The sequence below is a fragment of the Miniopterus schreibersii genome (genome assembly GCF_964146895.1).
Source record: "Miniopterus schreibersii genome assembly, chromosome: 12".
Lineage (NCBI taxonomy): Eukaryota > Metazoa > Chordata > Mammalia > Chiroptera > Miniopteridae > Miniopterus > Miniopterus schreibersii.
In genome coordinates this window covers 41,701,155-41,841,255 of record NC_138112.1, presented here as the reverse complement: position 1 = coordinate 41,841,255, position 140,101 = coordinate 41,701,155, and the positions used below count along the sequence as shown (strand labels likewise).

Sequence of the window (140,101 nt, the reverse complement as noted above, 5' to 3'; positions counted from 1 at the left end):
TCCTCCAGGAAGCCTTCCTTGTTAACGTCCTTCGAATAACGTCCTCTCTCCTTTCTATTTTTCTTATTGTCTCCAAAAATATCTTGACATTGAACTATAGTTATTCTCCAAAGGTAGAAAGAATAGTTTCCTTGTGCATTAGAGTCTGATTTCTGATTTTTCTTTGGTTCCATTAATTTCTTCTTTTATATAAAACTACTTTATTGATTGAAGTTTCCAAATACGTTTTTTTTTTAAAGTATATCTTTATTGATTTCAGAGAGAGAGGAAGGGAGAGGGAAAGAGAGATAGAAACATCAGTGATGAAAGATTCGTCATTGGTTGGCTGCCTTCTACATGCCCCTGACTGAGGATCGAGCCTGAAACCCGGGCATGTGCATCAAACTGCAATCAAACCGCAATCTCCTGGATCCCAGGTCGATGCTCAACCTCTGAGCCACACCCTGCTGGGTCCAAATATGTTTTGATATCAGATAGACATAGAAGTGGACATGCTTTGTGTGGGGTAGACAGAGATCTTGCTGACAGGTGACATTTGAGCTGTCGTTTGAGGAATGAGAAGTGACCTACTTCACGGAGATGGAGGTAGGAGCATTTCAGGTAGAGGAAGCTACACATCCAAAGATTGAGACAGAAAACAGCTTGGCCTTGTTGGAGGGAACTAAAAAAAGATCAGTACTGTAGGTTATAATAAATGTGAGAGAGAAGGAATTGAGATGGCGTTGGAAAGATAGGCCAGATTTTGCCAGGAGAGCTTGGTTTTGTGTTAAGCACAAAAGGAAACAGCTAATAGGTTTGAAGTAGGGAAGTGAATGCCCCCATTTCCTAGACGATGGAGTCATCCATCACCCTGGCTGTTTTGTGGAGAATGGGCCGGCAGAGAGCAAAAGTCGCAGAGCAGAAGCCAGTTGGAGGTGCTGCGGCATTCCAGGCCAGACGTGGTGGTGGCGGGCTGTCGTGTGGGCAGGCAGATGGGGAGAAATGGACAAATTTGAGACACATTCTAGTCGTAGAATTGATAGATTTGTTGCTAGCTTGGATGTAGGACGAGTAATAAAAAATCCCAGGGACCTTCTTTTCATTTTGTACCTTTGTAGACCATTTAAGTTTATCCACCTCATGAAAGTATACATTTTAAAATGGAAAAATGGCTGTGGTTGGGGGACTGTTGAGAAACTTTTAAAAAATATCATGTTCTGGCATATTTACAGTATAGTCTCAGCAAATAGTGCCATTTGCTAAGATGGGGAAGACTTAGAGGAGAAATAGATTCAGGAGTGAAGGGGAGTGGGCTGGGATTATACTGAGAGTGTAGGGCTGAGATGTTAAGTTTGCGCGGTGGCAAAATCTAAGAGCAGGTAGCAATCAGCCAGTTGGCTATATGCACCTGGAGCCAGACGGAGAGCGCCAGGTGGCGACATAGCCACATATGCGTGTTATTTAGAATCAGGAATGGATGAGATGATGGAGGGGGGCGGGGAGGGGAGCAGAGGGGAGGAGGACCGAGAGGTAAGGAACACCAGCACTTAGAGATGGGTGGAGAAGCAGCCAGCGAGAGACTCGGGAGCAGGCAGAGGTATGGCGGGAGGAGTGGGAGGGTGCGATCTCAAAAACCCACTTCCCAACCCTTCTGTGGCTTCACTGCCCTGAGAGTGAAGCCTTCTCACCCTGGTAGAGCCTCGGGCCAGTGCCTGCTCCCCCCACCCCCGTCAGTCCTAGCTACCCCAACCTCAGTCACCCTCTTTTGGGCCTTTGTAATGGTCTTCTTGCCTCTCCGCTTGGAAGACTCGGCCCCAGATCCCTTATCCCATTCTCGGTGTGACTCCTACTCTGCTCAAGTTTTACTTCCTTGACACCCAAGGAGCTTCCCTTGTTGCAGTCTGTCCCAGCATCTTATTATTCTTATATGGGACAGTTTTTTTTAAAATTCCTTTTTGTATCCTTTATGCCCACAGGGTGTATAGCAAACAGCAGGCACACAATAAGCACTTGACTCGTGAGTGAATGCCCTTTTCATCTTCGCCTTGGGTGAGAGTTTTAACTCCCTTCTGCCTTTAAAAAATTTTCATTTTATAATTGAGCACCTGAGTAATGGGTTGAAATATTGTTCCAGTGGCCACACTGAAGGGGGGCTCTGAAAGACTTGGGGAAGGGAGCCCCCTTCCACCTCTCCCCAGCTGCTGGACTCCGGGGCTGTTTAAGCAAGGCCCCAGCAGGGGGCAGCAGAGGGCTGCACAGGACTGACAGGTCAAGCGCGTTTGTGCGTGTGTGTGTGCGTGTGTGCGTGTGTGCGTGTGTGTGTGTGCGTGCGTGTGCGTGTGTGCGTGCGTGCGTGTGTGTGTGTGTGTGTGTGTGTGTGTGTGTGTGTGTGGAAGGGAGGGGCTGGGCAGCAGACCAGGCAGCTAGAACCAGCGTTAGGCTGGGGTCTGGGGAGAAGGTGTCCTTCCCTCTAGTCCTTGCAGGAGTCTAAAGTGCGTTGATGTGGAGCATGAGGTCACCTTTCTATTTGTGTTTAGATTACGCTGATTGTTATCACACAAAGTGTAATGAGGCCATTTTACTGCGAGCCTCTTGTTGGAAAGGGCTAAAAGAGTCTCCTGGAACAGTGATGGAGGGAGGGGGAAGGCCGAGGCACATTGTGAGTACAGATGGGATTTTTGGTCCTTTCGTGACCGGCTTGTTCATGTAGCATGATGTCCTCAAAGTTCATCCATGTTGTACCATGTGTCTGAATTTCCTCCTTATTAAGGATGACTGATATTCCATTGTGTGTATAAACCACCTTGTGTTCATCCACTCATCTGTCCGTGTATACTTGGGTTGCTTTCACCTTTTGGCTATTGTGAGTCATGCTGCTATGAACGTGGGTGTACAAATATCTCTCCAAGACCCTGCTTTCAATTCTTTTGGGTAGACACCCAGAGGTGCAATTGCTGCATCATATGGTAATCCTATTTTTAAATTTCTGAGGAACCATCATACTGTTTTACATGGCACCACTTTATATCCCCCAGCTGTGCACAGGCAGACAGCAGATGGCAGGACCCACAGCGTTTGAATGGGGAAGGTGGAGAACGCGCTCATGACAAATGAATGGGGCACAGCGATGAGGTCATCAGGACAACTTCCCAGAGGCTACGGTTGGGATTGGATTTATGATATTCCAGAACTGTGGGTGATGTTGGAAGAAATAGTGAAAGACTCCTACACCGGGAAGGCATCTAGGAAGCAGCCCGTGTACTTCCAGAGGGTGGCAGTGGGTATGTCTGCCCAGCAGAACATCACTCTGGATGGCAGTCTCAGGCAGAAGCTGGCAGATGAGGTGGTTCCTGAGGTAATCGGTGGGAGTGAATGTTGGTCAGAATACAAGGAGCTTGTGTACAGAGGATGTTGGCCATGCATAATATTTGCTATTTCTAATGGATGAGTCTATCCATTCAATTTTCCTTGTCTGAGCTCTGGAAGCATCTGTCCTGATGTGAACTTGGTAAACAATTTATCCACTGTAAGCCTTAGTTCCCATACCTTTAATATGGTGATAATACCCACTCATAGTGTGCTGTAGGAATTAAATAAGTAATGGATACAAATTACCTAGTGTATAATAGGTGCCTAATAAAAGTAGCTTTTTTTTTTTTTTTCACTCAACCTCCTTCCTTTCTTCCCTCATTCTCAATATGGGGTAGTGTATACACCGTAGATTGGCACTCACCTCCATTCCATCTACCTTGCAGTGGGCTGTCCAGGACTGCAAAAGCTGGAAAGCTGAAAACTACATTTCTCAGACTCCCATGCAATCAGGGATTCAGAGGTAACTAAGGACCAGCCATGAGATGTGCTTGTGGGAGATCTGGGTGGAAGCCAGGCAGAAGCCATACTTCACTGCTCCTGCTGTTTCTGTTGGCAGAGCAGTTGAGGGACTGATTGAGCCTTCTCTGGTGGCATGAGCAGACTTCCTGGTGTCCTGGCACTAGTCTCACGATGTTGGGAGGCCAGAGTCATCCATCTGCAGGTGGCCTTGTGGCAGGAACAGTGCTGGTTTTGGAGTAAGCAGCTTCCTTGGTGGCCCAGCTCTTGTTTGGGAAGCTCAGCCTAAAGTCTTTTCGAAATCCCTCCAAGTAGTTCTGTAAGACACTTAATCTCCTGTCACGAACTCTTCCTCGCTTCATTTAGCTAGAATGGGCTTCTTTCTCCTCAACTAACCAATACGAGTGGGGTGGAGAGGCTTTTACTGCCCAGTTCCTCCTAGAGAAAACACTGTGGGTGTGTTTTGGAAGGATGCTTTGACAAGTGCTTAGAGACAGGGCAGTCCCCCCCCCACACACACACACACCTCATCCTCACACGGGACCTAAATGACACTGAAGATTGGGGAAGAAGAGGAGGGAAAGAGGCAAAACTGTAAAGAGAGGCAGAACTCAGTGGGTGGCAGGCCAGGTGCTGTGAAACACACCCTTTCCCAGGACCCCCTCTCCCATACTTTGTAAAACCTGTATAAATGCTTGGTGTGATTGATTGTTGTTACTGTTGAAACCAGAGGCATGACTGAGTTTCATGTTGGGGAAGACACAATATGAGGACAGAAGTGGTGTGTGAAGCCAGAAACCTGAGAGGTGGAAGGGCCAGGGGCTCAAGGTCCCCACAGTGAACCAGCAGAAACACTGGAGAGGGTGTTAAACTCCCTAGTCCATGGGACTCAGAAGTCCAGGTCCACCTTGCTTGGATATCAAGGCTCAAAGGCCCTGAGCAGACATGGCAGGGCATGTGAGGAGTGCTTAGGACTGGTTCCTTCACGTCTGCTTGGCTCTTACCTTACAACTCTTGCTCCCCCTTCCCTGTAACTCTCAAAATACTTAAGCCCCACAATCCTCAGAGTTTTGGCATTTTCTCCTTTATAGTTACATACGTTTTTATTGGTTTATTTACCTTCTCTGTAAGACTGTTAGCTTCTGGAAGGCAAAGGCCTGGGTCTAATTCATCTGTAACCCTGAAGTTATTACATGCACAGTGCTATGTGTTCGTCCCTATGTGCATTCTTCTGGGGAGAATACCCAGAGTTTTAATATTCTGCAAGGGCTCCAAGACCTGTAAAATATTTAGAAGATGCAAGGGGGTGTGTGTGTCTTATTCTGGGACATCTGGATACTGTTTTTTTACTGCTGTTCAAAAAAGAGGCATTTTCAAAAGTCAAATCCATCTCATCCTCATGCTTGTCTCCTATTGAGGATGTACATCCATGGAGAGCTAAGGCTCAGGGGCTGGCAGGAAACCTAGAATAGGTTTCTGGTTTCAAGATTCTGTCAGTTAGGAGCTCAGCCAAGCAGTGCATGTTTGTAGCCTCTTCTCCTGGACGCCCTGCCCTACCCTCAGAAAGATTTACAAGAAAAGCTGACACCAGGCAGGTCCCACTGTGGGTGGGATCCAGGCTGTTGTGTGCTTTCAGCCTGTCATTTTTAAGCTATAAATATTTATCAAATGAGTGTGGGGATGTCAGTCTCCAAAGAGTGTCTGGGGTGGTGTGTGTGAGGAGGGGGTGCTGGGAGAGCGAGAGCCCCACAGGGGCTGGCATGGGATGTTGATGCATTAGCCATTGAAGTTAAGGGCAATAAAAACCCCATCAGGAGCCAGTGTCTCCACAGCCCAGGGCTGGTGGGGGCTGAGCTCTGTCCTAACCTGCACATCTCAGGCCAGAAAGCACAGGCAAACACCAGTGAAGAGAAGCTGGGTTTTTGACAACTGCCGAGTTTATAAACTTTCTAAAGTTCCCATATTTATCTCTTAAGTGAATCCAGTGACACCTCCATTTGGCTGACAGCTTTGCCTGTGGGTGTGTGGATGGGTTCAGTGAGGGAGACAGGAAAAGACTGGAGAGTGCAAGATGAATTTTTTGTTGTCATTTTATGGTTTTTAACTTGGAATAATTGGTTGTTAAAATGAAACGGCTTCATTTCTTAGTTGCAGCTAAGGCTCCAAGATCTTGGCACTTTCCAAAGTAAGATCATCTTTGAGTGCTTGTGAGAGGGGGTGAGGTAGAGGTGGGGGTGCTCACTCAGTTAAGGATAGAAGAGAATTGAGGAGGAACAGACACAGGAGGGCGTGCGAGGAAAGGTGTCCACATGCTCTGAGTCTTCCTTCCCCAGTTCTAGAAGAGGTGCTGGAAAGCCTGCACCCTTTCTGCTCTCAGGAAACCACTCACTAATTTGCACAGCTGCTATCCCAGAACCGTGCCACACCAGGCACAACCTCGCCAGTGAAAGGATGTGCCACTTCTTCTCTGGACACCTGTGAGCCAGTGTCTGAATGCTGGGGCCATTTCCACCTGTGCTGCAGAAAATGCAAATACCTGCATGGCAGACTTGTAAGCGGACAGAAGAAGGGATGAGAGCCTGACCCACACCTGACTTTTGCCCTCCAAATCTTACTTTTGTGCATCTTGCTGGGAGAACCTGAATCCTACCAGAGCACTGCCTGCAAGGGAGTCTGGGAAATGTAGCTTTCTTACCAGCTTCTGCAGCACAGGAAGGCACACTAGAGGGAAGTTGGAATGGGTGCTGAGCATCAGTTCACTTTGTCTAACACACTCCTACTAACACTCCAAGGCCCACATCAAATGCTACCTCCTCTCAAAGGCTCCTCTCCCACTGTCCCTTCCCCAGTGGAAAACATTCTCCTCTGTTCCCATAGCTTACATCATCCAGTGTAACACGTCGTCTCCTTCATTAAGCTACAAGTTTCTTGAGGGCAGGGATTTTGTATGACTCATGTTTTTATTTTTTTAAAATATATCTTTATTGATTTCAGAGAGAGGAAAGGAGAGGAGGGAGAGATAGAAACATCAACGATGAGAGAGTCATTGATCGGCTGCCTCCTGCACGCCCCCGACTGGGGATCGAGCCCGCAACCCGGGCATGTGCCCTGACCGGGAATTGAACCCTGATCACCTGGATCCTAGGTCAATGCTCAACCGCTGAGCCACACCCAGCCGGGCAGTGACTCATGTTTTGTAATCTTGGCCTGCTTTCCCCATGCTGGAATCCTACACCTATTTTTTTCTTACTTACACAATTAACACATTTTCATTGTAAATAAACAAAGTTCAAACAACCCAGTTATATGGAGTAAAAGAGCAAATGTCCTCCTTCATAGCCTACCACAGCCTCATTTCCTCCCCACAGGTAACTATCACTAACAGTTTGACATGTAGCCTGCCTGAACTCATGGACACATAGGTATTACACTTCGCATATTGCCCTGCAACTTGTGTGTTTGATTTTTTATTGTTGATAGATCATCAACATCCTTTTGCATGTCAATACATACAAATTTAACTCACTTTTTAAAAATCCAATAGCTGTCTAATATTCCTTAGTTTATGTGAGAGGAAGGAAAAACTACCCTAAGAATAACCACCTTTCACTGCCTTTTGTGGAGTGAGGGGTAAGTGTTGAATGGAGCATCTGGGGGGTTGGGGTGAGGTAGTGCTGGGAAAGGAGTTGTGGAAAACTGAATGACTCTTTGTAATAGAGGGGAAGGAATTCGGAGCCTCCCTCCTGAAGGCAGCAGGGAGAATGGGAGAAGTAAGAGGCTGCTGACAAGATGAACCATGAGTACCCTGCAAAAAACCCTGCTGTACACCCTCACATCTTTTGTAAGTTTATTAAATTCATGAATGAATACATCTCCCACCTCTGGAGTGTTTCCCTAGAATAGCAATGCAAGCATGGCATTGCTGGGGCAAAGCGTCAGAATTTCTCCAGGGTTCCTGTGACATTGTTGGTTAAATTACTATCCTAAAGGGCTATAAGAATTATACTGTTACTTACAATGTTTCCCTGTGTGGGAGATTAAAAGAAGCCCCAGTTTAGGATATATTTCTAGAATCTGACAGTTGAGATGATCTATACATAGTCTGACAGATCAAAACATAAACATGAGGCCTGCTATGTTGCAACCTCCGTGCTACATTCTGATGCCAAGGAGGCCGAACTGGCTCAGGTATCCGCCTCAGCTCCCAACCCCACGGTGCTGACAAGTTGGGGGTCAGGGCATGCATACAGAGAGTGGCCACAGACACTAGAAAAGCCACAGGCCAGAAGTAGTAGATGTGTGGTACCTATGCCCCACTCCCCACATCTACATTTTTATCTGCTTATTGATCATGGAGCTCTTTCCTGCTGAGCCCAGATGCTCCTTCAGAATTCTTCTCAGCACAGTGCTCCAGACAGCTACTACCAATCAATCAGAATTGGGTTGAATGAAACATGTTTGCTCTTCCTTCTGTAGGCTCAATCTAAAATGGATTCTAAAATTTTGCCTTTTCTGGAAATTTTATTTTTCAAAATGTGCATTATAATATACAACTAATGACGCTTAAAATGCTTACTCATGTCCCACCTAAACTAGCTGTACACCCTTGAGAAAATCCTAGAATGGTGGAAAGATGGTGAGCAGAGCTCAGAGGGAAAGCAAGTGCCCCGCCATTACTTCTTGAAGGCTGGCCTTGGCCCCATCTGGTGAGCCTATAAGCTCGTATCTGAGATCCCAGACCTTTGGGGAAGCAATGGCGGCCAGCTGATAGTGGCTGGGAGACACTCGGGAAGTGTCTGGGCACATCTGCGGGGCCCTTTGAGACGCTATCTGGTAGGAAGTCAGGGTCTGGAATCAGAAGAGAAATGAGGAAGGACTGCTCTGCCTAGAACTGTTAAAGGCCTTTCATGTCCCTCAATGGCATGGGTCTAAAGTAAGTTAGTGATGCATTTCAAGTGTTGAGCTTGAGGACAAGGGCGCACAAGTCAGCAACAGCTGGAATTTCAGGCAGGTAACCGGGAGCCAGGAGTTCTGTTATGGGTCCTGCCTAGATGTGCAGCTTTGGCTGGGCACGTTCTCCATCCTGCTCCATGCTCAGGCCTCTTGGTCAGATCAAGTCAAGTTCGGGTAGGCTTGTTTTCCAGGTGTGCACTTATTCAGGTGCTAGAGTCTGAGGCTGTGAATTCCATCTTCCAGCCTGATTCCTGTAGCCAGAGTTTCTTCCCCAAAGCCTCCCACATTGTCCAAGACCCAGGCTTCAGTTGCAAGAAAGATTGGAAAGTACCAGCAGGTTCTGTGCCCCTTGGGGTCTTCTGTCATCCCTAGAAATGCTACTTGGGTCTCTTCTAACAGTTCCATTGTTTTTCCCATGAAATAGCAGGAATGGGAGTGGTGGGCAGATTTGGAGACAATCTCAGCAGACCCCTTGTTATATCCCAGATACAAGGTCTAGGCCAGTGGTGCACTTCCCATTGACCAGGCCAGAGCAAGGGGACAATGACCACCCTCTTCTCCCAGAGCCAGTGGCAGCTTGGCTCACACTGTCCCACACTTACTAGGTTGATCATTGATGGTTCTTCAGGAATGGCCCTACATCTATGTGGTGGCTCCAGCTACTCCATATCTCAGGGATGCTTCATTCTTCAAATGCTGGACATTGGACCGAGTTGTTTTACATTTTTTCCTTCATACTATCTTGGATCTTTGCACCTTTACTGATGATCTGCAACATAGAGAGGCCTTGATTAAGCCTTTGGCCTCCTCCTCAAACAGGGTGACAAGCTGGCCCCTGTAACCTAGTTGTCATCTGTGGCCTTCTTAGTATTTGAACTCTGGAAAAGATTGTTCCCAATCCCAAATCCCAAAGTCCAAAGCACTCCCCAAGTCTACAGCAAATTCTCCTGGTGCTTCTGTTTCTGGGCTGTTGTGACTGTGTGAGCCGTCCTGACGCAGATGCCAACCTGAACGCACAATTCAGCCCTCTCCCGCTGTGAACCTAGCAGAGGGAGAGGGGTCACATCACTCACCCCAAAGCCTTCCTGTTGACTTTTATCTCCTATTTCTGCCATGTCTTCCTCCAGAGTACCCAGAAGTTTCCTTCTCCTTCACTGTGCAGAGCAGTTCCATCTGACACCTCTTTTCCAGCTAACACGCAGATCTTTAAAACTCCACTTTCCACCCCAACAATTCTCAGGTGTTTTTTTCTCAATAAAGTAGTCCTGTCCCTAAAAGGATTTCTAGCAGCAGCTCTTGCTAGAATAAAAATTTCTCTCTCTGATTTCACATTTGTCATACACCGATTTGGGGGTTTTAAGAAGTTCCTTCTAGTAATTAGAATGCTTTTGGTGCAATTTAATAGGAACTCAATCCAAAGTGTCCTAAACAATCAAGACAATCATTATCTCAGAAAATTAGGAGCCCAGAGGCAGGTTGGTCCCAACCTCAGAGCCCTAGCTCTGCCTCCTAGTACTATTTCAAGCTTGGCCTCAGACTGCTAGCAAAAAGCCTGCTGCAGCGGAGGCATCACAGCCGGACCCCACAATGTGCAGAGCAAGAGGGGATGGTCTCTTCCTATATCTCTTCCTTTGTAGGGAGGAGACCTCTCCCAGAACCCCCTCAGCAGAAGTTGCCTTCCCATCTCATTGGCCAGGTTTGGTGACCCGCCTAAGCGCATAGCTAGAAAGGAGAATGGGATCTGTGACTGACTTAAATTAACCAGGAACCATCCCTGATGACGGGGTGTGGTGAGCGGCCACTGAGCCTGAGGCTTCATGGCGGAAGACGGACACCTGAACTACACGGGTGCCCCTTCAACACTCCTGTGGCTCCGTACTGTGGCTGGTCGCTAGCTCCTCTTGCAGCTTCAGGCTGTTCCTGCAGCTCCCAGCCGGAGAGGGCACCTGTCAAAACCGAACATTTCTGTCCTAAGCTCTCCTCTCCACTTCTGCACCAAGGACGCACCATCTCCTTCTTGGAACAAATTGTTCTCATGCTTTGAGGAATTGGTGTTCTCATCTTGTTTCCCTGTTTAAAACATACTAGCAATCTTTTGCAAAGTAATTGCATGGACTATTTTTTTGAGAGAAGTTGTAGGTATTTGGGGGATTCCAAAACCTCCATTTCACACTGGCCAGTTAGGAGGAGGTAAAAAAGACACACATTTGTTGAATGAATAAGCAGATGAATATTAAGCTGTGGATAGTAAGCTGTGGCTTTGGGTCCCTGCTCAGGCCAGAGACCATTCTCTGCAGCATGTGTCATGTTCCCTAAGGACTCTGGTGGGTCTTCAGACTTCTAGAAGAGTAGAACCCTTCCTCTCCCGCTCTCCTCCACTGACCCTACAGATCCCATCCTCTCCCTGCCTGGGAAGTCCTTTTAGCTGTAGCCCCTGAGATCCTATTGTGCTTTCTCTGTGCTCTCTGCTGTTGGGGGCTTGATCGCAAACTGGTATTAAGTCTGGTTCTGCACTTTGGTGAACTTTACCTCTTCACTTCTTGTAGTCTGCCCTGTCTTAGTAGCATTTGCTACCTTTTCTCAAGGCCTTTTTGGATCACATCACATATTTAGCTCACTAGAATCCTTACCCCAAATCCCTACACCCACATTTAAAGCACAAACAAGTTCCCATGGGCTGTGGGATGACCGCCTACATGCAGAGCCAAGGTGGCTGCCAAAGCTATGCACCTTCGAGGGGGTACCCTCTCTGCTTAGGCCCTTGCTGTTCTTGGGGAACCTGTCACCCATGTGCCCCACCCCCAGGGTCCTGCTCTGCAGCTTTCATTCCCAGAATGCTTTCACCATTCAGAAAGAAAAATAACAGGCATTGTTTCCACCCAGGAAAGACGACGGAGGTCCCTAGCACCCATCAAAACTAGCTTTTGGAGAATCCCAAACAGGCCTTGATGCTTTAAGATGTCTTTTGCTTTTAATCCAGATGGAGGAAGGAAGATCACAAAGGAAGGCTCAGATCCAAAGTGAATTCTTTTGTCTAGTACATGGTTTATTTTAAATGTGAAAGTTCAAGGTTACAAAAACAAATGGATTGAATGGGGCATTTGCAAATTCTGAAGCATAGACATTTCTCCATGTTTGGAGGATGTGCTCAGATATTTGTTTGTCCAGTTTTTGTCATTGTTGAAATAAAAGAGGTACTGAGGCTGTGGAACATTGCACCCAGAATGATGTGAAAAATAAATAAATGACGGTACAAGGCCCAAAATCCAAAAGAGGGAAAGGAGAGAAAATGTGGTTGGTGTTATCCTCATGTGGCCCCAGGACACCTGGTTGAAAAGTTTTTCTGACATGTTAAACCCTAAGTTGGGTGAATTTACTGACTGAATGGAACAAATTGGGTAGGTAAACTGCTGTCAAGAAGACTGACCTACAGCACTGTTCTTCCTGCTTTTTTTTTTTTTTTCATTCTTACTTACCTGGTTTTGTTAAGATCGCTTCATGAACTTGACTTTAGATTGCATTGACTTGATCAGGCAACTTTGAGAAAAAGATGTCCTGTGGGGGAAAAATAGAATTCTTCTTCAGCAACTGGATTAAAAGAAAGAGCATGTGTCTTGGGGTGTTCAGGTCCAGCTCCTTCATAGAGCAGCTGTGTGATTTTATATAAGGTATTTCATGTTTCTAAGCTTCATTCTCTTAATTGGAAAATGCAGACAGAACATTTTTGGAAAATATGTTTTGAGAATAAGTGATACATACAAATTGCTGTGTATGGTACATAGTGCAAAGTAAGCAAGATATGATCTAACTTATAGTTGAAAAGAATCACTCTGCCTTCTTTGTGGGGGAAGGAGAGAAGTTAGGAGGCGACTGCACTGATAACATGGCAAGAAATTATGGTAGCCTAGACCAGGGTAGGAGTGCTAAAAGTAGTGAAAAACAGTCCGATTCTGGACATATTTTGAAGATAGAGTGAACAGGATTTTCTGATGGATTCCCTATGGGGCCTGTGGGGAGCAAGAGGGGAATCATGAATGACTCATGTTTTTTGCTTGAGCAGCTTGAAGGGTGGACTTACCATTTACTGAGATAGAGAGAAGTGAGGAAAGAGCAGGTATTGGGGGTTGTATGGGTGGAGTTGGAGTTGTTGATGAGACACTAAAAAGGAGGTGTTGAGTAGGTGGTTGGATATATGACTTTGGAGTTCGAGGGAGAGGCTCGGCCTAGACATGAACATTTGAGAGTCTTCAGAGTATAGGTCATATTTAAAATCATGCGCTCAGATAAGACCCTCTTGAGAGTGAGTGCAGATAGAGAAGAATCTAGGTCTGAGGACTAAGCTCCGGAGCAGCCCAGTGTTAACACCAGGGAGACGAAGCAGAACAAACGCAACCCCACCTCCTCTTCTCCTCCCCCCCTTTCTCCCCGCTCTGCTCTCTTCTTCTTTTATCATTATGAAAGGGGACTGTTCTATTTAATTCAGTTAGCCTTCATTTGAACAAAGCTGCTTACAAAACTTTTTTTGGGTTTGCTTTTAAAAAGTGATCTATGCTCTTTGAAACTTCAAAGTCTTTTAAGAAGAAAAAAATACCCAACTCCGAGCTATAGACGAGGCCTCACGGTGCAGGCATCGAACCAGCAAGCCCAGTGCATCTGGAGATCAAGTTCCTCTCAGGATTAGTGAAATTGAGCTTTTGTTAGCATTAATTTAATGGTGGAATGTCAACTTGCAAACCTCAAAAATCCTTTTCTGCTTCGCATCTCTTTCCGTTTTTCATCCAAAAGAAAAACTACGTGGAGCCAGAAGAGAGAATCTGAGGAAGGTCTGAGTCTTCCTTTGGTGAGATAAACAATCTGTTGTTTCATGGCACCAGCACAGAAATCCTGTGTTTGAAGAACAGGCTGAGACTCCAGCGTTACTCAGGATAGCTTAGGGGAGGGCAAGGTGGGAACAACCCAATTCTTGTGAAGAAGATCTGGGAATCTCAGTGGACCATGGGTTTTCTATGAGCCAAGTGAATGACATGGTTGTTACAAGAACCACCACAAGGATAGGCTGAATTCAAAGAGATCTAGCATCCTGGTCATGGAAAGTCAGGATCCCCTGAATAAAGAGGCTTCTGGTTGAATGACACCAGCATCTGAGGCTGCTGGCCACCATATTTATCTCATGGCCTCAGCTAGGACTATTAGGTCAAGAGACAGATACGAAGGGTAGCCAGTGACTTAGGAGACCTGACAACCGAGGCCAGATGCTTTTGAGAGTCTGAAAGTAATATCTATGACATAAGGTGTGTGAAAGTGGTTTGCAAGCTGTCAGTGCGCTTGGGTGAGCTGCTATTAGTAAAACTATTCTGTAAGGCAGAACATGGTTAGTGCCATGGGTGGGCTGGGGTGGCATCACTGAACTGAACCAAGCACTGCAGGAGTTTCAAAGAAGAAGTGGGCCATTAAGAAAGATCTGCTTTGGGGAGGAGTTGGCATTTGAAGCAGTCATGACTTCAAACAGGTCAAGGTTTCCAGAGGTGGAGAGTGGACCTGGGAGGGTGTTCTTAGAGGGAGAAGTGGTGCGGGCCCAAGAGTGGCAGTGGGACAGTGCTCAGGAATGTAGTGGCAGAGGCTCTGTCGAGGGGCTGGACTGAGTAGGTCAGACTGCAAACGCTGCAGACAAAAACTACTTGAGGTAGTTTCTTTTCAGCCCCTGCAGTCCACAGACTTTCAATTGTACCCTCTGTTTGCTCCACATCTCGTTTATGTCGCAGTCACACCTAACTTTTCAAGTACAGGGCCTCCCTGGGGCACCCGATCACCTGAGCCCCCTTCTCTGTGGGTCGTCTAGGGCTAGGCTGGGGCCTCCCCCTCCTGGTTTCATTAGGCATCCTCCTCTATCCTCTTGCCAGTCCCAGAAATGTGTTCACTTATGCCCCCACCCCGTCTTTTTGTGGCTAAGGATTCATTTGGGCTTCAGGAGTCCTTTGCTATCATTTAAAAAATATACATATATATGTATATATATATCTTTATTGATTTCATAGAGAGGAAGAGAGAGAGAGAAAGAGAGATAAAAACATCAGTGATGAGAGAGTTGTCATTGATCAGCTGCCTCCTGCACACCTCTGACTGGGGATCGAGCCCGCAAGCCGGGCATGTGCCCTGACCGGGAATTGAACAGTGATCTCCTGGATCCTAGGTCAACGCTCAACCACTGAGCCACACCTGGCCGGGCCTTTGCTATCATTTTAATGGGATCCTGGGAGGAAAAGGAGACACCTTATGCTCCCAGTCTGCTGTCTTGAACCTGAACCTGGACTCTAGAATCAGAAAGATCCGGGCTGACAACCTGAGATACTTGTCAGCTCCTTGACTTCTCCAAGTCTCAGATTCCTCATCTAAGACATGGGGGTAAGAAGCCCAACATCACATGACTTTGGTGAGAACTGAACTAGACCTGATATGTTAGGTAGCTGACACAGTGCTTGGCACCATGTTCAGTAAATGGCACCTGTCACTGTCACCTGGATGCAATTCCTGCTGATTTGTCCACTGATTTGTCCACTTATTCCTCCAGGGCCTACTAAATGCTAGGCTTCACAGAGTCCTTAAGCATAAATGGGGCAGGGAAGTCAAAACTCCCAGTGCAGTCATCTCAGCATCAGTCCCCAAGCTGGCAGTGCTCTTGGCAAGATGCTGCTTCTCCTGGCTTGGCTTCCCTTGGTCTTAGGATGTGCTTTTAGCCTGGGACTTTTCCATTTATTCCCTGGCTTGAGTCATATGGCCTGTGGGGTGAGACTCCCTGAGCTGTGTGCCAGTGGGGCTCCACTGGCCCGCTGTTTTTATGCTGAGGACACATGATTGTCTCTGATGGGCCTGAGTGATGAGCTGATGATTTGGGTAGAGTGAAGCCAAATCCTTGTGTGGCTCCAGGAATGGGGATAATTATAGCCCAAGTAATTGCTCATGCTCTTTTAAGGACTGAAAGTCAGCTTCAGGAAAGCTGTGAAGCTCCACAACCAGGACAGCAAGGGTCACAGTTCCCTTTTTTAGAGCTGTGGTCAGCACTCCTTGTGCACTGCTGGATCCTGGGCTTCTGTAACGCTATTCCCACTGAATAAAGGGGTCCCCTTCACTAGTCTACACCCCATGAAGGCAGGGATGGGTCTGAGATGTCCCTACCACATCCCATTATCCAACACGATGTCTGGCGTACTAAAGGTTCTCAGTAAACATTTTAAGTGACTAAGTGAGCAGCAAGGGAGCTATATTTACAAAATAACCTTTAGCCCTGGCTGGTGTGGCTCAGTTAGTTGGGCATCATCCCTTGCACCAGGAGGTTGCGGGTTCGATTCCAGGTCAGGGGCGCATGCCAGGGTTTCAGACTCGATCCCCAGTGGGAGGCGTGCAGGAGGCAGTCGATTGATGTTTCACTCTCACATTGATGTTTCTCTCTCTCTCCTTTCCTCTCTCTCTAAAAATTAATAAACTATTCTTTAAAAAAACACCTTTAGAATAAAACCTATAGCCTAGTTAACAGTAATGGACAAATGCTGACTCCCTGGTTTCGATACTGTACAACAGCCGTGTAAGAGGTTGCCCCTGGGGGGGAAGCTGGGTGAAGGGCACATGGAACTCTTGGTACTATTCCTGCAACTTCCCATGAGTCTGTGATTATCCCAAATAAAAAGTATAAAAAACAAATACCCTTTAGTCAGGCTCACACCAATACTCTGACATTTAGAGGAAGTGGTGCTGAAAGATGAATTAATGAAATCCCTGTCCACAGCAATGTTTTTGCTTCATTATTTATCTTTGAATGTAAATGTATGATTTATGCTTACGAGTCAAAAATTAAATGTATAAATGGACAGTGAATACTCTTTCCCTCCACCAGGTTTCCTCCCCATGGGCAGCTAATGTTAACATTATTTGCTTCTTGTGCTGATTTTAGTGAAATTGTGTGCACATACATATATAGACTTGTGAGTGTGTATGTGTGAATATAAGTATATTCGTGTGTATATTTATATGCGGTTACATTACCTTACTTTTTCCACTTAACTACATATCTTGGGAGATTTTCACATCAGCACCCAAAGAGCTTCCTTGTCCTTTGTTGCATCTATAGCCCATCATCTTTTATGGTCCCCAATTGGTGGACATTTATGTTCTTTCCAATCTATTTGCTTTTATGTCAAAGCTGCAATGAATAATCTTGTTCGTTCATCATTTCCCAAGTGTGGGAGTGTGTTTGTAGAATAAATTCTTAGAAGTGGAACTGGGTCAAATGATATCAGCCTTATAATCTTGATGACACTGAATTGCTTTCTGTAGAGCTTGTTCTATTCCACACACCCACCAGTGATGTGTTTCATGAAATGCTTGTGTTAATGAAGTGATTTTAAACTTTTTTTGGTGACCTCTTTGTGAGTCTGGTGAAAGCTATGGGCATATACACATGAAAAACTGAAATCACACAGTGTTTTGAAGACTATTTTAGTTGGCTCAGAGAACCCTGAAGGCTATCCATGGACCCTGGTTTAAGAAACCCTGGCTGAATGGGAGGACATGTGGTACAGGGGAAAGAGCTTTAGGGCCAAGCAACCTAAGTTCACACTTACTGGCTCCAGAACATCAGGTGAATTGTTTCACCTCTTCAAGTCTCAGTTTTATTTATTTTATTTATTTTTCAATTTTTAAAAATCCTCACCTGAGGACATGTTTTTATTGATTTAAAAAAATTTTTTTTTTTAGAGAGAGGAAGGGGGGAGAGAGAGAGAAACATCAATCAGTTGCCTCCCAGATGTGCTTCGACCAGGGATCAAACCTTAAACCCAAGTATGTGCCCCAACGGGGAATCGGACCTGCAACCTTTTGGTATATGGGAAGATGCTCCAACCAACTGAGCCACCTGGCCAGGGCTCACATTTATGTTTGATGGAAACATTCAATAATTCTATTTCATAGGGCACTTGTGAGGATACATACATGCATACACATAGAGCATCTAATATAGTGGTTGAAACAAAGCAGGTGCTCAATATACAGTTTGTACACACACACACATACACACACACACCCCCTTCCTCACATGCACACGAACCCGTCTGTTCCATTTCGACCTATGTTTCTAGTTGTCTCTGTAGTAACTCCTGCTGGATTCACAAGATCAGTCTTTGGAGCATCATTCCCCAAGTGGAGTCCTTGGACTAACAGCATAGGAATCACCAGAGGGCCTGAATTAAAATGCAGATTCCTGGGTCCCACTTTAGATCTGTGGAATTAGCATTTCTGGAAGAAGGTCCAAGAAGCTTCACACTTGGGGATTCTAGTGCACAATGAAGTTGGAGAAACAATGCTAGAGTTTGATACCTGCAATTCTAGTAGTTACCACCATGTGGCTTTGCCAGTGGGAGCCTGTACCCTGTAGATGGTTGGTGTAGACGCCTGAGCAAAGAGTGATTAGTACCCAGGACAGTCTCCTCTGGTTCCATCTACAAAACCACAATTATTTATGGGTGTAACAGCACGCATGGCATTCCCATCAGGAATTTCTCTCATAATAACCAAGAAGGAGAGATAATCCAGGACTAGATGCCTGTGGAAGGGCAGGGGTGAAGGCACAGTAGGCCAGGGTGGGTGGGGGAAGCTTGTCATGCCTGGGGTGACTGACCCATGGCCAGAAGCTGGGGATAAGAACTACGTAGGGTCAGGCAGCTGTCACCAGGAAGACCTGAGGCCACAGGCCTTGCAGCACCAATCCTGAGAGCTCTACTGGTGAATATATATTCTGGATGACATGTGATGGCCCAAGGCTAGAGTTGCCAGATTTAGCAAATTAAAATATAAGACATGCAGTTAAATTGGAATTTTAGATTAAAAAACACACATTTTTTTTTTAGTGTATGTCCCATGCAATATTTGGGTATATTTATACTAAAAAAGTTATGTATTGCTTATCTGAAATTCATATTTAAGTGTGTGTCCTGTATTTTATCTGGGAACCCTACCCAGGGCCTCTCTGAGCTGCCTCTAACCTCCAAAGAAGTCTAGAGCCTCCAAGTGACTCTCCCAGAGCCTGGAGCTCCGTGACCTTGGCTCTAGGTGGGCAGTGTACCCAAGGGAGGTGAGGAGGGTAAGGACAGGGTATGGACTTCCAGGAAAGGGGCAGCCCTTCCTCACCCGTGTCTGGGAAAGAGCAGGAAACAAACCTGTGCTGATTGGCGCCTGTGAGATGCTGGCACTGTGCTACGCCTTCCAATATTATTTCACTTAGTTTCCCTACAACCCTATGAGTTAAGTGTCATCACTATCATTCCCACTTTAGAGACGAGGAGACTGGGGCTGCACCATGTTAAGACGACAGGGCTGTGGGACAGGGGAACAGGGATTAAAGCCCCTGGGGCTGTTGCCAGGTCTCGGATTAGCTGAATCTCCCCGGCCCTTCTCTCTGGTAATCTCAAGTGTTTAAGGTGGGAGTGGCCCCCACCCGCAAGTCCGAGACAGGAAATGTTCCCAGTTTCTCCTGGCGCAGGGCCAGGGTCCTGTCCTGGCTCACATGCTTGCTGAGGAGTTCAGGCTGGGAGGCAGATCTGCAGAGTTCCCTTGGTCCCCAGCTGGCCAGGACAGTGCCCAGCGACACGAGATGCCCATGGGCATTGCCATGTGCTGTGTGGGTACCCATGGGAGGGCCCCAGGGTGAGTTGCTGCCTCACAGGTCCAGCCTGCCCTGGGCTGGCCCGGTCAGCTTCCCCTGCCCATAGGCCCTGAGCCGGGCCAGAGGGGGCTCCCGGAGGAGCTCTGGGCTCTAAGTCCCAGCCCCTCGGAGGAGGCGGGCAGCCCAGGCTCCACAGCCAGAGGCTTCTCAGCTCTGAGCTCCGGAGCCAGATGTAACATTGACCTTAAATGGTAAAAGCTCCCCAGAGTGAAGAGAGGCTGGCCAGAGGAGGAAGAGGGAATAACTCAGTTTTAGGTAAGTCGTGCTATATCCAAGAATAACCTGCCTCTTCAGCTGGGAAGCGGAGGGAAACGTCTCCTCCTTAAAGGTACAGGGTGCTGGGAGGGGCGCTTGACTTTACTTTCCAGGGGTGTTGGCTTTGTTGGGTGACATTTCAGCTGACTATTTTTATGTCCTAATTTTTCAATAAGAAGTGAATCTTGCCAGTCCTAACTTAGCTAAATTGTGCTGCTTTTGCTTGCTGTTGGAAAACACACAGGTTAGGGTGAAAATGTGGGAGCTCCCCACCCCCAGATTTCCTGTGCGCTCCTTTGGGACAATAGAGCGTCCCCAGATTATGCGAGCCTGCGCCGCCTGCACCCCCCGCCCTTCTTTCCCAGCCTGGCTGTGTTTACTATGCCTCTCTCTGCCCCCCACCCACCCACCCCATGCCAGCCCCTATCCCCCTCAGTCCCTGTGTTAGCCCATCCTTGACCTGCACTGTTTCTGTTCCTGCCTCTCCTGTCCTGTGTTTCTGTTCCTGCCTCTCCTATCCTGTGTCCTGTGTCCTGTGTCCTGTGTCCTGTGTCCTGTGTCCTGTGTTTTTATCTCTGTCCCCATCTCTCCTATTTCCAACTTTGGCCCCTGTGCCCTTTCCCTGCTCCCTAGAGGGTGTGTGCCTAGTCTGTGCCCCAAGCCCTGCTCACCTCCAGATGCTCGGTGTCAAATCTGTTTCTAGAATGAGCGGCACTGAGGCTGGATTTCTCCTAAAGAAAGGCCAGAGGGGGCCTAGCATCCTGCTTCCTCCTGCCGGGTTACAAGTTGTAAAGCCTAGAGATGCTCCGCAGTTTGAGTCAACAGAGTGGGTCTGGCACCCCTGGCCAGCACTCCTGCCTCCCAGAGCTACACAGCTGCTGTTCTCTTAACACTTTTCAGGCTGCTCTTTGGGGGTCTCAGTGGGAAGTTAAGCAGCCCACGGGGTTGCCTGTGCTAGGTCTCCTGCAGGAAAAAAAGGGAAGCTTCCCAGGGTGGGAGCACTAGGGAGTTAGAGCCTGCTAAGGGTTATGTCATCCCACCAGAGGGCAATGCCAGGCTGGTGAAACAGGTGGAGTTAACTCCCCCAACCTCACCCCAACACTTTTATGGGAGGAAACTCAGGTTAAGTGACTTGCCTAAGATCAGACTCCTAAGGAAAAGCAGAGCTAGGGCCCTAACCCAAGTTGGTATGACTCCAACTCCAGTGCCCCTGCCCCTTATCACAAATGCGAGTGTGAGCACATTTCTGCTTTGAGTATGTCTTGTGAGCTTTGACCTAATGGACAAAACAGTTACTGTTGTTATGTTTGTTTAGTCCATGATTCAGTGGTGTGTGTGTGTGTGTGTGTATACACAGCCGGTGTGCCTTCCTGTGTACTTGGTAGTAAGGAGGACATTCCTGCATTCTCTCTAAGATCATCTGGGAGGTATGATCATGTGCCAATTGCATGATCAATGATTCGCATCAACACGTTTCCCCGGAAGAAAAAAAGCAAACACGCTGTTCTTACTATGCATGAAACACTGTTCTAAGCACGTCCCATGTAGTAATTCAAGACTTCTACAGCCCTATACAGCAGGGATCGTTATCACTACCCTCGTCTTGTAGGTGGGGACATTTTAGCACAGAGACATGGCACAGCTGGCATTTGATCCCAGGCTGGCCATCTCTGGAGGCTCGGCCCTGAAGCACCACCTCAAGCTCTGCTCATCTCTGCTTGGTACCAGGGCACCGGCTCTAGCAGTGCTGCACCTGAGGCTTTCTCCCTGTGGTGTTGTGGGCTCTTTCCTTCAACGCTATGAGGGGCATGTCTTCACAGGGAGGACACAAGGACTAGGGGATGTAGGTGACTTGCCAAGGCCACCCAACCACCAAGTGACAGAACAGGGGATTTAGTAGCTTGGATGACGATAAGGGTAGTTAGGACCGAGTAATACCTCCCACTTGAAACTAATCCCCGGGGGGTTCCCAGTGTCAGCCTGAGGGGTTCCCTGTGCCTGTGAGAGGAAGCTTGAGTCTGTGCCTGGTGGGCTGAGCTGCATGTACAGTTCTCGGTCTCCCAAATATTCCCTGTCCTTTCCTCTAAGTCTTGGTAATAAAGATGGATGGATGCACCCCCATGCCCAGCAGGAGCGGAGACTGAGCCCCTGAGGGTGGAGACCCATCTCATTCTCCACTGCGTGTCCTGCCGCAGAGTGATGCGGGAGTGTTCCACGCTCAGGGTCGCTATGTTTTTCTTATGAAGGAATGGACAAAATGCTTACAAAGTGTATTCTGGTTAAACAGGGGCCTGGGTTTATAATGATCAGATTCTTCCACTCTGGCTTGAGAGGATGCAAGGTGGGGATCTCAAGTAATCCACCCCCTCCCTACCCTGCCACAGCCCCATGAAGCCACTGGGCTGCCCCTCAGCCGTCCTCTCTGTGGCTTGACAGTCAGCAGAGAGATTCTGTTTGCTGCCTGATGAGGCACCGGGCATGATGGATGGGGAGGAGAGGTCCGGGAGCCCCCAGACTCTGTCCCTGCCCCCTGGGGAGCTCTGTGAGTCAGGGGAGGGAGAGAGAACTGAGTTCTTGTGTAGTAAATGTAAGAGGAAGGAGGAGAGAAAATTGACATAAATTGAGTTCCTACCTTGTGCCAGGATCTATGCTAGAACCATTATTTAATTTAGTCCTTGTGATAGGGACAAGGACACTACTGCCGAAAGAGGTGAAGTGACGCCCAAGGGCACAGAGCAGGCAGGTGGTGAGCAGGGGTTCCAGCTCAGGCTGCCTCGGTCCAAAGCAGGCACTCCCTGTGTTAGACGCCACCCTGCCTCTAGTTAGTCACCTGGCTCTCGGGGCAGTTACCATGTGTCACAGTCCAAATGATGGAAAAATGAAGAAAAGGGAGTATTGTGCTTGCCCTGTGGACCTTGGAGGCCAGACTCTGAGTTCAGGCGACAGCCCAGGGTGCCTCCACTGGATGGGTCTTCAGACCCAGAGCCTTAGCAGAGGCAAAGTGACCTTGGAAGAGCCCTGCCTTCTCTGTGAGGTTCCTCTCCAGGGGAGAAGGGAAGCAGGTGACAGTCAGCCAGACAGAAGACCCCTCTCCCAGTTGGCCACAGATGTGAAAACCAGTCTGTGAAGACCAGGCACAATCAGCTCTGGTTAGTTCTTTCCTGGTATTTTTTATTTATAATTTTTACTCAAAAATTTTCCTGGTAATAAAAGTCATGAATGTTCTTTGTTAAACTTTCTTGGAAAATATAGAAATTAGTGTAAGTAAGAAATTTGGAAATAAATGCATCGAAATTTTAAAAATCCCTCCAGAGTCCTTTTGATCAGAGATAAATATTATTAACAATATGATGTGTTTCTTTCTTTATATGTCTCTATATTTTATAAAACTAGGGTCTTACTATGTGTGGTTTTAGAGTCTGCTTTTAAAAAAATTTTAAACACTTAATTTTTTATAGTATTTTTTAAGTTCACAACAATGTTGAATAGAAGGTACAGAATTCCTATATAGCCCCCGCCCCCACTCCTGCATAGCCTCCCCATTATCAACATCCTCCAGAGTAGGGCAACCGTTACGACTGATGAGCCTGCATTGGCACCATTATTATCCAAAGGCCGTAGTTTACATTAGGGTTCATTCTTGGTGCTGTACCTTTTATGAGTTGTATAATGATGTATTCACCATGATAGCATCCTAGAGTATTTTCATTGCCTTAAAAATCCTCTGTGCTCCACCTATTCATCCCTCTTCCTCTCCTATCCTGTAGCAAGCACTGATCTTTTTACTGCCTCTATAGTTTTGCCTTTTCCAGAATGTCATATAATTAGAATCATATAGTATGTACCCTCTTCAGATTGGCTTCTTTCACTTAGTAATATGCATTTAAGTTTCCTCCATGTCTTTTTATGGCTTGGTAGCTCAATTTTTTTTCTAGCACTGAATAATATTCCATTGTCGGATGGACTATAGCTTATTTATCCACTTACCTAATGAAGTACATCTTAGTCTGCTTTTTTAAGTGAATATTCTATCATGATCATTTTTCCATGTCATTAAAGATCTTCAAAGCATGATTTTGCAATAGTTGTCTAACCTAGAATAATTTTAGCTGTGCAACAGTTTAATTATCATTCCTCTTGTTAAGCATTTGCAAATGTGGTTTTCTTTGGGAACAGTCATCAGGCACATGCATGATGGCCTTTCCATATTTATGGAATTTGGAGGCTTGGCCCTCAGAGGCAGGCTGGTTCTGTGTGGCCCATGGTGTGGGCTGCAAGATACTGATAAGTGGGATACTGACTCAGCCTAAGCACGCAAACTCACATCAGAATGTTGTTCCCATTTAAGTTCTTTATGGTCCTTAGCAAGGAGAAAGCTTCCATCTGAGGTACCCAGGAATGAGGGGTGCTGCAGGACCTCTCAGGGCTAGAACGGGAGTCGCAGGCAAATTGGGACAAGTATGCATCTGGTCTGAGCCTGGAGTGCTTTCTCCACCTTTTGGACACTTGCTCATCTCCTTTCTTGACAAAATGAGAGCAAGCCTTGGACCCAGAAATTTTGTCAGGCAATAGTTAGAATTTAATAACTATTTTCATTTAATTCAGTTTTGCAACTCTTCTCTATTTGTGTATAAGTGGTACTGATTTTTATTTTTTATTTATTTTAGTTTATTTATTTTTTATATCTTTATTGATTTCAGAGGCAGGAAGGGAGAGAGACAGAAACATCAATGATGAGAGAGTCATTGGCTGCATCCTGAAAGCCCCCGACTGGGGATCGAGCCCACAAACCAGGCATGTGCCCTGACTGGGAATCAAACTGCGATCTCCTGGATCCTAGGTCGATGCTCAACTGCTGAGCCATGCTGGTTGGGCTACAGTTTTCTTTTTAAATTAATGTGATGATAAGAGTAGTTAGTACTTACTGAGTGCTTACTGTGTAGTAGGTGCTGTTTTGATACTTTACCCACAGTATCTCATTTAGACCTCACAGCAACCCCCTGAGTAGTTACTATTATTATCCCTGTTATACAGATGGGGAAACTGAGGCACAGGCGGGGTAAGGAACTTGCCCAACAACACGAAGCTGGTAAATGGCAGAGCTGGGATTTCGACCCTGGCCTTCTGGCCCCTCTCTAGTCAAATCAGAGAATAGTAAATCAGTAATGGACAGGTGGCACACAGACGTGGCGGGAATTGTGAGGGTCGTGTGCAGATGACTCAAGTTTAGGAAACACTGGCTCGGAGGAAAGCGGGTTCTACGAGCAGGGATGCCAGGGAGTGCAGGTGTCGGGGAAGCTGGCCACCCCGGCTAAGCCAGGGAAAGTTAGGAACCTATGCACTGGCCGGAGAGGCTCAGAGGACGAGAAGATGCGCTGCTTACAGTGGGGCTGTAGGTCTAGGATGTGGTGCAGAGGCCATGGTGGCCGCCCCAGGAGGGACACACGGAGGCCACGGGGAGTTCTGCCACTGACAGAACAGGGAGGATGTTTCCAGAGAATCCAAGGTTCCTAGTTCATCAGAAAGAGAAGAAAACCTGAAGACACCCTTGACTGCTCACACAGGTGTGGTCAAAAGAGCCCTGACCCGGAGTTTGGGGGCGGGTTCAGTGTTGACCAGTTCTCTCCTCATTGTCACAGCAGGAGATGGCACCACATGCTAGAGGCAGCACAGTGCCACTGCTGACCTTCTGCACACCTCGAGCTACAGCGAATCTCTCTGAGCCTCAGTTTCCTCTCTTGTAAAAAGGAGATAATGACGCTGCCCACTCTGCAGGGTTAAATTCCTTAGCCCAGTGTCTGTTAGCGCCCAGTAAATGTTAGCTGAGATTGTCCCTAGCCCCTTCAGGGATTCCATCAAGAAGACTTTGGCACTGGGTTTGAGGCTCTGACTGCCCATAGTTCTGGGTCCCATTCTCACCTCCATCAATGCCCCAAGGAGAGTGGCAGACTTATTCCCTAGATAATTGGCCATTGGTATCTGGTGGGGTTTCAAGGAGGCCAGGTAAAAATCACCTCCTTCCATTGATTAAGTTCAAACGCTGGTTGAGGAGTCAGTCTAATATCACCCTCTGACAGAAAGTGTATTGGAGAATGTGGTTTATATCGGCTGGCAAGTAAGCTTTCAATATGGAATTAATACCCCCAGCCCTATGCAGTGCCCTCTGGTGGAGGCAGGTCCCTTTGAGCCTTGGAGCAGGAGGAGCACAGTGGAAGGTGTGTTCCCTGCAGGCAGCTCATTCCTAAGAGAAGGGGAGTAGGAAAGACAGTGAAAGTCTCCCAGTATCCGTCCCTGTCGCCACATCCTAAGCTGAAGTGAAGACAGCATATAAGCTGGGATCCTGGGATCTAGGCTTGGCTCTGTCTCCTGGATGCTGTGCCCTTGAGCAAATCACTTCTCCCTTCCCAGGCCTTGGCTTCCTCATCTGGGCACTGTTCACCCCCAAAGCCTGGTGATTCGCCCTGGCAGTCCCATGATTGAAGCCATCCCAGAGCAATAACTGTGTTGGACACTGCGTCTGTGACAAGGGGGTTGCAGGTGTGTTAGAAGAGTTGGCTATTATTGTTCATTCTTTAAAAACCCCATGCAGGGCCTTTAGGGAGAGCTAGGACCGGCATCAGGTCCAAAGTAAACGGAAGGCTGTGCTTTTAAGAAAACATTTATTGCTGAAGGGAAGGCCTATTTATTCTCTTTTTAACAAGGCATTTGACTCATGCTTTGGACATTTGCTGCTCAGATCAGAGACAACAGTCTCATGTTTGTCACTAACAAAAGCAGCCTCTGGAGCCTGGTCCCACTCTCCTCACACCATAGCTGCTCTTGGGGCAGTTGGGTATGTCTTATGGGCGGTGGGGACAAAAAGAGTGGATTTCAGTCTTTTGGAAGCGATGAACCTCACAGGCACCATAATTTGAGGGGCCTTCAGGAGACATTGAGCACCCCCTGAGTGGAGAAGATCTGGAGAACTTGAGGAGACACAGGGACATGGTCCTGGAAGCTAACTACCATGTGCATTGTACATCCTCAGACGATCTCCTGTGTTATCTGGGTAACTTTTCATGATTTCACAGTTCTGTGTACTCTAGGTAGCATAGCCCCTCTCATCCCACCCCCAGGGCCATATTAGGATTTTTAGGGGCCCTAGTCACTTTTGCCTTCATGGGCTCCTTCTTACCTAAGAAATGTATTTTATAACTCTGTTGCTGTACATAAATATATTAATGTTATCTATGAAAACTTTTTTTTTTACCAAGTAGTTCATGTTATCTTCTGATTGTAAAAGAAATGAGAACATTTTCATGGGCTCTAGGCACTGTTCCCCCACAGTTACTGGGGAAGTCAGCCCTGACCCACCACCTTACCATCCAGAGCACAGCCTAGGGACCCACAGCATCAGCATCACCTGGGAGCTTGTTAGAAATGCAGACTCGTGTGCGCTGCCTCAGACCTCCTGGGTTAGAACCTGAGGCTCAGCAAGACCGTCAGGTAATCTGTGTTCACACTATAGTCTTAGCTGAGCTGCCTATGACAGTTGCCAAGGTGCTACTGGGAATATTTGAATCACAGGTCATACTGTACCCCAAATCCTATGTGAAGGATATACCTGGCACTGAACGGCCACGTGAATGCCAGTTTCTGGATGTCCCTGTCTGCCAAAGCCACTCTCCTCTCTCACCCAGTCAGTGCTTTCTCCACCACTCAGTGCAGAGGTGAGACCTAGGGAGAGGGGCTGCATTGACTTCTGAGTAAGTCCTTCCAGCTTTCCCATAAGCACTTCGCCTCCAGAGCCATCTCAGCAGAGGAAGAGATGGACACAGGAGGCGGACGGCTCTCAGCCTCAACCCAAAGGTGACACACAGTCTGTTGGCCAGAGCTAGTCACACAGCCCCAACCATCTGCAAGGGAGTCTGGGAACTGCGGAGAGACACAAGAATATTCAGGGAGCACCAACCACCTCTGCTGCAGGCAGAGAATTAGTAAGGCCAATACCAGCTGCTGCAGAGCCTGAGGCCTCCCGGAGGTGAGGCAGAGAAGTCCTAGAAAAACTGGGAGAGTTAATTCAGGAGCAAAGACACACACTCCATCAGGGCTTTCCTTCTTGCAACAAGGGGGAGGGGAGCTTCAATTGGGCAACAGAGAAAAAGGATCTGGTAACCAGGTTCATCCAGGAATCCTTGGCAGCCCACTTAATGCTGGCTATGTGTTCCATGCAGGGTTTTCTGCTACAGAACTCGCTGCAGGGTAGAGGTGGCCATCCTTGCATTAGACTTAAGTCAGCAAGATGTACATTCAGTGCCACTGAGATGTTGGGTTTGTTGCAGCAGCTACTTTTAATGATCCTGTTTTACTACCCAAGCAACCTTGCTATGGGCACCCGCTCCCATTTTCCTCAAAGGGAAGGACACTCACCACCTGTCACCGTTGCTGTCCTCTGCCTGCTGCTTTCCCATCAGCTTTTCTGCCTGCTTAGAGATCTAACTCCACCCTTCTCTGTACCGTGCCCCTGGATTAGAGGCCTGTTACAGTCTATGTCATAGGGAAAGAATCTCAAGATACCAGTGGAAAGTGAATAATTTGGATTTAGAATCTCTGTCTCTGACCCTCAGGTGCCTGTCTGTGAGGAAGAAAAAAACGCAGTAGAAGTAGAAGTCCTTCCAGCCATCAAGGGTAGGAAGGGTTATCCCTGGGGAACCATGGCCGTCTTTTAACTGGCTTCACTCTACCTTCGCTGAGAGTTTTGGTTTTTGTTTCTTTTGTTTTAATATGTCTTTATTGATTTCAGAGAGAGGAAGGGAGAGGGAGAGATAAAAATATGAATGATGAGAGTCGTTGATCGGCTGCCTCCTGCATGTCCCAACCCGGGCATGTGCCCTGTTGGAGAATCGAACCACGATCTCATGACTCATAAGTCTATGCTCAACTGCTGAGCCACACCGGCCGGGCTCGTTGAGAGGGTTTATAGAAGGAGCAGCTGCTGTGGCCTTGGGGCGGGAGTGCCAGGTGTAGACTATGCCCCCAATGGATGTGGGAAATCCCCTTCAGCAAGGCTCTGGAAAGATTTAAAATGCCAGCTACCCTTTAATGAACACTGATTATGTGCTAAACATTGTTCCCAGAAGTTCATGTGCGTTATATAACCTGCATGAATATAGTTATCCATGATTTACAAGTGAGGAAACTTTGGCACAGACAGATAAAGGAACTTGCCCAAGGTCACACAGCTCCCATGTGGCATGGCTGGGATATGACTCCAGGCAGCCTGACTCCAGAGTCCACGTACACAACCACTCTGCTCTCTCACCTCTAGCCACTCACTGATCTGAGAGGGTCTCTGACTAGTGTTTTGAGGAGGACATGTTGAGATAGTCCTTGAAAAACCATTCCTGGGTCAAATATGTTTGGGAAACATTCCATAGTATAATACTTTCTCTCCCTCTTGGAGATTTATACCGCATAGTTGCTTCTTAAAGGCTAGGAAGTCCTGTAGGACAGAAGCCTGTCTCATGCTGATATCCCCAAATGTACTGAAACACAGAAACCTGTATTTTCACAGCTCCTATAACAACATCACCGAGAACAGGGGTTGCAGAGAACAGATTTTGGGAAAAGCTGGCTAGGGACACTCTTGCTCGCGTGGAGGCAAGGTGGATTGTGTGGCATCTGGAAAGTGCCTGCAGAACTGCCATGGCAGGTGCTAAGTGGTCCAGTTCAGCCCCCAAAGCTTCTCCTTGGGATGCAGACAGTGGCCAGAGAGGAGACAGCACGAGTTCTGCTGGTTTCCAATCCCTCTTTGCTACCCATCAGCTCTGTTACTTTGGAAAAGTCACAGCACCACATTGAGTCGCAGTTTCCTTATTTGCAAGCTAACAGTCACCTCCTGGTATAGTTGGGGATTGAGTGAATGAAAACGCCTAAAGTGTCAGGGGCATGGCATGGCTTCGATGAGTGGGGAGTGTTGTCATTGTTATCTGCTGTCTGTTTTGCTTACCTTATTTTTTTAGTCTCCTACGCATTCCACATGGAAGTAGAAAGTACTAGTGTTGAAGACTTCCAAGCAGCAGGCTGGGCCCAATTCCACTGTGTCAGACTGGAGGTCATTGTGCCTCTTCTTTGCTCCAAGGAGGTCAGGGGACTCCCAGTCCAAGATATAGTTTCCCCGTGAGAAGGGAAAGGAGATGCCCTCTGGTTGAACTTGGGTGGAAAGAAAAATAGGGTAGAAATTTCAAGAGCTGAGGTTTAGCTTGTGGGCCACACTTAGAGTCATATCAACATCAAAGTTGCCCTATCAACAGGCATTGCCCTGGCCTGTGTGGCTCAGTTGGTTGAGCACAGTCCCCTGCACCGAGAGGTCACAGGTCCAATTCCTGGTCAGGGCACATGCCCGGGGTGTGGCCTTGATCCCCAGTAGGGGACGTGCAGAAGACAGCCAATGGATGCTTCTTTCTCGTAGGGATTTTTTTTCCTTTTCTCTCTCTCTCTCCCTTCCTCTCTCTCTAAAATCAATTTTAAAAAAGCATATTTTTTTTTTAAAAAAAGGAGCATTAACCCAGCATTCCAGAAGTTCTCAGAAGACCCAGAAAAGGCAAAAGTACAGGCAGAATCTGTCCTAGGAAAAAAGTTTTGATTATAAATGAGGTCCCAACTGGCAGAGTGTGTGCAGAAGTCTGTGCCAGCATTGACCAGTCACCTAGCAAGGGGAATTTCTAAACAATGGTGAATCTGAGAATAAATTTCAGAAGTTTTTTTTTTAAAGACCTTGGACAGAGAGGCAAATTGGAGAGAGGGCCACTGTGATGGTGTAGAAAGGGCCTTGGGCTGGGAGTCAGTCTCAGCTGGGCCCCAATGGCAATGACCTTGTCAAGTTACTTCACCCCACTGAACCTCAGCCTCCTTATCTGAAAAACAGACATAATAGTATCTACCTTATAGTATTGCCATGAGGAACAAATTAAATAATGAATCTGAAATAGCTTAGTCAATGGAAAGCACTAAACAGCAAGAGGTTGATATTAAAGACTAGGAGCACCCCATAAGGTTTGCCATCAGGAGATAATATCAAGATAAACAGGTCCCTTCTACAAAGCCGGTGGTGAAGTCAGCCAAACAGACCCAGCATGCTGGTGAGCATTGGAGATGGCAAGTGTAAGAGGCTTCCCAGTAATCACAGAATTACCTTATGGCCCAGCCATTCCATTCCTAAGTATGTACCCAAAAATACTGAAAGCAGGTGTTCAAATAAAAACTTGTACAATAATGTTTATAGCAGCACTATTCACAAGAGTCCAAAGGTGGAAATGACCCAAACATCCATCAACAGATGACTGGATAAACAAATGTGACATATCCATGCAATGAGATATTATTCAGTGATAAGAAGGAATGAAGTGTTGATACATGCTACAACATAGATGAATCTTGAAGACATTATGCTAAGTGAAAGAAGCCAGACACAAAGACCACATATCGTGATTCCATTTATATGAAATGTCCAGAATAAGAAAATCAATGGAGACAGAAAGCAGACTAGTGACTTCCAGGGCCTTGTGGGTGGAAGGAAGGGAGGACTGGGAAGCGACTGCTTAATGTATATGAGATTTCCCTTTGGGGTGGTGAGAAAGTTCTGGAACTAGATAGTGGTATTATGTGCATGGCATTGTGAATGCACTTAATGCCATGGAATTGCACGCTTTAAAATGGTTAAAATGGTGAATATTATGTTATGTGTATTTTATCACAATTTTTTTTAAAGGTTTCTGACGGAGGAGAAATGTGACCCAAAGGTCAGAATCCACTCTCTTAGAGTGTGGTTGGGGGGGTGGGGGGGTGGGGCGGGGAAGTCAGAGTTTGTCTCTGCAGCTGAGGTCTTGTGTCAACAAACTGACCAAGGGCCTATGTTGGCAAACCTTGTGCAAGGGCCCCAAGGGGATTCACAATTGAGTAAGACATGCTCTCTGCTCTCAAAATATCAATACAGCATGTTATTCCCACGTAAGGACAGAGTAACAGGTACTATATATATAACAAGGGAGTCAACTCAGGGAAGCGAGACATTTATTCGGCCTTGGCCATCTGTGAAGGCTTCTTGGGAAAGAAGATAGTTGAGGTGGGATTTTGGCAGGCAGGTTAGAAGTGGACGGGTTTCCTGCAGAAAGCGCAGGTGGGAGGGGGAGCGTTTCAGAGTGGGGAATGGGTTGATAGGAAACACGCACAGTATGCGCAGAGCCACGGAAGGGGGTCCTGAGAGATAAGCTCAAAAGGGCATTAGGGTGGCTAAGGGAATAAATCTTAAACATTCTCATCACAAGAAAAACAAAATGTTGGGGTAACTATATATATGGTGATGGATGTTAACTAACAAATCAATAGTTGTACACCAAAGACTAATGTTTTATGTCAATTATATCTGAATTTTAAAAAAGAGAAAAAAAGTAGGAACTGGGGTCCGAGTGTGGAGTGCTTGGAAGGTGGAGCTGAGGAAATGGGACTTGGCTGCCAGGTAGCAGGGAGCCAAGGAGTCTTCTGAGCTGAGGAGTGAGATGACTAAGTCTGTGTTTGAGAATGATCAGCATGATGGAAGATGGACTGGAGGGAAAGGACTGGGGACAAGGAGATGAGCTATGCCATAATCTCTGCAGGGGTCAAGGAGGTGTTCCCTAGAGGAATGTCAGCGGGAAGGGGGGAGGTAAGCCAAATCTGGTGAGCTTTGCATTAACCAAAATTCTTATTTGCTTGAATCAGCAACATTCCAATTTGATTAGATGATAACCAGGATTTTCTGGATCATGTAATTGAGAAGTCTAGGGCCGTTTCAGATATGGCTGGAGCCATGGGTCTCATTCCCTCTATCTTTCACCTATCCTTGGATTGGATCTCTTCTCAGGTGACCTCTCCCTTGTGGTGACACCATGGTACTTGCAGTTCCCAGTTTACATCCTATCCTTTCAGAACCCCCAGTATCAAGAACTCCCCCAAAAGTTTCAGAAACGTGGCCAAATTGAATTTATTGGCCCCATTTGAGTAATGCATATATGCCTCAATTAATCACCAGGGCCAGGGGCATGGGGTGTTCTCATGGGCCAGGGCTGTGACAGGCCCACTCCCACAGTGAGGCCAACCACCCTCACCCCAAGCCCAGAGACAATGAGGATGCTGCAGTTACCAGAAGAGGGGGGATTGGTGCCAAATGGGCACAAACTGCAGATGTCCCCTCAAAGCACCAACTCTGTGCCAAGTAGTTTATACTTCTCATTCCATTCTCTCAGCCATCCTGAGAGATGATTATTTCCATTTTTCAGAAGAGGAAACCAAGACTGTAGATGAGCTTGTCCTCCTCCCCACCCCTCGAGCACTTTCTCTGTTCTGAGCTGCATGGCATCTCTGAGGGAGGCAAACAGAGTCACTACAGAGAGTCACAGCTCAGAAAATAAGAACTGCACTGCAATCAGACAGCCCGTGCCGTGGTTAGAGATCCTGACCACTAACTGTTAGGAGATCAGAGGTCAGTCTCCAGGAGGCAGGGGAGATGCTCTTGGCCTGCATCATTCCTGTTCCATGAGCAAGCAGCTGGGAATCATGGTCCATCAGGTATGGTAGGAATCTCTAGACATGGGTTGTAACCTGGTGGTCATTCGGAAGCATTCATTGCAGGCAAACCATGAACACCACAGCGTCCCTGCCCTTAGCAAGGCATAGAGGGAGAGGGTGGGGGGACTGTTGTTAGGCAGGGTGGAGGGGATAAAGGGCATTGCATGCCTAGAGCACAGGATGTACGGAGGCGCAGAGGCATGCTTGGAGCGACAAGTCTTCAAGATGACAAAATTCCCTGAGAACCCAGAATAGTTTTGTCAGAGAAAGACAAACTGCTGTGGGAATGGCTTCTTTTGGCACCCAGAAAGCTGGAGCTCAGGCTACCCCAGGTGACTCTGCTTCCCCAGTCTTCATTTCTAGCAATTAATTCTCAACTAATGACAGAGAGCACCCAGGCCACTTCTCCAAGGGGCCCTCTCTGCCCGTCTGAGCCATGTGCCAGGTTAAAGGCCTTTGGCTTGGTAGCAACAAGCATAAATCTTGAGCATTTCCTGCTTGGGGAGCAGTGATGCAGAGTTGAGAGGGACTGGGCAGGAGTGGAAAGAACAAGAGAGTTTAATGGTAGCCCAGACCAAAACTGGGGCCTGACACAAGGCATTCTGGGTAAATAGAGATGTTTTAGAAATGCTGACATTCCCAGGGGACTGGGCCAGCCCAGGATGGAAGATAATTTTAGATGCTTTGACTGCTATTTTTAGAGCTTGGGCTGCATTAATTCACTACTGCTCCAAATGGTGGGCAGCCGGGTAGGTCTTCAGGGCCTGGGGGCTATTTCCCAGCAAGGCACTGATTCAGCCAGCCCAGAATCTGCAGGCCAGAGCCCCTGTCCCCTCACCCCCAGGCTCTGGGTTGCTGTGCAATTCCTAGTTAAGTGGTGGCACACAACACCCAAAGCACCCAACACCACTTCTCCAAAGAGCATCCTTCCTAAACGAATGCAAAGGGATGGGCCAACATCTTAGGATGTGACTGGAAGCTATTTCAGCAAATTGTGCCACTTGGACTCTGGCTAAGTCTGGAGTTAGGAGAAAGGGATCAGAGCAGGAGATGTTCAGAAACTTCCTTGGCCTTCCCTCCTCAGAGTTGGTTGACTTGGCAGGGAGCAGACACTGCAGGGAACAGAGTCATTTTTCCTCCTGAGCAGAGATTCCTTGTCACGGGCCCGTCAGCAGTAGAGAAGCCAGGAGACAGGGGAACCGGGCGTCGTGTGCCTTTATAGGGCCAGGTCTGGATGAGACGAGCGGAGAGAGGAACAGAACGTGTCCTGGGAAGTCTCCAGCTGAAAGCCCAGAGGAGCAGCGCTCGTGTGCTTGTAACAGGTCAAGCTCTCTGTGTCTAAAGCTAGGCCCACTGATGAAGAGGAAGGAGGATGGGCGTCTCCAGACTGAGGGATGAATCCTGCTCCTGGGCTTCATTTCGTAGAAACTTCAGGCGGAGAATAAAAGGCGTCATTCCCATTTGTGCTCGTACTTGTAAAAACACAACATATATTTGGATGTCTTTGTTAGAAGAATTCTTACTGCCTCCAATGAGAAATGGTGCTCCCTGCAAAAATGATTTGACTTTGGGGGATGCTGCATGTTGAGTGTGGTGCGGCGTGCGTGCTGCGTGTGTGTACATGTGCATGCATGTGCCCTGCGTACTCTGCAGCATCTTGAACGACTGCATGCCCCATGCAGCTCTCATTCCCCATGCTTGTAATTGCCTGACTGCTGCTCTGCCTCTTATCGTTGAGCTCAGCTCAGCCTACTTGGTTTACTACCGTGCACAGAGCTTGGCACTTTGCGGGTGCTCAGTAAATATTTGCTAAATGGAAAAATAGACAAGTGATGTGCACATGCATCTCAGTCAGTTTCTCTTTCTTTGGGGCATAGTCTTGCTCCTGTGTCTCTATGTGTCTGTCTCTCTGAGCTCATGTCCCTTGTCCCCGCATCTCTTTCTATTTCTTTTAGTCTATTTGTTGTCTCCTCTTTGGTGTCTCACCATCTAACCCCATCCTAGACACCTTGCCATGTACTCCATCTCCTTTCCTCAACCTGTTTTCTTCAATGACACACACTTGGGAGTTTCAGAGATGGGAGGAAACTTAGAAATCATCTAGCTTTATTTTCATCTTTTATGTTTGAACAAACTGTGTCCAGATTGGTCACAATGTAATAAAGACAAAAGCTAGTTTCCCCTCCCTCCCCTCCTCCCCTTCTTCTTCTTTAGAAATTTTATTTTTAAACATTTTATAAGATGTAATTCACATACCATACAATTAACCCATTTCAAATGTACAAATCAATGGTTTTTAACATATTCAGAGAACTGTGCAGTCGTCACCACTATTTAATTTCAGAACATTTTTGTCACCCAAAAGAAACCCTGGACATATTAATAGTCACTGCTCACTGTCCCCATCCCTCCAGCCCTAAGGGACCATTCCTCTACTTTCTGTCTCGATACTGCTCTATTCTGGACATTTCATATAAATGCACTCATAAGATATATGGTCTTTTGTGACTGGCTTTTTCACTTTGCCTAAAGTTTTCAAGGTCCACCCGTATTTTAGCATGTATCCATACTTCATTCCCTTTTATGACTGAATAATATTCCATTGTATGAATAGACCACTTTTCATTCATCAGTCAATTAGTCAAATATTTGGTTTGTTTCCACCTTTTGGCTGCTATGAATAAGGCTGTTATGAACATTGTGTACAAGATTTTGTTTGGACATGTTTTCATATCTCTTTGTATATACCTAGAAGTAGCATTGGTGAGTCATATGGCATATCTATGTTTAACCTTTTGAAGAACTACCAATTTGTTTTCCAAAGTGGCTGTATCACTTTACGTTTTGACCAGCAACGAATAAGGGTTCAAACTTCTCCACATCTTGCCAGTACCTGTTCTCCTTTGTCATTTTTATTTTAACCACTCTAATGGACGTGAAGTGGCATCTCATTGTTGTTTAGATTTGTATTCCCCTGATGGCTAATGATGTTGAGCATCTTTCCATGTGTTTATTGGCCATTTGTATATCTTCTTTGGAGAAAAGTCTATTCAAATCTTTTGCCCATTTTAAATTGTTGTTTGTATTTTTAGTATTGATTTGAGAGAGCTCTTTATATATTATGGATACAAGTCCCATATTAGGTATATTATTTGCAAATATTTTCTCCCTTTCTATGGATTATATTTTTACTTTCTTAATGGTATCATTGGCAGTGCAAACATTTTTAATTTTGATGAAGTTGAACTTACTTGATTTCTTTTCTATTGTTGCCTGTGCTTTTGATGTTTTATCTAAGAAGGTATTGCTTACCCAAGGGCACAAAGATTTACTCCTGTTTTCATCTAACATTTTTATAGTTTTAGCTCTTCCATGTAGGTGTTTGATCCATTTTGAAATAACTTTTGTGTACGGTATAAAGAAGGGGTTCACCTTTATTCTTTTATGTGTGATGTTCAGTTTTCCAGAACTATTTGTTGAAAAGACTATTCTTTCCTCATTGAATTATCTTGGCACACTTGTCTAAATCAATTGATTGTAAATGTAAGGATTTATTTATGGATTCTCAGTTCTGTTCCATTGATCTACATGTAGTCTACCTTTATATAGTATCCAGTATTGTACTGTCTCACTGTAGTTTTATATTAAGTTTTGAAGTTGAGAGGTGTGAATCATCGCTTTTCCCCTTCTACTTTCAAGGTTGTTTTGGTTACTCTTGGTCTCTTGCATTTCCATATGAAATTTAGGATCTGCTTGTCAATTTTTGCAAAAGAAAAGGCAGCTAGGATTTTGATAGAGATTGTGTTGAACCTGTAGGTCAATTTGGAGAGTATTTCCATCTTAACAATGCTAAATCTTCTGATCCAGAACATGTGATGACATTTTATCTGTTTAGGTCTTCTTTAAATTTTTTCAATAATATTTTGTCATTTTTCAGGTAAAGGTTTTCCATTTCTTTTGTTGAATGTATTCCCAAGTATTTGCGATTTTTGATGCTATTGTGAGTGGAATTGATTTCTTAATTTCATTCTCAGATTGTTCTTTGCTAGTGTATAGAAACATAATTGACTTTTGTATATCAATCTTGTATCCTGCAACCTTGCCAAGCTCATTTATTGATGCTAATAGCTTTTTAGTGGGTTCTTCAGGATTTTCTATATACAAGATCATGTCATCTGCAAATAGAGATACTTTTACTTTTTGAAAACTAGAATCCTTGGGGCATAGTTCAGAGGATTTTTATTTTATTAGAAGGGTCCTGAAAGGAGCTTTGTGGTTGGCCTAGAAAAAATATTAAAGCAGTTATTTCCCAACATTTATTGATCCCAATTCCAAAGATTAGATATTTGAAACAGACTTGAACTTAAACCTGATATGGCTAAGAAATTCCATCAATAGAGGTTTTAGTTTGCTGGGACTTTCATAACAAAATACCACAGATTGGGTGGCTTAAACAAAAGAAATTTATTTTCTCACAGTTGTAGGGAAGTCCAAGATCAAGGTGTCAGCAGGTAATCAGGTATCTCCCATCATTTCTCTTCTTGACTTGCTGATGGCCACTTTCTTATTGTGGCCTTACACAGCCTTTCCTCTGTGCACACACATCCCTGGTGTCTCTCTGCGTGTTCAAATTTCCTCTTCTTATAAGGACACCAGTCAGATTAAATTAAGGCCCACACTAATGGCTTCATTTTAACTTACACCTTTTTAAAGGCCCTAACTCCACATACAGTCACATTCTGAGGTGCTAGGGGCTAGGGCTTCAATACATAAATTTTGGGAGGACACAGTTCAGCCCATAATAATAACCTTCTTGGTCTTCCTCTGAAAGATATATGATCTCTGGTGAGTTGTAACTAGTGAAGCCAGAATTTGTTAAATAACCCATTCACCATGGCCACTAAATGAGAATGAGCTGCAGTCAGAATTAAAAGCACTGCTAGTTGTCCCTGAGCTAACGGACCCTTATGTGTGGTTCTACATGTTCTTTGCACTCATTTTATCAGGTTTACTCTAAAACCACCTCAAGGAGGGTTGATGACCAGCTATCAGACTCAGACATGCACATAACACCTAGAACCTCTATGCTGCCTGCTTTAAAAAATGCAAAAGTAAACCCAGGGCCTGCTGTTAAACAGTATGGTGATGCACTCACACGAGAAGCCCTGTGAAGTGATATTTTAAGTTAAATGCAAACACTCCTGAGCACTTTAAAGTTCTTAAATGCTAAAGCTCACTTAAATTTTGTTCTCTTTTGAGTGGCTGGTCAGTTTTGGCGAGTCAGCTCAAGATATAGTAGTCTTTGCTCTGTAATTTTTACAATAGCCAAAAGCAAGCTGCTGCTGACCTCAATTAGCTATGTGAGTAGGAAATGGGAATCGAGATTTCCCTCTAGGCCACCTGAGTTGAGGAGCCATCCCACCTTGGCTGGAGTTATCTTCCTTTTTCCTTTGCAGTCTCTGCTCCCCTTTTCAGTGTTTTATTTTTAACTCACTTGCCCTCTGAGTGTTTTTACTGACATCTGGCTGCAAACCCTTTTTTTAGGAGCAGGCAGTTGTAAATCACTTATAAGGAAATCAATAAAAAACCAGTACAATCATAGTAAGACTGATTTGTCCCCAGATAACCAGGATCCTGCAGGCTCAGCGGTTATGCCCATGGGGGTATCTGCAAGGAGGGTGAAAGGCAAGGGGGCACTGCGCTCTGAAAGAGGGGGTGGGCTGCTGGCTCCCAGAGGCTCAAGGAAGGAATGGACTTTGGCCTCCATCCACGCACTTTTCTTCTGGCCTCAAGGGAGAACTCTGTGTTTCCATTTCATCCAGCTCAGATTTTTCCAACCACATCAGTGGCATTTTCTTATCTCCTGAGGATCTGCTCCAGAGCTAAAGTATCTTCTTTAAGCCTCAAGAAAGGGCAGTAGGAATGCATTGCTGCATTTGCTTGCAGAGGTGGGGGGAGGCAGGGCGGTATGTTCCTGTAGCACAGAGGCATGGGAGAGAGGGGAGCCTCAATCAAGTTATCTGTTGTTGGGCTACTGCTTCCTCACCACGAGCTGGAAGAGGACATCCCTCTGGCCAGAGCTCCAGGGAGTCAAAAGTTTGAAAGTCATTGTACAGAAGCTGAAAGCTAGGCCAGGAGAAAGGCATGACTGCCCCAGCTCACAAAGAAATGGCCTCGCTGCTTTGAAATCCTAGTTTTCCCCCAAAAGGAGCTTTTTGCTCAGGAAATGCAAGTTCATAGGAAGTTGAAACTAAATATATATATATTTACAGAGTAAGGATATCAATCTGTTAGTTTATTTATTTAAAATGAGCATATCAAATTGCCCACTGTAAGGACCATGAAGGTTTTTGGGCCATTTGGACCCGCCATGATCACCTTCTTGGATAATAGGAGTATACTAACCTTTGAAAAGATAATCTCCTAGAAGGGGCCTTTCCTCTCCTGTCCATCGGGGAGCCCTATGCACTGGGATCAGGTCAGGCAGGTAGTGAGAGGAACTGTGGTACACTGAAGGCAGGTCTTCTCCAGCCCCAGGAAGGAGAATCAGGCTGAGAACAGGGCTGCAGGGAAGACCTCAGGTCCCAAGAATGGAGAAAGATGGAAGAGATGGGTCTTTGAGGCAGGAAGAGTGCCAGGGAGGCTTGAAAGTACATGGGATACTCTGGAAACTGGGGCATGAGGTGATGCTGGGGTGCGGGATACCTTGGTGGTAGTCTGAAGAAGAAACAGGAGAGGTTGGTGAGCTTAGAGCAGAAAGTGCCATCACACCAGTGAACCTGAACTTTGTCTATGGCCCGGGGTTTACCAGCTCCAGTCTTCTGGAAGTGCTGCATCAGATTCCTTGGAGGGACTGCCAGCCTTACAGGTTCTTGGACCCCATCTCCATATTTGGACTCATTAGATCCCAGATAGACCGAGGAATGTGCATTTTATCAAACACCTCAGATTACTCTAGGAAGCATTGTCAGGTTTGGGAATCAGTGCATTTAGTGCCACTGAAATGTTTTACTCAAGGGAGGAACAGAACCAAAGTTATGTTTTAGGAAGATGGCTGACTTCATCAGGAGAACCCACCCTCCCAGAGGTCTATTTTCTGGTTAGTCATCAGCTTCTCTCACCTGAAAATGCAGGTGAAATTTTCCAGAAGCTTCTTAAGAATGACTCAGCTTAAACCCTGTATTGAATACTACGCTGTTCACCAAACAGTTAAGGAGGAACAGTAAACAAAGAGCAAACTGCAATTGAACAGACAGAACATTCGTGAATCTGATGTTAAGGACAACACCTTCTCCAGGACGAGTTGGTGAATCCTAAGCCAGAAAAACCTCTCTGGTCCTGTTTCCTTTGTGATGGTGGAGGTGGTGGTGCTGGTTCCGTATTGCCCTGGAAGCCTCATCGCGGCATGTTGAGCAGAACCCTAGGCTTGGAGTCAGACTGCCCTGAGTTCAAACCCTGTTTACAGTCCTTAGTAATTATGATGGCTGGGGTAAATTACTTATCCTTTCTGAGCTTGCTTTCTCATCTGTAAAATGGGAATAATAATACCATGCAGGGCCATTGTAAGGACTAAATAAGATAAAGGAGGTAAAGGGCCAAGTAGAATGCCTAGTACAGTAAATATTGGTTCTCTCATGCTGAGGCTGTGGAATTATTTCCATGTGCTCCCCATATTTCCATTGTGAAAAGATGACAGCTCCTTCGGGGAGAAGTCCTCTATGGCTACTTCCTGTCTCACGTCCTTAACAGCAGCACAGGCCTGTTTAAGTAGCAATAGGATGGACTCATGTGTCTAGGCCACCAAAGTGTGCTGTCAGGAGAGCTACTCCCAAGCTCCTGCTTTCCCCCTCCTCACCCCACCGTCCCAGGTCATTTCACCTCACTGTTTACCACAGCCTGTTCTGAGTGGTGTCTAAAGACTCAAACCCTGCAGCTATTTGCATACATTTAGATACCAAGGGAACCGCTCTGTTTACTTTCACTTGGCTTTTTGTGGCATAGCCCCTGTTTAAGGAGCATCTTTTGAGTTGACCAAACTGCAAATGTAGTTCAGCTCAGGTTTTTTGGTGAAAAAAGAAGACCTCAGCCAAGATCCACAACTGCTCCTCGCCCTCCATCGGACTTGGTAGGCAAGGTTTGAGCTTCTTCCTTGTGCTGCAAACTGGAATCCTTCCTGCAAACTGGGGTCCAGGGCAGAGGGTGTCAAGCATGTTCACACAGCCTCTCATTGCTCGGGGCTTGGGGTCTACTCTCCAGGGAGGGTTAGCATTCAGATCCCATCCAACTCTGAGCTGTGGGGTAGGTGGAGGAAGTCCCTGGAGGCTATTTGGAAGGAGGCAACAACATCATTTGAAGGTTGAAATTTGACTCCACAAACTTGTCTTTATGTTCACTGGGTTATCTTTTAGGCAGGAACATGGAAGCTGGTCAAATATAGCCCCTCCTCTGGAGCCTGAGTTTAAATGTGCATGTAGGAGGGGAAGGCTGTGGGGTAGGCATTGTCAGGGTGGCGGATTCAGAGGTTTGGGCTGTGGTCTCTGGGAGGATGCTGAGCCCAGCAACAGAGGCAGGGAAGGCTGAAGGAGGAGCAGGCTTTGAGGAAGGAGCGTGGTGATAAGTTTCACTAGGGAATAACTCAGGGCAAGATCACTTCCTCTAGTTCTGAGTTTTCCAGCTCGAACTCTCAGGTAGCAGCAGAGCAGTGACATGAGAGAAGCCTTTGGTGTTGAGGCTGTTTGTACCAGTTGGAACTCTTTACGGCAAGTGCCAAAAAAGCCAACACAAGCCACTTTAAGCAAAAAGGATTGTTCATTGGTTCTTGAAACATAAAAGGCCAGGAATATCAGGCATAACTTGATCAGGGTCTTAGATGACAGGCTCAGGACCTCATTTCTCTCTGGCTCTTTGCTCTCTTTCTCAGCGATTCCATTCTTAGACAAGTTCTTCCTCACCATCACAAGAAGGATTCTGTTTTCACCCTCTTATATTCAAGATCTGCAATTAAGAGTGAGAATCTCCTCCCCAGGATGCCCAGCAAAGACTTATTATGTCTTATGGGCTCTAGACAGGTCACATGCTCACCTTTGAACAAATCTCTGTAATCGGAGGGATGCGATGCCAAGATGTCCAAAGGCTGCTCCCAGACCAGGATTTGCAGTCAGACCTCTGGCTACTGATTGTATGACTGCTCTCAATAGGCAGTGTGGACCTGGAACTCATGGGGCAGAAAGTGGACTGGCAACTTAGCCCAACCCTGTACTGGGTGGCTGAGGCCCAAGTGGTGAAGGAACTCATCCCTACCCAGGTGGTGGGTGCAGTCTACTCTTCACTCCCCAGAAGGCCCATCACTGAGCCTAATCCTTTTTTGGCCTCCTGAAGCACATATTAGGCCAGACTCTGCCCTGCAGCCCAGAGCCAGGTTATTGGGCCTATATCCACTGCTTCTGAGAAACAGTTCCCAGGGTGGAGATAAACAGTGGTGGGACTCGCTGGGGGCGCTCCATCCCAGCAGGGAAGAGCTGTCTTCTGTTTGTCTTAGATGGTGCAGCTGCTTCCTGCCTCCCCTGGGGGATGCTATGAGAGGACTTCCAGTTCTGTGCCTCAACTAGAATTGTCCTTGCTGGCCGGGAGGCAGGGCTGTCGTCTGGAACAGTCAACACCCCCCTATCAGGAAACATCTCCCAATACTCCTGTTCTGTCTCTGCTGAGGTCAGAGAAGAATGGGAATGAATCTTTTCCTGAGAAGAGTTGGAGACCCCATTCTGGGCCCAGGAGGCCTAGGTTTTAGTTCTGAATCTGTTTCCTGACTGTGTGACCTAGAGCAAGTCACTGTACCTCTCTGAGGCTTGATTTCCTCACTGTAAAAATGGAGCTATAATACCTTCCTCACAGAGCTGAGAGGGTTTGAGAGCTAATAAGTACATGCTGTGCTGGGTGTGTGCACAGTAGAGAGGTTTGATCCCTAGGACCCTTTCTGGCAAAAGAAGGGATCCACCAGGTATTGAGCAATTGCTCTGGACCTGTGCTGTGTTCCCACAGCTGGGGCACGGAAGAAAGCTCTCTGCTCTCAGGCTTGGCAGATGCTATTAACGTGCAGGAAACAGAAACCACCGCATGGCAGATGGAGGCAGCTGTGCGGAGCTATTGTAGAGCAGAGAGCTCCCAGCATCTGGGAAGGGTCAGGGAGGGCTTTCCAGGGACGCAGCCTTGAAGGACACACTCCAGAGCCCCAGAGTCTGCCATAGCACCTGACACCGAGGAGGCGCCCAGCAAGCACTCCATGAATGAGTGAGGGATTTGGGCAGGCACTGTGGAGCCCATCTTTTCCTTCTGACTTGCCCAAACCTGTTCCTGCATGAAGACCCAGACGGTGACTCCCAGAACAAAGCTGGGAAGGGGCGGCGAGAAGAAGGAGAGGGAGGAATGGCAAAGAAAGGTGCATGAGCTGGATGTTCACTTACTGTTTTTCTTTTCATTTCGTGGAGGCTGAGTCAAGGAAGAAATTTTATTTTTCTTTGAAATAAAGTCCTTGAGGTGAAAGAGTGCTCATCTTGGCTTTTTAGTCAGGCTGTTCCTGGGAGTCTAGATGGCCCTGGACAGATCTCATGTCCTGGACAAGACAGCAGATTGTCTTTCTCCATCCTCATGCCCATCCTAAGGAATGGACACCTTCAGGTGCAGAGGCCAGAAAATCCAAGGAAGAGGTTGTTGGCTCGGACTCAGCCCCACTGTTGGCTTCTGAGGGAGTCTGCATGCGCAGTGTGGGCAGGACTGGCTGTTGCTGGGTCCCATTGAGGCCCATCAAGCTGGCTTGATTCCTCTGGTCATCTCCCTGAAATAAGGGACAACCATTCCCAGAGGCCTGCCTCGCAAGATTGAGTGATCCCAGGTGCCGGGTTACCAAGACCCTCAATATTAGAGTCCCCTTGTCAGAGCAGAAATTGGGCCATGTGCCTGGGTTTGGGAAGGGAAGCTATGACCACCTTGCAAGCCCTCATGGCTCCAATCTGCCGGGAAGTAGGTAGTCCTGGGAGTGCGTGGCATCAGACACTAGGCTAACGGCACATTTGAGCACATACCAGCAGCCATTCGGGGAATGCACTGGCTAGCTTTCCACGTAGACATAGAAGGGCCGGGGGGCTGGGTTTAAGTTAAAGCTGGAAGCCTATTGATAAGCTAATTCTAAAAGTCACTTTGCAAAGTACTCCTGGATGGTCACACAGAAGCATGAAAGTGGCAGAGGAGTCCTTGCCCTCTGCGAGGTTTTAGTTGGTAGACGCCCAGGGGAAGATTCTGCACATGTGTGTCAGAGAAGACAAGACACCCGGCCACATCACTGACAGAAAAACTCAGCCGTTAACCTGGGAAGCTCAGGGGAATGGGGCGGCCAAGGCCATCCATCCACCTGCCCAGGCAGCTGCCCAGGTGCTGTGCTCACGTCACACCGGCGAGAGGAAAACAAGGCCAGCGCTCCCCACTTCTCAGGTGAGGGACTCCAAGGCCGCGATGGGACCACAAGTGAAATCAGCCCTGGAGGTGTCACTGGGCTTCCCAAGGCTTCCTCAACAGCCAGGGTTTGTTTTCTTAACCCTTCTGTATCATAGAGTATGTGACACATTTTCTTTCACTCACACACTCATTCAATCATTCAGTCATTCATTCATCTAATCCAGAAACCCTGAGAGGTGAATCATACACTGTTCCTGCCTTCTAGGAGCCCACCATCTAGGAGATATATATATATGTATATACACACACACACACACACACACACACACACACACACACACATATATATCTACTACATATATTTCACATAAAATGTATATTCATAAAAAATACATATGATTTTAAAATGAAAGTAGAATTATACCACCTGACTTTCTCCCCAATCAATATATTGTGAACAAAAATGACTATGTTGAAAGCATCAAAGCTTTATGCATTTTAACTATCTTGGATGGAAATGTTCTAAAATGAAACTTGCATGTCTGTCTTTTCTACGAGCCAGCATTTGAGTTGTGCTTCATTCACTCCCACCAGCTTTTGTGCCAAACTAAATTTTAAATTAGATTTAACATTTATAAATTGGGTGATTTCATATTTAAACATTTGGGATTTGGGCTTTTCTTTAAAAAAAAAAAAAAAGAGAGAGAGAGAGAGAGAGGTTTGGCCAAGACAGACTGGTATTTTTTCATGACCCTGAAATTAAATAGTAACTGCCCCCTTTAGACGGAGCCTGCACTCTCGGGTCTGCCACACTCCATAATGGTTGTCACTCATCTCACCCGCCTTGTCCATCAAGGACTTGAGTTTGCCATCACTACATGAATCATATTTTTACAGAAGCTGGTTGCCAATTAAAGCAAAGCTTTCTTAATGTGCTTGTTAGTAATATAGTTTCATTCATTAATTCAACATTTAGTGAGTGGCCATTCTGTGTTTGACTCTGTCCTGGATGTGGGTCAAAAAATACATTTATTAAAAGCCATAAAAATATGAATAAAAGTATGGTCCCTGCTGTCTCTGTACTCAAATTCTAGCTGAACTGAGGTCTGTGTAAGGTGCTCTGGGAGAGTAGAGAAGTGTGATGAACTGAATAATCCCCCCCTGGCCCCTGCCAAGGTGTCTATGTTTTAGTCCCTGGAACCTATGAATATATTACCTTAAATGGAAAAAGGATCTTTGCAGATATGATTAAAATAAGGATCCTTAGATTGAGAGATTATCCTGGATTATCTGAATGGGCCCAATGTAATCCCAAGGGTCCTTATAAGAAGGAGGCAGGCTGGTCAAAGTCAGACTGGAAGGAAATGTGAGGATAGAAGCAGAAGTCAGAGAGGAGAAAATATACTACACTGCTGGCTTTGATGACAGAGAAAGAACCACCAGCCAAGGAATGTAGGCAGCCTCTAGAAGCTGGAAAAGCCAGGAGATGGATTCTCTCCTAGAGCCTGCCAAGGGAACACAGCCCTGCTGATCCTCTGATTTTAGCCCGCTGAGATCGATTTTGGAATTCTAACCCCTTGAATTGTAAGATAATAAATTTATGTTGTTCTAAGACTCCAAATTTTTGGTAATGTGTTACAGCAGCCATAGGAAACAGGAAGGAAATAACTTTTTCTGGGGTGAAGAGGTAGAAAGGGTTTATGCAGAAGGGGATATTTATTTAAACTGGACTTTGAAGGATGAGTAGGAGTTCGTCAGGTATAGAAAGGGGAAGGAAAGGAGTCCAGGCATAGGCAAAAAAATAAGTGCAAAGGGCGTGAAAAAGCAGGGCATGTTTGCAGGTTGACTGTTGGTCCACTGTGGCTGGAGCATAAGGTATATTAAGGTCGAAATAAGACATAAAGCCAGAGAGAGGCTCTGGGGTCTTGACTTAGAACTGGTTCCATGGAAAAACATGAGACAGAGTCCTCAAAGGTTTTAAGGAGGGAAAAGATGATCCAATTTATGTTTTAGAGAGACTGCTCTGGCGTCTTGTGGAGGGTGGTTGGAAGGGACCAGACCAGAGGTAAGGAGACCATGAGGCTGTTGCAGTGACGCAGGTCACACAGAGTCATGGCCAGGGTGGTGGCCGTGGGAAGGTGGGAGACGATCAAAAACATGTCTGAACTAGGCTGACAGGACTCAGGAGTCTAACTGAGGGAGGTGATGAGAGGAAGGAGTGATGACTTCCAGGTTTTTAGCTTGAGTGTCATTCAGTAGGGCCCAGGAGGAGTGAGCTTGGGAGAGAGAAGACCAGGGGAAGGGAAGAAACTGTGGGTTCTGCCTGGGACTTGGTGAGTGGGAGGCGCCCATTGGACACCTGGGAAGAGTTATCCAAAGGCAATTGGCAATCAAGTCTCTATAACTGAACTATCGTTGGTTGAGATGAAGGTCATCTGCATTCCTTCTGCGCCCTGGTAGGGGTGAGGAGAGGAGGGGGCCTAGGACTGAGAGGCTCAGTGGTGTGCTGGTAAATGTTTCACAGCCGGCTCTCTGCGGGAAAAAGGCCTTGGTACGTAGCATTGGCTGATCCCTGTGGTATAAGTGCTCCCATCCTGACTAATTTCAAGGTACTGACCCCTCATCGCTGAGCATGGACGGGAAGAGGCGCACAGTAGCATGTCATTACTTAGCGTGTCCACCACTGGAGTACACTTGAAATAAGTCCTCTCAAGAGCGCAGGTAACAGGAAAGTGTAGCAAAACAATCAGAGCGCGGTTATTTGGGGTATTTATTTCCTTCATTTTTAATGTAACTTAGTTGTAATTTAATTTTTAATGATGTCTGTGTTTAACGACTAGCTCACAAAATTGTTGGCAATTTTACATTCGGCTCTTGCGGGCTGTTACGAGCAGGCTACCGCACACCACCGGAGAGGCGCCAACCCAGCGCAAGTGGGAAGGACCTAGAAGCGCACCTCCATCTCAGGCAGGCCGAGGGACCCCCCGAGGTCACACACATGGAAGGGCAGAGCCAGCTCCGGGACCCAGGGCGTAGCTCTCGGCCCCTTCTTCCTGATGGCCCCAGATTGTCTGCAAGGACCAGGAACACAGTGTGGTCCTTGACCCCAGGATGATGACTCATGGCACCCTGGAGTGAGTGACAGAAAAGAGGCTGCTGGGCGGCCCGGAACAAAGAGGACCGGACAAGATTTATTTCTGCTCCAAGCTAAATGGGAAGCTCAGATACGTTTCTGCTGTTCCCCGGTGCCTTTGAACCACCTCCGATTGAGCAATGGCACATATTTCCAAGAAGCAAAATTTTTTTCAAGTGGACTTATTTTAAAAAAAGAACTGCTGAAGCGAACGAGCTGGAGAGGAAACCTGGGGAGATGTTCTGGCTTACTTCCTGTCCCGGCTGGGGGGGGGTGGGGGGTGGAAGTCCAGCCCTGGCTTGGCACTTTTCAGGGTGTGTTGAACCTGGGTCCCAGGCATTGCAGGTTTTCTCCAACCCTCCTCTTCCTCCACAATGGCCTTTAAGGTCCAAGTGCAGGGCAGTTGGGGTGAGGAGGGTACCCTGGTGGCCGATGTCATCTGTCTTGGCTGGCATTTGACAAGATGCCCACCATACTTTGTGTCAGTTCTTGGTCAGTAGGTAACCTCTCAATCAGCCTCTCAAAGCACCTTCAGTTCTGGCCACTCTGCTCCTGGGTGCACAGAAATTATTGTGCTATTCCCTCCCAGCCCTCACCCACCCCCTGGGGTGCAAGAAACTGAGGCTGTCTAAAGGCCTTATCTATCAAGTCATACCAAATAGCAGTTTCTTCCTCCCTTTGGGTCTCCTCCTTGGGATTCTGTTTGGGAAATGGGCCTCAGGTTTAGGGATCTTTACCCTGTTCTGCAGGGAAGCAGGCTCAGGCCCCTTTCTCAGGGACTCACCAGAGTGCTCTCTCACAGCTTCTCCCCACCTCTCCTGTCTCTCCCTTGCCCCATAACAGTCTACTAGTCTTGCGTGGGGGGACTTACCCTTACTTAGGATGATTTCCCCCAAATCTCTTTGCTGTGCCCTGAGCACTTTCCGTTTGCCTAAGGTCTAGCCCTTGCTGACATATAAGACAGAGGCACACTTCCTTTCTCTGCCTCCAGCTGCTACAACCCTTCCCAAGACAGAGAGTACAGAATGGACTCGCTGTCTGTGTGAGGGGAAGGGCAAGGCTGTGTGTGTGTGTGCGTGTGTGTGTGTTACTATTTTAAATGTACCATCTCTCCCTCTTCCCCTTACTGCGCCCCCCAACCCTGAGCACCATACCAACTCCTGACCTCTTCCTCTGGGACCTGGCCCAGCCTCTCCTCCTAAATGTGGCCCTGGCATGCCTGAGAAGATGCTGGCTCACTCCCAGGGCTGGAGTGGGTTCTGAATCAGGGAGGAAGGAGCCCCCAGCCAACAAAGCCTGTAGGAGATCCTCGGGACTGGTCAGCATGGCCAGAGAGTGCAGATCCTGGGGGAGGGGGTTGGCAGTGCTCAGGGGCACCTCACTGAAGCACCCCTAGGCCACAGCCCCTGTGCTCCCAGCCCCTGGATCAGAGGGACTGTGTTGAAGGTGAGAAGTCGTTAGGGACATCCCTTCTGTTCCCTCATCCTCCCCTTCTTCCTCTGCCCTTCTACACCCCCCCCCCCTTGCTCCACCAGGACAGACCACAGCACAGACCTGGGACTGACCACTGTATCATCTCTCTCTAAGTCCCAGCCACCACTGCCCAACAGCAAAGTAAGTGTCAGCATCGCCAGGTGCATGGCCCCTGCGAGCTTCCAATCTTGTCTGATGGTCTTTTATCTGTTTGTCAGCACAGAGGAGAAGCCCTGGCCAGGCTTCGACCTTGTCTCCTTTACTTGCAAGAGACAAAGCCAAGAGCTCTGCCACCAGGATGAACACGGACTACCTAGGCCTGGTTGGGTTTTGATGATGCCGTGGCTAAGAGAACTCAGCTGCCTTATTCAGAGAGTGGGAAAGGGACTCATTGAGTACACTGTGCCGGCTCCTTGCATGTTTTTCCTAATTTAATCCTGACAACAACCCTGAAAGGCAGGTACTATCACCTCCATTTTACAGGTGAGGAAACTGAGGCCAGGAGAGACTAATCCAGCAAGAAAGAGGAAGAGGGAGAATTAGAACCCATTCTGCCAACCTTCAAAGCCCTCTGGCAGCATCTTGAGATTAGGAAGCAGGATGGGGCCATCCCGAGGTGGGCCCTTGCTTGGAGAGCACCCAGCTCTGCAGTTGGCCAAGCCTGGGGACCCACAGAGGTGCTTTTCAGCACTTTGAGCTGATATCTGATGCCCCAAGAGATCCTCCAAGTCTGTTCATTCAGGACTGCCCTGGGGCGACCACAGGGAGCAGGGAGCGTCCTCTCTCTCCCATGGGAGGAAGGAGCATTGGAGGGCATTGCCCAAGAACCCCTGCTGCCACAGCACAGACACATTTGCTTATTACTTACTAAAAGTAAACCCTGGGCCCTGGGGCGAGGGGTTCAGGGACCTTCTCTGACTACTCCTCATTCACAGGTGTGGTTTTGGTCAAGTCCCTGCCTCTGTCTGGACCTATGATGGGAGCAGGGGCTTGACTGGCTGATCTCCACCCTGCGGTCTCCTGAGGCTTCAGAGAGACTGAGAGATGCATGTGCAGCCACTCCAAACAATCTCCTCCATCGAATTCTTTATCTAGACATAGACCAGCGGTATTAATAGCAACCTAATCTCTTTCAAATTCTTTGTGCTGCTAAAATGAAAGCAAAAATCCAAAGCTGGAAGAACAAAAAAAACCCTCCCTTCTGAGAATTCTGAGTCACTCCAAAAAGGTCAGTGGAGTCCGAGTTAACCCACTGTTTCCCAGTGGCTCTTCTCCAGACACCCAGAGATGCATGAGAGAATATGAGAGACAGTCGGCTTGTAGGCTGTGCTCCTGGTCACGGTCATTTCAGAGAAGGGTTTGGTCTCTTCTGGGCTGATTGCAAGGCTCTGGGAGAGGCACCCTTAGGGCCATTGTGAGAGGCCACTGTTTGCCAAGAATGCCACCCATGAGCTGGTGGGCTTGGCCCTACAAGGAGCTGGGGAGTCAGACAGACCTTCTCTGACTTTTGGCACAGCCACTCATGGGCAATGTGACTTTAGGCAAGTCTTCCAGCCTTTGTTTCCTCGTCTGTAAAATGGGACTAATCATAATGTTAATGATAATAGCTCTCATGTTACCCACCTCACAGGGTTGCCGAAAGCACTGAAGGGGATGGTCTCTGTACTGGCTCTTGCTAAATCATGACCCCTGATGATGGCCCATGCTTGCTGGGACTCAGGCAGCCCCTCAGCTGAAGTGTGCAGAATGGAGGGCTCCTTCGGTGGTCGATGGGCACGCCTCTGCTTGCACAGCCCCTCTGTCAGAGCAGCCCTCTCCTGCCTTCTGTCTCTCCCCACAGCCCACAGGGACCTGCAGAGGCTATTCCCGGGGACAGAGCTTAAGCTGTTGACATAACAAGCAAGGGACTTTCTGGTGTGAAAGGTTGGATGGACAAACGAATGGACAGCTGTATAAATGGAAAAGTCAGAAGCCCAGTAGGTAAATGGATGAACAGACAGACGAATGAATGGGTGAATGTGCCCATCCTCATAATGGGGGTCATACAACCTCAAACCGTGGGCCTGCTCTTTTGCCCTCAGAAGACCTCAGGCTCAGCAACCTGCTGCTTCTTCCTGTCTGAGAATTTTGAGTCACTCCAAAAGGTCAGTGGAGTCTGGGTTAACCCTCCTGCTCCATCACCATTCTTAGCTCCACAGGGAATGCACACTCCAGTTGTCCATGGGGCAGGTGTTCATACTGGCTTCCGCTGCCACTAGCAGAACTCCTGGTGGAGGAGGCAGAGTAGAAGAGGGGAAAGATGACGGGCCTTGGATTCAGACTCTCCTGGGTTATAATCATTGGCCTGCCCCTTATTAGCTGTGTGGTCTCAAGCTTAGTTGCTGAAACTCTCTGATTCTCAGTTCCTTAATATATAAAGCGGAAACAATAAAACCCATCTCATGGAGGTTAAAAAGCATAGCACTTGAAATATACATAGCATAGTGTCCAATACTTAGTAGGCAACCTGGAAATGTCTGAGGAATGAAAGAATTTTAAAAGTATGTTAGTTTGCTTTCTTTCAAGAGCATGTCCAGGGGCAGATAACATATTTAAATATGGTTTGAAGACGCTTGGCCTTTTCAGTTACACAAATGATTGCATAGTTTTACCAACAGAGGCTCTTAGATAATTTGCACCAGGTACAAAGGTAACTAACTGGACCCAGTGAGGTTGCTTCCCTTTTCTGCATCTCAGTTTTCCTTCCTGTAAAATGGGCCAGGTTAAACTTAAACACTGGCTGGGTGCAGAATGAGTAGAATCCAAAGAGCTGATTGGCTAAAGACCCACCTAACCCCTTACTGACCAGGCTGGAGAGGCTGCAAGAAGAGCCTTGAAAATGAGTCCAAGAAGGAACGACTGGAGACCAAACATTACTAAATATTTTTCCCTTTTATGGGTCGGTGCTCTAGATCACCACTTCCTGGAGCTGTATTCTAAACTTTGCTGTGATGGATGCGAGGTCCGCATGCCCACGAGCTCCCGCAGAACCCAGATGTCACCCTGGGGGCGGGACTCTGCTTTTACCTCGCTATTTTAAGCAGCAAGTTTATAATAATGGATGGGAGAGAAAACAGAAGGGCAGGAGCAGCGTGGGAATGGCCCGGGCAGGCGCGCTGCTGGGACTCCCCCGAGGAGCTTGGGGTTCCGACTTGTCAAGTGTGGGACCTCAGCCAGCCTCTACTCTGCTTATCCTGCAGCAGCTGACACCTTTCAGTGCTTGTCTGGCTTAATTCGTTTCTGTTTTACTTTGCTTTCTGACCCAGGGACTGAATTAAGGTCTTTCTTGAGGAGTAGGAGGCAGAGGAAAGGAAATGGAGACATTTCTGAAGTGACTTCGGAATACCATGATCCCAGAATCCTATGGGATGAGACCATCAAATCTGTGGTTTATTGTGACTAGAAAGAGTCCAGGACTTTAGGGACATCCAAGGTTAGAAAAGACCTCCGAAGTGGGTAGGAATCCTGTGACCCTTGCCCCAGCCTTTGCTGAAACTCTCCCTAGAACGGGGAGCTCACTATCTTAGAGGGCAGTCCATTGCATCTTCAGATGATTCCAACCGCTAGAGAGTTTTCCCTTCCTTTGATTTGACCTTTCAGTCATTGTTCGTGAACCTTTCCTTTGGGAACATGAATGGCTTTCAAATATCTGAGAAGAGATCCCCACCCCCACCCCGCACCTTCTCTTCTCCAGACTAAAGATCTTTAGTTCTTTAAACACAACTTCTTGTCTCTCTACATCCTGCTTCCCTTTTATGAACATCACCAATTTGTCTGAATCCTTTATAGCACGCAGAGCACAATATACTGTGTAGATTAAGACATAAAGAAAAAGTGGAACTGTCACCTCCCATGTTTTGGAAAGCATACCCCTATTAAGACAGCCTGGACCTGCACATACATCACATATCATTTTAAGTGATTTCTTGGCAGGTGCAGCCAACTTCCCTGATAGAACTGGGGTTTGTGGATACTCTTGTTACCTTGCTACCAGCACCACTGATATCACTGCTGCTGAAATCCAAGTAAAGATAATAGAAGTTAATCACAGAGCTCACCGTTGGGCAAATAAAAAGCTCAATTTATTCCCATAGTGACCAATTAGGATGGGGGATAGCATGACCTGGCCCCATAGCTCTCATTCCTGAGAGCTAGGATCAATCTGTCCAGCACGACTTCTCCCTTCCTGTCTCATCTCCCCCTCTAGGCCTCCAGCTAGTCCGTTCAGAGAAATCCCATTTAGCCTTTTAGTGTTCATGGCTCAGCTCAAACACCATTTCTAATGTAGACTCTTCACCAAAACTATATTCCACCCATCATCATCCCATAGTTAGGAACCTTTCTCTGGGATCCTGCAACTTCTCACTTTCAAATTATTTACCCCATTATGCTGTTTTCCACCTGCCTCTTGCCACCGCGCTTTGTTCTTCTCCAAGGCCAAGGCCTCATTTTCATCATCTTTGTGTCACTGGCACCTAGCACAGGGCCTGGTAGAGTGGGTGTAAAGTGAGTGCTTGTGGTGAATGAATGAACCAACCAATAACTCAGTTCATGGATATTCTACCTAAGATGAGATGTCTTGAGCTGTCCAGCAGGGGTCACCACACTGTTTCGCAGGTGAATGGGACTACCTTTCCACTGCAGAAAATGATGAAAGTCAAGGTGACAGTCACCTCAACCATCCCCGGGGCTGAAGTTCTCTAGTCTTTAAATACAAATCAACAAAAATTTTGGATAAATCTTCTGGTTACCTATAAGGAATCAGACCTCTTGCCTGCATCTGGGAGATCAGTCAGGGGTGCATGTCAAGTGTGGGCGTCTGTCAGGGCCGTGGCTGATGCCAGACATGAGCCTGCCCCACAGCACTCTGGCTCTAGGTCCTTCTCGAGCCCTTTCTGTGGGAAGGAAAGATATCTAGTATCATGGGAGGTGACAGTGCTTTCTGGCTCTTCCTCCTGGAGCCTCCAACAGTCTGTGTCTTGTATAGTAGGTACTCAGTAAATGAGAGCGTCCTCTGTTCTCTGCTTTTGTGTCCCAGCAGCTCCCCGACTATGGCTGAGGGCAGGGTTTAAGGACGACCCTGTGTCTGGTGGTTTTCATCTGCTGCCCAGCAGAGCAGCTCCTTCAGGAACCTCTGAAATTGTAGAACCACGCTAGTTGTTGGTTCTACAGGTCTGCGAAGGTGTCCACACCCCACTAGGGGAAAGGGACCTGAAGGAGTTTAGAGGTGGAAAGAGGTCAGGCAGAGCCCCCTGGACTCCGGCCAAACTTCCTAGGCTGCAGATCTCCAGCACCTACATGGCCTCTGGGAGCACTACTGCATGCTGGGCACTCTACCTCATCGCATCCTTGAAACAGTCCTATGTGGGAGGCATTCTCACCTCTGTTCCCCTGACTCGGAAACCGAAGCTCAGAGGTGAAGCCAATGTGTAAGGCCACATAGACACCGAGAGGCAGAGTGGGGATCCAAACCCAGGAACCTGGTTTCAAAGCCTGTGCTCTTTCTACCTTGTTATCCTGTCTCTCTAGATGGAGACCCAACATCACTGGTCTCCTTTTCTAGGAGCAAGCAGAGGAGCCAGACCCACTGGCTCAGGTCAGTTGGAGAGACCATGGTCCTAGGCCCCTTGACTGGCAAGGAAAATGAAAGAGCAGTTGGTTACAATTGACAGTATAGTAGTTACATGTTAGTAGTTACAAGAAAACCCAAGTCACAGGTAAACTTTGATCAGGGCTCCAGCTCCATTTCCCTGCAGGTGTGTTGACTCTGCCCCATCCTCTGTGTGTGGCAGTTTTATCCTCAGTTTGGCCTTCCCCATAGAAGCAAAATTGCAGCAGCAACACCAGGCCCACGTCTGCATGCTTTACCAACTGGAGCAAGAGAAGGCATCTGGGCCCCAGCACACTGCCATGAGCTCATGGGCTTAGGCTAAATCCCTTGTCTTTCCCTGAGTCAATCACTGTGGCAAGATGGATGAGAGTAATGCTAACTGGAATCAATCCAGCAGGACCTCAGGCTGCTACACCACAGGAGGGGGCAGCCCGGGTTAGGAGGAGGCAACCCAAGATTTCTGGGGTGAATGCTGCACAGGCACATGAGATCCACCCAGGCCAACCCTCCAGAATCATGGCTTTAGCAAGGCTGACAGGCCCAATGAGGCCCGTCCACAAGTGAGAGAGCCCCGTACTGAGGGTTGGAAAAGCTGCTGAAGGGTATGAGGCAAGCCATGAGGCAGGAAGACAGGAAACACCATCCCTCCCTCCTCCCCCACCCAGCCAAGGAAGGCTGTGTGGTATAGTGGAAAGACTTCTGGCCTCAAAATCAGGAAGATCTGGATTCAAATGCTTGGTTCTTTCTGTGAGTTGGGCAAGTGGCTGCCACTCTCTGAAGCAGTTTTCTCATCTATGAAATGTGAATATTGGCTCCTGCATCAGGGGTCATCATGAGGATTAAATTAGGCAATGTTGGTAATGCTCCTAGGATTGTGCCCGGCACCCAGTAGGTGCTCAATAAATGGTAGACAAGTACATCTGATCCCTATGGAGTGTCCTCCATTAGCTGTGGCTTTGAGGAGATTGAAGCACTTTTCTCTCTTTCAGGATAGCTGTGTTTACTGTAAGGGCCAAATTAGATGCAAAATCTCTAAGGCCACCTCTGACTTTGTAAACAGAGCTAGCGAACAGGAGGGAATGCAATTCCAAACGCCCTCTATTTCTACCTCTGGTGTTGACGCAAACTCGGGCAGGCTCTCTCTATGGCTCATGACCCCTGGAAATGGAACCCAGCTCGGGTCAGGGATGGGAGTGGATTTGACTTGTCCTTTTGACATCTCCTCAGCCTGCGGAGCCCAGGCCTCTTGGAGCATCTTTTGGGCTGACACAGCAGAGGTTCCGGGCACCCGTGGCCACTCCTGCCAGAAGGCTGCCATGCCCCACATTCCCGAGGACGAGGAGCCCCCTGGAGAGCCACAGGCAGCCCAGAGCCCCACCGGCCAAGTAAGTGCCCCCTCCCTGCCTGTGGCTAGCCTGGCCCAGGCCAAGCCAAGCGCCCTGGGCTGAGGTCACAATGCCCAGCCTGGCCAGAGGGTTTGCCGACAGCCCACACAGGCTGCAGGGGGCGGCTGGGGAAGGTGTGCAGTGTCCACATAGGAATAAACACACAAAGGTCCTTTGACTTGCCCAAGGCCCCCACGTACCCTGGGAGTGGAGCCTCCTAGGCTGTCTGAGGCTTCCTGGGACATCAAACCACCCTAACCCTGTAGGCTCCCTCCCACAATGGAGAAAGGCTTGGAGGAGAGCCTCATCATGTCAGGGTCGTGAGCACCAGCAAGAGTCACAGCAAATCCATTTAAAATGAAGATCAAATTTTCATAGTAAATAGTGAAAAATAATTTTAGCAAAATTATATTATTTAAAAAGGAAATGGTGAAAGTAAGTTGATTTAAAGGGTCTCACTGAGATTATATTGTAAAAATGAAATTATGAAAGCAAGTTATTTTTAGCAATATATACTAGAAAATATAGATTACATGTCACTTTTTAGAATGAACAAAGAATTAATCGAATGTGTTGCTTTTGGCATGGGTATGTTTACTTTTATACCAGCAAGACGATCTGTTCACTTGATACACTTCCTTCACATTTTTCTGTACAGCACCTTCATGCGGAGATTCTGTTTAATATTTAAAATCTTCATTTCTTTCCCAAGGAGCTCTTTCAGTCCTTCAATGTTCAAACCATTCTCTTGCCTCAACCTAGTCTGGCTCCATCTGCTCCTCATTGGTCCAAAGCCTTGCACGTGAAATTCTCCAACCTTGTTTCTTTGACCTGGTGAACTTTGCACTGAACTTGCATCATCCTGTCGTATCTGACAGTTATCCCAACTGCCCTTGGCCAGAAGAGATAGACACTTGTTAAGTGAGGGAAGAATGCACGAGGGAGCATTCACTTGACAAGTGGGAAGATTCTTAGTGAATATTTGCATGTTATGATGACATTTGTTTTCTTACACATCATAACTCTGGCCACTTAGCTAATAAATACTTAGAAAAGAATGGCCTCTTGTATCTCCATGTCCCAAGCTCATGGTGTTGCAGAACTTGGCAGCCTTGGGAAGCCCTTGAGTTTCTAAATGACAGTGGGCCAAGCCCCATGCTTCAGCTAAAGGCAGCTGGCTCAGGGTTTTATTGAGGCTACTCCCAGGAATGTCTTGGGCACTGGGGGTGCTGCTCCTCGGTTGCTCTCAGCGGCTCCAGGTTGATCCTCTGCTCCTCTGCGGTGACTGCTGACCTCCCCAAACTCGGTGCTCTGCTGCAACCCCTCTCCTGATGTGGTTCCTACCAAGCGAGGACAATTCCCCCAAAGCATTGCCAACAGTGGACTATAAGGTTTAACCAACCAAAAAATGTGTTAATCTGCTGAAAACTTGGAGATTAAAGAAAGGAATGACTACACAGAGCAAAATATTCCCATCTGAGGTCAAATGTGACTGCTCCAGTCCTCAGGTCACTGTTTTCTAGGGTTCTTTCCCCTCAGGCTCCCTACTCCTCAGCCCTGGACTCCTTGCCTTGGCTATCCCTGACCACTTCCACGTCACTAACAATGATTGTGCCCTTAAGCAGATTCTGATGCAAAAATCTAGCTCTGAAATCCTGGGCAACTCCCCCAAACAGCTGCCATGCTGTGCTCCCCAAGAATACAAGTATTCCTAAAAATAATAATAAAAGATTAGCAAAGATGCAACTGCACCCTCAGTGAAGAGACCTTTTTACATTGAGTTTGGTTCATTTTGGTTCCCACCTTCTCTAAAAGATTCTTCAAACCTTCTCAGGAGACAGAAAACCAGACAGCACAAAAGCCTGCTGGCCCTTCTGACCGTCATGGCTTCAAGCCACACACAGGTGCAGCTCCATTGGGTCAGAGGTGAGGGTGAGTTTTTAGAGGTGGTCAAGCAGGGGATGGGCTCCAAGAGCCCACCACAGTTGAGGGGCAGAGAAGCCTAGCAGAATGGCTGGAGCTCCAGATTCCTTGTCCCCACAGCTCATTCTCCCTGTAACCATGAGCTAGAGCCAGACTTCGATAACATGAGGGGTTGGGCCCTACGATCTCTGAAGTTCCTTCAAATGCCACGACTCTACCTCCATGCTTATGAGAAGTCAAGAAAAGAAAGAGACTGTTTGTGGGTCCAATAGCCTCTGCATTGCCAGAGCCCAGCAGGAGAAGGACCCCTGAGGAGTTCAGGTGAGCCAGAGCCAGAATGCTCCGGTCTTACAAAGGAGGACCATGAGCACAGGATATAAGAATGTGGATTCTGGAACTCACACCAAGCTGGGGTCCTCCACATTCTGGCCAAAAGAACTTGTGTGAGGCTGTTAAATTTTCTGTGCTTCTGATTCCTCATCTTTTCCCCAGGGCAACTATTAGTACCTGGCTCCTAGACTCTGTCTGTTCAGCCAGTTTTTGAGTGCCTTCTTTGGCCTGAGGGACAGCAGAGCTAGGGCAGGGTAGGCCTCAGACTGAAGGCCACGTCAGATTCAGCATTCTTTTATTCTTTGCCCTTAGTGACAGGCACAGGGCCTTCCTGAGTTCTCCAGAAGCCCATAGTCATTGTCAATGAAGAGCATCTCCCTCAGACAAGCCTTGCCAGGCAGCCACAGCCTCAGGGGAGGGTTAAGCCTGTGAGCTGGGCTGGACCCTCCAGGAGCTGGAGCCTGATTTCTTGGGAGCAGCAGAAACCAGGCAGCCAGGGAAGCAGGGTTGGCCAGAAGGGCTCGGCTGGAACTCCCGGTAGCGTGTGAATTCCCACTCTGTGAGGCAGGCAAAGAACGGAGCATCCTTCTGAGTTTACAGCTCCCCGGGGTCCAGCCTTTCTTCTGGTTCCTCAGTCCCCAACCCCCATTTCCCATCACTGACACGAGCACTAGCTGAGGCCTTCCCACACAAAAAATGCTAAAGCAGTAGACCTAGATCCTGTTTTTCTTTCTTCACACACACATACACTCACACACAGACTCACACACAGACACACACACACACACACACACACACTCACACTTTAGGTCCTCCATCAGAAGCTATAATCAAAACCCACAAGGAATTGAAGCCTCCTGCCAGTGCACTCTGTGAGACTGTGCCCTGAGCATGTTTTCTGGGTTGGCCTTTGAAGGGGAGGGGTACCTCCCTGGAGACCCCTTAGAAAATGTGTGCTCCCTCGTGGGCTAAAAAGGACCCAAAGAATCCATTCTCTCTGTCAGGAATGAGATGAAGACAAAGTAGATATTAACATGTAAAACATTTGGGACCTGGTAAGGACTGTGCAGAGTGGGGACAGCTCACCCACTGAGAACCCTCATGCCATGCTTCCCATGTGACAGACACTATAGTCTCTAAACACTATAAGCAGTGACCTCACAGCTCTAGGAGATAAATGCGATTACTATCCCATTTACAGATGAGAAGATCATGGTGGGTGAGCCTACTCCAGTCACCAGAAACCAGGTGGCACTGTGAAAGCTCCAGCTGAGGATTTTGAATTTGTCCCCTTGAGCTCCTTTCTACTTGTCTCAGCACACCCTTTGCAAGAACAGCTTAGATTAAGATCCTCAATGAAATATCTTTAAGTAAATGACCAGGAAAGCACTAGAATCTGCTGTACGAGATATTGGAGACATCTGTTGGGCACCCACTATGTGCTCATTCAGCCAAGGTAGATGTTATTATTATCTCTATTTTATAGAAGAAGAAATGAAATCTCTGTGAGGTTATATGATTGTCAAAGGTCACCTACTTGTGTCATGTTCAGTAGAGACTGAAACCCAAGTGTCTGCTGAGGAGTTCCTGTCAGCTTTGCCTCCTTCCCTGGCCCCACCCATCGGTAAAGCCAGTGCCCTGGACACCAGAGCCCCCAGGCATGGGGAGCAGGTGCTTGATGCCCCATTCTCAATGGAAAAGAAGTTTGGAAAGGATCAAGAGGACAGTTCCACCAGGGTGGCTTCTAGTGGTTCTGGTCACAGAGCAAGAGCTGTGAGACTAGCCGTGTGAGTGCCTAGGACAAAGCAGAACGTGCTTGAGAAACGTTGGTTGTTACAATGGTCAGGGATGTATATTACATTTATTTGTCCTTAGTTCCTATTCTGAGCAACGGAGTAGCTTGTCATTTTTTGTTTCTCTGACTCCCCTGTCGGACTACATGTGAGCTGTAGGGCCAGGGGCTGTGTCTGTCATGTGTGTTTCTCCGTTTCTCAGCGGAGGCTGTAGCTGCAGTGGTTGCTTACGGGAGGAGGGCTGGCTGGAGGCGTGATACGTTGGGTGGATTATTGGCAGGCCGGATGATTAAATTCCTGGACTGAAGTGGGAAGAAATGGAGGGAGGAATGGCGTTAGGAAAGGAGGAAGGAGGAGAGGATAGAAGATGAAGATGGATGAGTGACCGGCTGGCTGGGTGATGCGCTCTCCATGGAGTAAGGCCAATAGACATTGTGCGCACGTCCATACCCCTGAAGCCCGTTGGCATGAGAGAGAAGCAGACCTCAGCAGAGGCACTTCCTCTCTCTCCCGTGCTCTTAGGACTTGCCTCTGGAATAATCATTTTCCCGCAAGTCCCCGGAGAGTCTTTCTATCCTGTCACAAGAGCACTAATTCCTCTTTGTGGCCAGAGCACCCCTTCCAGAGGCAGTCCCTGTTTGCCCTCCGGGCTGTGAGAGAGGAACCACAGTGCCTACCCTCCACCACTACCCTCACCACCATTATTATTACTGCTTTAATTCATCAAATCCTTAAAACAAGCCTGGGAAATGGGGATTATCAGCGCCACACAATGTTTGAGAACATGAAACAGAGAAGCTAAGTAACTTGTCCAAGGTCACCCAGGCGGGATTCCAGTCTAGGCCTCCCTGACTTCACCACCCCACACTGCCTTCTGGCAGGGTCCTTCTCTCGGCCAGGCCCAAGCGCGGGAGCTAACCTCTCCACTCCCGCCTGGGCTGGGGCTGGGGCAGTTGCTTGGAGCTTCCTAGCCCAGGCCTACTCACGTGACATTGGGGAAAGGAAGATAATATTCCCGTCTATGACACTGGCCTATATTTATCCCTGCACCCAGGCAGTTAGGAAACTGTTGTGCATTCCTGGGAACTTTTGAGTGAAATAAATATTTAAATGTTTCTATAAGTTTATTTAAGGAGAACAAAATGTGACCCGCTGGCTTATTATAGGGTGGGTGAGCTTGGGGGGTGGCCCAGTGTCCCAGCGCTTGGCTGACTGCAGGGAAGGGAAATGGACCCAGGGGAAGCTGGGCCCCTGGCAGGGTGAGGGGGTGCCCCTGCTCTCTTTCTTCAGCTGTGTGTTCAGCCTGGCACTTCGAGGGCTCCCTGGAAGAAGGGGCTTATGAGGGAGGGTGCAGCTTGGAGGAATAGAAAGGAGTGTTAGAGACCTGTGGGACACCAGGAACCGGGGAGGTGAGACCAAAGACCTGGAGATGGCTATAAGAGTGGCTCATGTAGAGGGAAAGCCAACAGGCCTAGTGTTTAGTCCCTTCCCCTGTTTACCACCTGCACAGCCCTGGACAAGTCTGTTTTCTGTTGGTAAGGTGGGGATTGAAGTGGTAAAGAGAGGAGAGGAAGGAAATGTACCAATCACCTACTTCACACTCAGGGCCTTCACTTTCTCTTCTCATTTCCTCTTCACGAGTCTATGAGCTCAGGTGGTATTACCACCCCCAAGTTGGAAACAGGTATTCTGAGGTTCATTCACAGAATTGCTGGTAGGATTGAATGAGAAGGCACCCGGGAAGGTCTGGGTCAGGGCCTGGCACACGGCAGGTCTGAGAAAGTGTCACTTCCCTCTACCCTCATTTGTTCCTTTGCTTCTTGTGTCTGGAACCCACAAAGGGCATGTGTTCTTGGTCTGAGAAGCAGATGGGAAGGGAGGGGTGGAGCCTGGTGGATGTGGCCTTGGCGGTGGGCTTCTCTGGGAGTTACTGTTACTCAGGCTGTGTGGTCAGGTGCCTGGGGAAGGTGCTCTGTGGCTCCACCAGAAAGGCTGGGCCCCTTAATTTAACTCCAGATGATTGCTGAGACCCAAAACCAATAAGGATAGTCTCTTCAAAATCCAATTCCAAAGTAATGAAGGTAATAATAACAGAATAACATCTGACACTCGTTGAGCATTTACTAGGGGCCAGGTACCCCCACAAGTTTTCCATCTGGAGCTGCCAGATTTAACGAATGAAAATACAGTTATGTCCATTCAATATTTGGGGCATACTTATACTAAGAAATTATTTGGTGTTTATCTGAAGTTCAAGTATAACTGGGCATCCTGTATTTTATCTGGCAATTCTACTTCTATCTCAGCCTGTTTAATCCTTGTAACTACCCTGTGACACCATTAATTTACAGGTGAAGTAACTGAGGCACAGAGAGTCAAGGGAATTTACTCAAGTTCATACAGCTAGTAAGTGAGAAACTGTGTCATGAATTAGTGTGGCTCCCAAGGCCCCAGCCCTTGAAGCCCTGAGGCCAGGAATTTGCCTGGGGTCTGTATTTGGCCACACTGCCCCCTGCCCCGCAAGCTTTCTTCAGGTCCTGCCTCTGTTTGGCAGTTGAGAGTGGGAGCAGGGATAGGTATTTACACCACATTAACACCTGGCAGAATTTACCCCAGAGGGCCCCTGAATCTTCCCACACTCTCTCCTAGATCACTGTCTCCTCAGAGCCTGCCAGGGTGAAACACGGCCTGCACAAGACTGAATGTTCCCATCAAAACAGTTCTGAAAAAAACTAGAAGTTGTACAGAACTTGCTCAACCATTCTGTGAGCTGATTAGGGAAAGAACACTTTGATTTTATTACTGTGCATTTTGTACACATTAGAAGGAGAAAGTGGGGAGCATTCCAGGACATTCCATCAGGGATAAAGGTTTTCTCCCTGATTGCTTCATGCCTCCTGGCTTTTAAGCAGCTTAAAATTGTGTGGTTACATGCTTGGCACTTGCCACCCACGGTTTGTTTCTGTCTTTGTCTGCCCCAACCCTCCTCCGAGTGAGGGTTCCTGCAGCCCCATGCATGGCAGCCACCTCAGTAGAACTTTGCTGTAAGTGGCCTTGAACCAGAAGGCAGAGAAAACTTTCACCAGAAAGCAGCCTCCCAATGCCTTGCAGCCCATTTACCTCACAAGCGTCAACCCCGAGGACACCAGGGCCTAACTGCTACCTGGGGATGGGGGTTGGGGAGAGGGTACTTCCACCCCACTTTCCACCCCATCGTGCTAACTGGGAGCACTTCAGAGGCCTGCCAGGTTTACCGTTGCCTTCCCAGGACCTGCCATAGGCCTCGACACATAACAGGCACCAGCAAATGCTTGCCTGATGGACAGAACGAAGCACAATAACGTGAGAATGTTTAGAGATTGGCCCCTCTTGTACCCAAAGGCTTTCAAAAACTTCTGTGAGCTGATCATCAAGAGAGGAATCAAAACAATCTGCTCAATAAATAGTTGGGTGGAGCCTGAGTAAACTGGGGGGTGGGGAGGGAGAGAGGGTTTGGGGGGCAGGGAAGCAAGTGGAGAGTCAAAGGGGAGAGGACAGGCAAGGGTGGGAGTTGAGAGTCCTTCCTCTTTCAAGTCCTTTGAGAGGCGGGAGTGAAGACGAGCTCTCTCTGGTTGGCTTTCTTGTCCAATGAACAGTTCTTTAAGGCATCCTTCGTAGAGCCTGGGCCACGTGGATCACAGCTTCATTAGGTTCGGGTTAAACTGTTGAACTTCAGAGTCAAACCCTGGATGGTTAGGAGGAGCATGCATTTCTCTTGACCTGCCAGGGATGTGTATATTTACCAAATCCTTCCATTTTTATAGTCTCATGGTTTTTTAAAATATTTTATTTTTGGTTACTTCAAATTGCTTTAGGAAATAGGTGCCATGTCAATAAAATAAAAATAAACCATAGTTTATTAACTTAGCAACCTGAATATATTCAGCTCTTGGACATGGGGATATAGTATAACCCCATCACCACCACCATTGTTTTGTTTTGTTTTGTTTTGTTTTGTTTTGTTTCAGAACACAACATGCAGAAATTAATGATTGGCCCCTCCTGCCCCTTGATGTAGACCTATCCCATCTGCACCAAAGCATGCTGGGAATTTGTAAAAGCCCCTCTCCAAGGATGGCAGAAACATTATGATATACCTAGCATGAAAATGATATTTTAGCCAAAGTACATTTTTTTGTTCACCAAAGGATTCATATAAGAAAAATTCTAAATATGACAAATATGAATATATTCAGAGCTCAAACTTTCATGATCAAAATAAAGTCCACCCAGAGAAGGAACCTCACACATAAGCAGTCAGTGTTTCAGTTGACATTCCTATGGTAACAGTCACCCATGAGTAAAGAGGCTCCATCAAGATGATGTGGGAGTTGTGCCAGATGAGTAAGTGCTAGAGATCTAGGTGCCTGGAGTTAACAATGCTGTACTGCGTACCTAAAGATTTGCTAAGGGGGTAGATCTTACAAGTGTTCCTATCATCATTATCATCATAAATCAAAGGCAAAAGGAAATTTTTGGAAGTGATGAATAGGTTTATGTCAAAGATTGTGGTAAGGATTTCACAGGTGTGTACTCTCTAAACTCATCAAGTCACATACATTAAATATGTACAGATTTTTGTATGTCAATCATAACTTAATAAAGTGGTTTAAAAAGAAAAAAGATGACATGAGTAGAGGAGGTTTTAAGCACATACATTTACTCAAATGTAGGACTGTCGCTAAATGTCAGGAATATGTGGGTGCCACCACCTCTTCTGACCTCCATGTTTCCCAGCCAGGTGACCTCAGCCTGAGCACTCTGCCACATTTTTCTTCAATTGTCAGTGATTTCCTAGATTGTCACCACTGATGGCTTAGAGGTTCCCTAATCTTAGTGCATGATAGGTGGACATTTTTAAGCTCAGGTGAATGACTGCTGGGGAAGGAAGGAGAATATATCTATCTACCTATCTGTCTAGGTAGATAGATATAGATGATATAGATATACATATAAATATACATATAGATAGATGATAGATGTATAGATAGATAGATAGATCTTTCTCAGAATAATCTAAATAAACTGCATCTGTCCCCTTATCAAGATGGCTCTGAGTGTCATGATGCTGGAATACATGCTCCAGCTCCAGCTCCTGGAAGCTTCCTCCATCCCAAGCCTAAGTCCATCTGTGTTTTCGTTCTAAACCACCAGGGCCCTCCCGCCGCAGGAATATCTTGCAGTCCACCCACCATCGTCCTGACTGGGGATGCCAGCTCACTGGAAGGAGAAACTGACAAAAACCTGGCCAACAGGTACATCCCAGGTGCCTGATATTTGTGCTGTGAACAATATTTCCTAGCACACAGGGATTAGACAGCTGTATTTTTATAAATCTTTCCTTCTTTCTCGAATCATTTTATTGATGAGAATACAGTTATGCAATTTTTCGAAATGAAAGAGAGAGCTTGGGATCTTTTCATTATCTTTCCCTCTCCCCCAAATTATTTTCCCTCTCCTGGTTTGGCTTTTTGCACCCTGCAATCCTTTTTTTAAAAAGTACAAGTCATAGCAGAGGACTTTCCTGTAACAACTGCCCAGATGTTTGCAAACAGACCTGAAGGATGCGAGTCTTTGGTCCTGGGTGGAGGATGATCTCTTGGAAGGGACCTTGGCTCACACACACGGGGATGTCACTGCCTTGGTTTTACACAGCACCAGCCCATGCATTAGTCTAGCTAGAATGAGATTGTACAATTTCCAGAATGTTACAGAGGTAATTCTCACACAAATATATAGTGAGCGTGTGTCCAAGATATATTTAACTCATTAAAGAAGGACCCATCAGGGTAACAAAGCCAGTTCAAAGGCGTTTATAAGAAACGGATATACATATCTAATCAGTGAGAAGGAAAAGAATGCCGGGATAAAATTGCTAAGTTAGATACAAAATAAGTTAATGTTCTATGGGGCAATGAAATATTTTTATCTTTTCCTAAGCAGAAATCATCTGCATCTCTACCAGACAACAATTATTTATATTTTATGAGCTTTCTATGAGTTAGATGTTCACTCTGGGCGCTAATACACAGCAAGTAGTCAAAGCTACATCTCACTAGGGCAGTGGTTAGGAAGCTTCAGCATGCAGGCGCCTCAGCTGCAGAGCCTGGTCAATCTCGGAGGGCTGGGCCGCACCCTCAGAGTTTCAGATCTAGTAGGCCTGGGGTGGAGCCTGAGAATTTGCATTTCTAACAAGTTCCCAAACTTAGAAAAGCTTGTAAGACGATGCTCTCATATGACTTTGAAAAAATACAAAGGCATCTGTTGGCCTATTTCCAAGCTGTGGACAATTTTCTAACAAGATGGCTCTGTCCTTTCAGAGCTCACAGTCCCCACCGGAGGCTTTCTCACCGACACTTGAAGGTTTCCACTGCTCCGCTGACTTCTGTGGGTAAGGCTCGGCCAATTTATCTTACTTCTGCAACTGGAGATAGGGGTCCAGCTGAAGGTGTGCTTGAGTAGGAAGATTGAGGTCTGGCAGTTTGGCAGGGCCAGGCCCCTTGCTACATCCTGCTCCTCAGACAGGCCCATCCTTATGAGCCCAATAGGACAAAGTCAATCAGCTCCTCCGTGTTGGTGCCCAAGAGAAGTATGATGTTTCATCTCAGTTTCTTTTGGTAAAAAGACAAGACCAGAGTGTGAAGACAGGGCCTGTCTCTGTTTGACAGGGAAGTCAACGAGAGAGAGAATAGCTGTGTGAGTCTCAATTTCAGGGTTCAGGGAGTAGGGTCCTCTGCCCCTCTGGGAAGAATGTGCTTGAATGCAAGTCTACCCCAAATGGTCCCTCAGAGCCTGCTCTGGACCATCAGAGCACAGATATGATGCAGACTTGGTCCCTGCTTTCACGCTGCCCATAGTCTATGAAGAGACTGAGAAGTGAACAGATAGAATCAGGACTTTGTATTATAAAACCCTTTACAGAAGTGTTAAGGAAATGGAGGCAGAAAGGGGCCAAACTCTCCCTGAGGAGGGGGAAGTTTGGATAGGTATTCCAGAGGACAGAGTATTTGAGTTGGAGAGATAGAGAAGAGGGATAAAAGGCATTGCCTTCCAGGTAGAAGAAGCAACGAGCGGGGAGCAGAAGCCATGACAGAGCAACTGAATGTTCAGCCATGTGTATCAGTCATGGCTCTCAAATGATAGAAACCTAACTCAAACTAGCTTAAACCAAAAAAAATTAAAATGAATAAAAGCCAGAGTTTATGGTTTCAGGTAATGCTGAATCCAGCTGCTCAAGTTGGATCATTAGTAATTGTCCCATCCCATCTCTCAAGTCCCCTATCTTCTTGGCAAATGGCTACCAACAACTCCAGCCTTACCTCCTATCATTGGAGAGAGAGTTCCTCTTCCCCATTATCCAACACAACTCCCAGGATTGTCTCTCACTGACCTCCCAAGGCCATCCTGAGCCAATCACTGCGGCGGGGGGCACTGAAGTCATTGATTGGCTGAGGCCGGTACACAGTCCCACTCCTGGCACTTGAGGTGAGGTGAGGGGTGGGGTTAGCTCCTTCCTGACTAATGGAATTAAGACAGAGGGATTTCACCCAATGCACCTTGGGAAGCTATGAACAGAAGGGGGAATGGAGGCTGGAGAGGTGCAATGGGAGCTGTTCACCACCAAGGGGCTGGAGGAGAGAGGCCTCAAGAGGAGTACACGGATCAGCAAAAGTGGCTGGGCCCAGTTTGGCATTTGGGCATCATTCCAGGAGGAGTCCTGCTGAGGTGAGGCAGGAGAATGGCATGGTCAGACATGGCTCTTAGCAAGGTCACTGTGATAGGCAGTGGAGAATGAGATGGAGGGGATAGCCTGGAGGTGGGGGCCTATGCAGTGGCTGATGTAGTTGCGTGGGTAAGAGCTCATGAGCAAGAGTGGAGGAGAAGGGCACGTTCCAGAGACAGGTACCCAGACCGCATAAATGATGACAAGGACTTGAGGATCATCAGCGGGTTGGACATGGGGGCTGAGGAAGAGGGAGGAGTACAGAGTGACTCCCATGTTTCTGAGCAGCTGGGTGTCATGCACCCAGAGAAGGGGCAGTTTTGAAGAAGAATAGGGGTAGACAGTGTGAATGGAGGAAAGAAGAGAGGGAAGGTGGCCATGGGATTGTGTCTCTGGCCCATGATCTTCTGAGTGCTCCCTTTATCCACACACCTTGAGCTCACTAGCTTGTTGAAGAAACAGAGACATGAAGGAAGAACACGCTGGGAGGGGGGCAGATAGCACGGAGCTGGGGCTCCTGCTGGCTTTTCCTACAGCAGAGTTTAGGACAGTTCTGGGAACCTAGGTGTCTTCATGACCATTTGTGACAGAGGACCTGCCACAGCCACAGGCTATAAGCCAGAGGGGCCAAACCTCTGAGGAAGCCCTGTCTGTCCCCACGCAGCCCTCTCCATAGCCCAGCACTGGGCTGAGGCTTGGCTGGCCGAGTCTGCTCTGGGCAGCATCCCTGGCCTGGGGTATGGAGTAGCAGGGACCCTCACCCTGTGCTCACCCTCCCTCTGCAGACCCTGCGGGGCATGTCATTGACCTGGTAAATGACAAGCTGCCAGACATCAGCATCTCAGAGGAGGACAAGAAGAAAAACCTGGCGCTGCTGGAGGAAGCCAAGTTGGTGAGTGAGCGGTTCCTGGCCCGCCGTGGGAGGAAGTCCAGGAGCAGCCCCGGAGACTCCCCATCAGGTAGGATGTACCTGAGCCCCTCTGAGGATGGCTGGGAGGGGGAGGGCCAGGCCCCAGCTGCACTGGGAGCCCTGCTTGGAAGGGGTGGTCTTTGACTTGCCTACCCCCAGCCTCTGGGCCAGGAGGACTGAGCCTTATGGAGAGGATCAGGTGAGGAGAAGACATCTTGCCCCATTTCAGAAGCTTCAAAATACTGACCCAACTGTAGCCCAGAAAACTCTGCTTTTTGTTTTTGGGGCCTGTGTGTGACCATCGTGGCTTCCTGTTTCTATGAGAAGTGTCAGCCCATATGATACCCATGAACTTCACAGGGGCTCCCCCAGCTCTGAATCTTGCATAGTGAGAAATCCTCTCTGTGTGTGATGCCCATGTGCACAGACCCCTGGGTCACCCTGCATGGATAAGTCTACATGACCTCCCCACCTTCCCCAGGAGGTCCTGCTCTATAGGCATCTCCTCAGCAAAGGTCTGGAAAAGCCAGCACTGGGCCCTTCTCCCCAGTTTCCAGCTGTGGGCCCTGGGAAGGATCCTAGGCACTGTGAGGAAGGGGAATGTGGTCTTTGGTGTCTTCATGGAATTTCTGGATTAGACTGACGCTTTCCCTGGGCCCTGGAATCCACCCTGCTACACCTTTCACTAAAGTCACTCTTTTTCCTGAGCAAAGAGGTAAGGCAAGTTTTAGACAAGTCTGAATGTATTTAGAAGGCAAGGGGAGCATCTGAAGTCAGGGTCATCCTGTCAAGTCTGAGATATATAGCTTTTGGAGCTGTGCCTGCCAAGAAATGGCAGGTCCTCTGTTTCTAGAAGGTGCTTTGAGGTCAGGTCAGGCAGGCTGAGGGGTGTAACCCCAATCTTCACCCCTGCAAATGACCCAGTGCCCCCTCTTTGGGGCTGGCAGCAGGGAGGCACTCGGCTGTGGGAGGGTCCTTCTATGGCAATCCAGAACCAGCCCCTGGTCTCAACGAGGCAGACCTAGTTCCTTCCCAGAGGTCAGAAGTACCTGAAAGCATATCTTTGTTAAACTGAAGCCCTAAACCTTCACTAATGCTGCCAATTTTTGTCTCTCAACAGCTGTTTCCCCAAACCTCAGCCCCGGAGCTTCTCCTACACCCTCTCGGAGCAACTCACTCACCATCCCCACGCTGCCTGGTGAGGTCCAGCCCCCTCAGCATTTCCTGCCATTTCTCCCTTTGGGTGGCAGCTCAACCCCTCCCCTGGCCTGACCAGGAGGCCTCCCATCTTGCAGGTTTCCCAGGCAGACCCCCTTTTTGGCCCCCTCCCCAGGGGCTCCTAGCTGGGCCTGGCTGGGCTGCCTCAGAAGTGGCAGATATATGTTACATTGGGGTTTGGGGCTAATGTGGGGAGACAGGTCCAGCCCAGGATGAGGTGGGTTGTGGGGAAGGGGCTATGACCTGCACTCTCCTAGAGAGAAGTTAAAAAGAGGTCACTTCAGAGCTTACTTGGAAAAGCCTCTGTTTGGGCCACTCTTTGCCTTTTGGCTTCTTTCCTTTCATTAGGCTGTGCCCTGGGCCACACCCTCAAACCAGCGGGGAAGGAGGGTGCCAGGGAGAGCAGCCTGCCTGTGTCAGAGCTGTGGGCAAGCTCAGGCTCAGGCCAGGCAGCCTGGGTTCAGACCCAGCGCTCACACGTCCTGTGTGGCCTTGACCTCCCTCCGCCTCAATTCCTTGTGTGGCTTCTGTGATAATTAAATGAGGATTTGCCACAGAACCTGGCGTGGGAGAGGTACTCAGCAAATGGTGGTGTCACTGGCTCCCAGGCCTGGGGGACACAAGGGAGGACGTTCTGGGGAACTAGATGTGCTTTGCCAAAGAAACAGCTGAGCATGTGGGGTGCTGGACAGCTTTCACCAGTGTCTGGACCTTTCCAGGTTTGGATACGTGCAGTGGCCCGCAGTCCCCTCTGCCCGGAGCACCAGCACAGGTAACAGGGGCCCCATTTGGGTTTTCTATGCCAGCCGGTCTCTCCTCTTCCCCCTTAACCCCGAGAGGCCCTTCACAACCCCCTGAAGTGAGGGTGCTGGGTGGGGGAGGCACCTGCATCACCTCTAGAGGCCTCCTTGGGGCTATTTCAAGAGGAGATAAGGTCCCTTCGCGTCACTGACTGACTCGTGTTTCATTTCTCTAGCAGAAGGGGGATGAGGCCAACGTCTCTTCACTTCACCTCGGCGAGCCTGTGAGTTTGAGCTCTGCTCAGTTTGGGTGTGGGAGACACAGTGTCCCAGCGGCCTAGGCTGGCCCCAGGCAACCTGTGAGGGGGTGCACAGGAGTGGAGGGTCGAGGCTGGGGAAGCAAGAGGGTGCTCTGCCCCACTGTGACGGGAAGTCTGAGGTGGACAGGGTGAGGAGGCAGGATTCCATGGGGTGACCTGCATGGTGGTCCTGCCTGTAGCCCTGCACCCCAGCCAGGCTGCTGGCCGGAGACCAAGGGCACCATGGGGCCCAGCAGGAGCCGGGCAAGACTGCTGCTCTAGTGAAATTGCAGGGAGGCCCAGCCCCTGCTTGGGATCCTCCCTGGGGGCAGCAGGAAAACTTCATCTTCCCCTCACACCTCTCAGAGGAAGGCTCTCGCGAGGGTGTTGAGGGCAGCGTACGCTACAATCTCATCTAGAACCGGGTCTGGGCCAGAGTCCCCTGGGAGTTCCAGGACGCACATAAAAGAGCCACGCAAATGTCCAGACACAGCCACGTGCTCCTCACAAAGCAGACCCTTGGGAAGTGAAAGGAGAGTGGACCGAGCAGTAAGATACTGCTTTTGCAAGAATCACCTCATCTAACTATTCATAACCCCTTTTGGATTATGGAACTCTCTGATAAGTTGTTAAAAGCTATGCATTCTCTTCCCAGAAAAATACATAGAGCACACACACGAACATGCATATATATTTGCATATAATTTCAGAAGGTTCACAAACCTAATGGGAAACCTGAATCCCTAAAAGTTACGGGCTTTACTAGGCAGAGCCAGGACTAGAATCTGGGACAACTGAGTCAAGGCCAAAACATGTGACTGCCCCCAAGCTGCCCTCTGTCCCACTCTTCTCTCTGGCTCCTAGCCCTTTGGAAGTCCTTGGCAGGTTTTGAATGGCAGGTCCCTGGGTGTTTTATGAACCTTGGGCTTGTCTGTGGGTTCTCGTTATTGGCTCAGACTTCCACTGAGCTCACACCCTTCCACTGAGCTCGCACACACACACATCCCTTAGCAGGGTCTATGGGTCAGAGGCCCTGTAGCAGAAGTGGTCCCTCTTGTCTCCTCCCCAGCCTGCCTCCAGGGTCCCCGTTCTACCTTGTCTCTTTCAGAATATCCCCAAAGGGCTAGCTGACCGGAAGCAAAATGACCAGAGGAAAGTGTCTCAGGGCAGGCTGACTCCTCGCTCTCCCACAGTTGAGAAGTCCAAAGAGATTGCAATAGAACAAAAGGAAAACTTTGACCCCCTCCAGTGCCCTGAGGTCACACCCAAGGGCCCAGCTTCTGGCCCAGGCAGTGTGGGGAAAATGGCTCTGAACAGTCCCCAGCCTGGCCCTGCTGAGAGTGAGCTGGACAAGCCACTCCTGAAGACAGCCAAGGAGGGCAACCCTCTGCCCAGAAGTCCAGCCCAGAGCTCCGGAGGGTCAGCTCCCCTGGCACCCCAGGGTAAAGGCACAGCTGGAGAGCCAGTAGGGTCTAAGGTTGGCTTCAAAGCCGAGCTTCGGCCCCCTCCTTCCCGGCCGCCCCTGCTGCGAGGGGTCTCCTGGGACAGCGGCCCTGAAGAACCTGGCCCCCGGCTACAGCAAGTGCTTGCCAAGCTGCCCCTGGTTGAGGAAGAAAAGCGTTTTGCGGGCAAAGCTAGCAGCAAGCTGGCCAAGGTGCCTGGACTCAAAGACCTTCAGATACAAGTGCAGCCCGTGCGGATGCAGAAACTGACCAAGCTTCGTGAGGTGTGTTCCTGGGGGCCAGCGGGGTGGGGTGTGCACTCCAGGTCCCTTCTGGGAGGAAGACCTCTGGGCTGAGCTGGGCCCTGGGGCAGGACAGTTCTGGCCTGACTTGGGCCTCATGGGGTCCTAAACTTCTCCACCCTGATAAATCAGGTCCACTGTGCAGCATCTTCATAAACACATTTCGGGTGCTTTTACTCCACTTGCTAGGGTGAGGTTGGTGTGGGATATAGTTGCCACACACACCACATTTCAGGGGGAGGTGGTGTGCGAAGGCACAGGGGCCCTCAGTCTGGGCTGTGTTATCCCCCCTGCAGCTGGAGCTGGTGGCTCATAAACAGGAAACCCTTGATGGAGTGCCTTGTCATGCCTAGGCCTGGGTTAGGCAAGGATGAAATAGCTTTTTCCTTCATCACGTCCCCAAGCTTTCCTTCCTGATGTCTGTTAACAAAGGGCCTCAAATCCATCCCCAAGTATAATAATGACCGAGAGGAACTGCTCCCCACAGTGGTAAATTTCTTCCAGCATTCATGATGTCCCCCAACTTTCATTGGCCATCAAACCAGGCACAGTGGTCTCTGCCACCCTATACAGGGGTGATTAGGGGTGTTCAGAGATGGAGGGGAGGGAGACCAAGGTGTGAGGGACAGAAGTGGTCAACAGGACAAAGGAGCCTTTATCCAGTCCCCTCTCCCCCAGAGGCCAGCCAGCAGGATGCTTTGGGGTAGACCTGGCACTCCCACAGCTAGACAAGATCTCCTGGCTCCTCTACAGAGGGTCATGGGACAGGGAAGGGACAGAGGGACCTGGTAGCAGTCAAGCACATGTGAGGAGGTTTCTGTGCTGGCAGGGACACACTCCATTGCTGACCACTGTCCTATTCAGAAACCTTCCACGATACTGAGTTCGAAGCTCAGGGGATGCTAGGAACTAGCTGCTGATATTAACATTTTACACAGAAAACCCCACCCAGTCAGGAAGGCCTCACTGACTAGTGGGTCAGCACAGGCCTGGAAGGGCTGTCTGCGGTGGCCCCTAGTCCCAGATCTCTGGGGAAGGTGGCACCAAGGACCCAGACAGCCAGGTATTTGCCTTCATGGGCCTCTGGCAATGAAGAGAGGCTAGGCCCAGGCAACAGGCCACCCCACCCAATAACCCTGCAAGCTTTTCACAGGTGTGAGCCAACCTGTGCCACATACTGTGGTCAGAATCCCCATCTCTCCTCAGCTCTGCCTGCTGAGGCCCCAGGCAGGAGAGTGACTACTGAGCCTTCTGCCTTGAGGCAGCAATTCTCAGGTTTCATTTGTCTGGAGAGTCTAACAACTCAAGAGTTGTCACAACAGGCCACTGAGAATGAGTGGAGGCAGCCACAGCTCCTAGAAGTGGGCACTAATGGCCTAGAACAACAGAGCAGGAAGCTCCAGCAGCTTGGAGCACAGCCATGAGCCCACCGACGATTGTTTCCTGTGGCAGCCACATACACATATCCAGGGGGCTCTCCTTTCCCCAGAGCCCTGGGCTCTGCTATGTGTCCTCCAGCCTCAGCCACAGTGTGGCTAGCAGCTCATTCACCCAGAGGCCCTAGGCTTATTTAAAAAGCAGATAGTTCTTAACTCAAGGAATATGGTGCCACCGGTGGGTTTCAAGCCCCTTTGTGGGCTGGGAGAAGGACTGTCTTCCTGGTGCCCCTCAGATGTCACCATGTCACAACTGTCCACCCACTTTGGTGGCTGTCCCTGGTGTCTCCCACATTAGGCTGAGTGGCCACAGAGCCATAGACAGAACTGAGAAAAGAATCCTGTCTAATGTCCTCATCTGAAATGTTGTATTTTGCTTTTTCTAAAAAGGAGCACATCTTGATGAGAAATCAGAACTTAGTGGGGCTCAAGCTTCCAGAACTTAGTGAAGCAGCGGAGCAGGAAAAAGGTAGGTGGGGTCAGGGAAGATGCTCTCCTCAGGCCAGGGCTGGGTTCATTTTTGCCAGATCAAAGAAGGTAAAAGTGTAAAAACTAGACTTTGTGTCAGAGCCTTGTCCATCCCAGCAGTGAAAGCAGGCCCTGGGTAAATATTTGCAGATAAATAAGTTGATCAGATCATATTTCCTGCCCACGCAGAGAACCTCTAAGTTGTCTTCTTCCCATCAGCCCTCCTTCTAGACCCTGCCAGCCTTCCTTGAGTCATTTTAGCACAGAGTGGGCCTGGAAAGGTGACCCAGGCCTGAACTTTTGACATTTCCTTTTCTACTCACACCCAGGAAGCCACCCAAATAGAACAGTTCCTCTTTTCAAGACATCAGAGTCATCTCTTGCTTTCTAATCTGCTGTCACCACAAAGTCCAAACCCCAGTCCTTCCCTCCTAGTGACTGTAAGTCACCACCCAGCCATCCTGCCAGACTCATCTTCTGAAAAATGAGACTTTGGGTCTTTTTCCCTGACCTCCCCATCCTTGCCTCACCTCTCCTGATATCTCATATCTCATGCTACCTGTAGTCAGTCTCAGCATAGAAGACTTCTGCTTAAAGATTGTCATATGGGCATGTCCAGGGTGCCACCAACCATGTTGGAAGACCCTAGTCTGAAATAAAGTAACTAACACCTACCTAGTCAACATTAACAAGAAGATTCCCAGAAGTAAAATTTCCAATAATTTTTAATTCTTGACTTATTATTTATTATTATATTATTTCTGTTTTTTATTGAATTTGTTGGGGTGACATTGGTTAATAAAATTATATAAGTTTCAGGTGTACAAGTCTATAATACATCATCTGTATATTGTATTGTGTTCACCACCCCAGGTCAACAATTTTTTAAAGTACTAATTGTTTACAAAATTAACCATCTTTAGAGGAAATCTTCCAAAAAATTATTATATACGTCTCTGCTTTTAATTTTTAATTTGTTTATTAAAGCAGATTCAAAACACTAGGAAAAGATTCAATGACATGGAAGCATGGATCAGACTGACGAATCTCAGAGGAATGGAGGAGGGCGGGTGGGGGGAGGGGGAGAGATTAACCAAAGAATTTATACACATATATGCACAACCCAAGGACATGGACAATGGTGTGGAGAGGGACTGGGGAATGGGGTGGGATGGGGTGGAACGGGTCATTGGGGAGAAAAAGGGAGGTCTGTAATATTTTAAACAAAAAATCAATTAATTAATTTTTAAAATAAAAAATAAATAAAAAATAAATTTCACCCATAACCCCATAAATTCTGAAAAAGCAACAATTTCTATTTTTTCCAGTATTTACCTGTTTTTATAATTTTTTCACAATTAATTTGACGGCAGATATAACTTCCTGTCCCTACCTTTTAAAAGTCACTTCCTAACTACTTTCATATATTTTGACACGCTCTCATATTTATCATTTAATGGGCACACACTATCCTTTTGTGCTGCTGTATCTATTGTTGGTATTTCAAATGTTTACAGCTCTTTTAACTGTGATGAGCCCTACCATAAACAGCTTTGTACTTGTAGTTTATTTCTTTCTTCCTTTAATTGACTCCCTTGGGATAAATTCTCAGGCTTGAGAGTCACTGGGTATAGTACAGAAGCATTTGCATTTACCGAATTGCCTCCAAAATATAAAGCTCCTGCAAAGACAGTGAGGAGCCTTTCTCCTGAGAGGGACCAGCACTAGACTTTGCTTTGCTTCTGCTCCTGACTGGCCAAAATACAGTGAGAACCAGATAATTGATAATAATAACAATTATAATGTGTTATTAGTATTAGTGTGAAATGTCACTTCATTATTACTTCAATTAATTTGCTAGCAAGCAAGCTCAAACTTAAAATTTTTAAATACTTATTTCCTTTTTTTTCCCTTATTGGGTGAATTCCCATTTGAGTCTTGGGTTTTTTGTTGGTTTGTTTTTGTTGGTAATGCACATAAACTCTATAAATATTAGCCATTTGTTGCCTGTATTTTCCTCTGTTCTTCATTCTATCATTTTTTTGCTTTTAAACAAGTTTGGGGTTATTTTAGAGAAATCAAAGTTTTTATATAATCTTTTTTGCCTATCTTTTCCTTTGAGAAGTCTCCATTATTCAGATCATTATAAAACTATTAATTCTCTTTAATTGGGATAGCAAGTCTATTTTCCACTAGTCTATCTATAGTTTGATCTATTTATATTTATTTTGCTAATACCTCTGAAATTTATTTTAACATAGATATTTGAAGATTTAAGCTCCTGTTACCTCAATCATATTTTGAGAGTATTTACATTTCTTGCTATATTGTGGCTTAGATAAGTATATCCTATGTTCTTTTTTATATATTCCAAAGACTAGTTCTAAGCCTTTGGTTTTATTTTATTCTGATCAGAACTGCATCGTTGAATTACTGCTGCCTTGTATGTTCCGGTGTGCAGGGGGGTTACTTCTCCCTCATTGCTCTTCTTTTTCAGAATATTCATTATAACCTAGATACACAGATTTAGTGTAAATTAATGGAAAAACAACTGGACAAGATGTCAGGAGATTTGAGTTCATGTCCCAGTCCAGCCACTAGTTAATGGGGTCTTTAAATAAGTTTCTCATCCTCTGTGGTCTCCACTCCCTCTTGGATTAGATGACCTAAGATTCAAGGATTTCAGGTCCTTTCCAGTTTGTCTCTTTACTTACCTAATTCTCTAAGTGAAACTTATACCATTTTACACATTTTAATTGTGATCACTCTAAAGCTGCATGTTAGATTCAGAACTGTTCCAGTTTGTTTGTTGTAGCTTACAGATTCTTAAATTATTTAATTTGCAAACATTTGGTTCTCATTCAGGCACATGGTTTGTCCCTCTATTAATTTAGGTATTCCTTTCTTTTTCCTCTGAAAGATTTAAGGTTCTTTTTATAGGTCTCCCATATCTCTTGTTGGGGCACATTGTACATGACTTATATTTTCGATTATTTATGAAGATTATTTTTCATTAGGGTTTTCTAGTTGATAATTAGTGACACAGATGAATGCTGCTTGGTTTATCATGCAAGTTTCTTGTATAATATTATTATTACCAAATGGTAGAGAGTGATTATTATAGGGCTTAAAGAGCGTAATTATTATGATTAGAGTGATTGCTATGTCCCAGGTACTGTGCTAAGCATTTGACAATATTTCTCATAATGCTCACAGCCCTGGGAGGTGGGCCTTCCTATACCCATCTTACAAATGAGGAAATTGAGGCTCGGGGAGGTTACAGTCACATGGTTATTAGGCCAGGATTGGAATCCAGATGTATCTAAATCCAAAGACTCTTGACCACTTTGAAGAATGCCTTTTTTTTTCCAATTCACAATTTTTTCATTTTATCAAATTCACTATTTGTCTTAGTTGTGTGATTGTGTGTATTTCTCTTCTGTATCTATATATGTTTTATTACTTTGCAACATTCTCTAATGTGATAAGGTAATGGTGATAAGGAGAACACTTGCCTTGTTTCTGTCTATGATTGACTTGTTTTTGTATTTTCCTTTCAAGGATCATGTGTCTGATTATTAAATGCACTATTTTAATTTTTAAATATTATTATTCCATATTTATATTGTTTTACATTATAAAATAGAAAAGAATATAATATGTAATCTTCTATTACATATTATATTTTATTTTATATGTTCATATATATATACATATATATATAGTTAATCTTCACTGAGGATATTTTTTCCATTGATTTTTAGAGAGAGTGGAAGGAAGGGAGGGGGGAGAGAGAGAGAGAGAAACATTGGTGTGAGAGAGACACATCGATTGGTTGCCTCCTGCATGCACCCCGACAAAGGCCAGGGATCAACCTGCAACCTAGGTATGTGCCCTTGACCAGAAATTGAACCCACTACCCTTCAGTGTGCAGGCTGACACTCTACTACTGAGCAACACTGGCCAGGGCCATATATATATATATATATATATATATATATATATATATATATATACACACATATACTTATATTTTATATATTTCTTATAATTTATGTTATTCTTTTTATTTTAAGGAAATATTCTTCTCTTGCAAGTCTCAAGATTTGTGTTAAATTTTATCAAATTGCTTTGGATATGTATTGAAAGAATAAAGGGTATTTTATCATTTAATATACTAATTAATAATATGGAATAAACCCCTGTGGTCCTGGAATAAAAAGAGCTCTTATTATCTAGGGCAGGGGTGGGAAACGTCCAGCCTGCAGGCCATATCGTTTGGTCTGGCCCTGCCAAGGCAACCGCAGGCGGGACTCGAAATTCAATAAATCTAGGAGCTTTTTTCATAGCTAATTTTTAAGTTGATAATTTTGTATGGCCCAAGAATAATAATAAATATCCAAATGGCCCTTGGAAGAAAAAAGGTTCCTCACCCCTGATCTAAGGGGACAGAGATTAGGGAAACACTCAAACACTTCACTTCATACTGTGATGGATTTTATGAGGGAGAAGGATCTGGAGGTGCTGGAAAAGTCTTCCCTAGAAAAGAGACATTTGAGCAGATGTCTAAAGACTAAATGGGAGTTCACTGAGCAAGGACATTCCAGGTGGAGGGAACAGCAGGTGCTGAGCCGAAGGAGGAGGAATGAGTTGCTGAAGATCCCAAGATGCTGGGGAGAGTTAACCACATAGGGCCTTGCAGGTCCTACTGTGGGCTCTAGCCCTGGTCCTAAGAGCAGCATGAAACCTCCTAAGGTGCTGAACTGGGTTTGCATCTGAGAGATTCCTCTGGCTGCCTGTGGCCAGTGGGTTGAGCTGGGAAAGGGCTCAGGAGTGCAGACAGAGGAGCAAGATAGGAGGCTGTTGAGATAGCAGGGGAGCTGATTACGACAGCCGGGACAAGGGCCTCTCCGTGGTGGAAGGGCCTGAGCCTTCTTCATCTCTGCTTCCCCAGCATTCAGCCTTATAACTGGCCCACAGTCTGCTCACATCTTTGGCTTGAAATGACCTCCAAATCATTCCCATCCCACAAGACCCAAACATCCTACAAGTGGTCCCTGAGAAGAGAACTGATTGGATTGTTGGAGAGACCACATGCACCAGGGAAAAGCCGACCTCCCCCCTCCTCCCCCCCCCCCCCCCGTAGTCATCAGAAACTAAAGAAGAGCCAAAGTTCTTAAGACTCTGGAATGTTCTGATAAGAATCTTCCCCGTCTCCCAAAGGAACAGCAAACAATCATAAGAGACTCGAGTTTACCCCATGAGCTCATATGCATTGCTGTATTTAGAGCCTGTTAAAGGGCCAGCCTCTTCAGCTCCCAGGGAGGACTCCCAGAGCCGTTTGTCCTGGATACAGAGGGAATGCCGGTCTTTGATGGGGCTTTCAGAATGTAGGAAAGGGAAGTCAGAACTCTGCAGATATCAATCAAAATACATGTGGTTGCCCATCACATCTCCAGCACTGTCCCATACACTGTGGAGCACAGAGTACAACATCCCACTTAGCTGGCAAGCTAGAGTTCCCCCACCTTGATGATAGGAACTAAAATGTATGCCAGGATTCTGCTAGAATAAAGACTAGTATCACATAAAAACAGTATATGAGGCCTGGCTGGTGTGGATCAGTGGTTGAGCATCGACCACTGAACCAGGAGGTCACAGTTCAATTCCTAGTCAGGGCACATGCCCGGGTTGCAGGCTCAATCCCCACTAGGGGGCGTGCAGGAGGCAGCTGATCATTGACTCTCATCATTGATGTTTCTCTCTCTCTCTCTCTCCCTCTCCCCTCCTCTCTCTGAAATCAATAAAAACATGTTTTAAAAAACATTGTATGAGCTCAGTGAAGTAGATACTGACATACCCATTTTATACATGAGCAAACTGAGGCATCTAGAGAACAAAAAACTTGCCCAAGGCTATGCAGGTGGGAAGGGGTGAATCTAGAGCTCTCACCCACGCAGACCCTAGAAATGAGGGAAAATGGGAGGCAGGGCGCATTTACTGAATACCTTCCGCAGTTAATTTTCTTTTTAAAAATTTGGTGTTTATAAGAGTCAAATTCATTTGGTTGATAATTTTATCTGAGATCCAGCTTTTCCCTACCAGGACTGGACAGTGAGGTGTTGCTAGGCAGCAACATGGAGGAAGAAGCCCACCCAGTAGCGGCCAGTAAGTCAGACAGGTTCCCAGGAGGAGCATCTTTGAGACAAGGAAGAGAAGGGCATCCGGGGCAGAGGGAACAGCAGGAGCAGTGCAGGCATCTTCTAGTGCTTGGCGTGTTCCAGGGACAGAAGGAATCCATTTGAGTCAAGTATGGGCCATGCGTCCCGGAGAGATGGACAGCCAGGGTGGAGAGTGGGCGGGGACCAGGGAGAGTGAAGGTTTTGAGGGGCAATTAATGAGTGTGAACTTTATTCAGGACCCCTTGTAAAGCCAGAGAAGCCTGCAAGTAAGGAAGCATCAGGATAAAAATTGAGTTTGAGAATAATTTTGGCCAGATTACGAAAGCTGGCCTAAAATAGGAAAGGCTGGGGCAGGGAGACCAGGTAAGAGGGTTTGGAAACAGCCTGCTGAGAGGTGATGAGACTGTAGACTGAGGTGGACAGATGGGGATGTGAGGACAGGTTTGAGAGCTATTTAGATGTCAGCTTGGCAGGACTTGGTGAGGAGATGAGGTGGAGAGGGAGATCAGGAAGACCACCAGTCATCTTGTCTGCGTGGCTGAGGGGGTGATGGGCCACTGACCAGGATTGGGAGCACAGAGGGGCTCACTTGAATGAAGACAGTGAGTTGGGGTTTGGGCATGTTGAATGTACATAAGGAGCAGCTTGGATGCCACAGCCTGGCAGGCCTGGTTTGTATCCTGGCTCCATGCTAACCAGCCGGGACCCTGGGGAACCTACTTAATGTAGATGAGCCTTGGTTTCCTAGCTCGCAGTTTCCCCAGAAAATGACTTTAGCAATATTTGCTTCACAGAGCTCCTGTAAGGAAGAACGAGGAAGTGTGTCCAGCACATAGTTGCTGTTCAATAATTGGTAGCTGTCGAAATGGCTTTTATTGTCCTGATCCAGGTGGCAATGCCTAGGAAGCGGGTGGCTCTCTGGACCTGGATGTTAATAGAGGCGTGGGCTGAGGCAGAGACATGCATTAAATAGGCCGTCCTTCCACACACCCCAGTCTGGGCTCGGAGCCCTCAGACTCAGGCAAGGAAAAGGCCTCCCTGAGAAAGTTCATCCCCAACCAGTAGCTTTGGCCTTTTGGGGGTCATCCTGGGGCTCAGAGCACCTTTAATCACAATCCCCAAAAGTTACTTTTCCAAGTCTCTGAGATTGCCAAAAACAAGTGTTTTCATTGGAATGAGCTAGTATAGGCAAATATTTAAAAAATGATTTTACTTCTTTTGTTAAAAATATCTCATGTTCATTATTTTAAATTCAACTAATGGTGAAAAATACAAAAAAATAAAGTAAAAATAGCGTATGCCAAATATTCCCTTCCCCACAAATACAGGAGGAGGAGGGAGAGATTATGCTAGATTGCTAGAAATACTTTTTTTAAAAAAAAAAAAAGGTATTCAATTTAATTGAATTTCGAATAAAGTGAAGTGAAATCAAGACTTGCTGAATTTTGGTAATTGGTTCCTCCAGAAAAAAAAGAGGTTGGTTCTTAAGAATTTAAACTATATATTGTGAAATGCATTAGGGTTTGGAGTCATTGAGGTACTTTTTTTACATAACATGTTTCAAATTTGTATTATTGATTGACTTCCTACAGAAAAAGATGAAATGGCAGCATTTCTTCCCACCTTTATTATTTCTTCCTACCTTTTCATCTCCACATACACAAATGATAAATTATTCTTTTTGTATTGTTAAGTTTGTGTCCTTTACATTTCATTCTGTAACCATAATTTCCATAGTTGTTTAAGTCTTAAACTTATATGTAAAAGGATTTAATGGTCACCATTAATCCCTTTACTATGGCTGCTCGTTCCCAATTTTATGATTTTGATTTATGTCTTGTTTAGCTGGATTTCATTATTCAATAGTCTTCCTAGAAGGGCTCAGAGGTGCTCTGTTCCCTGCATTCTAGCATGTTTGAAACTGTTGTCTTTAATTCTTGAAGGACAGGTTGGATGGTGATAAGTTCTGGGCCACTCTTTTCTTCACAACTGTGTAAATGCTGCACTGTCCTCGGTCTTGTAGAGAAGTCTGAGGCCAGCCGAGTCCCAGCACCCTCCGTCCTCACCTCTCCCTGTAGATGGCTTATTCTTCTATGAGGGCAGTTGGAGAAGCCTTTCGGCAAGATCAGCTGTAATCTCCATGGGGGAAATGTTTTCTTCTCTTCTGTCTTTGGGTATGTTCTTCCTTTCTTTTCTTTTTTTGTTTTTGTTCACTACTTCAGAGGCACCTTCATCCATAAATCTCTCATCAGTGTCTCACGTGCAGATCCATCTCCAGATACTTTGCTCTTCCCTTCTTTACATTCCTTGTGCTCATCTCATCTTTCCCATCCTCCATACTAATTCATTTTGAGGCTGTATCTTATTTATTCTTTCCTATTTTCAACACATTGGTTAGTTCTGTCTTTTTATAATCTCCTGCTTAGTTCTGATATTTTGGTCTTCGATGTATTTCTTTAAATTATAATCTTCCATCTTTGTGTGACCCCCTCATCTCTGATTTCCTATTCTCTCCGCCCCCCCCCCAGGTTCTATTTTTTCCACAAGTCAAAGAATTTGTGGTATACATTTTGCACAAAGATGCATTTTCGCTGTTTGTTGCCTCTGTTTTTATCCTGACATCTGTCTCCTGCGTGTTTCCTTTCTTTCCTTTAAACCTTCCTTCCTTTTTTCCTTCCTATTTTCACTATATAGTGTTTTGATACAGTTGCCATGCTGTCTGTTTTCATTGCATTTCTTTTTCCATGGGCATTCCTACCTGGATTTTCTCTTTACCTAGGAATATTGCGTGGGCCAGTTTTCACTGACTCCTTCCCACCCCATCTGAGATCTCTGTCCTTCCAGCAGCTCCTAGCTGAGGACCGGGTGCTGTGTCTGCTTTGCTGCTGCTTGGATGGTGGGGAAAGGGGAAGTTCGGGAGGAGCTGTGTGTAGTGGTGTTTGTGGGATCGCCTCTGCTCTTTTTCTAACTTTGTTCATCACCCAACACTTGGGTTTGTTATACCAAAGTGGGGGCCTATCTTATTCCCTTAGTGGGGAGTAGCGAGTTATGGACTCTCACCAATTCAGGGCAGAATTATAGAGACAATCTACTCAGGTATTTATTCCCCAGATTTGAGCCAACGATTTCCCGAAGCCACTCTCACCAGCCTGTCAGGTAAAGGAAGGAAAAGAGAAAAATTCCGAGGAGTTTGGCCACTGTGCTATTTCTCAGAAGTTGTGGGGGGTGGGGAGCAGCTTCTATTGGGGTTTTCCACGTGTCTCACTCCATCGGAGAAGCTTGTTTTATTTATTTTCTCTTCATTTTCCTTTCTGGGAAATCCCTCCATATTGCTCTACATAATCAGTTCTGGTAGACTACAGTGCAGTCTTTTTTTTTTTCCTGCCTTTCCTTTCCGCTCCTCCTTGTGAAGAAAAGCGAAGAGCAGCAAGGCAGTTTTTTCTCTGGGCGGAGTGTCATTACGGTGCGATGGGTCGTTCCACGATCGTTCCACTCCAGAGAACGGTCTGAGCCCCCCTGCGGGCGGCCTGCTCACCTCCTCGCTCCACTGCCCCTCCTGCTCCGTGGCACAGCGCCCCGCCAGCATCTTCCCTCTCACATCTTCCTCTCGGTTCCAGGCTTTGAGAAAGAGAGAAGAAAGGGTTACCAAGGGTGGGAGCTTTATGTTTATTTCTAATAAGCTTTGTCTTTCTCTGGCCATTATTTTTAAAGATTATTGCCTTTTTCTGTATTTGAGAGTGGGGGGTATATTTTTGGTTGATTTTAAAATTTGTTGTTGTTAATTTGGTTGAGTTTAGGAAGAAGTTGGCTGGTCCTCAGATCCATCAGTTCTAGAATCACTCTTCAGCCATTTCAGTGGAGGGTGCTTAACCCAGGGCATTTTTTTAGGAAAAAGCCCCTGGTATAATTTTCATTTGATTATTAGACCTTGATGTGGTTCAATCAATCATATAGATTGCTCAGGAGCCCATTGCTTAATTATCTCTCAGCTGGGTGTTGCCAGAGTGAGGCCAGAAGCGCCACAGGATTTACCATCTGTCACATGGAAATGTCAGAGAGCAGTAAATGCCAGGACAGAGTCCAAGAGGTGACAGGTAGCTAAGAGAATATCTGGTCCAATCTTATAGTCAAGATGGATCACTGACTTCCCCATCTCTAACAAATGGCCCTTCAGACTTTGCCAGGATACTTTGGGTACCAGGAAACTCATGAACACCATTCTGTTACTGGAAATCTCGAAGTATTTAAGCACTGTTTATCTTGAGCCAAACTACACCTCCTCCTCTCAGCATGGTCTCCCTTGGTGAGGCTTCTAATTCACCTGACTCCCAATCTTAGCTCCATTTGGATGCCGCCACAACTATGCCTATAGTCCTGATCTCTGGCCTGGCCTACAATTCTGGAAAATGGCTGAGCAGGTTAGAATTCTTCTGGGTCAAAACCCATTAGAGATGGTAAAACATATAGCTATAAAGTCCTCCATGCAAATGCAAAGTAACCATGGTATGGGTTGAAGATACCTGATCTGGCTCAAGTAAAAGAGATATGAGGCTTTTAGTCCTAAATGTACTGTGAACCCATAGTAAGACACACCAAGTCTATGCTGCATGAATAACAAATGGGAATGTCAGGGACATGTACCAATGTCCTCCTGAGCTAAGATCATGTAAGAGCACATCTGGGCCTCTGAGACAGCAATAATCAGAACGTGTGCCGGCTGGGGATGGTATCTAGAAGCCATGGGCTACAGCGGACCACAGCAAGCAGTTGGGAAAATGGGGCTACTGCCTCAAGAAAGAAAACTTTGGGAGAGGTAAAAGAACTGTCTTCAAACTGGAGAAAGATTTATGAGAGAAAATATTTCATTTGTTCTTTCTGCCTTCAGAGCAAGACCCCAGATAGTCTTAGGAGATAGCAAAAGCCTGTTCCTTTATTCATTTGACTATGAGGCATTTATTTCTGAGATCTTTAAAAGACCTAATGACCTTAGATTTACCCTGGAAAAGTCCTGTTTCTATTCCTACTTATGGGGATATGGAACCAGATGCTGGTTTCTAGTGGGCCACAGATGATTGAAGTGTTGAATTCCTTTGAGGAAGAATAATTAGGCAACAGGCCTCCTGAAAAACCTGCTAAAGAGAGGGGGCTTTCGTAAACATTATACCAAATAATCAACCAGCTTCCAGTTGCCAGAAACCAATGTTTGACCCCAGACACAAGAGCCTGCTTGGTACTTTGGGAAACAATGGGAAGGACACAGGACTCGGAGCAGACAGAATTGGTTTGAAGTCTGCCTATGCCACTTACTAGCTCTGTGACCTTGAGCAAGCTCTTAACCTTGCTCAGTCTTGGTTTTCCCACCTGTACAATGAGAAAATTAAGTTCTAGCTTACTGAGTCATTGTAAGGATAAAATAGCAATTATAAAGCCCCGGGAATATCATCAGGTTCTTACGAATGTTAAAGTTCTTTCTATCCATTGAAGCAAGTTGCCAACAGTACTACTGCAATTTCACACAGACATTTTATAAGTTAAGCACTTTTTTTCTTTTAGGGCTGCCTTCTGAACTCTCCCCAGCTATGGAGGAAGAGGAGCCAAAGAGTGGCTTGGACGTCATGCCCAATATTTCTGATGTGCTGCTGCGCAAACTGCGGGTCCACAAGTCTCTCCCTGGAAGGTAAAACCAGGGCATGGGGAGCAGAAGACCTGTATTAGGTGGCCCGTGTTAGATTCTAGATGGGACACAGAAGTACATCAGCCTTGATTTTGGACCCCATACAGGTCAGAATCCAATGGTCCAAACAGGGCAAATGCATCTAAAACAAAAAGAGGAATAAAGGGCCAGGTAGGGCGGTTCCAACTGAGAGAGTAGGTGGGGTTCATAGGTACGCACAAGGGCCACCAAGAGACTCATGACAGCAGAGGGTGGTGGGCTTTGAGCCAGGAGACATGGTTTTAATCCCAGCTCTTCCATTTATTTTTAACCCAGAGATTCTAGGTTTGATATCTGCATAGACAGAGATGTAGAACATTTGGAACCACATGAAGGATTTCCTGGGAAACCTACCAGGCTCTTCCACACATGTGGAGAAAGTGGCTTCACTTCCCAAGTCTCAGCCTCCCCACCTATACAACAGGGATCTGTCATTGGTAGCTAAATGAGATGGTGTGTGAGCCGGGACTTAGGATTTTATCAGCACATCACAGGCCCTTGATAACTGGGTTGAAAAGTGAACGATTTAGAGTATAAAGGAGAGAAAATAGAGTACCACTAAGCAATAGGGTGGGTGCCAGCAAACGAGGCCTCCCACCCAGCCCAGCAACTTGGGGACTAAGCTGTTGGGGACAAAGGCCATTAGGAGGAGCTAGCAGACATAAGAGAGCTTCCCAATTTAGGGAAGGTAAATATGAGAGGAAAACAAGTTTTGCCCATTGGGTGTCATGTGTTTGAATTCCACACTGTAATCATCTGAAACAGAGCCGTCAAGGCAATACTCAGGGCAATACCAAGCAACTAAACCAACATCGAGAAAGGGGCTAGAAACAAGTCAGAAGTGGGCTGAATTCACAGCTGGAAGAGGGCTTGCATTAGCCACTTTACCTGGTAGAAAGGCAGAGAGGGGTGCCCAGAGACAGAGAACCAAAGGAGAAGCACCCCAAGTGTACTGCAGGTTACAGAGCGTAAGTTCACATGCTGTGTGTCTTTTGGTGTTTATGACAACCCAGTGAAGCGGAAAAGGAAGATTTTATTGTGTTTATCTTCAGTGAGAACAGAGAAGCGAAGCAACATGCTTGGCAGGTGACGGAGTCAGGAATCAGATTCAGGGTGGACTGATTTGCCTTTCCAGCTATACCAGAGGCCTGTCAAAAGTAACAAAACAATCACCAGTGCTCATCAGTCTGCAAGGAACAAGGCTGTTCAGGAGTGTTACTGGCTTCTTTTTCCTCTGTAAAGGTGAAGATAATATGATTAGGGCCCACCTTCGACCAATTAAATTTCCCCAGCTTCCCCAGGAAAGGGAAACTGAGTAGTTCCACCATCCTTGAGAGAGTTAACAGCTACTAGCTCCCCACCATGAGATCAGACTGAGCTTTCATGGTCAACGCATAAGGTCAGCTTTGGAGGCATGTGGTCCAGGCTGTCAGATTGGGGTCAGTGTCTCTCATGCATTATGTCAATAGCCATGTTGCCCATCCCCAGTTTCCCTGCCCCAACCACTAAATCAGCCTCCCTGTTTCAGGCCTCAGTAGAGGCTATTTCCAAATTGGGCCCTTGGTTGGGCCCTTGGTTGGGCCCTTGGTTGGGCCTTTGGTTGGGCCCTTGGTTGGGCCCAGAACTCTCTGTTTGGCGTTTGGGAGGTACAGACAAACTGTCATGTATGATGTCATCCAAAAAAAGGAAGCCAGAGCTTCAAGATTCCTTTCCCCAGCAGAAATACGGAAAGATTACCCTTGAGTTTTAATATGCAGAAGGAGTTTATTTCATGTTCTATGTGAATTAGTGAATTGGTATTGAACCATACCAGGAAGGAGCTCATAGGGTCAGCAAACTGAATGGATTCCGTAGAAAAACCAGGTCTAGAACCCAAACTAGGGACATAGTCAGTGGTTGGTTGACAAGAGTGCAAAGAGGAGATGTCAGTGGGTAAGGCATCCCAGGGTCAAACACCAGCAGGAGCAATAAACAGGCATTTAATCAACAAATATTCATTGAGTGCCCATTATGTGCCAGACAGAATGGAGAACAGGAAGACACAGTCCCTGTTCTCATGGCACTTACATTCTGGGTAGGGAGACAAATTATATTTAAGTAACATGAATGATTTCAGATAGCAAAGCTGTTAGGGGCACATATTGAGAAATACATGGGAATGGAACGTTGGGTAGAGGGTCAAAGAAGGCCTTTATGATAAAGTACTAATTAAGCTGAGACATACAAATGACAAAAAGAAGTTATCCATGCATAGGTTTCGGGGAAGAAATTTCCAGACAAAAAGTACAGTAATTTCAACGAATCATTCTGGGATGACTGTATAGCCACATGTAAAAGAATAAAATTGAACCCTACCTCACACAATACACAAAAATTAACTTGAAATGGATCGTAGGCCCAAATGTAAGAGCTAATGCTTTAAACTGTTAAAAGAAAATATAAGAGCAAATCTTTGTGATTAGTTTAGGGTTTCTTAGATATGACACCAACAGCACAAGCAACAAGAGAAAAAAAATAGATAAATAGTATTTCGCTAAACTTTTGTAATGCAAACAATACCATCAAGTAAATGAGAAGACAACCCACAGAATGGAAGAAAGTATTTGCAAATCATGTATCTGATAAAGGACTTGTTTCCATAATATATAAAAAACTCTTATAATTCGATAAAAAGAAAACCAAAAATTTTTTTTAATGGGCAAAGGGTTTAAGTAGACATTTCTTCAAAGAATGTATATGAAGAGTCAATAAGCACATGAAAAGATGCTCACCATTATTAGTCATTAGGAAAATGTAAATCAAAATGATATCGAGATACCGTTTTACATCCACTAGAATGGTTATACTAAAAAAGATGAACAATAAAATGTGAAGGACTTGGAATCTTCAGTAAAATGGTGCAGCCCCTTTGGAATAACAGTCTGGCAGTTCTTTAAGAACTTAAACAGTTACCAACATAGCCCAGCAATTCCACTCCTATGTATGTAACAAAGAGAAATGAAAACATATGTCCACATGAAAACTTGTACATAAATGTACAGTAACAGCACTTTCATGATAGCCAAAAAGTAGACACAACGTAAATATTCATCAACTGATGAATGGATAAACAAAATGTGATATATTCATACAATGGAATATTATTCAGCCACAAAAATAAAATACTGATATATATGCGACAATGAGGATGAACCTTGAAAGCATTATGCTAAGTGAAAGAAACCAGTCACAGAAGACCACATGTTGTATGATTCCATTGATAAGAAATATTCAGAATAGGAAAATCCATAGAGAAGGAAAAGTGGATTTGTGATTGCCTAGGGCTGGGGATGGGGGTTCGGGAAGGATGGAGAGTGACTGTTAATTAATGGGTACAGGGTTTCTTTTTGGGGTAATGAAAACATTCTAAAATTGACTGTAATTATGGTTATAAAAGTCTGTGAATATACTAAAAACTACTGAATTGTAAATTGTATAGTATGTGAATTATATTCCAATAAAGTTATTACAAAAGAGAGTGAAAAAAAGGAAAGAACAGTAACTGCAAAGGCCCTGGGGCTACAATGAGTGTGTTTGAGGAGCAGAATGGTCAATGAGGCTGGAGGGGCTGGTTCACAGAGGGCCTTGATTTTATTCTAATGCCTATTAAGGGAGTTTGAATTCTGAGGTAGGCAATGCCATCCAGAATGGTCTCCTTGTATGTCACTTGCAAGCCTCTGTCCTTTTGGAGGCCCAAGGCTCTGCCCTCTACTTGCCTACGCCAGTTTACAAAGCATAGCTCTGCATCAGGAGCTGGCTATATCTGTCACATGGTTTTGTACATTTTTTGGAAAAGTGTGTTCTATAGCAAAAAAGTGAAAAATGAGTCATCAAAATAGAAAAATAAGTTTAGTTAATAAGTGATAAAAATATGTAAATTTCACACAAAGCCAGGAGTCAAAAGCAAGCTCAGTGGGTTTTGATAAATCATTTAAGCAAATTGTGCATGCTCTAGAAGATTATGTTGACTAACCCACAGCAGAAAGGGCCTGATGGGTAGGGTGGTGACAAAAATTGTAAGCATTAAACATCTTTGCAGTTGTTTATCGCACGCTCTATACTCTGCTGACTTGCTGGCCATGGGGTCTTGTTGCCTCATCCTGACAGGAAGGCTCTCACAGTTCCTTGTTGGGGTGAGAACCAGTCCCTTGCAGAGATAGCTGACCCCTACCTTTGCTCTTGGGGTCCCTCCGCACCTGTCAAAGGGAGGAAGCTGTGTTTCCTGAGAGTCTTATCGATGGTACGCTCTGTTGCCAAGTCCTATGACACTGATAGAACCTCTCCCAGTCCTCCCACCCCAGCACAGGAAAGGGCCTGTGCATTATTTACATTGTCCGGGTTTCAGAACAGGGGTAGCTTTAGTTACCAGCAGGACTGGCAGCAGCAGCAACACAGTGAGCGTGCAGATAAAAGGACTGCTTGCTGTGGGAACCACACATGACGAGGAACCTCTCGGAATAACACCGCCGTGCTAGCTGGGACTTTCTTGCTCGATCTCTGATTCCAGCTATCAGAAGCAGTTCTCACTGTGGAGAAGAGCTCTGGCTACTCTTTCCTACCTTTTATTCTTTGGCCCACGTGCACCTTGTCACAATCCTCAGAGACAGGAGGGTCAGGCTTTGTGGACCTGAATAGCCCCAAAAAAATAATGGCTGCTCAGATGTGTACAGTTTATAAAGTATGTAGCACATGCATTTTCTTAGTAAGTCCTCAAAACAAACCTGTGAATGAGTCATAAGAGCTAACATCTGAGTGCCTACTGAGTGTGGATGGCATGTATATGTGAATATATATACATATGTATGTACATAGACATTTACACGTACATATGTACATACATACATATATTGCTTATAAAACTCCTGTAAGACATATTATTCCCTTTTTACAGATGAGCAAACAGAGAGAGATTAAAATAACTTGTCCAAAGTCACAGCTAGTAGAGGCACTGATGGAGGACTGACCCCAGGATCTAATATTTTCCACCACATTTCCTCTGTAGGAGTCAATATCTGGCAGAACATCTCAGAGATTACAGAGATCATACAAAGTATACCCTGAATCTTTCCCTTACTCCATTTCAGGAAACCCAAGCTCTGCTGGTTATTGAAAGTCGCCTTTTTGTTCATTGCATAGGCTGGGTAAAATTCATCTGCATGTCTTTTCTTTTTCACAGTGCCCCTCCACTCACTGAAAAGGAAGTTGAGGTAAGTAACTCCAGTGCTTCGTGAAATTATGAAGCCTGGGCTTTCTGGGTTTTATTTACACTTTCACTGAGGGACTAACCCAGGTATAGAGAATCAAACATTGAGCATTATTGATAAACTGGACTGGACTGAGGCTTGGGCAGGAAAGAGAATCTCACGCACTGACGCTGTTGAAGGTGGGCCATGGTAGGTCTCGAGGGCCAGCTCCTGTCCTCAGATGTATACTCACATGCTCCGTACTCAGCATGGCCAAAGCAGCACGGGCTTTGGAATCAGACAGGTTTCATCCTGGCTCTGCGACTCTGTCTCACCTTGAACAAGTGAATGGCCTCTCTGGTCTTGGTCTCTACCCATGTATAGATACAGCAGTTCCTAAAGAGGTGGTTTTGTGGGAGTAAATGAGCTTAGGTGCATAAAACTCATAGCATTGCTGGCATGTGGTAGATGCTCAATGAGGAGTAGCTTTCAATATTGCCATCATCATCATCACTGAGTCAGCTCAGGGCCTCCAGTCCTCTGTCTGGAGATTTCTGCCCACTGTGGGCCTTGTTACACGAACTTCAGAAGCTCAGGCAGAGTTATCTCACCCCAATGGTATAAATCTGCTACCACTTGACTCGGGCAGGGCAATGAAAGCTGTAAAACGAAGACCACAGCTTCCCTCCTGTGTAGTCCATCTGTCTATTTCTCCTCCCCAGTAGTTTCCTATTATTCCAGGAATTCCATGTCTGATCAGTACCACCTTTCAAAGTTCATTCATGCAGGCTGTGTTTTTGGCATGGAATGTTTGTTCCACAGAGCTTCTCCTGACGGGATCATACCTGGCCTTATGTCATCTCTGGCAGCTCTTACAGCTGCTTTCAGTGGACAATTTGGAACACTCACGCGAGATGCTGCTTGAAGTTTGCTTTAAGTCAACCCGGCTTACATCTCAAATTTTCTTTACAGTGGTTTCATGAGAAACCTCCAAAACCCACATGTAATAAATCCTAGTGTGAATCCAAACTGCTTACACAATCAGCTGTGTTGGCCCAAGTTTATCTAAACCCAAATACAGGATGTTATTTTCTGGAAGTTCAGGGAAAAGCAAAGTGTTATTCTCTTATTATTCCTCAGTAAAATGCTCTGGTCCTGGGAAGGACCTTGCATGGACCTCGTGTCACTAGTTCACCCCTTTGTGTAGTTGGCTGCTTTGGTGACCGGTTCCAGGAGCTGATGTAAAATGCTCATGCAAGAAACACACCTGCAGCCGTGTTCCCTGCAATAACTCCTCCTAGCACCTCTTCCACACTCTTGTTCCCAACAGAACGTGTTTGTACAACTGTCCTTGGCCTTTAGAAATGACAGCTATACCCTGGAATCTAGAATTAACCAGGCTGAAAGGGAACGCAACCTGACAGAAGAGGACACCGAGAAGGAACTGGAAAACTTCAAAGCTTCCATCACGGTAATTGTGGAATCCTTGAAGGAGGGGCTGTCTCCAAGGGTTCTGCTGGGCATCCTGCTTTTCTCGGTCACCAAGTAGAGTCTCCTGAAATGAGGAATCAGGCCAAGGCCCTGAGCCAGACAGCCTTCCTGAGAATGCTGGGAGGAGCAGAGATCCTGGAGGCCTGGTGACCTCAGGGCTGTGGGTAAGGCCTCTGAGCCCTTGTGAGCTTCTCAGGAGGGGTCTGGGTGACCTGGGGTGGCAAAGGGAGCTCCTTGGGAACCAGAGACCCGGATGTGATTCCCTTCTTTTAGGCCAACCAAGTACAGAGTGTCCACATTGGGTTTCTCCAATCCCCAGAAGAAGCTGTAGCCCTGGCCCTGCAGAGGCCGCTCCTCTCAGACAGGATGGGGACCAGGGCCCATCCTGTGAGGACCCTGGGTGATGTTCCTTCTCACTTCTCAGTCTTCAGCTTCACTCTGGCACCACTGTGAGCACCGGGAGACCTATCAGAAGCTGCTGGAGGACATCGCTGTCCTGCACCGCCTAGCTGCCCGCCTCTCCAGCCGGGCTGAGATGGTGGGGGCTGTCCGCCAGGTAAGCCTCGCCAGCTCCCAGCCCTCCTGACTGGCTCTGCTCTGCCCACGGTAACTAAAGCAATAATAGAAGCAGTGACAACTTCAGACACCACTGATTGATGGCTTCCTCTGTGCCAGGCAGCCTGTGTACATTGTTGTGGTTTTTCAGGGGTTTTTTGCTGGACCACTAAACCCTTAAATGCTCCTTGTGAAAGCTTTCTGTGGACACATGCATGTGAGAACTACTGCATACTCCCTTCTTTTCTTGAGATTTCCAGCGCACATTGCAGTAATCAAGCCTTTGAGAAGTCTTATAGAGAGGAAGCCTGTTTAAGTTGACCTCTGTATTTCCCAAATGTATTTGGCTGAAGAACCACCACCCCTCCTTTTATTTTTCTCACAAAATACCTACTCAACTCCCATAGAACTAGTATTTGGCAAAATATGCTTTAGGAAAAACTGCTCTGTTTCATTTAATCCTCCCAGCAACCCTGTAAAGTCAATATCCTTATGCCCTGATGAAGACATGAAGTCTCAGAAAAGTAACAGCACGAGTAGTGGCAGAGCTGAGGTGCTGGCCCAGGTCCGGCTCCCTCTCAGCCACTTGGAAGTCCCGATGCACACGGAGCACTGCCCTGATCCCAGATGGTATCGTAGGATCAGACTGCCTGAGGTCTAATCTCGTCTCCACCAGGATTCGCTGTGTGGCCTTGGGCCAAGTACCGAGCTCTCTGTGCTCCAGCTTCTCCAACCATAACATGTGGCTGATGGTAGTATCTGCCATGTAGGGCTGCTGAAGTACTTGTAAAACATCTGGCTGTGGTTATCACTGCTGCTGTTCCTGTGGACCCATGTCCTGCTGCATTGATTGTGTCAGCGGGGTGTTCCTGGGGCACAGCCCCAAGCAGCTTTTATGGAACAAAGGAAGGACAAGCCACTGGTGTCCCACCCCTCTGTCTTCTGGGGAAAAAGCTCCTGACTCAGCAGCAGCACCCAGGAAGTCAGTCCAGCTGGGAGCAGCCACAAAGGGAGAGCACAAAGGAAGGGACTGGTCTCAGCTCACGGCTATGGGGAACTTTTCCAGGGCATGGTCACTGAGCACATCCCTCTGCGGACAGGCAGGCCCTGGGCTGGGCTCTCTGAGGGACCCAAGGGGTATAAGCAGAGAAAAACCTTTCTTATCTGTACAGCTCTCCCAAATGTGTTTCTAGACCCACGTGTGTTGCTCACTTCAGTCTTCACCCTTCTCCAAGTGGCTTCCGCGTCTCAGCCCTCACCTCTCTCTCTGGTTCCACCAGACTGGTTCAGGCACATCTCACTGCCACCAGTCCCACTCCCGTCAGTCTAACTTCCACGGGTGGCCTGATTATGCCACGCCCTTACTTTGAGACAAAGTCCTTGATAACCCAGCCCTAATTACCTTCACTCCTTGTGAACAAACCCACTGCTTGCTGATTCCTGTATTAGTGGGATGGCCTGTAATTTCCTCGTTTCCCAGACAGTCCTGTTACTCGCCTATTGCCCCAGCATAATGCTTTTTAAAAATTTTATTAAATTTGTTGAGGTGACATTGGTTAATAAGATTATGAAAGTTTCAAGTGTACAATTCTATAGCACATCACCTGTATACTTCACGGTGTGCTCGCCACCCAAAGTCAGGTCTCCTTCCGTCACCATATATTCAGTCCTCTTTGCCGTCTTCTGCCTCCTCTCACCTCCTTCCCCTCTGGTGGCCACCATACTGTTGTTATATTTATGAATTTTTGTTTGTTTGTTCATTTGTTTCTTTCTGTTTTATGTCACACATATGAGTGAAATCATATGGTGGTTGTTTGTTCCGTTTGACTGATGTCTCTTAGCGTGATACTCTCAAGGTCCACCCATGTTGTCACAAATGGTGTTGACAACCATCCTTTCCTACGGCTGAGTGGTACTCCACGGTGTACATGGGCCACACCTGCTTTATCCCGCCGTCCACTGGAGGACACTTCAGTTATTTCCAGGTCTTGGCCACCGTGAATAATGCTGCAATGAACATAGATGTTCATATATTTACAAGTAAATGTTTTCAAATTTTTCACGTAGATGTCCAGAAGAGGTATTGCCAGTCACGTGGTAGCTCTATTCTTAGTTTTTTGAGGCTCCTCCATACAGTTTTCCGCAGTGGCTGTACCAGTCTACATTCCCACCAGCAGTGAGTGAGGGTCCTTTTTCTCCACCACCTCTCCAGCGCTTGCTCTGTCTCATCTTGTTGACAATAGCATTCTAACAGGTGTGAGGTGGTGTCTCACTGTGGTTTTGATTTGCATTTCCCTATAGCTAGTGAAGCTGAGCATCTTTTCATATATTTGTTGGCCATCTGCATATCTTCCTGGGAGAAGTGTCTGTTCAGGTCCTCAGCCCATTTTTTAAATTGGATTATTTGGTTTTTTGTAGTTGAGTTGTATGTGTTCTCTATATATTTTGGATATTAGTCCCTTATTAGAGGTATCATTTGTAAATATCTTCTTGTGTTTGGCTGGTTGCCTTTTTGCTTTGTCGGTGGTCCCTTTTGCTGTGCAGAAGCTTTTTAGTTTGATATAGTCCCATTTATTTATTATTTTTGCTTTTACTTCCCTTGCCTTTTGGATCAAATTCATAAAATCCTCTCTAAGACCCCAAGGTCCATAAGTTTAGTACACATGTTTTCTTCTATGTATTTTATTGTTTTAGGTCTTATAGTTAGGTCTTTGATCCCAGCATAATTCTTTTTCTCACTCGAGGATATGCTTTTATTGATTTGAGAGAGAGAGAGAGGAAGGGAGAGAGGGAGAGAAGAAACATCGATGTGAGAGAGAAACATCAATCGGTTGCCTCCCATATGCGCCCGAACTGAGGATTGAATCTGTAGCCTAGATATGTGCCCTGACGAGGCATCAAATCCGCAACCTTTTGGTGTGTGGGATGACACTCCAACCAGTTAAGCCACCCAGCCAGACTCCTGGCATAATTCTTAAGAGCACTCCCTCCCTTTCGCTCTGCAAGCGAGTCCTGTTTGGAGGATAAGTTCTTTACCTGGATACAAGGCCTATGATTTCCTGTCTCTGGACCCTTGCTCTTGGGGGTCCCTGGCCTGAATGCTCTTCACCCCTTCTGTCCATGTCAAATGCCCAGACGCTGCCAACACCCTCCAGCTCCTTCACTCGGTCTCCATGAAGTCTCCCTGGCCCATTCCCCTGCTCTTGCACCCATCACCCCTGAGGCATCATGGCTGTGCTTGTCCTGGTTCTCCCAGGGCACGTGCTGAGACCCTCTCTCGGCTCGCAGAGTGAGCAGCAAACTCTTCGAGAGCAGGGTCATGTCGAACTGGTCCCTGTATCCCTCTGATTCTCCCAGCCCAGCCTTTCCTCAAATGCCCGTGTGTTCATGCCCCGTTCCCTGCAGGAAAAGCGCATGTCCAAGGCAACAGAGGTGATGATGCAATACGTGGAGAACCTGAAGAGGACATATGAGAAGGACCATGCGGAGCTCATGGAATTTAAAAAACTGGCGAATCAGAATTCAAGCCGCAGCTGTGGCCCCTCTGGTAAGGAACCCGGGTCCTGCCCTCATCTTGGGCCTGCAGTGTGGGTCCCTGATATATCTAGGTTGGGATTGCACCTATCAGGGCTGCCCCAGGACCTGTTTCAGGTAGAGCAAGTGCTGCCTACAAGGGCTTTGCAGCAGCTGCTCCAGTGAGCCTGGGGCCTGGAAACAGAAAACACGAATGGCCCCAAAGCGACTCCTGACTGCGGACACAGTTAACCAGAGCAGCTGACTACTGACACGAAGTCACAGGCTGCCAGAGCTCACTCGACTTAGTGAAATGACAGACCCCAGCCCCTTTGTGCTTTGGGGCCCCTTTCTAGGCAACACATACTAAGGGATTTGAACTTTCTCCTGGAGAAACATTAGGGATCCAACCAAAGATTTTAGTTAGGGAAATGACATGACCATATACAGAGTTTAGAAGGTTCCTCTGACTATGGTAAGGCCAGTACGTTCCTGGGGCAAAGCCAGAGACAGGGAATCCCACGAAGCTGCTATTACAACAGTGCAGGTGAAAGATGAAGTCTGGGCAGGGGAGGGGGAGTGAGATCCCGGCTAAGAGAGATATTGCTGAGATAAATAGCAGAATCATGGGCAAGACAAATGTTTTAAAGAAATACTCTCTTTTTAAAAATGTTCTATAAAATTGTTATAGGAGCATGGGGGGAGGGAGGGCTGTCTGACTCTACATGAGGAAGTCAAGAAAAGTGTTACAGAGGGCTGGTGTCTGGGCATTATTTTAAAGTAAAAGTAGGAATTCTTCAGGCAAAAGGGAGAAATGCGTCAGGTCGAGTTAGCATGGTACAGAGTTGCGGGGTTGCAGTGTTGAGGTCTGATAATGACAGGTTGAAGGTGAGACTTTGTAGTCTAAGCCACATGCCAGGCCTTTGTCCCATAGGCAATGAGGAGTCCCTGGTGAGTTGACATCACCTGACATGGTCAGGTTGTATTTTTAGAAGATTCGTCTGACTTCAGAGTGGGCGATGCGTGAGGGCAGTGTGGACGTTGAGGCGTGGAGAGATGGGTTCGAGGCAGTCCAGGAGGAGGAGGACCGCGCCTTGGAACAAGAAATCTCCTTGGGAGCTGCCAGGGGCTAGGCTCTGACTGATGAGGGTGGTGTTAGCGGGAGAAAACAGACATTTTAGTGACAGGAATCCCCGTGGAATGCAAACATCCTTGTTACCAAGAGCGGGAGGAGGGAAAGTACAGAAACTATAACAGATGGAGAAACCTTTATAAACAGGAGGTTTCACAAGTTTCCTGGGGAATATCACTGACGCTTCCCAGCCCCAGACTGTCTGCTCTGGATCTTGGCAGCGAGGTTCCTGACCCACATGCACCTGGGCCTCTACCAAATCGCTCTCTGTCAGTGTTGGAAGCTGGGGAAGCTGCCATCCAAGAAACCCTAATACATGGCTCTCACATTGTTGCCCTGCAAGGTGCAGTGTCCCCTGTGAACCACCTTAGCCAAGGTTTATGAAAGGAGCAGTTACCCGTTCATTCTGCCTCTGGGGTGCCCACATGACCCTGGAGTGTGGAGGTAAAGGGCACACGGCCCCTGACCGCAAGGAGCTCCCACACCGTGGGGAGGGCAGGGCAGGGCAGCCAGAGCTGTGACAGAAGCAAGCAGACTTCCGTGGGGAGCACACTGCACAGCCCCCCCTTCAGTCTGAGGGGGTGAGAAAGTGCTTATAATAAGAAGGGAGACGGCAGCTGAGCCTTGAATGGTGAGTAAGGGTATCAGATACATGTTCCCACGCCACTGTGACCCAAGCTATACCTCAGCTTAGCTGGTGCGCAGGGGCCAGCACCCACCCACCAGGTGTGTCCACCGGACACTCTAGGACACTCCCTAATATACAGTGTTGGTTTTTTAAGGCTTTACATGACTTCTGGCAATCTTTGTCTTTGCCTGAGGCTCTGAAGACGATAGTGAAATAAAAATACCTCTGATTTCAAGAAAAGTGATACACATTTAAAAGAAAAAAATAACACCAATTTTTTTCTAAATATGAGACATGCTAACTGCCTGCATTTTGGATTTTTTCCTTAAGATAGATTCTAGAAGTGTAAATACTAAGGAAAGACATAAGGCTCTTAAAGCAAATTATTTTAAAATAACCCAGGGATATTTCCATTTAATGGGTTATAATAATGCTCAATTCATTGTGCCATTGACACTTTGGCCTTTCTTTTTAAAAGTATCTTTGCCTTTGATGGGTCAAAATTGTATCTCATCTCATAGTTTTAATTTGTATTTTTTTACCTTTTCGAATGTTCCTTGGACATTTGTATTTCCACTTTCATAAATTCTCTAATTATATCTTTTGCTCACTTGTAAGATTGGAATTTTATTAATTTGTATGAACTCTTCATATATAAAGAATATTTTCTGGTTCTGCTATTTTGGCTGACTAGGAAACTTGAAAACCCTTTGACCACAAGTACATTTTGCTGGATAAAATAAAGCAAACATTAGTCTAAAAGAATAGCTGAATCTACAAGAAAAGAAATTGAAGTACTCAGATACAAGAAAAGAAAAGAGAACTGAAACCAAGCTGATCCTGCAGCTTCCTTGCGACAAAAGTCCACCTCAGTTATCTGGGTGCTGGGCTTTGCACTTGCGCACAATCTGAGATGAGGCCCTGACACCCACGGCAGAGAGTTGTCATTTAAGCCTCCCATAGAAAGTGAACACTTTCCAAGGTCTGCATCTTTAGACAGAACTTGGGCCAGAAGAAAAAAAAAACAATCACCAACCAGTAGAGAAAGAAATCAAGGAAGTTTGTCTGTTGTGCCCCGGGCTCTAGTAGGAAAAAAATATTTTCCTCTTCCTCATAGGAAAAGTGCGTGCCCCAAAAGTACATTCCATGACAGAAGTGATGATGCAATACGCAGAGAATCTGAGGAGAGCGTGACACGGGGCCTCTGACCCATACGCACCCTGGCTTAGTTTCTGACTATCTGTTTCCTGCTGGAGCCTACCCTGAAAACTTACCTGAGTTCTCTCCTCTGTTCCCTCCTGTTGCAGAAGACGGGGTCCCTCGCACAGCGCGGTCCATGTCCCTCTCTCTGGGAAAGGTATGCATGTTCAAGGAATGCCAGGGCTCCTGGAGGAAGTACTACAGAAGTTTCCACAGTCACCCAGGAGATCATTCATTCTTGGATCCATGGGTGGCAGAGAACCTCTGGACAGAGTCTCTAATTCAGCTCCCCACACCTGCTAGCTCACCCTCCAGGCTTCTCTTGCTCATGGTTTTCCTGACTGTACCATCCCTTAAATGAACATGAAATGATGCATAAACCTTGATATTGCTAGAACTTTCATACACTATCCAGGATGTTACCCAGAGACTGGAGGTCATTTCTGTTTCATTTCTTCAGGATTTAATAAGCTAAAATAGAAACATGTTAAGACATCACTCACCACTAACAGAAAATCTGTGTCAACTTTGGTTACTCTCTCCACACCAACTCCCACTACCATCATTACCCCAAAGCCAAACTCTCCAGTGAATGTTATGACAGCATTAGGAATGACTAGGTATATTCAGGGCCTTTCTGAACTGTGGGTGCTGCTCCCTCGATGACAGTGGGCCTGGTCACTTTTCTTTCTACAGAACATGCCCCGCCGGAGGGTCAGCGTTGCTGTGGTTCCCAAGTTTAATGCCCTGAGCCTGCCCAGTCAGCCCCCAAGCTCATCACCCATCCCCTCCTTACCAGCCCTGGTAAGTATGGTCATGCTCGCCTGCTGGCCCTATTTGACCTCTCCCTCAGGCTCACTGACATGTGGGTGACCTAGATGTGGGCAAGGTCAATAAAGTGAGGACATTCTCAGCATGGGTTCTGCGCTGTGTGCTTTAAAAGCCCAGTATAGACCAGGCTCCAGGTCTTCCACTGCCCTGAGAAGAATACAGTATAATTGAGCAAGGTGCTGGCGGCTCAGGGAGTGTTCCTTACAAGTGGTATCCTTTTTCATGTGTAAACCACAACCCTCCAAGGTGGTACAATTTTGTCTCGCTCTGCAATGGGCTCAAACAGCTGAGCTGCATTGTATAGTGGTGGAACTGAGCTTTGAACCATAGGCTCTCTGATTCCAGAGCTTGAATTCCTAAGCTCAATGTTATCCTGCCTCAATTCATTACAACAGTGTTTACAACAATGAAAAACTGGAGACTACTCAAATGTCCGTTAATAAGAGATTGGTTAAGTACATTATGGACATCCCTATAAGAGGTTTCTATGCAGTTGCTAAAAATAATTATTAGAATGTAAATATAGGGTGGGGAAAAAGTATGTTTACAGTTGTTCATATGGAAAATAATACAATAATTAATAAACAATAATGTAAGAATAGGCTCTGTTTCACATACTCACAACTGCAAATCTACTTTTGACCCACCCTGTATTTATTGACATGAAAATTTTTTCATAATTATTAGTAAAAAGCTATTTAAAACAGTATATACAGTATACTTCTGTTTTGTGGTTTTTTTAGAAAGTGTTTTTCTATGTGTAAACAGAAAATTCTGGAAGCATATATGTAAAACTATTAATAATGATTATCTATGGGCAATGGTAAAACCACAGGTGATTTTTATCTTCTTGATGCCTTTTTATATTTCTATAATAAGGATGTATTATAATCAGAAGAAAATCCATTTCAATTTTTTTAAACAAAGATAGTTCCTATATAACAAAATATTTTCCAGATCCCAAGTCCTTGTGAATCTACTTAATCCTATCTAAAACTTGTAATTCTTTCTTCAGTTGTTCCTTCATGCCCCCGTCCATGACTCTATAAGGAAATAATCTGATCTTAAGCAATAGGTAAAGCAGATTTAAGCTCTATTGTGGCAATAGGTAGCAGTAACTTTTAAACTTCTTTCACCTCTTCCTGCCTTGAACATTTCAACCATCTTTGAAATCAGCATAAACTCCCAAATCTCCCACTAAAACAAAGGAGCCTAAAACAAAAATTTTTAAAGGAGCTTAGGGAGGGCCAGTTAGCATGTTTTAAAGAACCTATTGCCCATACTATACTAAATGTATAAATGTAGTTTCCAAATATACATATATATTTCTTTAGGCTAGGAGTTGGCAACCAGGGCTATACATTCAAATGACGTGGAATACTTTTTAAACATTCCATGCCTGGGCCCACCCCAAGATTCTGGACTGATTTAGTACTTTCAGAAATCTCCCCCAAGTGATTTGAATGCGCAGCCAGAGTTGAGAACCATTGTTTAAATCAAATCCATTACACAAAACAATGTGATAGTCCTGGGGTATTTATTATAAGTTTATGATGGCTTGATCTTTTAGTAAAGACGGGCATCTCCTGAGAATGGGGCATGGAGCTGTATCTCCTGGGCAGTGATGGGCTTGCATGTATCTATCCCAGGGGCCCTTGGGGCTGTGTTTGGTAGGAGACTCAATGATATTTAATCCAGGGACAGAGAAAAAAGGATGGCTCTCCTCCAGAAGATAGCCTTAAATGTAAACTCTTCGCTCAACAAAACTTGAAGAGGAAAAGTAAAAGTTGCAAATTGCATGTGCCCCAGAGTGAAAGAACACCAAGGGAAGCAGGACAGAGGAAGCCTGAGGACTGGGCCAATGCCTGGTCTTAAATGACGATTAGAAAGCGAGTGGAGTGAGGAAAGGGAAAGAGGAGCAGCAGCAGCTCCTCTACCCCCAGCATCATCAGACACCCAGCAGCTCCGGTCTCTTCCTTCCCCACTAATCCCCAATTCTCTGTCTCCTGTTTTCCATTCAGTCAGAATCACCTAATGGAAAAGGCAATCTACCTGTCACCACCTCAGCACTGCCTGCACTTTTGGAAAAGTAAGTTTGTCAGTTTTCCTCTGAACTTCGGGTACCTCTGAGAAAAATTTCCCCAACTCAGCTTTCCTGCCATCCTCACCCCCAAAATGCAATAGAAAGCAAATTAAGTTCTAGGAGAAATAAGTGGGACTCTGAGACCCACAAAGATTTCACACCCAGTTTGCAAAATTCCTAGACCAGCATGATGCCGTGGCTTAGGTCAAGGGTACCACGATCTAAGAAGAGCCCACTGGAGATGGAAGCCTTCTCTGTTGGTCGGGACTCCTTGGGCTACAGACAGATACAGGAACACCCCAGCTCAAAGGGGCTTAACTAAGTCCAGAGGAGGGGCTGCTCCGGGTGTGATGCAGCGGGCCCAGCTCAGCCTCTCCACGAGTCCCGGGCCTCTGCCCACTTTATCTGTTGACTTCATCAGCAGACTTGTGGCAAATGGCCACTGGTCCCAGGTATCCTATCCAGACATGACAATATCTACAGGAAAAAGGACTGCCTTTTCCCATGTTTCTTAGGAATGAACCCAGAGGCCTTTCTTCAGTCTTCCTTCTCATCTTGTTGACAGATTTGGTCTTTTTCTAAGCCAATCACAGGCTTTGGGAATGGGATTGTCATCGTTTCTTAAACTATCCCCAGGGGATGGAAAGAGAGGGCCAGCTTCCCATGAAGCAAAATGGCTTCACAAAGAAGAATAAATTGTTAAACAAAATCACATTGCTGTTAGGATGTAGGAAGGAGAGGAGTCTTGGATGAGCGACCGACAGCGTGGACTATGCCTGATTTTCTAGGCATCTGTGCAACCTGTGGGTCTTCTCACCCTCAGCCAAAGCAAGGCAGGCTGTTTCCACACAAGGTTACCACTTGCTTCTCTAATTCGCTCATTTGCTTGCTGGGAAACATCTGGACCACAGCTGCCACCTCTCAGAACATTCCCCTTGTGTCTTTCCTCACGTGGTAGAACACACACCTTTATTCTTCCTTCTTCCTTGCCTTGAGACAACTTCAGTCCTTTATTTTTCATTGCTGTTAGAATAGTTTGCTTGGCCTGGTAAGAAATGTCTATGCTGGGCCCCTTTTCAGTACAGACAAGCTCCCAAGCTCCTCACCCCCAGACTTAGCCTGTTTTCCTCCCCTCTCAATATATCAACCACAAACCTGTCCCTCAGTGACTCACCCTGCACTAGTCTTGAAGTTTTCCCAGAATTTCCTCTTTTTGCTGTCTTACAGGTCCTTGATGTTATATAGGGTATTTTTGTTTATTTGTATCCCTGTTTTTCTGCTTGCTATAAGGAAATTATAAAGGAATGACAAACTAACAACCATGTGGACATAACCAAGGTTACAGAATCTTACCAGGTCCCTAGAGTCATAGTGTCTAGTCCCTGGTCTCTGAATCTCTCCAGAAATAGTCACTATGCCCTGAGTGAGAAGCTCACTGTAATTCTCCCTCCCAATCCTGCCTTTAAAAGCACCAACCCCCTCTCCAGGAGGGTCCCCAACATGGCCCTGTTTCCAACTCTTGGCCTGCAGAACTAATAAGGGCAGGAGATGTCTGTCCCCACTCTCCTCAAGAGACTAATCATGATGGGGCAAGGCCTGGACCCTGTAGGGCTAATGTTCAGGCCAGCTGAGAACCTCTACCTGAGGCAGTGAGGGCCATCAAGAACCTGCTGCTGCTGCTCCTCTTTCCCTTGCCTCACTTCCCATACTCCTCAATGTAACTCAGCACACACTTAAAGGCACCTACTGAGCCAAGCACCACTCCAACTCAAACACAGTCTCTCTCCCTGCAACCACGGCCACAGGGAGGGATGGGCATGTACATAAAACAGAAAAATATCCTATCTCCAAGTTATGCTGTAACAGAGGTGTAATGAGGGCACAGAGGGAGGGAGACGTCAACTTTAACCACAGGGCGTGGGAGAGGGGAAAACATTGGCGAAGATTCCACAGAAGAGAAGGTATTTAAGCTGCCTTAAAGATACACAGGAAAAGCTTCCAGGTTGTTGGAGAAGATATTTCAGGAACTCTAAGCTCAGTCTAGAGGTCACACATTGTGTGTTTCCCCTACTTCTCATCCCACCTCCAGTATTAAACCAAAGGTTCTCCTTGCCCATCTCTCACTCTAAACAAGCAACCTTTAAAAGAAGGACCACATCATATGCCATAGCCCAGCCTAAGAGCAGTCATGGCCCACTTGGCAAGTTCCCTTGAACCCCTCACACTGCTCAGAGCCCCAGGAAAAGACTTCTGTTGAAACAAGGCTCAGGGAGATATGGAAAGTGTACTTTGACACGAAGTTAGAAGACCAAGGAGTCCCAGCCAGGTCCACCAACCACCAATAATGTGAACTTAGGCAAGTCACTTACTCAACCTGAGCATGTTTTTCATCTTTCAAATGGGTTAATCCCCCACAGGGTTGCATATAGTGCAGTCAAGAGAATGGGCAAATGTCAGACTGCATAGGATCAGGTTAGAGCTCTATCAAACACTGACCTTGGGCTGGTTATTTAACCTCATTGAGTCTTGGTTTTCTTGCCTGTCAAACTGAGAACAATAGTATTACTTATCTTATTGGGTCACTGTTTTAAGTGAGATGTCAGCACAGAGCCTGATACATAGGATAAATGTTAGTTCTTCTTACCATTGGGAGGGTGAGGTGAGAGAAGGTATGTGAAAGCGGGTTAGAAACTAAGGCCCCATAGGTGAATGGAGTTCAACAGGGCAATCGAGTCAACCTGGGCGATCGGGACCCTGAACAGATCCACATGTTAAAAAGTTGTTGAAATGCGCTTGCTGGCTCTACCAGGGAAAAGTTTCAGTCTCTATAGACATTGACCTGAGGACAGTGAAAGTTTTGCTTCTCATCACTTGGTTGGCAAACCTTGAAGGTGCATGAGTGTGTTATGGCACAATGTACACACATTTGAAAAATTTATTAAAGCAATTTTATGTCAATTTTACCATACTTTAAAGTCACATTTAGGGTTCTTCTGATTCTGAAATGTCAGAGTAATCTATGTCAAGGTCTCTCTTAAAGATATAAATAATCACCTGGGAATTTATCAGCTTGGATTTTTTTATGGATCAGGTTTGGAAGAACATCAAATTGCTCCCAAAATCTACCAATAAATTTACTGCATAACTAACAATAAACAATATAATTTGTTAAGTACCATATCACAGAAAGTTTACTTCTATTTCTTCATTAATTCTTATACTACCACCTTCAGGTATATGTTATTATCTTCATTTGACAGCTGAGGAATCTGAAGGTCAGGGTAGTTAAGTACTTTGCACATTTTGGAGCTGGGATTTGAACCCGTTTTTGCCTCAGGCAGGTTCTTCTCCTCGACACTACAGACATGTTTATCATTAACCTCTAAGGTTGACAGCTGAAGATAAAAGAAATAAAAAGTCTGATACGAATGCTTTATCTCTAATATATAAATATATTTAATAAAGGAATTACTTTCCCTGCCTTTGGCTATAGCTATGTTTTTTCTGCTCTTGTTCCAGTTGTTTGGACAAATGGGAAACTGCACATTAGGCAAAGGTCACATGGGAGGGAGTGGATAATGTAATTTGCAAAAGGAGAAATGTTATGAATAGCTGATATTTTTAGAGTATTATTTTTCTTGTTCACAATGGGTTTTGGTTTCCAGCCTGATGAAATGTAAATTTTAAAATGTCTGAGGAAAACTAAGGGATGAGAAACTGATGCCAAGAAGGAGGAGAAGATATGTCTCAGGCATAAAGCCTGCCTGAGGGGTTGGAGAGGGTGGCAGCTGTAATCTTTCAGAATCCTGCTGAAAAGCTCTGCTCACTCTTCTGCCTTATTTGAGGGTTCCCTCTTGACACGACTCCCACTGGGATTCTGGTTCCCTAGGAGGCCTGCAGGGTCTATAGGGAAGGCGTAGGCATCAGGATACTTCCTTTAAGCCTGTGATCTCATACCTCAAATGGCTCCCAGCACTGCCCAGCCATCCTACTTTGATTTTCTAACATTTTTGTTTACCACCCCCTCTCTCACATGATTCTTTCATGCCTCTTCTCTTCCCTCAAACCTCCGTAGGCCTCTCTACCTCTCACTCTCAATAGATGACCTTGTCTTTTACTTTATAGTAAATTTAAGCTATCAGATAGTAGCCCTCTCATCTTCCTTCACCAGGTCCCCAACCTACAACCTATTACCTTCTCTGTTACAGCCAAGGAGAAGCTCCTCAATCTTTCCAACATCTGCCTCTGCTGCCCTTTTCAAAGAATTTGTTCCTTTGGTTTTCTTCTTTCTTTCATCCCCTCTCCTGGACCGTCTCCATCTGCATTTCAATATGCTCCCATCCCTTAGCCCACTTCTTCAGCTATGCATCCCCCCAACACTCTTCCACTCCCTTTCCCAGTCACATCATTGTGTCTATGTCTTCCCTTTTCTCCCCTCCCACTCTTTCCTAAGCCCATTCAATCTGTCTTTGGCTTCTGCCATTTCATCAAAGCTCCTCTTGACCTTCATATTATCAAATCTAAGAGCCACTTACCTAACTCAGACTCTCAGAAGTGTGTGTATGACACACAACTCTCCCTCCTTGGCAAGCTCGCCTCTCTTGGCTCCCAGAACTCCATGCTCTCCTGGTTTTTCTCCTACCTCTCTGGCTGCTGCTTATCACTCTCCTTTGTCACTGCTTGTCCACCTGAGCTAAGGTCAGAGACGCCCATCACTTGGTCTTGGGTCCTCTTCTCATCTTTCTTTATACTGTCTCCCTAGGTAACCACACCCGTTCCCCTCGCTTTAAATATCATCTATATTATCATGATACCAAATGAATTTCCTCAGCCTTTGGTATATCCAACTACCTACTTGATATCTCCACTTAGATGCCTCCAGTCCAAAAGTTAACTCCTGCCTCACCGCCTCCTTTAAGTTCCTCAAACATTTCCACATCTGGGATCTTCATACATCCTGCATCCTCTACCTAGACTGATCTTCCTTCTGTTATAATTATAACTAGCTGACTTCTCGTCGTTTAAGTTTGTGCTTCAGTTATACCACCTCAGGCCTTTTCTGACCACTCAGTCTAAGCAGATTCTCTCATTATTTTCTGTCACCGTAGAGTTTGTTTCTATCACAAAAGTTATCACAACTTGCAATGAATTATATATTTTTTCTTTCCCTTTGTTTATGTTTTTTTCCTTCTAATCTCTGTGTTGGCAAAGACCATTTATTTTCTGATGTATCCCAGCACATTACAAGATGCCTGTGATTCCAGTACTCAGTAGGTATTTACATGAATGAAACAGAAGATAGACACAGGAATGGAATGGCATTGAACGTTTCGGTCTGCCTCCATCTTTCTCATCTTGGTGCTGTCAAGCTCCCAATAGCTGTTTGTCCACCCACACAGTATCTCCTGGATTAAGAATAAAGGTAGAATTTGGGAACATGAGGAAAAGGGGGAACTGGTGAAGTATTTGATGTTTGGTGGTCTATGGAGGATTCATGGTCCAGGGCCTTCATAAATCTTGTCTCAGGGTAGAAGGATTGAAATTAACTCAATCCAATGAGTTTCCTCACTTCTGATCAGGAATCAGGCCAAAGACGTGGTTTGGTTTTCAGAAGCCCAATCTGTCCCTGAAAGGACGCCCTGTACTTCCCTCTTCTCACTAGTGGAAAAACAAATGGGGACCCAGATTGTGAAGCCTCTGCTCCCACGCCAACTCCGAGCTGCCCGGAGGAGATTAGCCAGGAGACAAAGGCCAAGATGGAAGAAGGAACGTACAATAAGAGGTGAGTCAGACTTCATCCACTCTGAGGTCACCTGGCAGGTCTCAGAAGATACCTTCCCACAGGCTTTTCCTGTCTCTTTGAGGATTTAGGGAAGCAACCATTGGCCCCAGGACCTCCTCGCCTCAGTAAGGTGCCACATAGGAAAGAGCAGCACTGTTCCACAGGAAGGACAGGAGGAAGCTGGGCAAGAAGGTGTGGTCAGACAATAACAAGACTGCCCTCTTTTTAGGCAAAAAGCCACCAGAAAGTCACTGCCCAGAATGATCTGAAAATCAAGGGCTCTGGGTGGGTTCCTCTTGACGGTGCCTGAGGCTTCCTGAGAACCCAGAGCAGTCATGTTGCTGCCAAAAACGCCCAGAAGCAGCCACAACTCTGCTTCTTACAACTGCCCCAGCCTTTCCTTCCTCCTGTAAACTGGAGTTCCCTTGACTTCCAGCTGGCCCCTTCTCCAACTGAGCTTCAATAGCATCTCTGACTTGTCAGTCACGGATGGGACAGAGTGCTGATCAGGCCCAAACCCAGCCAGGCAGAGAACTACCTCTGACTAGGCATCACATCCCGAGCTGCTTTTCCTGTGGCTCCTGGTGTGAAACCTGTGGGCTTCTGTGTGGCAGCCACACACACCATGCTGGGGTTGCCCCAGCCAAACTGTGGAGGCCTTAAACACTCAGCTGTAGGACAAGCAGAAAGTGTATATTCTTCAGCATTTATTGATCATGGGAGAAGGAAATCAGAAGGATTTCTCTTGGGAAGCCTGCTTTTTAACCCATAGTTGTCCTCTGTACTCAGAATGTGTGAGGGTAAATGACTCCATTGGCTTTGTAAACATTTGCTGAGCACCTCTCTAAGACAAGCTGTGTGCCTGTCACTTCGATAAAACTTCCCAACAAGCCTGTGTGACAGGTGTCACCCTCCCTAGATCAAGCCCTTTGCCTGGCACTTCCTGAGAACATTCCAACACCCTGTGAGGTGAATGGCACCCTCTCCATTTTACAGGTGAGGAGCTGAAGCTCCAAGCTTACACAGAAAACAAATGCAATCTTAGCCCCCCTAAATGTCTGGTAGGACAGGAACCTGGTCACATTTTTCCCTGTCAGTTTGTCACACTTTCACAAACAGGAAGGATGACTGGAGACTGAAGGGAAATTGTACTGACATGAGCCATGGGATTCAGTGGAGCTTCCCAGCTTTTTCCTGTTGTGTGGAACCACAGGAAGTGCGTAGTTATTGGAGGTGCTCAAGTCCTCTCCTCTCGGGCCTCAGGAAAGAATTCTCTGTGCCTGGCCTTTCCAGACTCAAATGTTCTTTTTTGCCTTCCAGATACCAGGAAGATCTAAAGAAAACCAAAGAGCTTCAAGGCCTAAAAGACGATGAGGAAGAACAGAAGAATGAGGGTCCCGAGGATCCTGAAGGGGCCGAAGAAACTGAGGAAGAGGAAAAGGGTCCGGGAAGCAGGTTGGAGCCCCGGTCATTCCTAAAATCAGTCACAATTCATTAACTGCACAACGGCTCTGGAGGGGCCAATCCAGGGCATCAGTGGGTCTAGGGCCCAAAGGATCAGCCAACAGAAACCAAGAGGGCACTCATGTTGGGGGAGGAGACAGAGGAAATTCCAAAGAGCCAAAATAGTTAACAAGGGGATGTTTGCAAGAGCTGAGAGGTCAGAGGTGTTGGGGAGGCTGTAATTAGGAGCTGAGAAACCAACTGTGAGGAACCCTGACTGGAGCCTCTCCTAGCCCAGCCACTGTTAGCTCCTTTTCCAGCCATCCCCACAAATGATCCAAGGTCAAGGGAGCTGGCCTGAAGCCCTAGAGGGGGTTTCTTACAAGAACAGAGGCAGAGAGAATAGATGAATATAAGGGACAAACTCAGGTTGGTGGCAAAGGTGAGTTTCCAACAGGTCCATTCCATGCTGATCAAACAGGCTCAGTCATCTGGACATTGGTTTTGCTTTGGATTGGAAATACTTGGGGTTTTTTAAATACACTTTATATTTCAAGAGTATATTTCTCTAAATCTGGAAAATATATATAACATGTAGATAAAGATAGTATAGATCCTGAATCTTGTCCTACCTACATTCTGGATTTTAATGATAGCCCCAACTTCATATAATCTACCCTACTGTCTCTATTAGTACATTCAAACCAGAAGTCTTGAATTTTGATGTTTAAAAATGTGGTTACAACAAACTTGGAACACTTCACCAAAATCTTTGTTTTTAGACCCCCAGGCTATCCTAGGGTTGAAAATGGCTCTAGCCAAAATGATTATCTAATTAGCCGCTAAACTTGGGACAGGGTATGTGTCTATGCTTCATCGCTGGCAGACTCTGGAAATCACATGCATGTAACAAATAAGGTAATAAAATGAAGATTAGACGTAAGATAGAAGTGCTTCAAAGCACAGAGGAACAATCGATGGAGAGCAGTTGGTAGAAGATTCAGCCAGAGTGAAAGGTCTGGGCCTGCAGGAGTTAACCCCAATGTTTAAGGGAAGAGCTGTCTAGCAGAGCTGGAGAAAATGCTTCACCAGTGAAAACAACCTGTGCTAGGATGCACCGCCCCTCCGAATGAAAGAACCCCCAAGTTTCAACAGTGAAAGCACAGCCCCTACTCCAAGCAGCTGGATCCTGTTCTCCTTATGTCTTCTCTCTCTCAGAGTTGTCTGCTCTTATTTTGCAGACCACCACGATGCTTTCCTCCCCTTTAATGCAACAAGCCCAGGCTGGACAACTGTTCTTCCTTTGGCTCCCTTCAATATAGCTAACACAGGCTGGAACTTCTAACATTTCCAAACACCGAGAAAGAACAAAAGAGAACCAAACAGAGAGTACATGGAATATAAACAGTCTGGTTTACAAGGCACAGGGCTGGAATCCTTATCTAGCTAACTTGATCTCAGAAGATTGGCGGCTCCCTCCCATTTCATGAAACCCCACGGAAATTAAGGCTGTGCCTGGGCCCCTCTCTGTACAGTTCCCGGTCAGCAGTTTAAGGAAATGACCACCCTTTGCATCCATTGTCTGAGGATGTCCTCTTGGTCCTACCTATCCTAAGAGGCCTTGTTTTCTCTCCCACATTGGCTCCCTTTCAGATTTACATTTGGTCTTGAGTACATGCCTATACCACAGGTGATGGAAACCAGACATCAGCACAGCCCTCAGAAGGGTCCTTGTCCTTCAGCACAGTGGTGTAGCTTCACCTTTTTGGGCCCAACATGACAACACTGCTGTCATATAAACTGCCCACTCAAAGTTACAGGCTCCCTTCCTCAACTGTGACTCAAGGCAGGCTAGCCCCGAGAGCTGTCGTCTTCAATGCCAAGCAATGCATTCACCTCTGAGTCCCTCACACACACAGTTGCCTGTAGGCACCTGCATTCAGACATGATTCCCCCATAAAATTTTGCCATCTCACCAACAAGCAAGGTCTGAAGTCATTAAAAGTTCCATGTCCTACGTAGTGAATTTCAAAACAAAACACAAAAACATTGAGGTCACCCCACAGCTGACCCCTTATTTCAGAGATTCAACAACAAACACTAAAGTATTGTTTTAATTTCTCCTTGTTTAATAATATGTAATAATGTAATATGTTGTAAATATTACTTTCTGGAAGATCAGCTTAAATAAACTTTGGTGAATCAACCCAATATCTTAACCATATTAAAACAGAGAACAGCCCTGGCCGGTTTCGCTCAGTGGTTAGAGCACCAGCCCATGGACCGAAGGGCCCAGATTCGATTCTGGCCGAGGGCACATGCCTCGCCCTGCAGGGGCTTGTGCAGAGGCAACCAATCAATGTATCTCTTTCACATCAATATTTCTCTCCCTCTCTCCTTTCTCTCTCTCTCTCCCTCCCACTCTCTCTGAAAAGCAATGAGAAAAATATCCTCTGATGAGGGTAAAAAACAACAACAGAGAACAGTCCTCTGACATTTATGTAATACATTGAACCAGTAAGAATCATAAGGTACAGCAAAAAACTTTTGTCTTTTCTCCCACGGCCTGTTCAAACCTGCTCTATGGAGTTAAGATGATATTTGGTACATCCCTTTACTTTTCCAATAACTCTTAGAAAACATAAGTCCCTTTGGTCAACTTTAAGTCCCAAGAGTAACCTCATTTCAGGAATTAAAATGGCCAGTTTCCTGAAATAGTGAAAAGCTTGAACTTCTTATGAAGTTCAAGTGTCTTTCCTCCCCCAGCTCTGGCCTGCTTCAGGAAGGAAGTCTGCAGTGGGGATGGGGAGCATGGCTTCTCTCTCAGGCTCCTACTTACACTCCTTCCCTCCACCCTAGCCTTGCTGTTGCAGTGTCTGACCTCCCCAGGGTTAATGCTGAGAACGGGAATCTAGATTAAGGGGTAGGAAAGGCGTTACTTGACTGGTATTATTGTGACTGGGCTCCAGGCCTTGGCAGGGGTTTAAGGCTGACGTCCTGACTTTATTCAGGATGGCGCTTCATGGGACCTTCAGAGAAAACTGCTCCTCCCACCCCAGCATCACACACATTCAAACCATCACTTGGGCTGTCTCCACTGCAGGTGCCTTTATGAGGTTAAATGCATCTCTTCCAGCTGGCTACTTAAAATCCGTCCCTTATTCAGTAGGCCTGGGAATAAGTGCTGCCGAGAGACTCTATACACCACTGAGTTTGAGAACCACTACTCTAGATAGCACAGGAAGTATTCCAGGCAGAGAAAGGTGGTCTGGGCATCATATATGTGCTCAATATACTAAACCCTCCACCTATTTTTTCATTTGACAGCAAACTTGAAGAACTGGTTCACTTCTTACAAGTCCTGTATCCCAAACTGTGTCAGCACTGGCAAGTCATTTGGATGATGGCCGCAGCGATGCTGGTCTTGACTGTGGTGTTGGGGCTGTACAATTCCTATAACTCTTGTGTGGAGCAGACCGACGGGCCCCTTGGAAGATCCACTTGCTCAGCAGCCCAGAGGGACTCCTGGTGGAGCTCGGGACTCCAGCATGAGCAGCCCACAGAGCAGTAGGAAAGCTGACCTCCAGCTAGGGCCCTGCTCTAGCTCTTTCCCCACGTGATAATGATGTCAGGCCCAGGTGTGGGCACGCTGCCGCAGGCCCGTCAGGGAATGAGCAGGGGTTCTTCCACGATCAGCTCCTCTGGGGGAGCTATTCACATATAGTAACATGTTCTCAGAGGATCAACAAAACTTCCCTGGGAAAGCAGCCAGTGGACAAAGAAGTCACCTTCACCAGGGAAATCTGATGGAGGGGAAGCTCACTGCAGGGGACAGTAAGAAGAGCACTCTCCCCACTTTGCTCTTTGCAGTAGGAAACCAGGAAGAATTGTGCCTAAAGGCTCACTCCAACCCCGAGGATCAGGCCTGGAATTTGGAGTCACAACGTGAATATCTTCCCATTTCCCATCTCATTCTCACTGACTCTCCTCCTGCCCCTTTGGAATCAGAGTTGCCCTTTACAGAAGGAGAAAAGGTTTCTCAGAAAAATATTTAGGCTGGGTTTAGCTCAGTGCTTAAAATGCAACGGGAAGACGTGAATTAATATATATGCATCGTACACACACACCACACACACATGCACACAGCACGCACGTGCATGAAGCCAACAAGCCTCCAGATGTGCTCTGGGCGCTCTGGATAAAGCCAACCCACAGATTTTCACCAGGTATGGGGCAGTCACCAGGCACCTGTTCAGTGAGCTCCCACGTGGATCTAAGATATTTGAAAAACACTGCAAAGTCATGGCTTCCATGGTGAACTTGCTGGTCCCCGTTTCAAGAACGAGTCTAAGCTGCTGTACAGCACAGCCAATTCCCTCTTTGCTTTCTCCCCACTGGGAGCAGTTGACGGGCCTCTCGGGTGAGCGAGGAGACACGGAGCGCTTCGGGTCCCGTGTGCCCACGAGCAAGTGGGCAGCTGCGCCGAGTGCTTCCGCTCGAATGCCATTGCCAGCCCAGCCTGTGCCTCAGAGCACCCCGCTTGTTCAGCAGAACACCGACCGGCACACCCCGCCTTGGGCCTGCCCTCTCGCTCCACCCTCACAGCCTTCGCTCATCCCTCATCAGTTCTGGGGGGTGCTGGTTTCTGTGTGGGTTTTATTATGATTGTTTTGCTTTTGTTTTTGTTTTGTTGTTGAAGTTGTTTGTTTTTGTTGCTAGCACTCATAAAACTGACGATGAGACAAACACGGTTCTAGGTATTATATAGGTATTCATTCATTTAGCCCTCAAGAAAAACAAACAAAAAAACCCCAACAATTATGAGATGGGTTCTACTCTTCACATTTTCAGATAAGGAAATGGAAGCCCCAAAAATACAAGTAAGTCTCGGAGGACGCCCAGTTAGTAAATCATGGGGCTGGAACTCACACCCAGGCAGGCTGGCCCAGGGGCCGTGCTCTTAACCGCTGCACTGCATCGCCTCTTCCAGTGGCCTCCTAACCGGATGCCTTCCATCCCAGTCCCACTCCCCCAAGCGACCCTTCAGCGCTTCCAAACCATTTCTGGCTCCCGGACTAACCTGTTTTCTCTCACAGCTCTGCACCTCTACTCACTAGTTTTTCTTCTGCGATTCTCTTTTCTGCTGGTCCCCCTTCAGGACCAAGTGTAAAAATCATCCCCTCCATACAGGCTCTAATGACCTCCCTCCAACTCCCACTATACCCCACACAAGAAGACACACCCTCCTCTGTGTTTCCTGGCACTTTTTAAACATCCTTATTATGGACCATTACAACAATGTATAACAATAACTTATTTATGTGTCTCTCTCCCCTAGCATTTTTCCTCAAAGACAAGAACCATGTCTTGCCCATTTTCTGGGTAAGGGCTTAGCATGGTGGCTAACACTGGGGATGTTGTCATTAAATGTTGGTCTAAAGAACAAGGGAGACTTCAAGGTGGTGGAGAGCAGCCAGGGGACAGCTGACGTTTTTCATACTTCCTAACACCAGGACCAGCATCACCACTATCTCAATAAGAAAAATAACATCTTTATTAGCCTCAACTTAGTCTAATATTTTTCAGTCTACTCTGAGAGGGAACAGAAATGAGGCCTGACTAGCAATACCATGTCCAAGCTCAAGAACAAGGCTTGATGCAACCACCCCTTTCAGAAGACCCACCTCAATTAGGCCCCACTTTAAAAGAGTATGTTGACTTAAGAGGGATGTCCTTTACAGGGCTAGAAAATCACTGTGAGAGAAGCCCAAGCCAGGGTGGACCAAGGATGTGCCATTAGGTAAAGAGGTGCAGATCAAGGCAGACAGACTTTGGGGGCATGGATGGATGGTTTACCTGCCCCTTCCAGGGAGACCAGACATACCAAAGGAGTTCTAGGCCCTCAGAGACAAAGACAGGATGCAAATAGAGCTCTTGAGAGAGTGGCTGAGACAGAGTTCTAGGCTGACAATGTCCAGTCTCAGCCTCTCTATTTTTGTTGTTGTTGTTGTTAATCCTCACTGGAGGATATTTTTTCCATTGATTTTTAGAGAGAGTGGGAGGGAGGGGGGGAGGGGGGAGGGGGGAGAGAGAAAGACATCGATGTGAGAGAGACAAATTGATTGGTGCCTCCTGCATGGCACCCTGACCAGGGCCAGTATCAAACCTGTAACCCAGGTGCATGATCTTCAGCAGGAATCGAACCCATGACCCTTTGGTGCGAGGGCTGACACTAACCACTGAGACACACGGGTCAGGGCCAGTCTCAGCCTCTCTTAAAGAAGGTCCAGGCTGAGCTGACCCATTGTCCACTTGGCCACAGAGTTCCCACCTTTGTTTCTGGTTGAGACAAAGGCCAGCAGAGGAGGGTGCAGTAAGTTCCCAAACCTCCAGCTGCTCCGCAGAAAGGCGTCAAGAGTCCTCCCAGCCTAGGCCCTCACCCAAACCCCTTCGAGAGTAAGGGAGGTTGAGGAAAAGAAGGAGTGTAAGAGTCACCACATTTCCAAGGGTATTCCTGAAAAAGTACTCATCAGTATTTCTTTTCTGAAAAGCAAAGATTGACCTGAAGCAGATGGAACTGTTGCCAAAGCAGCAGTGAAACGGAGAGAAACAGGCCCTGTATTTCCAAAAGTAATATTGACCTGAAATAAAATTTCCCCTTAAAACGCCTCTGAAGTCTGATGTTTCTTCTGAGTCCTGTATACTCTGGGTGCCTATTCTCAGCTGCTGAGTGATGTGGTGTTTGTGTCATTGTTGATGTCACCTCCTAAAAGGAACTTCACTTTCCAACTACCGCAAAGCAATGTGTATTGCTCCCTGTGCACAGCCTAGCAGGGTGAATGGCGAGGGAGATGCTGGGTTTGTATAGCACTGGCTGTCAGTTCCTGTGTTGTTAAACCTCACACGGTGTGCTAGCATTGAACTGTAGAGTGTCACATGCCTGAGTTTGAAAATAAAAGCACATTTCCAAACCTTTGGAAACAGCTAAATGCCTCCTCATTTTGTGGAGCTGAGCCACCAATCTTGCCCCAAACCTGAATTAAATAGATCCCGTTGGTTATTAGGGTCTCTCAGAAGCAAGCCAGAAGTCCCCAGTCCCAGGAGCTGGACCAATCCTTCTCCCCTCACCATTCCTGAGCCGAGTTTCTTGTACTTTCCCAGTGTATGGTTTTTTTTAATTAATGCATTTTGCTGTGATTGAGACTGCTGAGTGTTTACCAACCTAATTTCCATAGATAAACTACATTTATCAGTCTCTCTTGCAGCTAAGCGCAGGGGAATGTAGACCTTCCAGATCTAGCTTCTTAGAAACAAACTGTCTTACCCAAAACTTCACACCCTCTTTATTCAGCTCTGTTCCTATCAAGTTCAGAAGACTCATTTGAGGACCTGAGGCCCGAGAAGATGGCAGAGCCCCTGGGTGGGAGCTGAGTCTTTGAATGGGCACATGAGCAGAAAACAAAATTTTAGTGTATTAAGCCAGGGAAATTAAAAAATGCTTGTTATAGCAGTTAGCTTACCCTGACAAATGCATACATCTGAACCAGAAGTGGGGTGCTTCAATAACAAATTTTCAAGATATGAAGCACTGGCTTAGCAGTCAAGTGACAGGAAATAAACTAGTACCAGGGGCTGGAAATAGTGTGACCCATGCTGTGACTAAAACAAAACTATCTGGTAAAGTTTTGCCCATAATAACTTGGGGTAAGCCCATGGGCAGCTTGTGTCTAGAAGTGCTTGGAAACAATCAGAGTGTTGGAGTATGTGAACTTTTATTGGCTGCCTTTGGCAAAGTATTGCAAGAAAAAAAGTACCCAGCAAAGAATTGGCTATTCGGAAGAAAGGACAAAAATAGAGTGTTCAGACTGAAGGGTTAGAAAATCTAACTGCTTCTAAACCCCAAACAGTAAGACTAAAAAGAGCTTCGAAAAAAGAACCAATAAAATTTCTCAGTTGAAACCAGATCAACTCAGCCCTGTGGCAAAGAGCAGATTAAGGATATTCTATTTCTGCTTTTAAATGAACTAGCTACCATTAAATTAGAGAGACAGAGATAGAGATGATAGAGATAGATAGAAATAGAGATGATAGAGACAGAGATAGAGATGATAGAGATAGATAGAGATAGAGATAGAGACAGAGAGAGAGAGAGAGAGAGAGAGAGAAAGGAGCATGTGGGGCTGAGAAAACAAGAATATATTTTGAGAATTGTAACTGGGAAAGAATTTGGGGTATAATTATTGACACGTGGAATCAGAGGGAAGCAAATAGATCAGAAATCTAAATTTGTAAGGAAACTATATGTACAAAGAAGCATAAGCCAGGACTAAAAACTCCTTTGATTGTTCAAGTTGGAAAACAACTTTGGGGATCCGAAGCTTATACCAGCAGAAAGCAGATAGTAAAGGAGAGGCATACTCTCTAATTTCCACTTCAAATGTGCCCAAGAAAGGTGATATAAAATGAAGCCCCACAGAGAACAGTGGACAGGGGACATTGGAGTTTCTCCCAGAACGCAGAATCAAGATCTAATCAAAGATAGGTAACTGTGGTAGGCAGAATTTCTAAAATTTCTAGAATTCTTCCCCCAACCTGAATAAGCATGGAAATGGATTCTTTCCCAGGCCTCCAGGTGAGAGCCAGCCCAGCCGGCGCCCTGCTTTCAGTCTTGTGAGATCCAGAGCAGAGGACCCCGCCGAGCCCACGGGGACCTCTGACCCGCAGAACGTGAGATAATAAATGGGTGTTGGTTTAAGTCATCGAGTCTGCGGTCATTTGTTATGCAGCAACAGAGAGCTCATCTAGTGGCCTGTCTGATGTCTCTCCATTGGTATTCCAGAACGCCTATGGCCGGGTGTCTGCTGTGTCTCCCATTCCTCTCCTTTACACATGGCAGTTTTTACTGAGGTTATCCAGATCCTGCTTCACCATTACATTTGGGGGGCAGCATACAACTTTTTAACGTCATAGGTTAGGAGACCACAAAGTGCCACCGCTGGACCTGATAGGGATGGCTGACCATAACTCAGTGGTCATGGACTTTGAGCTGGACGGGGCCTGGAATGGTCTCCTTTGAGAAAAGAGTGACTATTCTATGTGTGATAGAAATAGGGAGCCCTGTACTAGGCGATCAGAAAGGTAAATAAACTGTGGGAGAAACTGCTATGTGTTCACCACTTCACTTTTCTTTTTCCTCCTGGGCACACAGCTAGATTACATTCCAGACTCCTTTGCAGTGAGATGGGAACCCATGACAAAGTTCTGTCCAATGGGATAGGGCTGGAAGTGATATAGCTGCTTCCCAGGCCTGGCCCCTATGGTATTCTCCAGCACAAGCCTCCACACTCCCTTCCCTTGGTTGCTGGCTCCGTGTAGATCTTGGGGAGGAGGGAGCTGAGGTACTAAGGGATGGTAGAGCTACACGGTCTCTGGAAAACTGTGTGGCAAAATCCCTCCCGCACACATATACACCTCCACTACCATCACCACCATTGTCAGCCATTGGACTGTAACATGAGAGAAATAAACTTTTGTTTTATTAAGGCATTGAAATTTGGGGTTGTTTGTTCTAACAGATTACACTGACTAATACATTTGCCTATTTATATATGTTAGAAAACAACTAATTCCTGTAATATCAGTTTCATAGAATTACATTGCTATGTTACTTTTAAATTCATATAATTCATCTCCTTTATTTGACAGGTGATAAAACTGAGGCCCAGAGAAGTTAAGTGACTTTCTCAAGGTCACACAGATAATTAGTGTTAGAACTTAAACTAGAATTTAGATATTACCCTCCTTTGAGGGATTTGGGTTGCACCACATTACTTTCTTTCTTGCCACATTTCAAAATGTCTATTCTATTTAAATTTTTATTTGCATACATCAGATTAAATATCACTTTTACTCATGTATTCCATATGCAGGGAACAAGAAAACTGGCCTGAATACCCCATATTTTGGGCTCTTCTTTGAAACTTGTTCTCTTTGTTTTCATTTAACTTTTCACATTTCCCTTCTAATTCTACAACTTTTTTTCTTTAATTATTGGATAGTGCTGCAGCTGTATCCTGAACACTGTTTCTTAAACTGTGATGAGAGACCATCTGGCAATATTTTCTTTATAGCTCCCGCTTTAGCTTTTAGCTCTTGGCAACAAATTCTTCAGAAACTTATTATGGGTGACAGGCCATTTTTCCCTCTTCCTACCCTCCTTCTTTCTTTCTTTTTGTTATACTTGACCAAATACATGAAGGCTAGCTCACTTTCAGGCGTGATGCTAGGCTTTAAGGGTAATGCTGCAGAGGATATGATTCCTGCCTTCCTGTCTGCCTGGCTCTAGGGTGATAGTCACATTTCTGAGGTACCCATAGCCTAAGGCTTATGCTCACCTAAGTAATGAGGTCTAAAGATATTAAGATATTTAGATATTTAAGATATTGAAGGGCTCTCTTCTGGTCTCTTAGAAGTTCCCTGTGTTTGTGCAGAGCAGAGACTCCTTTTGCTATTGATATTTTCTGTACAGATATCTAACTTATGAATACCACTTATGTAGAAAAGAACTAGTTGTGCATACACTATTCCCATAAATGACATTCATTTTGGGGAAATCTCATAAACCTTTGCTCAAGGCATTACTCTCAATCCAGAATTCCATAATTACCATGGGGGAGGGACCAATCACTGAAAATCCAGCTGGGAAAACAGTGCGTGTGGTCTGCTTGCACACAGTACAGATAAACTTTATGTTCATCAAATGAGAAAGGGAAAGTCTAAATTGAATTTTGATCTACTAGAGAAGTTATTTGGTCTATAAGAGAAGTTATTAAAGAGAGTTATTATAAAGAACCCCTGAAGTAATTCTTATTGTAAAGTCAAACCCCCTTTCTTTTAAAGTATAAAATAGCTAATTTTGTAAATCGCCCCCCCACTTGTATTTTTTAAATATGAATTTTTTTCTGTGCCTGGTTTCTTTGAAGAAAGACTCACCTATAGTGGTGTACAAAGTTTAAATGTATAAAAGAAGTCCCAAAGGGAGGCCGAAGATTCTGTCCTTGGTATATCATTCCCCACAGATCAGAAGAATACGCAGCTGGGGAAAACCACCGATTGTGAGAGGAAAAGCACAATCGATGCTCAGTATCCTTTAGAGACAGAGGCATTCCTAGGAGTATATAAACGAATGGGCTCCACGGGCAATAGCAATGAACATGTGAGAACTGAGCTGGGGGGGGGGGAGCTGTGGCAGGGGACATGGGAATTGGGGAAACCTTTAGCAGTTCACATTGTGCTATCTGCCTTCCTCATTTCTATGCTTTCTGAGTCAGCATTAGCTAAATTTTCCAGAAAGCTATCCACAAAGTACAGCCTGAGCATTCAAGGGACGTCACTCATTTCCCCTGGTGACCTTGACAAGTCAGAAGCTTGAAAGCAGGGAAATCCGGATGTCTCGGTTATGAACTGGAGCAGTGGGGGCCCCAGCATATTTCCAGAAGTCTCCATCCAGACTGGCGATTGCATGCCTCTGTTGCTGCCAGGGGCTGGCTGAGGTGTTTCTCTGGCTCTGAAGGGGTTGGCACAATGACCAAGTGCTTCAGCCTGGTGTTGCTTCTTGCCTCCATCTGGACCACAAGGCTCTTGGTCCAAGGCTCTCTCCGGGTACAAGGTAGGTTTCTTAGCAGAATGCCAACCTGAGGCAAGGCAAGGTCTTACAACCTGTCCTGAGCCTACCAAGCTCTTGATTGTGGGTTGCTGGGAGCAGGGCAACCCTCAATGTCCATAAAAGATCGAATGGGTGGTATGGGTCTGCCAGAAAGGTTTTCACCATATCGTTCAACTTCACCAAAACGATTCGCATTCACCTTTATGTTATCTCTACTTTTGCTTCTTGGGTTATGGACTATTTTTAATGAGAATATTTTTAAACAAAATGTTGAGGAGAGATCATTTGTTTTTAAAACTGTTTCATTGAAGGAGCAAAAAAATGAGTGTAAAAAATTTTAAGCAATTGCTAAGTCTGGGAAAAACACATAACTTTCACAGAATGTTGGTCTGTTTTATATTTTTGGAAGTTCCAATATAATAATTTTAATTTCAATTTTATACTATCATGGGATGCATATGTTTTTAATATGCAATAGTAAATTAACTGGAAAAAAATTTGTGAAATATAGGTTTGAAAATTAGCCATCAGTTCTCTACCACAGGAATGACTTGAAATGATTTCTGGGCTTTTGAGATGCCTAAATGGTAACTGCATTCTGCATTGCAGGCAAAAAACTGTAACCACAAATCACTCCTTTCAGCTCTGGGCAAGTGAAACTCTGAGTACATTAAAGGAAAAATCGAGTATTCCTATGCTGGAAGGTGCCCTGAGGTATAAAATATATCAGGAACAGGCCTCCAGAGTTGATTCATATGTTGTTGTATTTAATTTTATAAGGGAGGCTAGAGTTATATAACTGATTTTTTTTTTTCAAATACAAGAACTATTGCTGTCAAATAAGTTTGGTCCTCTCTGAAATCCCCCAAATGCTGCCATTACTGAAACTATTTTGGAAAATTGTTCTTTGACAATGACTCTATTACACTCTTAGGACCATCCTCAATAATGGCAAAATTTCCTAAGGAAATTAATTTTTTGGAAACAACTGGAAATTATTCAGAACCATGACTGAGGAAAAGGTGGCCAATGAAGGTGAATGGCTGAGGGTAGGAGTCAGTCTCCTTCACGGCCTATTATGCAGAGCTACAGAGCTAAGTGTGTGTGTATACTAATATGTATTATATATTTAAAAAGAATGACTTGGAATGATTTCTAGGCTTTTGAGATGCCTAAGTGGTAACCACATTCTACATCACAGGCAAAAAATTATAACCACAAATCATTCATAACAGCTCTGGGAAAATAAAAATCTGAGCACTTTAAAAGAAAAATTATGTGATCCTAGGCTTGAGAATAGTATCTCAAGAAGACATTTTATAGATGAGAAAACAGGTAGTGAGGCCAAGGGGCTTGCCTAATGTCACACAGGCAGTAAATAATAAAGCTTGGGTTTGAATTCAGCTCTGTCTGACGACTGAGCATACACTATTGCTACCATGCTTGTGGTTTCCTGAGAACTCTTAAGAGATTAATGGTGTACTTCTTGGATACCAACTCCCTATTTTTGTCCTTAAATGAAATAGGAAAGCTTGAAATTGGCTGATATTTGTTAACTATCTACTGTAGACCCAGCCTCTGCTAGGTACAAATTATCTAATTTATTTCTGACAAAAATTCTTTGAGGAAGAGATAACCATCCCAATTTTACAGATGAGAACGCTAACTTGCCCAAGGTCCCACAGCCAATTAACATGACAAGAAATATCCAAAGCTACATCTATTGCCCAGAATAGGTCTATCATTACTACTAATAACATTCAGAGTGAAAATGAGGTACGATGAGAGAGTATCAAGACTACTTTATAGTGTAACTAGTAAACCTGCAAGTATCCCCCCCCGCCCCCCCCCAAATAGCCAGCCCTAAGAGGTTTGAGCAATAGCAAGCTCATGGGCTACATGAGCCCAATTCCAGGACAAACGGTGTCTTCCAAGAGTTCAGCTCTAGTTGTGTGTGTGTGTGTGTGTGTGTGTGTGTGTGTGTGTTTTCATCTTTTCTCCATAGCACAGTGGAAAGTTTAACTAGTTCTTAACAGTGCTAGTTAAGAACTAGTCAGTGGTAATTGGGTCTGTGCCCTCAATCTGCCACCTAGTTGCTCTATATCCTTGGGCTTGGGAAAGTTACTTAATCTCCCTGAGCCTCAATTTTCTGTTAAAAGAGACAGGGTTTGGCACAGAGTAGCATCAACACACTATAGAAGTTGGAATTTTATTGGTATTCATGTTAATACAAGAGGCTGTTCTGTCACAAAGCCTGCATTAGGGTGTTGGCTCTCAAGTCTCTCTTGGCGAGAGCAGGGTGGGGAGGCAAACAAGGCCACCCACAACTATCGTGCATGACCAACACGCGCGTTCCTTCCCCAGCCCCTGGCCCAGAGCACGGCGAGGGGGCAGGGATCTCTTAGAAAGGCTCCCTCCGTGTTTTCAAGAAGAAACTTCCTTTAAATACTAACCTAGAAAGTGGTCGAAGCGTTTTACTGGGCATCTAATGCACAGATCTGTGTACAAGAAATTACCTGGGAGACTGAATGAGCCTTTTATGAACTTTCGAGGATGAAGCCCAGTAGGACTAATGTACCTGAATGCAGTGCACCTCACAGTCTCATACAGGGCTGTAAATCGTAGAAGTCAGAGGGAAGGGATCAAAAGGACTCTAGGTTCGTTAGATTTTGAGTAAAATAGTATTCGCATTTTAACCCTTCAACTGCCTCAGCTTCCTCAGGAAGGCTATTAGAAGACTGAAAGCAAAATGCTTTGAAGGTAATATAATGATAATGTTACTTATGATTTACTGAGTGCCTACTGTGTAGCAGACACTATGTTAAGCATTTTTGTTTGAATTAACTCATTTAACTCTCACTATCCTCTGCAATAGACATTGTTACTCTCTCAGTTTTATAAATAAAGTAATGAGGCTAAGAGAGATGAAACAGCTAGCCTAAGGTCACAGAGGAGCAAGCAACATAGGTAGATTCAGATCCAGGTCTGACTCTAAGACTCTTAATTCGGTTAGTTTCTCTGCCACGCAAGTTTTACTGCAAGTTTTACTGCCCAGCTCCTTCAGGAACTCCTGAGCAAGCCTGCCCCCCAGTGGTCAGAGGAGACCTGGGACTGAGAGAGCTCTTATTATACCAAGTGCAACATTTTTCAGCCCATCTCAGAAATATTGGTGTCTCCAAACCACATTAGTTTGGAGTATTGCTAACTATGCTATTAGCAAGAGCCCTGAATTCTGTCTTTCTCAAAGTCTCGCACCTTTCATTTTATAGACTCTAAAAAGTTTTGTAGCAGCAGCATCGCCTGGACCCTACCCCAGGAACTGGTAGCTGAAGCTCCTTGTAACAGACAAGGCACCTTAACGCAGTGTGGTAGAGTGGGCTCGGGTCTGAGGGGAGGTACCTTTGATCAGACCAAGCACCCACCCAATCCAGCAGGATGTCCTTGTGGGAAATGTCTGGCCTGTGTCCTGTTATTTCTAAACTCCAATTCCAGCCACAATGACCTCACTGCTGCATCAAGACAATAATGCTGTGCTGGGGAGAGGAGCCTAAGGGCCATGAACAAGGACAGCAGCAAACTGAGGATCTGTGTGATTCCTTTGCAGAGCTTTCCCTCTCGGGGTCATGCAGAATTATGGGAGTCACCCTTGTAAACAAAAAGACAACTGAGCAGCTGAATTTCACAGAAGCCAAGGAGGCCTGTAGGCTGATGGGACTAACGCTAGCCAGCAAAGACCAGGTCGAAGCAGCATGGAAGTCTGGCTTTGAGACTTGCAGGTGAGCAATAGCTGGGTTCACAAACACAGCCGGAGCTCTTTGGCTCTGTATTCTTGTTCAGCCATAGGGATAAATGTGTTCGTTTAACTAATATGTGTTCTGTTATAGCTTTGGATGGGTTGCAGATCAGATCTCAGTCGTTCCTCGGATTCTCCCAAACCCCAAGTGTGGAAAGAACAGGGTGGGTGTTGTGACTTGGAGAACTTTACCCACCCAAAAGTTAAAGGCCTATTGTTACAACTCATCTGGTAAGTCACATCTGCAGCCTCTCCATGTGCTATGTTTTCTCTGGGTTTCTCTAGCTGTAGAATGTGTCTGAGAAGAGTGACCATGAGCACCAGCAATCATAGTGATGATCATTTAACCCTCTCAAGACTGACTCTGTGACCAGGCTAGAGGTGGCAGTGTGCTCCTTGGAGGAAAAAGTTAGGGAAAATATGATTGACTGGCAACATAGGGGGAGGGCATCCTAGAAGGCCTCATTACCTCCACCCTGCATCCCATAAAATAAACAGGAAGAGCCCTGGTCAGGTGGTTTGGTTGGTTGGAGTGTCATCCCATACACCAAAAGGTTGTGGGCTTGATTCCGGGTCAGGGCACATACCTAGGTTGCCGGTTTGATCCCCAGTAGGGGTGTGTATGGGAGGCAACCAATCAATGTTTTTCTCTCACACCAATGCCCCTCCCCCTTTCTCCATCCCTTCCTTCCTCTCTCAAAATCAATTTTAAAAAACATATCCTCGGGTAAAGATTAAAAAATAAAATAAAATAATAAACAGGAAGAAGAGAAGGAAATATCCATTATGGACAAAGTAGTGTACTAAGTTATCTCACTGAGTCTTGAGAACCTCCCTACGAGGTATGCTTTATCAACCTCATTTTGCAGGAAAAAACTTAGCTCAGAGGCTATAAGTACAATTGTCTAAGATCTCAATAATATAAAGGTTCAAACACGAGTCTAACTCTAAAGTCATGCTCTTCCCATCACCCTACATTCCTTTATGGGAGAGGAAATCCAGCCGCTACATTTGATGTTATTTAGAACAAGACCCAATCTCCATTTTATGAAGGAAAGAGTTGAAACAAGAAAGTAGAGCTGATGTGCTGACACTCAGCTGTCACTCTTTCAACTTTGTTGGGGCCCTTGTTTGCCTTAGCCCAAGGGCTTTACCTTCCCAGAAAGGTGTAAGTACCTTCTCAGAAAGGTTTTCCTTTTACCAAATACTTGTCCTCCGTTTGTCATAAGAAATTCTGCCTGATATATTACTCTTCACCCATATTCAAAAACCTGACCTTCTAAAGGTCATACAGCTGAGCGGTGATACACAAGGATGGATCCCAAAACCATTCTCTACGATCCAAGAGATAAATGCGCATTGACAATATTGTTTCCCAAAGGCAACATAGGGTCCGAGCAGTTCTCCCAAGCGGGGAGCTTTGCATTTCTTTTAGTCCTCAGAAGATATCCCTCTAGATATGTACTGTCAGAGAACTGGGTACAAAAGAGACTTGTAAAAATTCAAGTGGCTATACTATCACTTTGAAATAAATCAGGTTGACCGGCTTCTCCTTGTGAGGATCACCCTAAACCTACCCGTGTTTCTTTGTTTCTGTAACTTCCTTTTCATTACTATCTTGTGAGATCTGGGACTCGGAATAACTTTAACCCTGATTCATTGCCACTCTCCAGTAGAAGTGACTGATGCTTAGGGTATACCGTGCTATGGTCACAGTCAATAAGGGAAAGAGCCAGGATTTAAATCTCAGATCATGGCACTTCCTTGTAGCACCTTCCATGGTGGTAACCGCACATCAATAGCGCAGGCCTGGAATGGGTCCTGGGCATCAATATTTTTTAAGCTTCCCAGATGAGTCTAACCCACAACCAGAGTATAGAATCACTTTTTGCTAGAAGGTCTCTAAGGTCTAAATTCTAGGATTCCAGACACTTCTGAATTCCCCTATTTCCATGCAGTTGCAAACATCTCCTTTACACTGGACTGCACCCTCTGCCCTCTGTATTTCATCTCCACCCACCTCCATTAATAATCATGTCACTCCTATGCTCCACAACATTGGATAACTTCCCATTTGAGAGTATGATGTAAATAACAAAGCTTTTTGCACATAAAAGTGGGCATATATGAGAACTTGTATGTCAGTTGAGAGCTTTTGTGTATCAGTTTGTGGACCCCAGTCAAAAATTCCTGCTCCTACAGAATAAATTCCAAATTCTTTACCATGACAATTATGAATCACAGTACTCTAGCTCCGAACTGTCTTCCTCGTCTCATCTCTTACCTGCAGTATTTCACGCCGCCGATCCTACGCACACCCTACTCTCCAGCCACACTGTGCTCCTTCTCGCTTTTCTAACATAATCACACTTTCAGACTTCTGGGTTCTTGGATTCTGCTAATGCCTACGGACTGGGGTAGTCTCTTCCCCCTTCCATACTAGATGAGTTGCTCCTCAGTTCCAGCCATTCTGGCTTTTTTTCCCTCCATCAAACATGCTGAGTTCATTCAACTTCGGGCTCTTGAACTTCCCATTCTCTTCATTTGCAATTCTTTTGTCCGAGACCATCAATGGCTGGCTACTTATCACCATTCAGGTGAAGTACCACCTCCACAAAGAGATTGTCTCTTATCTCCCTGTCCAGAGTATCTGCCTTCCATTCCCTGCCCCTCCAGTTTAATCTTTATCCTGTTCAATTTTCATCTCAACTTTTACCACCCTTTGACATTTCTGCCTTTAAAAAATAATTATCTCTATCCTTCCAGTAGCATATAAGCACCTTACAAGCAGGGGTTTTATCTCATTTGCACCCTGTCCCTAGCGATTAGAGCAGTACCTGCACAAAGTTGGAGCTCAGTAAATATTTGTTGAATGAATACGTAAGCCTCCCTACCCTGCCTCACTGCCATACCCTCTGTGAATCCCCAGTGATCTCCCCTTATCCTTATCAAAATACTCGGTCCTCCCAGAAACAGGAACCATGCCTTACTTGTCTCTATATTTTCAGTTCCCAGCACAGTATATTGTGCTCAGTAGTTTTTCTCCCTGATATTAAATTGTTTTTAATTTTCTGAGCGAAGAACTCAGCATTGCTCAAAAATGGGAAATGTAGCTAAAAGTTCAAGGCAGAGAAAGTCAAGGATAATGTCTGTTTGAATAGAAGTATTTTCAAAGTAAAATGAATATCATAAAATTCTGACTGAATGCATGTGTAGTCAAATGTTTCATCAGTACTACAGATAGTATCCATGATCTTGATTGATAATTTAATTTTCAAAAATGAATGGAATGACTTTTCTTTTTTATTTTATTTTAAATATGTCTTTATTGATTTCAGAGAGAGGAAGGGAGAGAGATAGAAACATCAATGATGAGAGAGTCATCATTAATCGGCTGCCTCTTGCATGCCCCCCACTTGGGATCAAACCCACAACTTGGGCATGTGCCCTGACCAGGAATTGAACCACAATCTCCTGGATCCTAGGTCGATACTCAACCCCTGAGCCATGCTCAGCCGCACAGAATGATTTTCCTTCATAGCTAGCATTCCAGCTGAAGCTACCCCCTGCCACAAATAAATAGGGGTTTTAAATAGATGCAAATTCGCATTATAATATATTCATGGCTCTGCCATTTACTAGCTCTGTGACTTTGGGCAAGCCATTCAGTTTCTCTGAACTTCAGTCCCCTCTTATATAAATGAGGGTCTGATAAAATAGTTAAATGAAGTGCTATGATGACTCAGAGCAAGATGCTCAACAAATGTTAGTTTCCTATCAACCACATTCAATAGATTAAAAAGCAAACCTACATCTCTCCCTTATTTCCCCCTGCCTTTTTCGATGAGCACAGAGAAACTTAGTTTTAGTAGATCTTTGTCTTGAAGGGGTGTCATGTGTGTGTATTTGGTCTCCCTATCTACTCCTTCTTTTCACTTTTCCTTCCTTGCTTTGTCAAGTAGTGCACATATCATGATGACTAAGACAGACCAGTAGGAAGGAGTATAATGGGAGCCATGACAAGGGAAATACAAGGAGGTAAAAGAACATGTGCCTCGGGACCCCATCTGGTCATCGAGTCTGCCTAAGAAAGAGATGTTCAATCTGAGACCTGAAGGACAAGTAAGAGTTAGCTAAATAAAGAGGGGGCAAAGAGTCTTAGAGGTGAAGAAAGCATCAAGGTCCAAGGCTTGTGAGAGAAAGCATATCAAAGAACTGAAGGAATTTCAGTATGGTAGGAGGAATGAGAGAAAGACTGATCAAATCATGGAGGGCCTTACAGGCCATGCAGTAGAGACAGTCACCCAAGGATTCTAAGGAAGGAAGTGATATAATTAGATTTGCATTTTTGCAAAACCATTCCAGCTCCAGTATAAGGGGACTGAGGGTTGGGGTGGGTGGGAGTAAGACTAGAGGCAAGAAGACCAGTTAGGAAGCTATTGCAATATTTACTTGTTATTTCATTTTTTCTTCCCCACAGATATTTGGATTAACTCATGCTTTCCAAATACTATCACCACCAAAGAGCCCATATGGAACACTGAAACAGCAGCATACACAGCAGAAACAATTGGCAGTGACACTGTGCACTCAGCATTACCTACTGATGTGCCGTACTCTACTACACCTCCTCCTGCCCCTGCTCCAGTGCCCACTTCTCCGCCGAAAAGAAAGTTAATTTGCATAACAGAAGTTTTTATGGAAACTACTACCATATCTATGGAAACTGAATCATATACCGAATCTAAAACAGCATTCAAGAATGAAGATGCTGGGTTTGGAGGTAAAGCTGTCTGTGTCTGTGTTGTGTGTGTGTGTGTGTGTGTGTGTGTGTGTGTAACAGACAATACATCAACACATAGAAATTAGGCTGTCTCCAGATTGGGCATTCAGGACCTGTCAAATACAAATACAAACTTAATGCGAACTCAACTCTCATAGTCATAGAAATTGAGAGCTCTAAAAAACCTTAATGATTAAACTAAAAACCATGAATACAAAATAGTTTTTCTTTTCAAACTCAACTTTTAAAAATAAATTACTATCTATGAATATGTAGAAGTTTTTAAAAAATATATACCTTAAATGCATATGATTAGAAAGTTGGTTTTTTAATTTCTTATATGCATATAATGCATAACCCATGGACACAGGCAATAGTGTGGTGAAGGCTTAGGGTGGAGGTGGAGGGTGGGTGCAAGGCAGAAGGGGTCAATGGGGAAAAGGGGGCATCCGAATGCTTTTAACAATAAAGATAAATAAATAAAATAAAAGTAAGGGTCTTACACTTGATTAGCTCCAAACTTATCATCTCAAGGCCACACATGGACTCTTCCTGTCACAGTGCAACTGGTAGACTGGACAGCGTGTGAGAGGCAAGGCCAAGGAAGGGTTCTATGGGCAAAGCAGCAGATGTGGACCCAGCATCCTAAGGGGCCCCTGTGTGGTCGCAGAGAAGGCTTTTCTCCTTCACATCTGAGCCTCAAGCCCGGTAGAGATGCATGCTAGGTGCGTGTTGGAAGAGCGGTGCGCAGCAGTGTGGGAGTGAGGGACCAACGGCCATCTGTTTCCTCCAGGTGTCCCCACGGCCCTGCTAGTGCTAGCGCTCCTCTTCTTTGCCGCTGCCGCCGCTCTCGCCGTGTGCTACGTCAAAAGGTGGGGTTGTTGGCACATCGTTCGTCTTAACATCTTTGTTGTATCCCTATCTTGTGTTTTTCCAAAGTTGTTATTACAGGCTAATGGCCGTCCCTTTGAAAATCAAGAAATAAAAAGAAAAGATTGACATCCAGGGGAAGATGTATATGCTTTATTTGATGTTTGATTCTTTGCTTTTGGTGGGAGGGCTGGGGGGCCAGCCTGAAGTTTGTCCCGCGAGCTTACTATCCCCTCTAAATGAACCCGTTCGGGTGGGGTGCGCTCATGTACTTGAGCATCTCTCGGTGTTAGCATCTCTGGCATAGAGTGCCCGGGGCGCGGAGCCAATACGGCCGCCGCAGACAGAGCACTATCTGCTGTTGCGCGTGTTACACAGAATTCTCTCCCTTTAATGTCATGTTTATGCCCGCAGGTACGTACAGGCCTTCCCTTTTACAAACAAGAATCAGCAGAAGGAAATGATTGAGACCAAAGTGGTGAAGGAGGAGAAGGCCAATGACAGCAACCCAGGGGAGGACCCAAACAAAACCGACAAAAGGCCCGAAGAGCCCAAGGGCCCGCCCAAAACTACCGTGCGGTGCCTGGAAGCCGAAGTTTAGATGGGAGAGGAAGGAGGGCACTGAGGCCGACTTCTTTCGGGACACAGATCCTCGCCCCAGATGGGGAAACTAAAAGGGCCAAAGGACCAAACAAGCCCAGCCTTGCTGCCTAACTGGAACCAGCTCGGGGCTGCCTTTGGACTATGTAGGTGACGTAACCAAAGTGAATTCCCTTCTTGCCGCGATCCTTGCTGGACCCTGTCCTCCTGCCTCCAAAGCTTCCCAAGCTTTTCTAGTCTTGTTATGTCCTACTAATATCTCAGTGGAAGAAAGGAGCTTTACAAAGCACAGGGATCTAAAACAGCTAATCAGAACACATTTGTAAAGAGGCCTCTGGGCTGGCCGAGAACAGGCGAGATGAGAGCCAAGAAACCACCGAAACCAAGGCTTTCTCTATTGATTCCACACCAGATCCCTTCTTCAGCTCTGCAAAGGAAACACTTATACCACCTGGCATGTCCTTCTGAGCCAGGCAAGAGCAAAAGAAGGAAGGAAAAGTTTAGCACTGAAGGCCATAGAGTCCCGTGACTTGAGACCTGATCTCTGTAAAGCCACAATAAACAGAGAGAAGGAATGAGGCCGAGGACATTCACAGCATATTGTCAGCAGGGACGACAGATACAGGCAGGGCCAAAGTGTTTGTTTCTGAGCAACTGGAGTTGGAATCACTTTTTAGAACATACGCACATTTTCTTTTCTCTCTCTCCTGCTGCTGCTATTTTCTCCAGAAAAATATACTTTTACAAGAAACCAAAAAAATCTCTTAGAAATTTCTAGAGTTATAGGATTATTACTGAGGGAAATTACTGTGTTAAAAAGCAATGAAATTTAACATTTGTTGAACGCCTACTATATATCAGGTGCTGTGCAAGGTATTACATCCTGTAACTGAGTGTTATTCATCAAAAGATTGCATATAGGATAATGTCTGAAGCTAATTTTTTTGTTTTGATATCCCTAGCTTATCTACTTTTAAAACTAACTTTTTGCTGAGACTAATATGTTATTTTCTCTAATTAGGAAACCATTATAACCTTAATTTATTATTAACATACCTAAAAAGTACATTACTTTTATACAACAATGCACATTTTTAATGCCATTAACATATGTATCACTAGCTCTCCTTTTTCCAGCAAAAAGAACCTAAGAGGCGCAGAAATACTTGTAAAATATTTGTGCCCCAAAAATAAAAGCATGTAGAAAACTTCTTTGCTCTTTTATTTACATAGATGTATTATACCTTTCGTGCAAAATAAAAGCAATCTGTTGTTTGCAAAAGTAAGAGACAACTATGGTTGTTGAACTACAAACAAGTCTTAACCCAATAGGATATACATCACCATGTGGGGCTGTGGGGCTGTGGGGCTGTGGGGCTCTGGGGCTATTCTTGCTTCATATGGTTTTAATTATTTTTTATTTTATTTTTTGAGAGAAAGGGAGGATGGAAGGGGGACAGGCAGAGAGACAGAGGGGTGGGGAGAGTTGTTCCATTCATTTATGCATTTGTTGGTTGTTTCTTGTATGTGCCCCAACTGGGGGTTGAACCGGCAACCTTGGTGTATCAGGACAATGCACGAACCAACTGAGCTACCTGGCCAGGAGCATATGGTCTTAATTTTAGTTGATCAAGTACACACACACACACACACACACACACACACAGTTCTTTTCCTAGGACGCAGGTCCTGCATTCCAATCCTTTTCAGAGTTAATGGGAAGCAGGAGATTCAGGATAGCTCATTTGCTTTTTTCTCTAGCTTTCTGTCTTCCCCTCTCTAGACTGATAGTAATTTTTTCCCCTCACAAGTGGCCCCACAGCTTCATGGTCCTTTTATCTCAGAGGCGATAACTAGTTGGCATAGTCTTTTTTGGTTGGCCCACAAAGTATTATCTTAAATTTTGGTTTAACTGCCAAGAATTAAAAATCGAGATATCACGAAATCATATTTTGGGATTTCCTTGAAAAATGGTAATACCTGGAGATAGAGAATCCATACTCCCTCATGCAGTAACTATCCGATACTAAGTGGTGGCTGTGCTCTCTCCACTTCACCACCGTCCTCATTTGCAGTCCACCATTGCACCCTCGTGCCCAAATAAAGATGCCATTTCCTATGAATCTGGTAATACGTTTGCTTTTTCCCCCACACCCAGCCCATTTCACTCATTTGCAACCTGCCTGGCCCTGAAGTTCATGAGTTACAAACTCTGGTTTGTCAGTCCTTAAGCTTTATCACCCTCATCTAGTTCTCAGGAAATGAAGAAGAAAAAGGGGGGTAGGAATCTAAGTTTGTGGTCTTCCTTTTGTGTGTGCTGAGATATAATCAGATCTCCCACACTAGAGACATCTTGTGGGCATCTTCAATATATTAGGATACTATCATCTTCTGCTAATTTAGACAGGTGTATGCCCTACCCAGGAGATGGGGGAAAGAAGAACAATCCAACCAGCTACATATAATCATTACATAGCCCAAATGTCAACTGCAAACATACTGACGAAAGATGTGATTTATCATCATTATGAAAGGAAGGGAGGGAGGGAGGAAGGAAGGATAGGAGGGAGGAAAAGCTAACATTTATTGAGCACAAGCTAAGTGACAGTCATTTTCACATGTTGTCCCATTTAATTGCCACATCTTCCCTGAGAAAAAATTTTACAATTATGTTTTTATAGAAAATTATCTTTTTAGAGGAGTTAAGTCACTTTTCTAGGTCACAGGTCTAGTTAAATGGCAAAGTTAGGGTTCAATCCCAGGTCAGCATGACTGCTGAGCCCATACTCCTTTCCCTACACCATGCTTCTTTTACCAGTGACAGTATAGGAATATAAACTATTCCAGTATGTAAGCTTGAAATAGATCACTTACCAAAAGCAACAGTGGTGAAATGCGATTAATAACTCAGGACGTCTGTCCCAGCTTCAGGAATCTTTCTTAAACCTATTTCCAGTAACAAGGCTATATTGTGGCTGCAGCCCAAGGTGTCATGGCAGTAGGGAAGAGATGGTAAAAATGAGAAATAAAGAAAACGAAAGCATATTTGAGAGAGAAAACAATAAGCTTGGCTTGATTATGTGTTGTTTGAGGTATGAAAACAGAATATCTGAGCAGATATGCATGTGGCAGACTCTTTGGCATGTTCATTCTTAGGCTAAACACTTTCTCTGATTGATACAGAAAAAGCATCGCTGAATATGACCATCCCAGGAACATAATAAGATTTGGGGGATTCTGAAAGGTGATTCTGGTGGTGGTGGTGGTGGTGGTGGTGTAAAATATGGACTGAAAATATTGTTAAACCAAACCTAGCTGATCATTTGACCCACCTAAGGAGATTTGTAAAAGCTCAAAAGCATAGGCCCCCATGCCAGCCCAAAAGAATCAGTGTTTTTACATGTTTAGGACCTAGGGATCTGTATCGAAGCAAACAAATACACAAAAGCAAAAAACAAAACCCAGAGAACCTGATCCGGCTGGGCCCAGGGCCAGGGCATGGAAACTCCTGAATGGGAGAGAAGAGGGGTTAGGGACAGTAAGACAAAGAGTGTGAAATAATCAGGGCTTGGACTAAGATAATAGTGCGAATGGGCAGAAAATCGGTTTCAGGAACATTTCTGAGACGAAAATCAGAAATACTGGCTAATTGATTAGATATTAAAATAAGTCAAAGACAACAGTGAAGTTTTTGTCTTGGACAATTCCATGAATGGTGATTTCACCAGTCAAGTTAGGGAATGAAAAGGGAAGCATATTTGAGCAAGAAGGTAACGAGAGTGGCTTATGTGTTGTTTGTGGTAATGGAATGAGAAAGGTGAAAGTATCTAGAAAGTAGGTAAGGTTTTAAATATGGGGAAAAGGCAAGACTAAAGATAAAGATTACTATGCTGCTAACACCAAGAGTCTTGGGAAGGAATGGGGTGAGATTAATTTGGAGGTAAAAGAGTGAAGAAAAATATCTAATAGTTGACAGTGGAAATTGTGGCAAAACATTAACACATGATTTTTACTCCTCTAATTGCTAGTTTAATTTTCCCTTTATTGCCCTTCCTACAAAGGACGATCTAGCCCAGCCAGGTGTTGCTCAATGGTTAAGCGTCAACCTAGGATCCAGGTGATCAGGGTTCAATTCCCGGTCAGGGCACATGCCCAGGTTGCGGGCTAGGCAGCCGGTCAATGACTCTCTCATCATTGATGTTTCTATCTCTCTCTCCCTCTCCTTTCCTCTCTCTGAAATCAATAAAGATTTTTAAAAAAAAAAAAAAAAAAAAAGGAAGATCTAAGTCAACCTATATAATAAAGGATTAAGACGGAGGCAGGGGAATGGGGAAGAGAAAGAATTGCATGGGGCTAGGAGTTAAGAGAGGTTTGGGGATATGTGGAAGGAGATGCCCCAGAGTGATTTGGGGCTGTGATAGAGACAGGGTTGGAAAGAAAATTTTTACAAACTTTGCTGTAGCATATCTATTTAAATCTCTTTCATGGTTTTTTAGACATGCCAAAAAAAAAAAAAAAGAATTATTTTGAAGTTAAGCAAACTTCAAAGGGTAGCTTTGCTGTGTTTTTTTTTTACTTCAGCACCACTCCAAGCCTGAACCACAAAGATCTCAGCTTAATAACGAATAAGGGATTATTAGAATTGATAATACAGTAGGAAAATACAAGTCCTGGAGTACTATCAATATAGTAAGAAAATTTAGTCCCCAGAGTAGTATCATTTAGAGAACACGATTTAGAGACATAGAGCTTGAGTGGTGGCATTAGATTTTAACAGAATTGACATGAACTCAATTTATCTTGCACGCTCTCTGACCTCTCCTTGCCATTTCCCAGACCTGAGTTCATCACTTTTCATCTATACCATTGATTGCTCTCTGTGTTTCCAGTCTCGGCAACCTCCCTGTCACACCTGTAGTCCATACTTGAATCCTACCAAAGTGAATTTCCTTTGATACAGAGCTTATGTCTTTCTTAGGGCTTTTAGGGCTCCCTATTTTTTCCAGAGGCAAGTCCAAACACAACACTCTGTTGGGTGGATATGGTCAGGTGGCATTCATCATCCATCCATTTCAGATGTGCGCCTTCCTAAACTGTAGAGGGTGGAAGACTAGAACTACTTTTCCCTGACTCTCTACAGCTGGATTTATGTAATGCAAATTAGCTTCTACCAATTAATGCACAGCCACATGAGTTAGAGACAGGGGAAGGAGAGGCAAACTTTAGGCTCCTTCAGCTATTGCTGCAGCAGGCCTGGTCCTGGAGATACTGGACTTACCTTCAGCAAAGTTCCAGAATCTATCGTAGCTTCATGGCTGTGGAGAGGCAATTACAGTCACGGCAGCGGTCAGACTTCGTTCTAAGCCCTTCCAACGATTTTGTAAGTCTACCTAATTCCCCATGTTAAACCTTTTCTGTTTAAAATAGTTGGAGAAGTTTGTTTCCTTTGAGGGAACCTTGACTGATACAAATGACACTGAACACATTTTACAATACGGCCTCAAATCCCCATCTCAGACCTTATCACCAGTCATTTCTATACTTCCTGCTAAACTACACGAAATGATTTTCCGTTCCAGAATTTAATTTATACCCTCTCATCTTTGCAAATACTGTTCCTTCTATTTCAATTACCCTTGCTTTTCTTCCCGATTTCATTAGTTATCTATTGCTGCATGACAAATTACACCAAAACTCAATGGCTTATAACATCTATTGTGTTGCTGTGGATCAGGAACTGGGTCCTCCGCTCCAGGGCTCTCACAGAGTTGCAAAGTGCTGGCCAGAGCTATATTCATCTCAAGGCTCCACTAGAGGAGGAATCAACTCCAGATTCATTCATGTGGTTGTTGGCAGGATTTAGTTCCTTGTTTGATGTTGACCAAAGGTTACCCTCAGTACTTTCCCATGTGGAACTCTCTCCATTGCAGCAGCTCAGAAAATGGCAATTTACTTCTTCAGAGCAGGCAAGAGAGAAGAGCCAAAGACAGAAGGTGCTAGCAAGACAGCAGTCATCATCTTTCAGACCTAATCTTGGATATGACATCCCATTACTTCTGTTGTATTCTATTCATTATGAGCACCACTATGTCTGGCCCACATTTAAGGGGAGGGGATTGTACAAGAGCATGAGTGCCAGGAGGTAGGGATCAATGGGAGCCATTTTACAAGACAGCCTCCCACCACGTTAATGAATCTTAATTTCATCTTTGCATTCTGTTTACATACCTGTTAGCATATGCTACACTGTGTTATTGCTAGTTGTATACATATTTTATTTTTCCTTTCATCTTTAGCACTTGTGTAGTACATGCCAGTCTAGCACATATTAGTTGGCGCTCAGTAAATGTTGTTGAATTAATGAATGCATGCACATGCATTCTTTGGGACTTCATGAGCTCCCATGACTTTTATCAAGTGATCTGTACTGAGCATTAAGATCATTCAAAACAAGGCCAACTGTTCCTGTCCACCTAAATACTGTTTTTCTTGATGACTTTCTTTGGGTATAGAATGCAGCCATGAACAAGCCAGAAGAATATACAAAAGCTCTTATACTTGGACTTTAGTCTGTGAGGTGGCCATCGACTTACCTCTGTGAGCAATCTCATGTTACTATTTGTTTTAACACAGAAACTTCAGTGTAATCAAGCCAAAGAAAGTTGAACTCCCTTAGCAACCACACAGTCAATAAATATTGGCAAAATTTTTGGTTCCTTGGTTTCTAGATTTTTATTTTAGTCTTCGAGGTCTAGGATGATTTCTTGGCAATCTGGAATTCTGCATACCAAATACTACAGTTTTCTAGAAATTAAAACCCTTTGGGGACATTTCTAATACTTTTATTTATTGCTACTCAAATTGTTGTTATTTTATTTGGGTTTAGTCTTTAGCTAAGTTGAAGACATTTTTCTGTGATCAAAATAAGACAAAATTAAAAGTAAAATCTCTATGAATACCAAAAGACCAAGTAGAATACTCCTTTGTGCATATTTTTACCTACAAAGATTACAGTTTCAGCAAAAGTCAACACCATAAATAATAGTAATAATAAAGACATATGTAATGAAACTTCATAAAACTGTAGTATCAAAACAAAATGTATTTTAAATCATGTAATGGTTTCTCCATTATTCTCTCTTCCCAGAGTGACGGCTTGGGAAGCACCAATATAACTTGCACTGCCCTGGATCTGTTAAGGCAGAATCCTCCTGTTCCTTGAAAAAAGTAACCCTCCAGGTTTATTTGGAAGCAGGAGACTCAAATGTGCTCACAAGCAAGTGTGATTGCTTTCAATATGGCATTAAGGTTTTCCCCACTGCTCTTGTCTAATTCCAGGTCAGTGAGCACTCATATCTTCCACTGGGCACTCTACTGCTTCTGCTGGTTTCTTCCTTTCCCACCAAGCACCATGACTATTTCCTCTAGGTATCACCGCAGCTGCTCTCTGCTATACCACTTCTATCAGATTGCCACAAACAGGATGATATGACAGCACATTCTTTTGATCCAGGTGCAGAGTAATGAGCACTCTCATACATTACTGCTGAGAATTCTTCCTATAGAGATAAATTTGGCAATATCTGGCAAAAA

General features: G+C 45.8%; 2 protein-coding genes across 4 annotated transcripts; both read left to right on the top strand.

Annotated features, from left to right (window-relative positions):
* Positions 1-19,659: 19,659 nt before the first annotated feature.
* IRAG1 (inositol 1,4,5-triphosphate receptor associated 1) lies at positions 19,660-116,331 on the top strand (the record flags this gene model as incomplete). 3 transcript variants are annotated; one of them, XM_081155639.1, is made up of 21 exons in its annotated part: positions 19,660-19,726; positions 56,242-56,399; positions 65,639-65,739; positions 66,805-66,875; positions 68,993-69,166; positions 70,238-70,315; positions 71,055-71,107; positions 71,315-71,359; positions 72,483-73,100; positions 74,945-75,023; positions 86,758-86,881; positions 92,133-92,163; positions 93,470-93,610; positions 94,055-94,186; positions 97,591-97,732; positions 100,766-100,815; positions 101,355-101,462; positions 103,511-103,578; positions 109,235-109,354; positions 110,675-110,809; positions 114,125-116,331. In XM_081155639.1, 21 exons carry the CDS (start codon positions 19,660-19,662, stop codon positions 114,366-114,368), a joined length of 2,739 nt encoding a protein of 912 aa, XP_081011765.1. In that variant the 3' UTR covers positions 114,369-116,331. The 3 variants fall into 3 exon arrangements, with proteins under 3 accessions (XP_081011765.1, XP_081011764.1, XP_081011766.1); XM_081155638.1 differs by having other exon boundaries at positions 71,312-71,359; XM_081155640.1 differs by lacking the exons at positions 19,660-19,726; positions 56,242-56,399; positions 65,639-65,739; ... (1 more) ...; positions 68,993-69,166; positions 70,238-70,315 and adding an exon at positions 70,757-70,909 and having other exon boundaries at positions 71,312-71,359.
* Positions 116,332-121,873: 5,542 nt separating this feature from the next.
* On the top strand, positions 121,874-133,720 carry LYVE1 (lymphatic vessel endothelial hyaluronan receptor 1). Its single transcript, XM_081154124.1, has 6 exons — positions 121,874-122,465; positions 126,067-126,238; positions 126,347-126,486; positions 130,736-131,038; positions 131,832-131,910; positions 132,323-133,720. The coding sequence occupies exons 1-6, from the start codon at positions 122,381-122,383 to the stop codon at positions 132,507-132,509; spliced, it is 966 nt and encodes a 321-aa protein (XP_081010250.1). The 5' UTR covers positions 121,874-122,380; the 3' UTR covers positions 132,510-133,720.
* The last annotated feature ends 6,381 nt before the right edge of the window (positions 133,721-140,101 follow it).

Bases quoted from the DNA above. Each gene is read 5' to 3' on its own strand.
- LYVE1 (XM_081154124.1), top strand. From the start codon at position 122,381: ATGACCAAGTGCTTCAGCCTGGTGTTGCTTCTTGCCTCCATCTGGACC. The intron at 126,239-126,346 runs GTGAGCAATAGC...GTTCTGTTATAG, and splicing joins TCTGGCTTTGAGACTTGCAG to CTTTGGATGGGTTGCAGATC. The intron at 131,911-132,322 runs GTGGGGTTGTTG...TTATGCCCGCAG, and splicing joins GCCGTGTGCTACGTCAAAAG to GTACGTACAGGCCTTCCCTT.